This window comes from Rhinolophus sinicus, chromosome 14 (assembly GCF_057876585.1).
Source record: "Rhinolophus sinicus isolate RSI-liver-muscle chromosome 14, RSI-T2T, whole genome shotgun sequence".
Classification (NCBI taxonomy): Eukaryota; Metazoa; Chordata; class Mammalia; order Chiroptera; family Rhinolophidae; genus Rhinolophus; species Rhinolophus sinicus.
The window spans coordinates 77,928,966-78,073,144 of record NC_142514.1 but is presented as its reverse complement, the minus strand read 5'-3'; the positions used below and the strand labels follow the sequence as shown (position 1 = coordinate 78,073,144).

At 38.8% G+C, this 144,179-nt stretch overlaps 2 protein-coding genes and 2 pseudogenes across 4 annotated transcripts; 2 read left to right on the top strand and 2 right to left on the bottom strand.

Moving 5' to 3' along the window:
* The first annotated feature begins 17,186 nt into the window (after window positions 1-17,186).
* Window positions 17,187-17,600, top strand: LOC148755739 (large ribosomal subunit protein eL28 pseudogene; annotated as a pseudogene).
* A 10,957-nt stretch (window positions 17,601-28,557) lies between these two features.
* LOC141572141 (nuclear pore complex protein Nup153-like) lies at window positions 28,558-73,756 on the bottom strand. 3 transcript variants are annotated; one of them, XM_088791357.1, is made up of 14 exons: window positions 73,635-73,756; window positions 73,143-73,276; window positions 72,934-73,062; window positions 63,610-63,708; window positions 63,284-63,340; window positions 58,352-58,398; window positions 57,959-58,085; window positions 48,139-48,273; window positions 47,424-47,504; window positions 46,313-46,400; window positions 35,623-36,234; window positions 32,573-32,869; window positions 31,622-31,888; window positions 28,558-28,996 (listed from the first exon to the last, which is right to left on the bottom strand). In XM_088791357.1, the coding sequence occupies exons 1-14, from the start codon at window positions 73,702-73,704 to the stop codon at window positions 28,914-28,916; spliced, it is 2,226 nt and encodes a 741-aa protein (XP_088647483.1). In that variant the 5' UTR covers window positions 73,705-73,756; the 3' UTR covers window positions 28,558-28,913. The 3 variants fall into 3 exon arrangements, with proteins under 3 accessions (XP_088647483.1, XP_088647485.1, XP_088647484.1); XM_088791359.1 differs by having other exon boundaries at window positions 35,941-36,234; XM_088791358.1 differs by lacking the exon at window positions 72,934-73,062.
* Window positions 65,076-65,637, top strand: LOC148755738 (transcription factor BTF3 pseudogene; annotated as a pseudogene).
* Window positions 73,757-75,482: 1,726 nt separating the features above from the next.
* LOC148755737 (nuclear pore complex protein Nup153-like) lies at window positions 75,483-119,517 on the bottom strand. Its single transcript, XM_088791360.1, has 5 exons — window positions 119,376-119,517; window positions 110,620-110,845; window positions 99,384-99,502; window positions 99,173-99,301; window positions 75,483-75,661 (listed from the first exon to the last, which is right to left on the bottom strand). The coding sequence occupies exons 1-5, from the start codon at window positions 119,487-119,489 to the stop codon at window positions 75,497-75,499; spliced, it is 753 nt and encodes a 250-aa protein (XP_088647486.1). The 5' UTR covers window positions 119,490-119,517; the 3' UTR covers window positions 75,483-75,496.
* Window positions 119,518-144,179: the final 24,662 nt, after the last annotated feature.

The window sequence follows — 144,179 nt, the reverse complement described above, 5'->3', positions numbered from 1 at the left end:
AAACTCACATGAATATGGACCGGTAATTTTTGACAAAGACGCCAAAAACGTACAATGTTGAAAAGACAGCCGCTTCAATAAATAAGCGGTGCTGGGAGAATTGGAAAGCCACGGGCAAAAGAATGAAACTAGACTGCCATCTGTCACAGTGTTCCAAAATTAACTCAGAATGGATCAAAGACCTAAACACGAGACCTGAAACATAAACTGCACAGAAGAAAACATAGGTACTAGATTTATGGACCTCGGGTTCAAAGAGTATTTTATGAATTTGACTCCAAAGGCAAGGGAAGTAAAAGCTGAAATAAATGAATGGGATTATATGAAACTACAAAGCTTCTGCGCAGCAAAAGAAACCATCCAAAAATTAAAGGGGCCACTAACCTAAGGGGAGAAGATTTTAGCAAACAATGTCTCTGATAAGCAGCTGATATCCAAAATATATAAGGAAATCATACAACTCAACAACAACAACAAAAAATCCAATTAAAAAATGGGCAGAGGACCTGAAGAGACATTTCTCCAAAGAGGACATACAAATTGCAAATAGACATATGAAAAAATGCTCAACATCACTAATTAGCAGAGAAATGCCAATAAAAGCCACAATCAGATATCACCTCACACCTGTTAGAATGGGTATCATCAATAAGACAATAATAAAAAGTATTGGAAAGGCTGTGGAGAAAAAGGAAGGCTCATACACTGTTGGTGGGAATGCAGATTGGTGCAGCTGCTATGGAATGCAGTGCAGAGGTTCCTCAAAAATTAAGATTATAATTACCAAATGACCCAGCAATCCCTCTCCTGGGTATCTTCCCCAAAATTATGAAAACATTTATCCATAAAGATATATGTGCTACTGTGTTCACTGCAGCTTTAATTCATGGTGGCTAAAACATGGAAACACCAAAGTGTCCTTTGAGAGATGATTGGATAAAGAAGATGTGGTATGTATACACAATTGAATACCATTCTCCCATAAGAAAAGAGGAAATAATGTCATTTGAGACAACATGGATGGATCTTGAGATTATTATGCTAAGTGAAATAAGTCAGACAGAAAAAGTAGAGATCCAAATGATTTCATTGATATGTGGTATATAAAACTGAAAACGACAAAGGAACAAGACAGACAAATGAAGAAACAAAAACTTATATAGACACAGACAACACTTTAGTCCTTACCAGAGCTAAGGAAGGTGGTACATGAGGGTAAAAGTGATTGAATATATGGTCATGGAAGGGGCATTGACTCTGGGAGGTAAACACACAATGTGACATACAGATGATGTATTACAGAATTGTACACATGAAACCTATGCAAATTTACTAACAACTGTCAACTCAAGAAAGTGTAATTAAAAAAAAAAAGGATCCATCCAACATACAGCACCGAGCCCAATATTCTGACAGCCGGCAACTCCTTCCACTACAACGGGCTGATTCAATGCAAGACAGTGGGCCTGGAACTAGGGGCCAACGGCAGAGGTGTGGTGGTCATCATGAAGCGGAGTTCAGGCCAGCAAAAGCTGGCCACCTCCTACATGCGGACCACCATCTACACGAATGCCTGGGCCCCCCTCAGCAGCATTTGGAACATGATCTGCAAGAAGTATGTCCAGACCTGTGCAAGGCCGCCATCGGAAGAGCCAGCACCATCCTGCACAGCCAGGAGCCCATGACACTGAAGAAGAAGTGGGCTCACCACACCCACAGCTCCTGAGCAGCTCCCCAACCCCAAAGCAATAAAACATAAAGCATCAGCTGACTTTCTCCAAATAAATAAATAAAATTAAGAGAAAGAAGCTGCTATACAAAGAGGTTACTTTTATCACCATCACTCACACCACTAAGTGACAGGACTGTACCTGACATGATGAAACAAGCACTTAAATCTCCTGAAACCCAGTCTTATCATATACTAATTTATTCTCCATCAGTGAATATTTTCATTATAGAAACGAGGTTGATATAACAGGAGAGGAAAAATGACAATGTTTAGTGACTGACACTGAATCCCTCCAGAGGGAGGGTGGGGACCCAGATAAGAGAAGAGGGTTCTGGGGGTTAAAGGGTTTTAAAACTCCTAACAGTTACTGTACCAGGTAGTGGGAGCAAAATCATCAAGAAATATTTAACCACCACCACCCCCAAAATGTCTCAATTCAGCAAAATCAGACTAAATACAAATCTGCGAAATGGCTAACACTGAGCTGTAGGTACCAACCAGAGATTCACCTAAAGAATTATATCTCAGGAATTATAGCTCAAACATTAGAATTGCAGGGAAATAGACAAAACTTACAACTCTGTCATCAGGCAAACACCAAACCAATCTGATTTTTTCCATATGCAGAGATAAACTTTAAAAAGGCAAGGCCACACATTTTAGGGAAAAATACAAAATCTCGTCTGAAGTACAAATTCATGTTATGTTACTTGATACTAATTTTCATATGTAAAAAAGGTAAGACAAATAACCCATTTCACAAATGTAAATGTGTTTACATAAAGAGCTTTAATGACAAAAGAAAAGCGATTTGCTAAGAAAACTACAAAATTTTATACAGGTTATGATCAATAGCATTCAAGACACCTTCTTTGAAGATATTACAATACATGGATACATTCCCTCCTTTTGCAACACTCCAGCCCAGCAACAAGTACAAACTAAGGGAAAAAAAGACCCTCAAGACCAGTAACTGAGCCAAGGCCTCCACATAAATATCACAAGAGGACCCTATGGTAGAAAGTCCAACCCACCAAACTACTCATGACTCTGTCAGTCAGAGAGTCCCAATAACAAAGGTGCTAAATAGAAAAAGAGGAGATGAAGAAACTGAAAAACAAAGACCTCCAACTCTAAATAAGCCAGCAAAGGAAAATATTAATAGACATGAAGAAAATGAATACTAATACATGCCACAATTTGAATCTAAACATGAGTTTACCTTCAACAGAAACTGTTACAAGATTTCCTACTTAAGGTCTAAAAATTTACTTCTAAAAACCTCACACGTTAATGAGGAAGTCACAATGAAACTTAATTAGACACAAATGACACATAAAAGCACTATGAACCAAAACTTAAATGACCCAGCTAAGCCGAAATTCCTTTACAAAAAGACTGAAACGAGACCTGGGTTCACCTAAAATTAGGGAGAAAACAAATAAAAACGTACAGAAAGAAAGGATAAATTAAACAATCTGCAGTCTACATCATTTTCAGACTTTTATGTTGAGAACATATAAAGGACTCGCCCTAACAAAAGAAACAACCCATGCGAAATAATGGATAAAGAAAGAGAAAACCCAAGTGGCAAAGAAACTCACACACATAAAAAAAGAAATGTTTCCCTTCTCTAGTAAACAACACAGCGCAAAATGAAACTCCACTGGCGTGCCGCTTCACTGACATCACAGTGGCAAAAGTTTAGAAATAAACAAAATCAGTACTTTATGGACAAGGAACAGCAGAGCTACGCACCGTCATGTGGAAGTGGGAAGCTGTAAAACTACCTTGAAGAGCAATGAGTCAACACATCACACATCTGAAGGTGTGTATGACCCCCTATAATCCAACCCCATTCCTAGATAAAGAGCCTACAGAACAGATGGCACCTTGTCCAGGGAGCAGTGCATGTACATTCCCCTCAGCACGTATTAGGATGCACTCTGCAGAATGGATTGTGGGAAATCTTCCTACTGGATAAATATATAACAGTGAAATTGAATAACCCGGAGTTACCTTTTATGACACTGACAGGTTGAATAAATCCTATGAAGAAAAAGGCAAGTGAGATGAATACACACAATATTAATCCATTTAAAGACATTTCAGAAATAAGCAAAACCTAATTATGTAATAATATTCTGAGGGTCAAATAGTTTCAGTTGCAATTCTGTTTGGACGAATTATGGCTTTTAGATGATAATCATAATTATAGGTGCTAGGTTAGGTTTTCTGTGTTGTCACAGTGAACATGAATTAAAATATAAAAGCCTGGTAGTTTAAAACACACACACACACACACACACACACACACAATTTGAAAGGACTGTTTCAGTGGCAGGATAGTCTTGTGTTGGGTCACCCCAAAGCCCACCCCTCCACACCTCCCATCCCCACCACAGCGCACCAAGGCCTTTAATAAACATCAACAGTATTGACTATATAACCTACCTCCTCCTCTGGGGGTTTAGTTACCACAATGGTAGATTAATAATGGTAGATTAATAATCCAATAGTGGATTACCTCCACTATCTACTCCAGAAGATAAACCATTGGTTGCAGATATACTGAAATTTGGGGGAGAAAAACCACTAAGCAAAAAGAAAAATTAAAGGAAATTGAGGCAACTGATATATTACTCTGCTCCATAATTTGTGAACTGATTACCTAAAAATTAGAGAACTACTAACAAGAAAATAAAGGTACAGCTGAATGTGATTTTAAAAGCTGATAGATTTCTTTGTGTAAAAGGCTCTGTTTTTCAAATTTACTTAATCTTCAAAAAGCCTAATGTGAATCAAATATAAACCTTACAAATTCAATATAATGTTTAGCTATAAAGATGACAATACCTTTCTTGTTGTTCTCTGTTTTGTCCTGGTGTCATATATTTTTTCATTTCCAGTCTACAAAAAAATGAACACACCATATTTAAATGCTTGCTTATTTGTTTTCTTTTCCTTCTGTCTGTGAGATTTAATATTTGGAATCAGGAATTTCATGGCGCTCACTTAATGAATCCTAAACTTGGTAACTTATACCCTACTTTCTTAATGGTACACACGTGTAAGGGTGTAATTACTTGCACATAAAACGTCACTGAGCACAACTGTGCTTTAAATAAAATGGTAGTATACAAACTTAATTCACTACCAACCATAAAAAGACTTTTACTTATGTCTTCTTATGGCCTGTTAAACATACAAGCAAATTGAGAAAGACATTCCTTTTCAAATGATTCCCTGAAACTGAGGAGTTCCTCCATGACAAGGAAGCAGGATTCCCTGGAGAAATAACTGATTTAGACAGGGAGAAAGTAGCATCCTGCAGTATTAATTTACAATGTGACTCTTGAATCAAAAAACCAAGCAAGATTTGAATCCCGGCTGTGCCACCAGCCAGCCATGCGACTTGGACCCTAACAGCCCTAAGTACCAATCTCTTAATTGATGAAAATGAGGGAAAAAATAATAGACTTAGTGGTGGTATTAACATGAAACATAAAGTGATATGGGGTCATGGCATATAAATCAAACATTTAATAAATGTGTTTTTTTCATGAATTTGGTTAACTGCCTTGGTTTTTAACCCAATATAGCAAAGGCCACCCCAAGTCTCACATGACCCAGATTAACTACAAACAAAACGAGTTCCACTTCTGCTATTGGTAGAGTAGCTGGTATCTGCCCAACACTCTGACATAATAATTACAAACTCTGGCCAAAATATTAAAAACAAACATCTGAAAATGTTAAAGTATAATTCAAACCAAGAAGAAACTGGAGGGGAACCATCTGGAAGAAAAGAAAAGCATTGAGTGACCTTCCTATTCCCTTTTGAGCTGGGGCCTCTGGACACTTGAAATGCACAGAGGAAACAGCAAATGTGTTGGTTGAAGAATCAGAGGACACAGTAAGTGACTACAGCAGCTAGAAAATGACAGGAGATGCATGACTGAAGAGCCACAGAAGAGGAGTCCCGATCTGCATGGCAGCTGCCCAAATACCTGGCAGACCTGTAACTACATGAGTGGAAGATGGACGGACACCCAACAGCCAACTCAGACTAAAGTGTCTCGGCTGCTGCCCACCACAGAGGAGACAGGGTTTGAGTTCAGGTAAGTTCACTGCCACCAAAACAATCTGAATAACATCAAATGGATGCAGTTTATTATACATAAACCACACCTCAGTACAGTCAACCTCCCCCCAAAAAAGGAAAATAAAGACAGTTTCAGATAAAAGAAATCTAAGAGAATCTGTTTCCATGAAACCTGCTCTACGAGGTCTTCAGGCTGAAGGGAAATGAGACCAAATAGAAATGCAGATTTCCAAAAAAAAAGGAGACTATGTGAGAAGACAATATAAAAACACACATTACTTTTCTCTAAATTTCTTTAAAATACATATAACTGTGTAAAGCAAAGATTATATGTTGTGGGATTATAGTCTATCTATCTAAATGAAATAGAAATGACAAGTACGGCACAACCAAGGAAAGGGGGTAGTACATCAAACTATAAAAGTGCAAGACTCTTAAATTTGTACAGGAAGTCGTACAAGATAAACACAAAGTAGAATGTAAAAGAGTTAAGGACATGTATAACAATCCCAAGAGTAACCACAAAGATTGAGATAAGAAGTAAAAAAGTAATTAAAACAATTTTTAAAAGGTATGTATTTATCCAACCGTATAAATAATTTCATTAATTACAAACATTCCAATGAACAGGCAGAAAGATAAGAAGGAAAGAGACACATATGTGCTGTCTCCAAGAGACTTATTTTAAATATAAACACACAGGTTGAAAGTAAATGGATGAAAAAGATAGAACCTGCCGTAAGAAGCGTTATTCTAGTAATAGAATGGCAGGCTATATGAATACCAGATGAAGTAGTTTACAAGAAAAAGTATTATTTCAAAACACTTAAAAAAAATACAGTCAGTAATAATAACAGGGCCACATCACCGAGGAGCCATAATAAATGTAAGGTGCATGCTGTCATGAGGGTCTCAAAATACATGAAGAAAAATTGATATAATTAAGGGAAAAAGACAAATTCACCAAATGGAAAGCTGATAATATTAACTCCTATCACTCAATTTTAAAAGATTAACCAGTCACCACCCACAAAGAAAAAAAAATAACATCAGCAAGAACAAAGACAGTGTAAGAAATACTATCAGTCATTTATCTGACTTCTAGAGGTCAAAATACCCAATAACTACACAATATAACTTCTGCAAAACTCATCAAGCACATCATACACTGGGCCATAAACGAAGTCTCGAGGTGTTTTAAAATATTAAAGTCATGATTAAGTAGGAATCACAAGAATACACAGATCAAAAGAGAAGTCAAAGGAATTTAGAGAAAATATAAAACCATCCCTAAAATCTTCTAGAAGATAACACAGGAGAATTTCTTTGCAGCCTGGGAAGAGGCAAAGTTTTCGTAGGATACAAACAGCAGTAGAAATAATGCAGAAAATACATGAAATAGGGACTTCATAAAATGTACAACATCTGCTGATCAAGAGATAATATTAAGGAAATGAAAGTCAAGCCAGACTGAGAGAAAAATATTTGTCAAGCCTGTATCAGACAAAGTACTTGTGTCCAGAATGTATAAAGAGCTTGTGGCGGGCCAGCCGCCACAAGTCGATCAGTACCTGAATGGGGGAGTGGGAATGGAAAAAAGACACTCATACACATGCTAATGTGGCCGGTCTTCAGTGATCCTGAAGCCCCGAGTTTATTTTTCTTCACCTATATATGCAGTTTGAGTACGTGCAACTTATCAAAGAAAGTATGCATCACCTTAGCAAATGTAACTTTTTAACTTTTACATAGAGGATACAAAATAACTGAAACTCCCAAAAGTAATTATCCTATCAATTGCCCTGATAGCCATGTCTTCTGTGTCCGGGAACTGGCCGCTCCCACCACATTCCTTAGCAGCCTGCAAGCACCCTCCAGGTGCAGGCAGAGATAATGCCTTAGGGGGTGGAAACAGGTTAAGCATAAACCGAGCCATTCTATAAGGCTCAGCGTTTCCTGTAACCATGGCTCCCCACATCTCCCCCTTTTTTATTTTATAGTAACAAAATCCATCCGACCAGGATGGCGAGGTGACGGTGCCTGTCTTAGGTGTCCCAGGACGCCTGCCTCAACTTACCCGTCATTGGTACTCATATTTTATCATACAAGCCCTGTCTTAGGTGTTGAGGCGGCTCCTAAGTATATACCCGTCGTTGACTAACCCGTCCCTTTAAATGATAGGGGTGAGAGGCTTAAGGCTTTGCCTTAAGCTCAAGCTGATGGATGTCAGCTCGTAAGTCTAACATTCTGCTGATGAAACATTTAATGAGGATGGGGAGTAGGCACAGAACCAAACAGACACAGATGCCCAATGTAAGAAATATCATAACAGACTGGGTAATATAAGGCATAGAGGGCAAAGCATTCCTAAGAACATCAATGAACTCAGAAGCAGCCTGAGCTGCATCAAATTTTAAGGGTTCAGCTTTTCTCATACTTTGAATTTTATCATGAAGCCGAAGCATATCCAAAGATAGGTTAGCATTATGCCAAATTCCTTGAAGATGTAAACGAACTCGATTCCAATCATATTGACTATTATTATATTTTTTAGAGGTAACACATATCCAATGATATTTCGGATGACATTTTAAATGAGATTTAACATTCATACCCTGAATGACATTTCCCATATACTGAACCGTTTCATAAAGGGCATTTACTTTTTGCTCTAATTTCTCATTAATAGCTTCTTGGGTCCCTAAAGCTAAAGTAACATTTTTTGAAAGAGTATTAACATAATGAGCATTTTGAATAGTCTGAGAAAGAGCCACAGCTGCTGTAGCAGCAGTTGCAATTATAGTAACCAAAGCCATAATTTCTGTAAGTAGAAGTCCAATAAACCACTTTTGTCTACTCAAAGCATACTCGATCTCTTTAAAAATCTGCAAACTTCTTTCAGCATACCAAGGCCCAGAAATATTAACAGGAAGCATAACAAAAGATGGTTGTTTAAGTATCATAACATGAGTTCCTAATGGTACCCAAGAAATACAATTTGCTAAGGAACAATTAATACAAGATACATTAAATTGATTTCCTATAAAGTGTACATTAACATTTCCAATCAAGAGTGCATAAGGAGAAGGAACACAAGCAGATATATTAACAGTTTTAGCAACAGTAGTCCAATCTCTAGTTCCATCTTTCAAGACACTCACATGACTGCAGGGAGTGCCTGATTTACAGAACTCAACCATTTGAACAACCTCATCCATTACTCCCATAAGTCTCCATAATGAATTTTGCTGATATTGTGTGTCAGAATTCTAAAGTCCAGAAATCAGTTCTCGGGCCCATCCTGACTGGTTACTTCTTGACCAGTCAATGATGTATCTGTCTGTCCCAGGGATGTTATAACGAACAGGATTATTGCCAGGACAGTCTCTCCATGGGACAGTCTCAATATTTAATTTTAATCTTTTATTGCAAGATGGATGCGATGGAGGGACGGGCAGATTTATCTTGCGTCCTCCAGACCAATCACCTAGCATGTTAAGACGAACAGTCCATCCAACTAAAGAGTCATTAATGTGCATAGTGACAGGAGAACCATGCAAGCACCCAGATGTAGACCTATTTTTTGCAATACAAATAGGCAAACCTATTCCTACACCATTATAAGTGAAATTCTTTTCCAGATGTTGTTTCATGTGCCCATCAGAGGGCAGTCCTAAGGCATGAGTATCATTAACATAGACTGGAATCTCAGGACCGTCCCACACAGCGGGGTGGAGGATTGGTGGATCAGGTACATAGGCCCAATACGTCTGGTTGTCGTCTGCATTGCTGAGGGCTATCAGCGTCATCAATAGGTAGAGGGTCCACATGTCGCACCAATCGTTCTGGCAGCCACCGTGGGCCTTCTGCATCCTGTGGAAAAACACATACATGTCCTTGTCCCCATATGAGGACTGGATCTGGGCCTTGCCAAGAGCCCGTAAGTGGATCTTTCCATTTGACCAATGCCTATGGGGCAGTAGAAGGATGCCAAAAGCGTTCTGCCGCACTTTTGCCATGGGCATCCAAGGTAAAAAAATTTTGAATAAAGAGAGAATGAGACAGATAATTATGAGGCGTCAGGGGATATAACTCCCCCTTTTTTATTTGAGACAAATTGACTTTTAATGTACCATGAGTGCGCTCAACAATCCCTTGTCCTTGGGGATTGTAAGGAATGCCAGTGACATGATTGATCGAAAATTGCTGGCAAAATAAAGAAAATTTTTTGCTGGTATAACCTGAGCCATTATCTGTTTTAAGTTTCTTAGGAGTTCCAATCATGGCGACAGCAGCAAGACAATGCCTAATAACATGGGATGTAGCCTCACCTGTCTGAGCTGTCGCCACAACAAACCCTGAAAAGGTGTCAATGGAGACATGAACATATTTTAACTTTTCAAATTCAGGTATATGAGTCACATTTATTTGCCATAAGTCATTACGACGTAAGCCTCGAGGGTTGACTCCATAATGAGGCACAGGCCGGAGATGTGAACAGTCTGGACACTGTTTTACTATATGACGTGCAGATTCTCTGGTTATATTATACTGCAGTCTCAAGCTCTGGCTGTTTTGATGGTGGAGGCTATGAGCCTTCTGTGCCTTTTCTATTTGAGTCAAGGCAATGATCTGAGTGGCAGAGTCTGCAATTTGATTTCCTGAGGCTAAAGGGCCTGGAAGATTAGAGTGAGCTCTAATATGGCCAATGTAAAATTTCTTACAGCGCAGCTGAATGGCCTGCTGTATCTGAAGAAACAGGTCCTGAATAACAGGATTACTAGTGCTAATAAAAGGTACCGTTTTTAAATTTCTGATGGCATGAACCACATAATGGCTGTCAGAGAATAAATTAAAAGACTGGGAAGCAAAGTCAAGCAATACCATATGAACTGCTCGAAGCTCAACTATCTGAGCTAAGGCTGGAGGTGTCTGCACTCTCTTGGTGACCTTTTTATTGAGCGCATAGACAGCTACACCATTGTTGGATCCATCAGTAAAAACATTAGGTACAGCAGGAAGAGGAGCATGTGACACTATTGAAGGGAAAATTGGATCATGATGTTGAAAAAATTGAAGCAATTTATGCTTGAGATAATGATTATCCAAAGTCCCCACAAAATTAGCCAATGCGACAGGAAAACTGTTTGTAAACTGCATCAGGCCTTGAATCTGTGTTTTTGTAAAAGGGATAACAATAGAATCTGGCTCCTTTCCATAATATTTTTGAGCTTTCAAGCGGCTCTCCTGAATTAAACTGGCCACAAATTCATAATAAGGAGTGAGATTTTTTTGAGCAGCCACAGGGAGGTGTATCCATCGAAGTGGCCCTTTTTGCCACAACACTGCTGTGGGTGTATGCTTGGTGTCCAAAACATACACATATAGAGGTTTAGAATAATCTAAAAAGGAAACATGCTGTTGCTGAATGGCTTCCTCAACCTTAGAAAGAGCCTTCCGTGCAAGCTCAGTAAGAGACCTGGGCGAGGTCGGATCAGAATCTCCTTTTAAAATTTTAAACAGTGGTTTAAGATCTCCAGTAGTTAGTCCCAAAGAGGGGCGCAGCCAATTAATATCTCCCAACAGTTTCTGAAAATCGTTAAGAGATTTAAGATGATCTTTTCTAAGCTCTATTTTGTGTGGGACGAAATGCTGAGCAAACAACTGAAATCCCAAGTAAGAATAAGGCTCACTTCTCTGTACTTTCTCAGGTGCAATAATAAGACCCGAGGCCAGAAGACTCTTCTTCATATCTGCAAAGCAAGCTAACAACATTCCTTCTTTTTTACAAGCCAATAAGATGTCATCCATATAATGAATGATATACACAGAAGGGAATTGTTTTCTGGTGTTATCAATTGCTTCACTAACAAACTTTTGACACAAGGTGGGGCTATTAGCCATATCTTGGGGAAGGACTCGCCATTGATATTTTTTTTATAGGCTCCTGGAAGTTCGGACTAGGAATACTAAAAGCAAATCTCTTACAATCTTGGGGATGGAGTGGTATATTATAAAAGCAATCTTTTAGATCTAACACTATTTTATAAGTATCCTTTGGAATAGCAGAAGGATGAGGTAATCCTGGCTGGAGAGCACCCATAACTTCCATAGTTTTATTTACTTTTCTCAAATCCTGTAACAATCTCAATTTTCCCGATTTTTTCTTAATTACAAAAATGGGTGAATTTCAGGGTGACGTAGATTTAATTACATGGCCTTTGTCAAGCTGCTCCTGTACTAGCGCTTGAGCGGCTAATATTTTTTCTTGAGTAAGGGGCCATTGATCTATCCACACAGGCACATCAGATTTCCAAGTGATTGCTTCTGCTGTTTTTTGGTGGAGTACAGGTAGATCTATGACCCCTGGGGAAAATATCCCAAACCTGCTCTTTGTAAATTAGGGGTAGGCGAAACAGGTTCCTGACGTCCTTGTCCCTCAGTGCCTAAGCCTTGTTCTGGGAGGAGCCCTTGATATAATATCTGCTGAGTTACTTGAGTGCTTGGGCTAAAAAGATAAACTCCCATATTGCTCATAATGTCCCGTCCCCATAGGTTAACAGGCAGACCGGGGATAATGTATGGTTGGAAAGTCCCTTGATGTCCTTCCTCATCTTGCCATGACAATAAATTACTGCTTTGCTTAGGGTAATGAGACTGACCTATGTCCTGTAAGTCTGTATCAGTGCATCGCATAGGCCAACTGGAAGGCCAATGCTCAGCAGATATACAGGATACATCAGCTCCAGTATCTAAAATCCCTTGAAAACTTTTTCCATTAATTGTAAGCTGCAAAACAGGTCGATCTCTTTTTATTTCCTGAACCCAATAAGCATCAGAGGAACCGAATCCTCGGTTTTCACGTTTCTGACTTTGCCTATTTTTTCCTATTTTTACACGAGGCAAAATAATTAGCTGAGCTATGCGAGTCCCAGCAGGTATAACTGAAATGTTTGAAGATGAGCAAGTCATAATCTTAATTTCTCCAGTAAAATCCTCATCAATAACTCCCGGGGAAACTTGAATCCCCTTCATAATGGAACTACTTTTTTCTAATAATAAACCTACTGTTTTTGGTGGTAGTGGCCCAAAGATCCCTGTGGGCAATGCTTGTATTCCCATCTCAGGAGTTAATACGATGTTGGTGGTGGAACAGAGGTCCAATCCTGTGCTGCCTGAGGTGGCTCAGAATAAATCAGTGATGTATTTCCTCTCAGAGGCTCGTTTCCTCTCTGTCCCTGTATTTGTTCTGGGATCTGAAGTGCCCCATAACATTGCTGATTCGGCGCCAGGGGCTGGCCCCTCACCCAGTTTCCCTGGATGGGTTTCCCATCTTTATCTGTCTTGGATTTGCATTCATTGGCCCAATGTTTTCCTCTCCTATATTTAGGACATATATCTGGAGGCTTTTTTTGTAGGAGCGGTCGAGTTCTCAGACTCTCCTTTACGAGGGCATTGGGCAGCTCGATGTCCCAATTTTCCACATGTAAAGCAAGCTCCAGATCGACTCCCTGAATTGAGCCTTGTCTGTTGATACAATACTTCTTTCATAGGCTTTCCCTGTATCGCTGCTGCTATGGCTATGTCTTGGGTAAAAGAGGATCCCACGTCAGAACACAAGCGAATATAGTCAGACAATGTTCCCTTTTTTTAAATTGGTCTAATAGCAGCTTGGCATGCAGAATTAGCATTTTCATAGGCAAGCTGTGTTATGAAAGACTGAGTAGCGAGGGATGGTCCAAAAATCTGCCCCGCGGCTGTATTGAGACGAGCCACAAAATCTTGAAAAGGCTCATCTGCTCCCTGTCTTATCTGAGAAACATGTTCCTCTTTGCGGGAAGTATTGGGCAGCATGCGCCAAGCATCTTTTGCTGCAGCAGTGGTCTGAGCGTAAGCTCCTGCTGCAAAGCCCATTTGGTTTCTTAATTCAGCATATATGCCTTTTCCTGCTAGCATGTCAAAAGTGATAGGAATTTGCCTTAGGGCATTTTGATTAGCCTTCTTTTTGCAATTTTCATAAAACTCTGATTTCCATAAGAGATAGTCGCCCCCAGAAAGGCAAGCATGAGCAATATGCTTCCAATCCTCTGGAGGGGTAGCTTCACTAGACAGGGCATCCAAAATTGCCATGGTGAAAGGGGCAATAGGACCATACTGTACACAAGCCTCTTTTAATTCCTTCACTTGTTTCCAATGAAATGGTCTCCATTTTCTAAACCTATTCCCTGCCTGATCAAGCCTGTCAAAAGGAGGATACACTCCAAATTGCTCCGTAGATTCCCCTTGCTTGTGAGCATCATCACAAGCCATTTGAAGAGGGGATCGCACAATAGAGTCCGATCCTGGCTTAACATAACTTGGCGGATTTTTAGTAGGCATGTCCCAAACCGAGGGCTGCAGCGGAGGTCCCCACATACGGGGCTCCTCAGGAGGTGGTGCAGAGGGATTAACTATGGGGGGATCTTTACCCCGAGGATTTCATTGATCTCTAAAAGGAATCAGGGGACTCCGAGGACAATTTTCTCCATCCACAGCAACTTTAAGTTTTATCAACTGTCCCTGAATCTTCTTTAGCTGATCTGAAAAAGAAAGTGCAGTGTCTGCAGGTTGCCCGCCTTCTTGAGCCATAGCCACCAAAGGAGGGTACTTGTCCCTATCATATTTGGCTGCCTCATCTTCCAATTTTTTTTGATCCTGAGGGTCTAAATCTTCCCAGTGCTAGACCGGAGCTTCCTGATAAACAGGCTCTTTGTTAACCTTCGAAAGTCCTTCTGTATGTTTGGCTCCCTCCTCCTCCTCTCTCTCCGCCGGAGAAGCGGCAGATGGGAGAATTTCCTCATTTCCAGCTTGTTTCAATTTCTCCAGCTTACAACCCTTACGCCTGAGATCTAAGCAGTCCCTGATCAAAGTCCATAACCCGAATGTTTCCACAGGGACCTGCTGAGGTCCGTGGACAGCATAATAATCTTGTAACTGTTTTTCCACCTTTCTTTTGCAATTTTTATAAAACTTGTCTAGCTGTTCTCTGCTCACCCGACTTCCACGGGCGGCAAGCAGTTTCTTAAGTCCTCTAACATACAGGTCCTTGCTGCTTGTGTGACCCATTTTTCCCCTTATCGGCCCTTCAGTCAACAAAGGAAACAGTCAGATGCCCGTCTGGCCATGTCCCTCGCGGGACTAAATCTGTCTTGGCTAAGGCGCTGCGGTATAAGCCCCGAACTGGTGGACCGAAGTCCAGTCACCGTTATGCCGTATGACAGAAACGGAACCGCAGATTAGGGCCCAAGCAAGCTCCGTGACAAGAAGTCGTGGAACTATCACTCATTCACACATTCATTCGACCGAGGGGAAATACTACTGTGCCTTACTCACCGCGCATCCACTGAAATAAGCTCCTCTACGAGCCGGGCCATTGCCACGCGGTGTTCCTCACTGTTACCCCCTTATTCAGGTCTCTGTTCGGGCGCCAAGTGTGGTGGGCCAGCCGCCACAAGTCGATCAGTACCTGAATGGGGGAGTGGGAATGGAAAAAAGACACTCATACAAATGCTAATGCGGCCGGTCTTCAGTGATCCTGAAGCCCCGAGTTTATTTTTCTTCACCTATATATGCAGTTTGAGTACGTGCAACTTATCAAAGAAAGTATGCATCACCTTAGCAAATGTAACTTTTTAACTTTTACATAGAGGATACAAAATAACTGAAACTCCCAAAAGTAATTATCCTATCAATTGCCCTGATAGCCATGTCTTCTGTGTCCGGGAACTGGCTGCTCCCACCACATTCCTTAGCAGCCTGCAAGCACCCTCCAGGTGCACGCAGAGATAATGCCTTAGGGGGTGGAAACAGGTTAAGCATAAACTGAGCCATTCTATAAGGCTCAGAGTTTCCTGTAACCATGGCTCCCCACAAGAGCTCCTATAATTCTATAATAAAAAGACAATTCAAGATATTAAATGGCAAATGTTCTGAAGAGAGATCTCACAAAGCAAGATAGGCACGTGGCCAAGAAGCACATAAACAAGAACACATTACTAGTCATGAGGGAAATGCACAGTAAAATTACAACAACACAGCAGCATACACAAAGCAGAATGGCTACAATTTAAAAGAGTGCAACCAACTACTGGGAAGGATGTAGAGTGACGGAAAGGTTCACACACTGTCGGTGGGACTTCAAACTTTTACTCGCAAGTCCACAGGTAGGTATTTACCCAAGAGAAATAAACATATGTCTATAAAGAGATACAAGAATGTTCACAGCAGCTTTTCATAAGAGCAGGGTAGAAAACACTACCCACTGAGTAACTGCTCTGATATGATTATTTAGAACAAGCAAAACTAATAGATGCAGGGATAAATGAGAACACTGATTGCCATGGGGTGGGAGACAATGAGTATTATTGACTGGGAAAAAGCATGAGTGAATTTTCCGCAGGACTGAAAATGTTCCACACCTCGGTAGGCTTTGAGTTACACAGGTGTAAACACCTGTCCAATTCATTCAGTGGTACATCTAAGAATTTTACAATTCGCTACATGTAAATTCTTGCTAAATTAAACACGCAATACATATTTAATTCTAGTTCGAGCAATGCATGCTGAGTATTTGGGGGTGAAGTGTGTTCATACCTTAAGTTTCGTTGTAATACACCCAAAATATAATGGGATGGATATCCATTTGGTAAAGCAAATACAACAAAATATCAGTATCTGGGTGCTGGTAATATGTTTGTCCACTGCACACTTCTTTCAACATTTCTTCTGTGTGAATTTTATAATCAAATCTGTGGGGGAAGAAAAACACCAAAAGACATATTTGGTTATTTCTGTAGGTATGTTCCTTCCCCTCTCCAATGACTAGTCTTATTTTCTTCCCTTTAGAACCTTATAACACCTAGACACATCAACTGAATAACCTCGTTCTCACGCCTACTCCTTAAGCTTGGACATACTGTTTCCTTATATATTGACCTTGAAACAACCCTAAATTTGATTCCACCATGCTCTCCTAAATTTTGACTTGGTTGATCAGAAGTGGGTCCCACTAAGCTGGCAAAAAGAAAGTCTATAATTGGGTGCTTACAGAAACCTCAACCACCAAAAATGTGGGACTTACTATATGTTAACTTTATAATACCTTTACTTGGGTTATCTCACATGAGGTAGACACCATTGCTGTGCAAGAGGAAACTGAGGCATGGAGATATATGGCCTAATATCCTGTAGCTTAAACAGCGGACATCCTACAGACACAAGCTAAATATACTTAGTACTCATATCTCCATGTTAAAGAGAAGGAAGTTGCCCTTTCTGTCTCCCGCTGCTGCAAGGAGAGGCGCTGTCACCATGTTCACGCATCTGCAACGGAAGGCTGTGCCCAACTGCTCTAGCATCCTGATCAGAAGGAACAAGCCTACATACAGCACTGAGCCCAATAATGTGAAAGCCTGCAACTCCTTCCGCTGTAACGGGCTGATTCACCGCAAGAATATGGACCTGGAGTGAGGGGCCAACCGCAGAGGTGTGGTGGTCGTCATGAAGTGGAGATCTAGCCAGTGAAAGCCATCCACCTCCTACATGAGGACAAACATCAACACGAAGGCTCGGGCCCCCCTCAGCAGCATCCGGAACATTTTCCCCAAGAAGAAGTACTGCCGAGGTCTGCGCATGGCCGACACCCACAGCGCCAGTGCCATCCTGCGCAGCCAGGAGCCAGGGACACTGAAGAGGAAGCAGGCTCGCCCCACCCAGGGCTCCTGAGCACCTTCCTGACCACAAGCAATACACCATAAAGCATCAGCTGACTTTCTCCAAATAAAGAAAGGAAGGAAGGAAGGAAGGAAGGAAGGAAGGAAGGAAGGAAGGAAGGAAGGAAGGAAGGAAGGAAGGAAAGGAAGAAGTTGATGTATAAAAAGGTTACTTTTACCAAGGTCATCCACGCCACTAAGTGGCAGGGCTGTACCTGACCTGATAATATCAAGCATTTAAATCTCCCGAATACCAGTCTCATCATATACCACTCACTTATTCTCTATTGGTAAAAGCCAACGGGCCGTTTAAGGAAACTGACCAGGGCTTGGGAGGTCTATGGCTGGAGCTGGGCTTCCTGTTACTCTCTAGTCCCAACTTCCTGTAAAACTTTATGGTTCTAACTTCCTGTAGGGGGTTTTATAAGGGAACCATCTTGAGAGAGCCCTTTTTTTTTTTGCTTGTGGATGAATGGCCCGAAGGTGCGTATTCCCACACTGCTGTGCTGGTTTTGTTTTCTTATCCCCAGTACACTTTTTTTTTTTTTTTTTTTTTTTAAAGGCGGACGCAGCTCCCAGAGCCCATGTGGGGATCAAATTGGCAAATGGTGTTACTAGCACCATGCTCTAAACAACTGAACTAACTGGCCACCACCTGAATAAATCCTCTTTTTGATGAACTATCTAAAAGGTTACTTTTGTCCAATTAACACTATCAGTGAACATTTTCATTATAGAAATGAGATTGATATCACAGTGGAGGCAAAATGACTATGTTTAGTGAGTAACAATCCCTACAGAGGAAGGGAGGTTATGCAGATCAGAGAGGAGATAAGACAGAGGTCTTAGGGGTTAGAGGGTCATAAAGCTCCTAAAAGTTACTATACCAGGTATGAAGAGCAAAATAATCAAGAAACGTTTAACCAGTATCACCACACCCCAAATGTCTCAATTCAGCAGAATCAGACCAAATTGAATTACCAGTGAATTGGCTAACATTAACCTACAGGTGTCAACCTGAGATTCAGCTAAATAATGATATTTTTAAAAATTGCAACTGAAGGGTAATAGGCAAAATTTACAAATCTGTCATCAGGCAAACACCAAACCAAACTGATTTTTTTCCATATGCAGAGATAAACTTTAAAAAGGCAGGCCACACATTTTAGGGAGAAGTATAAAAACTGGTCTAAAGTACAAACTCATGTTACATTACTTGATACTGATTTCCTTATGTAAACAAGGTAAGACAAATAACCCATTTCACAAATGTAAATATGTCTACAGAAAGAGTTTTAATGACAAAAGAAAAGTGATTTGCTAAGAAAACTATAACATTTTATACAAGTTATAATCAATAGCATTCAAGACAACTTCTTTGAAGATATTACAATACATGGATACATTCCCTCCTTTTGCAACACTCCAGCCCAGCAACAAGTAAAAACTAAGGGAAAAAAAGATCCTCACGACCAGTAACTGAGCCAAGGCCTCCAACATAAATATCACAAGAGGGCCCTATGGTAGAAAGTCCAAACTGCCAAACCAGTCATGACTCTGTTCAGTCAGAGTCCCAATAACCAAGGCGCTAAATAGAAAAAGAGGAGATGAAGAAACTGAAAACAAAGACCCTCAACTCTATATAAGCCAGCAAGGGAAAATATCAATAGACATGAAGAAAATGAATACTAATACATGCCACAATTTGAATCTAAACATGAGTTTACCTTCAACAGAAACTGTTACAAGATCTCCTATGTAAGGGCAAAAAATATACTTCTAAAAAATTCACGGGTCAATGAGGAAGACACAAATGAAATTTAATTAGAAACAAATGACAAATAAAAGCACTATGAACCAAAACTTAAATGACCCAGCCAGGCTGAAGGTGATTTATAAAAGGACTAAAAGGACACTTGTGTTCAGCTCAAAGTAGGGAGAAAACAAATACAGCTACTGCTAGAAAGAAACATTAAATTAACCAATCTTCCTTTAATCTGTATCTTTTGCTAAATTTTATTCAACATATATAAAGGACTCTTCCTAATAAAAGGAATAACCTATGAAAAAAATGGATAAAGAGAAAAAACAAATGGCAAAGAAACTCATAAAAAAATGTCTCCCCTCCCTAGTAAACAACAAAATGCAAAATAAAACTCCAATGGCATGCCACTTCACAGACATCACATGGCAGAAGAGACATATCAGTAAAATATTACCGCAGGTAATGTCTGAGAGTTTACTGCCTATATTTTCTCTTAAGAGTTTTATGGTTTCAGGTTTTACATTTAGGTCTTTAATCCATTTTGAGTGTATTTTTGTAAATGGAGTAAGAAGGTGGTCCATTTTCACTTTTTTTTTTGCCTATGAACATTGGAAAATTACGTTTGCAAACTCATCCTAGAAAAAGTGCTGCATACCTCATTGCTGAATATCACCACTGTCACCTCTGAAGTACTCCCCTTGAGAAGTTATGCTCAAACCAGTGCCTGCAGTCCACCCTTCAAACCAATTTTGGAACTCTTTTTCTGGAATGGCCATCAGAGCTGTCGTCTTATTACCCTTGATGTCCTGCATGTCATGAAAATGTTTTCTTTTCAATATTTCCTTCATCTTTAGGTAAAGAAAGAAGTCATTTGGGGAAGATTAGGTGAGCAGGGAGGGTGTTCTAATACAGTTATTTGTTGACTTGCTAAAATCTCCCTCACAGGCAGTGCTGTGTGCGCTGGTGCATTGTTGTCGGCAAGAGCCATGAATTGTTGCAGAAAAATTCTGGTCATCTAATCTTGTCATGCAGCCTTTTGTAGCACTTTGAATTAGTAAACTCAGGTAACCATTTGTCCAGGTTGTACAAATTCACAGTGATAATCCCTCTGATATCAAATAAGGTTAGCAACATCATTGCAACATTGTCTCCGGACTTAATTGTCAGACCTCGTATCTGTTCTATTTTTCAGCACTGTTTATTGAATTTACACTGTCTTTGCCCCAGTGTAAATTCTATTTGTCATAGATTAAATGACCATATTGGGATAGGTTTATTTCTGGGTTCTCTATTTTCTTCCATTGATATATGTGTCTCTGTTTATGCCGATACCATACTGTTTTGATTACTATGGCCTTGTAGTATAATTTGATATTAGGTAGCATGATGCCTCCAGCTTTGTTCTTCTCTTTTCAAGATTGCCATGGCTATTTGGGGTCTCTTATGGTTCCATATAAATTTTAGGATTATTTGTTCTAGTTTTGTGAAAAATGCCATTGGTATTTTGATAGAGATTCCATTAAATCTATATATAGATTGCTTTGGGTACTATGGACATTTTAACTATATAATTCGTCCTATCCACGAGCATGGTATGTGCTTTTATTTATTTGTATCTTCTTTAATTTCTCTCTGTAATGTCTTATAATTTTTTGAGTACAGGTGTTTTGCTTCCTTGGTTGAATTTGTTTGTAGCTATTTTTTTTTTTTTGGATGCAATTGTAAATAGGATTTTTTCTAAATTTCTCTGATAATTTGTTATTAGTATAGCAAGTGCAAATGATTTTGTATCCTGCTACTTTTTAAATTCATTTGTCAGTTCTAATATTTTTTGGTGAAATCTTTGGTGTTCTCTACATATAATATCATGTCATCCACAAGTAATGACAGTTTTACTTCTTTCCAATTCGGATGCCTTTTACTTCTTTTCCTTGTCTGATTGCTGTGGCTAGGACTTCCAGTATTATGTGGAATAAAACTGGTGAACGCAGATATCCTTGTCTTGTTCCTAATCTTAAGGGGAATACTTTAGGCTCTCCCCATTGAGCATGATGTTAGGTGTGGGTTTGTCTTATATGGCCTTTATTATGTTGAGGTATCCCTGTATTCTCCGTTTCCTGAGAGTTTTATTATAAACGGGTGCTGAATTTTGTCAGACATTTTTTCTGCATCTATTGATATGATCTGTGATTTTTTTTTTGAGGTGTTTCATGTTAATTGATTTGCAAATATGGAACCAACCTTGTATCCCAAGAATAAATCCCACTTTATTGTGGTGTGTGATCTTTCTATGTACTGCTGAATTTTGTTTGCTAATATTTTGTTGAGGATTTTGGCATCTATATTCATCAGGGATATCCACCTATAATTTTCTTTTTCTGTAATGTCTTTGTCTGGTTTTGGAATCAGGGTAATGGCGACCTTGAAGAATGAGTTTGGGAGGCTTCCCTCCTCTTGAATTTTATGGAATAATATGAAAAGTATACATGTTAATTCTTTTTTGAATTTTTGGTAAAATTCACTTGTGAAGCCATCTGGTCCAGGACTTTCATTTGTCAGAGCTTGTTGACAACTGATTCGATTTTCTTAGTAGTAATCCCTCAGTTCAGATTTTCTGTTTGTCCATGATTCAGCTTTGGAAAACGTTATGTTTCTAGGAATTTATCCATATCTTTCTTGTTGTCCAGTTAGTTAGAGTATAATTTCTTGTAGTGTATTTGGAAAATTGTTTGTATTTCTGTGCACTCAATTGTAACTTCCCCTCTTTCATTTGTGCTTTTACTTATTTGGGCCCTATTTTTCTTGATGAGTCTGGCTAAAGATCTATCAGTTTTGTTTATCTCTTCAACCAACCAGCTCTTGGTTTCATTGATCTTCTGTATAGTCTTTTAGCCTCTATTTTGTTTATTTCCTTCTGATCTTTATTATTTCCTTGCTTCTACTCACTTTGACTTTGTTTGCTGTTCCTATTCCAGTTCCCATAGATGTAAAGTTAGACGATTTATTTGAGATTTTTCTTGTTTCTTGAGGTAAGCCTTCATGGCTACAATTGGCCCTCTTAGGTCTGCTTTTGCTGGGTCCCACAGATTTTGGGTCAATGTCCTTTCATTTTCATTTTTCTCAAGGTATACTTTGATTTCTTCCTTGCTCTCATTGTTAACCTCTTCATTGTTTAGCAGCATGTTATTTCTTGTGTTTGTGTGTTTTCAGTTTTTTATTTTTGGAATTAATTTCTAGTTTCATACCATTGTGGTCAAGAGAAGTCACTTGATATGATTTCAATTGTCTTGAAATATTGAAACTTGTTTTGTGGCCCAATATGTGATCTATCTTGCAAAATGTTCCGCGTGTACCTGAGAAGAATGTATGTTCCGCTGCTCTAAAAATATCAATTAAATCTATCTGGTCTAGAGTGTCAGAGCTGCTGTTTTCTTGTTGATGTTCTGTCTGGAATATCTGCCCATTGGTGACAATGGGGTGTTAAAGTCCCCTATTTTGATTGTGTTACCTTTATGCCAATCATTTGTTTTATATATTTAGGTGCACTTATGTAGGGTGCATAGATGTTTACCAGGGTTATGTCCCCTTATTGGATTGATCCCTTTATCATTAGGTAATGTCCTTCATTGTATCTTATTACAGGCTTTTTTTAAAGTCTATTTTCTGAAATAAATATCACTAACCCAGCTGTTTTTCCATTTTCATTCATGTGAAGTATCTTTTCCCATTCCTTTACTTTCAGTCTATGTGTGTCTTTTGATCTGAGGTTGGTCTATTGCAGACATCCCATGTAAGGGTCTTGTTTTCTTATCCATTCATTACGCTCTATCTTTCGATTGATTTATTTACGATTTATAATCAAAGTGATCATTGGTAGGTACATAGTGATCGTCATTTTACGATACACATTTTTTATCTTTTCCTTTGTTTTCCTCACTCTTTTTCTTCAAGAAGTCTCTTTAACATTTGTAATACTGGCATGGTGGTAATGAAATCCTTAGCTTTTTGTTGTCTGGGAAGGTCTATATCTCTACTTTAATTTTGAATCACAGCTTTTCTGTGTAGTCTTGGTTGTAGGCCCTTGCTTCTCATCACTTTGAATATGTCCTGCTATTCCCTTGAGAGCCCTGTCTTGTTGAACAAGATGAGTTTTCTTAATTTCTTTATGTGTTCTTTCCTTTATGGATTCACAGCAAAGCCTAGAGGTCATTTTGCTATAAGCCACAGTGTGGCTTATATGGCTCTATGATATAAAAGTGGTTCCTGTGAGATGGGAAGGGAAGGACAAGGGAGGAATCAGGAAAGGGGATGAGAGAAGAGACACAGAGATTCAGAGTTTCTTACCTGTGTTGAGGATGGTTCTGGTCCATAAGAGATGATCAATCCCCCGTGTCTTGGTGTTGGCTGACGAACAGGACATTGGTTTAAAAGCCAAGATAGCTTGAGAGAGAATCTGAGTCTGCCTAGGCTGATGCTCTGCTTCTCCCCATTGGCGCCCTACCAGGCTTGCTTTGGTAGGATCGGGGGACTAGAGATGGGCTCCAGGGAGCTTTCAACAGGTCCTTCTTGTGGCATGAAAGAGTTCCTGGAAGAACCCATGAATGATTTAGAAGAGTGCTCAGAATGAAGAGTCACTGTGACTGCCCAGGATTCGCCATGTATGGGTGTGGTTACAGGAGTGTCATGGCAGGGGACAGCCCAGAGACGGGAGCCACAGGCAGGCCAAGCGGAGCCTCACAAGTACCAGTGGAGGGCCAGCAGTGAGACCAGGTCAGCAGAGGGAGTTTGCCAGGTTTCCTGGAGCAGTTGTCCTGCTAAAAGTTCTCAAGGGACACACCATTACTGACATCAGTGGTGGGTGAAGCCAGGACAGAAGTCTGTGCCCCAAAATAAGATGAGAAAAGCTACTTCTCAATCAGGGATCAACAGGAGACAGAAGAGTCTGAGAGATCACAGCTGCATACCTGGCTGGCAGGACAACCAAAGGCTCCTTCCAGACCCATCCAGGGACGTGGGAGAGTCAAGAGACAGACTGGGGGCATAGAATCCCAATGTTGACTTTGAGTTGACTGAATATTTACCTGAAAGACTCCAATTTTAAAATGGGAGAAATTATCAAAGAGTGCTTTTCTACATATCTGCACCCTTTTTGTCAGCCTAGTTTTAATTTTTGTTGTTAAGTCGTTTTCCATTTTAAACTATTCTTTTCAAAATCCCTTTATTTTCTTTTTCCCGTTATCCTGTTTGGGATTTAAAGTTTCATTTTACAAGTTTCAGCAGACTTGAACATGCTGTGCTTATTTCCAAACAATTGTTTGGGTATCACAATTTAAGAAAATATTGTCAAGATCTTTAACAAAAAAAGAGAAATGCTTCATTCTTAAACTCTTGTTGACAGTTTTATTTCTAAAGACAATCTTTAATATTGGTTGGCTTAATAAGTAATGATGTGTTTGAATTTCCTGTTTTGAGCAAAGCTGTCAAATATACTCCTGGATTTGTCTGTCTGATAAAGTAAATCTGTAATGGGTCAAATGTGAAAATATAACTACAAAGAGAGGCAGAATTAATTGCTTCTGATCATTTGCCTCCATCTGGAACATTAGTGCAGTTTGATTATTGGCTGTAACTCACACATTCTGATAATCCCAGTTTCACTTTATGATTATCACCTTTTTCTCCCATGACATTGTGGCTTTCCTTTTGATCCTACTGTTTATAAATTGGATTCCTATATTCGCTCAGGTTCCACTTCATTTTGCTTTGGACCCTGGCCTCAGCTATGCAATTCTTAAGTAGTTATGATGCCTTTAAAATGTCTACAGAGTCTCAGACTTTCCTCTTTTCAAAGGAAGGGACCTCCTTCCCTCCCCTCCAGTGAGGGCTGGACTAGTGACTCCTCTCTAAGGAACAGCATGTAGTGGACAGGACGAAAGGTGACTTCTGAGATCAGGTCATAAAAGGCCTGTGGCTCCTGTTTGCTCTCTGGACCCCTCACCCTGGGGAAGACAACCAGCATGTCCTGTAAACACTCAGCAGGATGGAGATGCCTACAGGGTAGGGAAGCCCCAGCATCAAGAAGGGGTGCACCCACAAGGGGGTCCTCCCAGGTACAGTGAAGCCTTTGGATGCCTGCAGCTCCGCCTGACCTCTTGACTGTAGCCTCATGAGCCACTCAGTTCTTGTGGAGCCAGAATTAACCTAGAATTGCCCACACTTGATTCCTGGACCCACAGAAATTGTGTGAGATGATAACTGTTCATAGTTGTTTTAAGCTGCTGAGTTTAAGCATAATTCATTTTACAACAACAGATTCATAACTAGCTTTCTCACAAATATACACTACTACATATAAACGAACCAGAACAAAAATGTGGGTGAATTGGCATTCTCATGTCATCATGAAGACAGCCTTAGGTACAAGTGGGACCAAGGTAAACCCTTGTAGCCTCATTGCTGGTCACTTGCTCTTTTGTGGGAGTTGCTGAAGCTAAGGATTTTAACTCTGGTGTTTGTCAAGAGCTTGGCTTCCTTGTGGTTGACCACACAATAGGTAAAGATTATGCTGATTCAACAAGGACGACTAATCAATTCATTACAGGAAGGTGTGGCTTTTGGCTCACATGTATTTTCCTAAAATTTTTAGTCTAAGAAAAATACATTTACTCTGATATTACCCCAAATTCATGGTAGACTATGAAAGACATATAATAACCAAGAAACTGAGGAATATCTTTCAATTGTTTGGTTCAGGCAGATAATTAGGACATGATGGCCCCAAATCACTGTTTGAAGTTATAAATACCCAATCATATTTTCTCTTAATGATTTTTAATTCCACGAAGGGAAGCTTTGCTTTTTGAAAATAAAGCTTAATCATGCAGTTCGTTGTTCTTTTTCCCAATATATTTCTAAAGCTGGAATACTGTAATTTTATACATAAATATTGCTACAGCAGGATAATTTAATAGAAGATAGCATCTTGATTTAACTGATCCTAAAGGTATTTTTATAAAGTTAATCTTTCTATAAGGTGATATCCTAGAAACATAAGGCTATGTCTTTGCTAGGAGAAAAAGTGTGTCTAAATACCTATAAAGATGTGATGACACTGAATGATAATAATATACTTTGGAAATTAACTGTTAAACACAGGTCTATACGGAACTATCCCATAAAAGATGTCCCAAACCAGTTTACTCTCCCATAGTCATAATGACAAATGACAATGTCAACAACCAAATACTATTGTTCTCACACTAGTAAAGGCAATAATAATTTGTTCATTTTGAAGTTGTCATAGTTAAATTAAATATTATCGATACATAGCTGCTGTACACATCAACCCCCATTCTATAAAATTCAAACAAGTTTTGGGCTCATTTCCCCTCCCTACTTTCCCCTGGAAGTCTACATAAGACACTCTTCTGTCCAGGAAAGCTTGCTTACACCTAATTCTCAATCACTTCAGAAAGGCAACTGTACACAACTGAGATTTTTCTGAAGACTCTGAAATACAATTTTTAGATACATCTTTCATGTTAAGCTATCTTTAGTTACTTTTTCATGGGTGGCAAGTCCATCCCTGCTACTTGCTCGAAATAATTGTGTAAGTATCGTGCCATGTATCACACCCTGTCCTACCTGCTGCTGATGCCGCCTCCCAGTATTGGTCAGTCTGGAACTTCTGACACTCACCATAGCCCTGCCGCTCTCTGCAGATGTCCAGTCCTCCCTTCCAGAGGCTTGCTGCTCTGTGACATTCACCAGACAGAAAAAGGAGAGGACGGACCGATGGAAGTGCAAGTGGAACCCTGGCTCTGCCACCCTCTCCCAGTCACTAAGCTCTTTACTCCAATTTTCCATTCATCAGACATTTAATAATAATAGTATCTATGAAATGAGATAATAAATATCAAATGTTGGGAACAGTGCACAGTATACATTAAACCCTCAGTGAATGTTGGCTGTTACTATTATTAAGCTGCAGGGACATGGTACATACAGGTGTGGAAACTCAGATAGCAAACTAATGGCAGAGTCAGTAAAGCCAAATAACTGCTGTTTTAAAGTCTGACTTAGACGGTCTGTATTCTAACACCTACACACACACACACAATCTGTACCAAGTACAATAAAGTACAAGTGCATATAAATTACAGGTTTTCTGTTTTAAAAACAGACAATAGTAACATACTATACAGTCAGCTCACTACACACAAAAATCATGAACAGCAGCTTCTCATTAAAATCTCCTTACCCTACTTACTTACTGATGCTAACCATTAAGGAAAAAAGGTCCAGCAGGCTACACGCATGCTGCCACTCTCACAACACATTTATTGCTGTACGTCCAGACCCACTGCACAGGCATCTCTGGATTAGGTACATAAAGTTCCTCTGTAGAAACTTCTGCACAAGTGATTCCACAAAGTCTCCATTACTGGGAGAATTTTACAAATGAAGAGACGGACAGCAGCGTCATCTATATTCAATCATCTCCTGCAAATACCGTGAAGTGGGCACCCGTGAACAGTATAGCTCTCTCCACCTCTTCAGCATTTTCCAGACTTCAGTCAGCTAGCAACAGCAAAACCCACCACAGCGAAACCTACCAATGCAAAACAAATCCACAGAAAGTCAGAAATCCACACCCCCTCCACATCCTAATGCAAGCCTTGGTATGTCTTGTGTTTTTACAGTAATACTGCTCTCCCCACTCTACCTGCATCCTGGGTTGAACCAAAGCGCCAGAAATGCTGGAGGCAGAGCCCCAGTCACTGTCAGGCGTAATAATCCAATGGCAAGCCAGCAGGTGGCAGGCCAAGTAGAAGACCAAAGAACACAGCTGTGAGATTTTTCAGTGTGCTTAGGAAACAGGACAGAATGGCAGCGCTTGGCCAGGTGGACAAGAGGAGTATGACACCAAACTTGCAGTCAAAGTACATGTACACATAAAACACGAGTGGACAGCAAAATCGTTCAGTCCTATGTAGGATCTCTGGTTACACAGAGCAGCATCTGTAACCTCTTCTGCAAAGAGAGATTTGCAACCTCATTCTCAGGCAATACACTCCTTTTGCAGCGGTCACCCAAGCTACTTTGTAACAAAGTCTATTACCTTATGAATTTCTACGAAGCACTATTATCTGCATTTTAATGCGCAGTCTGGTCTGTCTCCGAACAGACATACTATAGACACACATTTCATATACATAATATATATTATTTATTAGAAACACAAATAGGGTATCGACTCCAGATTCTACAATAAGAACTGATTAAAACTGCATAAGTTTGTTTGAAATTGTGGTGGTTTCTACACAATGGTCTATATTACAAGGGAAAAGAAAAATATCGCCACTTCATTAATCCAGGATTTTAGGTTCTGTGGCTTTCTGGAAGAAGTGAGAAGCTGTAGATTTACCGAGGTGACAATGCACCTTGCTAGTTCCTGCTCAGGAGGGGAAAGGAGCTGGCCCAGGAAGCACATGGCATCTGCACACTGGTCTGAGGTCCCGCTGGGCTGCAGCATGTTTGAAAGATGAGGCTGGTGCTGTCTCAGGGCGACCTCGCAGAAAGTTGCTGAGTCCTGCGGATGAAGTGCTGGCTGCCTTTCATGGAAGGGTCATGATCCTGCTCCCCTGGAATGCAGAGGCCAGTGAGTTCAAGCTCCTGTCCCCATGAACCCTCAGGGACCCCACCCTGGGGCTCTTCCTAAGGGACCCACAGGATCTGGTTTATTATGGAATCCAGTCCTGGGAATTATAGTGTACATGGGAGAAAGATGGCCCTAAGTGGAAAGTTCTAGGAAAAATCAAGCACAGCAAGACCCAAAGTTAAAGTAAAAACTTGTTATTTCTGGGCCCACATGCTAAGTCATGTCAGGTGAGAACAAAAGTCAAACTTTATTACTTAAAAAGTTTTCACACTGTAACAGTGTCAAAACAACTTATTAAAACCAAAATAACAAAAATACTACAACAATTTTTAAAAATCACCATAAGCCCACATTTCTGTAATACAAGAAATACTTTTGTAAATTTCACATTTTTTGAAAAGATGTCTTTGGGGTGCTGGACCAAAATAGTGACCCTCAATTTAAGGGAATAAATGGTGGCACTCAGGAGCAGAGCGGTCAGAAGTCGGTAATCTCTGATTTATATATAGAATGCACTAATTTCCTTAGGGATATTAGCAAAATTCTATTTTGTTCCATTATGAAAAATAAATAAATCTATTCTCCATAACACCACCAAGTGATTTATCAAAATACATCTCTCAGAGGACAACTTCAGAATTCATTAATACATGTATGAGCTAACCTTGCTCGTGTCTCACAATTCAATGACTGACTCAAAGTTTTATTCTCCCTTCAAGTCACAATTAATTTCGCTTTCCTGCATGCACCAGGGTTTCCTTATTATTTATTTATTTATTTATTTATTTATTTATTTATTTATTTATTTATTTATGGGAGGAGGGGTGTCAGGTGGGAAGAGAAACATAATTCAGAATGAAGATTCTGAAATCTCATTGTCATGGAGATGTCCTGTAGGAATTAGAAATATGGCTCAGCCAGGGGTCTAGACTAATCACTCAAGAACTTCTGATTGAAGACAGAAAACTACACATAAAATTCCAGGGTGCTGGAATTTCTTTTAGTATCCATGTCACCATAATCTGTACCAAATAATTATATAACAGTATTACAAAAACAGCAGAACCATTTCCAGATGTGAATCTTTAGTAACTCTAGAATTTGAACAGAAACAGGAGAAAATCAAACTTAACTGCATTTTTCACTGCCTAATTTGCCTTTTTCATTGATGATTCAGTAATGGACTCTCAAGGCAGTTTCTGGCAGATGGCATACAGGTACAGGTATCATCAGTAATATGCAGCCACAGACTTTGCTAACGCAATGCTGTCTACCTCTTCATGAAACCTTCCCTGGAAATGACCATACATGTGCTGTATACATGAGACCCACCTCAGATTGAAAGACACAAGTGAAAAGGCGAGCACATCACATAGAAAGTGTCATGAGACAACGTGGCTGGACTGTCCCAGCATGGGAACTAGAAATGGGGTATAAATTCCACAGATAAATCCAATCACAGAGAGGATCAGAAAAACACTACAGCTGAAATCTAGGCTAGAGTGCCCCAAAGTCGGGTGGGGAGAAGTGGGATTGAATAAATCCAGAACCTAAATTATAGTTAAGAAATAACTGCATTTAATTAATTAATTAGCTAATTATTTAATTAATCAATTTTTCAATGTTTATACCAGCTTTATTTATAATTGCCCAAACTTGGATACAACCAAGATGTCCCTCAGGAGGTAAATGGATAATAAACAATAGTACCTCCAGAGAACAGAATATTATTCAGTGCTAAAAAAAATGTGCTATCAAGCCATAAAAAGACATGGAGGAATCTTAAATGCACATTACCAAGTGAAAGAAGCCAATCTGAAAAGGCCAAATACTGTATAATTCCAACTGTATGAGATTCTGGACAACGCAAGAAGATCAGTGATTGCCAGGAGTTAGGAGGTCGGGCAGGAGGGCTAGGTGGAGCACAAAGGATTTTTAGGGCAGTGAAACTACTCTATGAAATTATAGTGGTGGACACATGTCCATGTACATTCATCAAAACCCACAGAATGTGTAACACCAAGAATGAATCCTAATATACAATAGGGACTTTGGGTGATTACGATGTTTTGATATAAGTTCATGAACTGTAGCTAATGCACTGCTCTAGTCAGGAATGCTGCTAGTTGGGGACACTATGCCTATGTGGGGACAATGGGAATATGGGACCTCTCCATACTTTCTGCTCACTTCTGCTGTGAACATAACTGCTCTAAAAATAAAAGTTTATTAAAAAAAGGATGTGAACTCAAGGGCCAAGATTTAATCAACTTAATGATTTTTCCACCACTTTATCCAGGACTTTCTTCAGTAAGACAGGTATGGTTGTGGAGAATGTGATTACTAGTACACATTGGTGTCACTAAGAAATAACTACATTTTAATCAAATGCTTCAATGCCTTAAAAATGCTTAAAGTTATGTCAAAGTTGGGAATGTGGTTCATAGGTAAGACTAAACACACACCTCTATATTCTGCCAAGTACAAGAGACAATGGAAAAAAAAAAGAAAAAGGACATGAATGGTTTCAAAGGTCAAAGAATAAAACTGTACATGAGGCATACAAACCTGAGTACGGATACAAACCACATCACTACTACACACTCACTAGAATTAGGAGCTGTTCCAGAGTAAAATGCAGACTGACCACGCTGTTGTCCTAACACAGCCTGGCCACTGCTTGATGTTCTCCAAATAGCAGGTGGTATGGCCTGAGAACCAGCAGAAAATAATGTTCCAGATGATACAAATCCAAAACCTGGGGTATTTGGCTGGCTGGCACCTTGACTTTGTCCAAATGTTGGGGTCTGGTTCACACCAAATGATGGACTGGCCGGTGGTGCTGAGGGTCCACGGTCCACGATAAACGAGTAACCTAGAGGCCCAAATAAACACTTAAATCACCACGGCAGCTAAAATGAGATAGATAATCCCCAAGAAATCTCCATTAACTCAAAAGCAAATTTCAATCTTCATTTCAAACTCTTACCACATGAAACAAATGCTACCAAGCTTTGAGTGATGATTCTAAGAATTGCAGGAACACAATTCTCTCTACCACTATTTAATAAAACCGAGTCTATAGAAACAAAAACTTCTATAACAAGACCTCTGACCTTCGCAGTCAAATTTTTTAAATGAAAGGAATATGTCTAAGACAACAGCTGATCTCGTATCAGAAATTTAGCACATGGCAGGAATCAGCTAATGCTGTAATCATGAATATACTGCATAATGAGGTCTAATGTCTAATAAAATAAACCCCAGTGTCTGGTTACTTATGACTAGCATTGCAAACAACACTCATGGAAAAACGAAAGATAACGCTGTTGCTGAGATTAGAAAAAACTGCTTCCAACAGTTAATTATATCAAATTTGAACCAAAATATACATTGTGTCACATGGCGAATAACTCCACCATCGTGGATATGCATGACCTAAGGGCACCCATGCTATTTTGTGATAACTTGCTGCATTATTTCTAAGAGTTGACATACTTATAACTAAAGACAATCCAAGCACAACATGCATGGGTATGTTTTTCTTTGGTAAAAGTACCTGCAGCGCTAGGCGTGGTTGCAGCTCCAAAGTTGAAACCAGACCTTGCAGTATTACTACTGCCGCCTCCTGCACCAGAGTCACACGGGGTAACAGCTGTACCCTTCCTGGAGGTGGTTGCCGATTTGCTCTCTTTAGTGAACAGCAGAGACTGAGACATAATGGATCTGGCAGAGTTGCTGAAGACCGAGCTGCCCTCACTGCTGGCCTGTCCATACACAGAGGCAGCCACCGCCGCCCTGGAGGAGGATGTGGAACTGCCAAATATGCTGCCAGTAGCTGAAGTAGCTGGTGGACCTGAATTAGAGGAAATGTTCAAGAAACTAAAATCAGGCTTTGCAGAACCTTGTTCTGGACTAACAGAAATTAAGAAACAAACAAAAATCTTTAACAAGTAATCGGAGAAAGCATTTTTTCCTACCCTACAATCTAAGAATTCATTAGAAAACAACTCTTTTTTATACACATTCATCAAATGGGCATCTGCTCTATTAAATGTGGGTATAATCACAAACATCCATCTCTTCCTTTACGGCTTATGGATTTTCTGTCTTACACAGGAAAACCTTCATCCCTCAGATTAATAGAAATAAACATATGCCTTAGATGGAAACCTAACCTAATACTGTGTTTGGATAGCAAGTTCACATAGGGGCAGATGGTTTTACTTTAGTCAATTTGATTTTGCAATTTCTGTTGGCAGGCTTATGACTTCAACTGGTCAAAATGAGAGCCAATTTCCTCTGCAGCATTCATTGATAAATGCATTCTCTGTGCACTAATTTTTAACTCTACCTTCATGACATAATTAAATTCTAAATATATGTGCATTTGTTTCCTGTACAGTTATTGTGACTAGACTGTTTTAATTAGTGTAGCTTTACAGTATGGTTTGCTACTTACTAAGTCAAATCTGTCTGTGTGCCTGCCCCTCTCCCCAAGATTTTTTGTGCATTTTCCCTTCCATATGAGTTTTAGAAGTAGCTCTGCTTGCCAAGTTCCATAAAAATCCCTCTACGAACCAAAATTATATTAGGGTGAAACTGGGAGGGAGAGGAATGTTCTCACTCAGGAACAAGTGTTAAATATGTCTTTATGTCAGCATGTGACAGGTTCTATAGCTATTACACAATATAAAAGAGAAGTGTTAGAAAATACAAATAAGATATGTTGTCTAACTATTTAGTGCTGATTTGGAGAAAGGCTACTGATTGTTATATGATGATCGTGAATCCATCTGCCTTCCTGAAGACTTTTGAAAAACTTCTTCTAATAATGTGTCAGTTCTAGTACTGTGTAGAGACAGGGCTGGTCACATTACAGGGTGGGTCACATGGCATGATTGACAGAAAACGGAGCACGTTGGCTCACTCTCAAGTCACTATATGGGAGCCATTCATTCTGGAACCCCCACTTATCTAAATTATCTCTAGCTGCTATCACTTCTTCCTGTTACCTGAGCTCTCAGTTTTATTGGTACGTTCTCTTCCATCTGGCCAATAAAATTGTTCCCTGAGGTTCCACCTTTGGTGCACTACTCATCTTACCAGCAAACATCCGCTCGGATGATTTTAATCACCAACAAAACAGTTTCCTGACTTGTGCCTACAATCCATACTTCTGAGCTTCAACCCCATGGTCTCTTTCCACTATTCACCTGATTAATTCATCTAGATGGGTTGTCTTCCCTGACATATTTCTGAAACTTTCTTCATTCTCTTTTCCTGATTAGCCATCTGCTGCTATTCTAGTTCAAGCTCCCCTTATTTCTTGAATAAGAGTCTTCTTATTGAGACGTCTGGTCTTGGTCCCTTAAATCCATCCATCCAAGAAGCAACCAGTGGCATGATATTCCTGTGTGGCTAGTCCTTTAAAAAATTAATTGTTCCAAAGTTTTATTGCTGCCACTTCCTGAAGGTAGCAGACCTCAGTTTCAGGCTGTCTTCTCCTATTCACTCTGCTCACTCACTTTCCGTCACTTTTATTCCCATGATGTATTCAAAAAGCATGGCTAATGACTCCCAGGTTTGTACCTCTAGACCCGAGGGTCCATTATCAGTATATCCAAAGGCCTCACGTGTATCTGAAAGTCAATGTCAGCAGCTTGAATCAACATGTCTTCCACTGCACCTTATTCTACATCCTCACCCTTATGTGATTTCCTTCGCGCACATCACCATTATCGTTGCCTGTATCATCCACACAACTTCCTAATCTGTCCACTGGTCTCCAAATTTTGTCACCTCCAGATCTGTGCTTCAAAAAGCTACCAAGTGACTTATCAAAATACAAGTTTGACCACATCACTCCTCTACTTAAAAAGATTTTAAGTAGAACTCACAGGATGAGTTCAAAGTTCATCAATACATGTATGAGCTTCCTTTGCTTGTGTCTCACAATTCAATCAAAGTTTTATTCTCCCTTCAACTCACAATTAATTTCACTGTCCCACATGCATCAGGGCTTCCTTATTATTATTTTTTTTTCTTTTTTAGGGGAGAAGGGTGTCAGGTGGGAAGAGAAAGATAATTCAGAATGAAGATTCTGAAATCTCATTGTCATGGAGATGTCAGGTAGGAATTAGAAATATGGCTCAGCCCTTGTGTTCAGACAGGGTTTTAAGGTAATAACTCAAGAGCGTGTTATTGTAGAGATTAAACTACACATAAATGCTAGGATGCTCATATCATGTTTTTTTTAGTGTCCATTTCATCATGTATCTGTACTAAACCACTATATCATTATATATAATTATACAAATATTATATGAAAATGATCATGAAGAATAAGAAACTTCAGATAAGAATGCATACAAAGAGGAAATATATGGTAGGCTGATTAACACACAGCCTGTCCTATCATAACTTGCAAATCTAGCCCCAAGAATATCATTTTAACCTCAGGATGGATTAGAAAACTTAAGATGCATGAGGAAATGCTCATCCAAAACATTTAAAATATTCAGGTGTTCTTAGTGGTTAGACAGAGAATAAAGTAAAATTTTCTACTGAAGTAATGAGCAAAATCCTTCCGAATGGTTAAAAACATACCTGGTTTTTCACACATACAGGACACACATTTCTCGTCTTCAGCATTATTATATAAACAGCACAGTGGACATTGCCAAGACCTCACAGGCCTTTTGAATTTCTTTCTTAAGGCACCAGTGGTCACAGTGCAGCCTGAAGATGAAGAGGCCACGGTTACAGCACTTTCTGAAGCCACTGGCAATGTAAGGACTCGCTTAATACCAGTTGCAGATTTCAGTGTTTCACTAGCTGCACATTTTATCACTTCCAGTTGATTTTGCACTAAGAAGGTATCACAATCCCGAGTTCCTACCACTGGTTTAAATTTGTCTCCCAAACCTGTCTCCAGTGCACAAAGAGTTGCTCTGCCACTTCCACTTGGTGTTCTAATTCCAATCTGCTGAGCAGAAGTGTTTGGTGGAAATTTCCTTGCTTGACAGGCGATGCACTTGTTGTCTGTAACTTTGTTCGGGAGTAGACAAATGTCACACTGCCACGGCGATCTAGCTTTTAAACTTTCTGAAAGCCTCATTCCACCAGGAGAAAAGCTACTTATTGCTGGTCTTGTGTATACAACAGCGTCTGTGGTGGTAGGCTGAGCCTCAAGAGAATCTGTCTTTGGTGATGTGAAACCTACCGTGGGGGGAAAGAGGAGTGAAAAGAATAAGGTAGGGAAGGCTTTCCTATCAAAACATTAACTGAAATGTTATTACTAGGAGAAAAACATATCGACCTTATTGCTGATTTATTACAATCCATTATGTACTACTCAAGAGGTGGTTTTCACCGAGTACTATTTATTCATCACATAATTAACAACTGACACTTAGACCTAATTAAAATCTATGACAGATGCTTTATTTATAAGATATCACCTTCTTCCTCTCAAAGTTTCTACTTATTATAATTCAACCAATACCTAAGTTTAGGCTTTAATTTGTAGTAATGTACTGACCTATGCTACTGTCATCTATTTTTCCTACACTATGTTTTGCCTTCCTGATGTCTGATCTACATACAGTATATTTATAGCTTTTTTCCCTCATCTGTCTCTCCTTTCAAGTGGCTATATAAAATAACTCCAGTATCTCTTATCTTTGAATTTTATCCAGTTATAATCCACTATTGTGGTATCCTCTACTTTTGGTCAAACCAGCTGAGTTGTGTAGATACGGTCAAGGTACAGATGTCCCTTAAAAATACAACAGAGTAGAAAGAATTATTTTTAATTCTATTAAACTCTATAGACCTTTACAATAGTAACAGTTCAGTGACAAATATGATAACCAATTCCAACAGCCATGTATCAAACCACCTGGTAAGTCCAAGTCCCAGCAATATGAAAATTATTAAGACCCGGTCAATCCTAATGAGCACAAGCTCATGTTACTCAAATCCATGCGTACACACCGTGACCAAACAGTGATTCCAACAGAATTGCCTCAAGTGACTCTACACTTATAATCTCAGAGCCTTTCACATTGTTACACATGGTATAACCAGAAAAGGTGTATTTAGACAACTAAGGTATTTATGTAGAACCATGGAATAACAGGAAGAAAAAAGTTTTTGTGCTACCAAAAACTGCTATCATTGAATGGATACACTGAAATTACACTTTATTTGTGGGAATGACACTTCAATCCTTTACTTTGAGCTAATTAACTTTTCTTTCACTCATACCAACAAATTCAGAGACCCGTTTCTTCAGCCTTTATCACCACAGGAAAAGAAAAGCGGAGGGGAAGAAGACATAGAAGGCTGTTAAGAGATCAGTGTAGTAGTTTGTTAACCATTAATTTGAGTCCCTAAGGTTGGCAAAATGTTAACCATGTCAAAGTATTATAGATTTCTATTCTTTCACTTTTTCAGATTTTCCCAATTTTTCCCCTCAAAAGAACATATGACTCAAAAATTTTAATATTTAAAAAAAGTTAAAAGGGGAGAGGAATGGGCATTATGAATGCAAAGTGGAACTTATATGTAGATAAACTATACGAATTTGATGCTTACCTACTACTTGGTTCATTCTACTATGGGCATTCAGGAGTTCTACTGTATCTGCATAAAATCACCTGAATTACTGAAACTTCTACAGGCAATATACTCACTTATAAAATGAGAGGACTAGACTGAAAAAATGTAATTCTTCTAAATCATGCTGTAGAAGTCAACCTTACTTTGAAATTCCTATTCAATTATATATGAACATATCTACTAGGCCTAAACTCCCTGAGCTACTAGATTCTCTTAGAAACACTACTACATTCTTACAGTACACATCACAATTGAACTTGTGACTATCCTCTTTCATTTTCATACTGAAAACATATTCCTATTTGAGGATTTCTAGTCATTGACTTCAAATTATTACCTACTATTTTTATTCTATGCTAGACTGTCTCTATTAATATGTAATTCATTGTCTTATTCTATACTTGCTTCATAGTCTCCTTTTATCTTTCCCCTCAGAGATTTCATTATCGTGCAAAGTCTTTGAATTCTAAAGAAATAGTTTCTAAGATATTTCCCTCAAAATGAGTACATCTGACTACATCTACATTCAGAGTCAATTGCCTATGAAATTAGCCATAATTTTTAAAAAGTCTAATGTATACCAAAAATGACATTAAATAAGATCATGAGTTTATATTTAAAATTTCAAAGTATCTCAAAGGTAGCCATTATCTCACCAGGGTTTTTTAAAACATCTAGGACACTTCCTTCTTTCAAGATTATAGCAGGTCTAAAAGGGCTTCCACGATCTTCACCTAGCTGTTTCTTACAGCTTGAACTCTTCACTGAAATGTTATCTTGAGCTGTATTTGTTTTAATTATGAAAAATATTATGTCAAAAAGAGCACTGGACTCAAGTTAAGTGTATTAAAAAGAACTTTCAAAGATAATTTGGATGAAATTCTAAACCATTATGGAAAAAGTCACTGTAATTCAAAGAAAGTGAACAAATTTAAAAGAACAGGGTTAAGTTGCCATTACAAGGAAGTAAAAATACTATTTCCCACACTGTCCATCTCTCCTTCGACAGACAAAAAATAGAAGCTATAATTATTACACAAATAATTTTACTGGGAATCAAGAAAACCAAGCTGAAACACCGAAGAAGGAATGGCAACTAGCTAAAACGGATGATACATTGAATGAAATATATAACGAATACACAGAAATTTACAATATTGGTCAAAAACCTTAAAAAACACATTCAGCTAAGCAAGTTATTTCATTTCTAGAAATTCACCCTATGACTGAAAATATCCTTCAGTTATGTTGACAACCTGGATGATAAATGCTCAATGCGAGGCTAGTTATATACTTTACAGAACACTAACATGATGGAATGCTGTACAGCCACAAAAATCATTCTTAAAAACATTGTTATGAAGGGTCCAAGATGGCGAATTAGGTAAATGCTATACCTCCTGCATGACAGGATCACACTAAATAAATTATAGAACAACAAACTCCAACAATCATCTGAAGACTAACTGAACAGAAACACTATAGCTAAGGATATAAAGAAGAGGCCACGTTGAGACTGCTAGGAAGGGCAGAGACATGAAACCGGCTGACCCCAAGCTCACAGATAGAGGTAGAATACTGGGACAGACACCCCACTGGAGAAGGTCCCCTCCAGAAGAGGAAGGTGACCCAGCCCCATACTGGGCTTCCCCAGCCCAGGGTTCTTGTGCCAGGAATAGGACTTCCCACAGAGCCAGGACACTGTTGGCTCACTCTGTGAGACAGTAGGCAGGCGGAAACCCAGATGTCCTCTTAAAGGGCTTATGCACAGACACATTCACTTTGTATCCCAAAGAGGGGTGACAACTTGAGAGGTGCCAGAGATATACAGGAAAAGACTTAGATATATGGCTTCTGAGTGAGGGCTGGAGGCACAGCAGGTATTATCTCATTGTGGACACTGCCTCACGTGTTACCTACAGGAGGGATCCATCTTTTCTGGAAATCTCCATCAAAGAGCCAAATCTCAGACAGCATTGATCTGGTAGAATCTCCACCACACAGAGCTAGTGCTGCATCACCAACGGCACTCTCAACTTCTGCTACACTATCTAGCCTTCACACATAAGAAGGCTCTCTCAAAGGATGAGCCCTGTGGGTAGCTGGCAGATGGAAACAGGCCTATGGGACCCTGGGCCTTTTGCTAAGCTGTCCCAGACCACTACTCTTGGCAGCTCTCCTCGGTTCACAGCGAGCCATGCCCACACACCTCCAAGTCCAGTACTGGCAGGAGCCAAATACATATAGCTTTGGGAATCCTACCAGGGAACTGCGAGCCAGTACCAGGCAATGCTGAAATGGGCCTACACAGGAACCCCTGTAAAGAAACACCACACAAAACATACCAAGACCAGCCTCAGACCACACCAGAGCATTACCTGGTTAGCCCCACAAGTGGCACACTCTAAGAGGTGGTATCAACAGACACAGAGCCCACAGCGTAGATTCCCCCTCTCAGTGGTCAGCCACCAGAAAGCAGTTCATTCACTATGGTCAAAGCCAATCCTCACAATCAGTCAACCTGGGAGTCAGTTCCAACCACTGAAGCAACAAAAGCAATGCAGGTTAACCTACAACAGGAGAACACACTCAAGGGAAACCTTGGAACACACACACAGGTGATCGGGGACATTGTGCCATAAAACCGCAGCACACATACTACATAGGTCATCGAGAAAAGACTGAGAGACATAGCAGATCTACCTAATACACAGAAGCAAACACAGAGAGGCAGCTAGAGTGAAGAAACAAAGAAACATGTCCCAAATAAAGAACAGGAGAAACCTCCAGAAACTGAACTAAATGAAATGGAAGAAACCAACCTTCCAGAGTAGAGTTTAAAACACTTGTTGTAAGAATGCTTAAGGAACACAGTGAGAATTTCAACAAAGATACAAGAAGCATAAAGACAGCCGTATAAAGCATAAGAAAGAACCACTCAGAAATAAAAAATACAATAAGTGAAGTGAACACTACACTAGCAGGAATCAAGCACAGATCAAATGAAGCAGACAACTGAATCAGCAATGTAGAAGACCATGAAGCAGAAAACACCCAATCAGAACAACCACAACAAAAAACAAAGATTTTTTATGGGACCGGTGAGATAACATCAAGTGTTAACAACATTTACATCATAAGAGCACCAGAGGGGAAAAAGGGGGAGCAAGGGGTCAAGAACCTATTTGAAGAAATAATGACTAAAACCTTTCCTAACCTGGTGAAGGAAATAGATATACAAGACCAGGAGGCACAGAGAACTCCAAAAAAGAGGAAACCCAAACCCAGACACAGCAGAATAAAAAAGGCAAAGGTTAAAGACAAGGAAAGATTCCAAAAGCCAAGAGAAAGATAACCCATTACTTACAAGGGAGTTACCATAGGCTGTCAGCTGATTTCTGAACAGAAGATATGCAGGCCAGAAGAGAGTTCAAGGAAATAATCAAAGTTAAGGGAAAACACAGGCCTACAACAAGACTACTGTACACAGGAAGGCCATCATTTAAAACTGAAGAAGAGACAGAGAGCTTCCCAGAGGAGAAAAAGGTAAAGAATTCATTATGACCCAGCCAATCTTAAAAAAAAATGTGAAAAGGATGTCTCTAAGCAGAAGAAAGGAGGAAAAAACCAGATGAAGATAAAAAGTATGACTCAAGATGGCAATACCTCTGTACCTATCAATAATCACATTGAATGTAAATGAATTAAATACTCCAATGAAAAGACATAAGGTAGCTGAATAGATACGAAAACAGAACCCATACATATGCTGTTTAAAAGAAACCCACCTCAGATTGAAATTCACTCACGGACTGAAAGTAAAGGGATGGAAAAAGACATTTCATGCAAATGGAAATGGAAAAAAATGCTGGGGAAATGATATTTATATCAGACAAAGTAGACTTTAAAATGAAGAGTCTAATGAGAGACAAAGAAGGACATTACATAATAATAAAAATGATCAATCTAACAAAAGGACATCACCCTAGTAAACGTTTATGCACCCTTCATAGGGGCAACTAAATAGATAAAACAAATACTGAATGACATAAAGGCAGACATTGACGGTGACACTATCAGAGTAGGAGACTTTAACGCTCGACTGACACAAATGGACAAATCTTCCAGACAGAAAATCAACAAGGGAACAGAGGCTTTCAATGACACACTTGACCAGATGGATTTAATTGACATTTTTAGAGGATTTCCCCCCAAAGCACCATAATATACGTTCCTTTCAGGTACACATGGAACATTTACCAAGATAGTCCATGTTAGGCCACAAAACAATTCTCAATAAATTTAGGAACACTGAATTCATATCAAGTGTCTTCCCTAACCACAACGGTGTGAAACTAGATATTAATTATAAGAAAAAATGAAAAACACATGGAGCTAAATAATATGGTTCTAAGCAATGAATGGGCCAACAATTATATCAAGGAAGAAATGAAAAGATACCTTGAGACAAATGAAAACAAAAATACAACAACATAGATAAAGCAGTCCTAAAAGGAAAATTCATAGCTATGCAAGCCTGCCTCAAGAAATAAGAAAAATGTCAAATAAATAGTCTAACTTTACACGTAGGGGAACTAGAAAAGGAAGAGCAAACAAAGTCCAAAGTGAGTAGAAGGAAGGAAATAATAAAGATCAGAGCAGAAATAAATGAAATAGAGACTGAAAAACACAACAAAAGATCAATGAAAACAAGAGCTGGTTTCTTTGAGAGATAAACAAAATTAACAACACTTTTATTAAAACTTTAAATTAACAAGACTGACCAAGTAAAAAAGGGAGATGACCCAAATATAATTTCACAAATGTAAGAGAAGTGACCACAGACACCACAGAAACACACACACACACACACACACACACACACACACACACACACACAACACAGAAAATACTACAAGCAACTAAACACCAAAAAGGTGGACAATCTGCAAGAAATGGATAAATTCCTACAAGCATGCAATCATCCAAGGCTGAAAAAGAAACAGAAAATCTGAATAGATGAAATCAAATCAGTAATCAACAAGCTCCCAACAAATAAAAGTCATGGACCAAATGCCTTCACCGGTGAAATTTATCAAACATTCAAAAAACAGTTAACACCTATTCTCCTCAAAATATTCTAAAAAATCCAAGAAGGTAAAAGCCTCCTGACTCATTTAATAATGCCAACATTACCTTGATTCCAAAACCAGACAAAGCATTAAAAACACAAAACAACAACAACAACCTACAGCAGGTATCACTAATGAAGATAAGATTCCAAAATCCTCCAAAAAATATTAACAAATCAAATTCCACAATATATTAAAAGATCATAAACCACAATCAAGTGGGATTCATTCCTGCTATGCAAGGTTGGTTCAATATCCTCAAATCAGTTAACATTATGCAACACATACAGGGAATGAAAAATAAAAATCATATGGTCATATCAATAGATACAGAAAAAGCCTTTGACAAAATTGAGCATCCATTTATGATAAGAACTCTCAGCAAATGTGGAAGAGTAGGAACACATCTCAACACACGAAAAGCCACATATGTATGGCTAACCCACAACTAATATCATACTCAACAAGGAAAAAGTAAAAGCATTCTCCTTAAGATCAGGGACAAGACAAGGATGCCCACTTTCACCCTTTTATCCAACATAGCACTAGAAGTCCTAGCCAGAGCAAGCAGACAAGAAAAACAAATAAAAGGTCTCTAACCAACAAACAAAGTAAAACTGTCATTATTTGCAGATGAAATGGTACTATTTAAAGAGAACATCAAAGACTGAGTAATGAGTATTGGGGATTCAGTCGACCATTACACTTCTGAGAATGTTTGAAATGCTCTATCATAAAATATAAATACCCAGGTTTTTCTTCTTCAGTAACACCAATTAAAAAGCAGTTACCAAAAAATCCTGCCTACCCTTACACCTCACACCATGAACAAAAGTTAACTGAAAATGGATAAATGATCTAAATATAAGGACTAAACAGTAACACTCTTAGAAGAAAACTTAGGAGGTATGTCTTCATGATGGTGGAATTTTGGCAATGGATTCTTAGATATGACACCAAAAGAAAAAGCCAAACAAAATTTGAACTTCAATAAAATCATAAAACTCTGTGAATCTAGGGACATTACCAAGGAAGTGTGAAGACAGTATCAAAATAATACGTTGCATTGGAGAAATTACTTACAAGTCATATGTCTGATAAGGACATAGTATCCACACTATCAAAAATGCTTGCATCTAGCAACAAAGAGACAAACTAATTTAAAAATGGGCAATAAACTTGAACACACTTTTCCCCAAGAAGATAGACAATAGGCTAACAGGCACATGGAAACAGGCTCAACACCACTGATCACTAGGGGAATGTGAATCAAAACCACAATAAAGCATTGCTTCACAACCACTAGGACAGTTATAATACAAAATAGAAAAATAATAAATGTGGTGAGAAGGTGAAGAAATTAGAACCAACATATATTCCAAATGGGAATGTAAATAAGCCAGCTGCTGAGAAAACCAGTTTTGTGGTGCCTCAGAAAATTATATATACAACTACCATCTGACCCTTTAACTCCATCCCTAGATATACACTGAAACTACTGGGCCCAGTATTCAAAAAAATACACGTACCTGCATATTCACAGCAGCGCTGTCCACAACAGCCCAAAGGTGGAAATAGCCCAAACGTCCATCAATGGATGCACAGAGGAGTTTTAGTATATCCATACAATGGAGTATTATTCAGCCATAATCGGAATGAAGGACTGATACATAATACAAAGTGGGTGAGCCACAAGCAACAAATGGCACGGTATGCCTCCAGAATAGGCAATACACAGAAACAAAACACAGATGGGTGGCTGACAGGATTTGTGGGGAAGGGGAAATGGAAAGCAACTGTTGAATGGATACAGGTTTCCTTTGGGAGTTATAAAAATGTTTGGAAGTAGACAGAGGTGGTGGCTGCACAACATTGAGAATATACTTAATCACACTGAATTAGTCTTTTAAAACAATTAATTGTATCTTATGTCTATTTCACCTCAATAACAAAAATATGCAAAACACCAGACTTACCTCTCATATCAATGTGAAAGGAAACATACGCTTTCATCACTTTATCATATTCTACCTTCCTTTATAATCAAAATTAAATTGCGTTTAGTAATTTAAGATTAATTGTAAGGATGCCCTGAAGTGTACTCAAAATGATGGATAAAGAACATATTGGAAAATTTTGCTGCTGTCACAAAGTAGTTAATCATGACTTCCACATTTTCAATCAGCTTCTTAATGACAGATGTGGTGAGAATCGGGTGTCAAAGCGAGAATACACAATTATCACCATTATATATATGTCACTCCTAATGCCTTAAAAATCTGGGAATTTCCCCAGATGTATTGAAACACAAAACTTGTTTGACAAATCGTTACTCATTCAACTAACATTAGTAAAGCATTAATAAAAATTGAGAAGGATTTTAAAGGCCTTTTCTCAAGAACAAGACATGGAAATAGTAATTGAATAGATTCATTCCTCTTGAATTTAAACTTACATTAAAGAAAAAAAAAAAAACTTTGTGCAAAGATTACACCTGAAATGTACTTGTTACATTTTCTTAAGCAGAGCTGTTGCCTTCAAAGAAAAATAGGATTGCAAACACACCTGTCAAATCTCACTTTGTGCCACTCTCAGAATCTATGTTCTATCTTGTACATCATCCAAAGACAAACACCCCCACCTCAGCACATAGTCAAATAAACACTTCTGGATGGGGCAAAAGAACATACCTGATGTCCCTCACTCAACACATTCTGTCACTGCAGCTACCTCACCCCCATAAAAATATCACTCAGCGTCTTCCTACTGCATTCACGGTAACTTCCAATTCTTTAGTATAGCATTCAAGAATTTTTAGAATTTAAAGCTACGTCTCAAACTCTTGACAAACTATTTGCAATTTTCAAACTATGTCATGCTTTTTCTCTTGTTTCTGTACCCTTGCATTTGCTGTTCATTTCTTTGGTAAAATGCTCAAAAATTCTCGACCTTAAGTAACTCAGTCAGGATGATTCTCCAGTTCCAAAACACCAAACACTTGAAAGGAAACTACTACTATCACAACAAAATCCTATTGATGAACTAATTATCTGATTATTTGTTTTATTTCCCTCAATTATGTCCATTTCTTGAGTTTACATATTCTGAACAGAGGCCTATTTGCAGAGGCAAGCATAACCTTGACACGTAAAAATGCTTGTGGACTGAACAGTAAATCTAAAGATGGAATGCACTGCAATTATCAGGTAGACAAACCTTGAATTTCTTAGAAGGAGAGTTCATTTATAATGATACACTGTCACCTTATTTTGACTAAACAAAGACAATGGTTGAATTTGCTGTTGTCACTATCCCCCTCACAACCAACCTGTAACACTGACATTTAGGGAGCTATGTATCTCTGAGGTTAATTACTAAAAAGCATTGTCAAAAAGTTGATATTAGCTACTGTTTGCTTTTCTGAGCTAATTCCATTCAAATGAAGGCATTTATAGGAATTCCCAAAGGTTAAAGAATTTGAAATACAAATCAAATATCTCTAACTATTTTTATGTAAAATTTTATGAGAAATTTTTACTCACCTGAACTACTTGTAATTGGTCCTGAATTACTACTAGAGCCAGAAAGTTCTGCTGTTTTTACAACAGGCACCGTAATTGTAAGTCCAATCTGTCAAGAGAAAAGTGATCCTTCAAGTGTCAAATTAGTTTTAAGCAAATCTCAAATATAGAGATTTGTCATTCCAAGCCAAAAATACATTTAGTTTTACTTGTTCTAAGATTCACAGTTTTTCATATTTTACAATCTCTAAAATTGGGATGCTTCTTATAAGGAGAGGTGTGTCATAGCATAATAGCCATGGTTTTAATTTTTTAGGTATGTTCTTAGGCAGTACATAATGCTCAATTCTGGGTTTTAAGTGTCACTTTTTAATAAAAAATATGAGACCTTTGGACAATGTATAGATGTCAGGCATGCAGCACGGAAACCACAAAATGAACGGTGACAGCAAACAAGGAAACAGAGAAAAACAAAGGGCGAGATATGAAATTGATAAACATGCCAAATAAGGGTGGGATAAACTGGACACTAACTGAACTCATTCTTTTTGAAAATATTTGTTTCTTAACTACAAAGAAACAAACACAAAATATGTTCCTAAAAACCCAAAACTTTTCTAGGTTAAAGTCAATTCAAGAAAAACATTAACTGCATTATAATTTAATTGACTAGGTCCTAATTTAATTGGATCTAGGACCAAGAAAAAAATATAAGCAATTAAAGGGCAGTCTGCGATGGATGGGGAAATCTGAATATGTACTATATCATTACTATATCATGTTAATTTTTGATGGTATAGTAACCATGTTGTGGGTATGGAAAGGAATGTCCTACTATGTCAGGGTACATGGAAAAGTACCAGGGTATTAAGATGTCTGCATCTTAATTTTCAAGTGGTATGTGAAAAACAATACATGCTTGTGTATGTGTGTATACGCATAGGTCTACATATATAAAAGAAAATATACAGGTGTTTACTCATTCGAGGTTTCAATACATTGTAATTTTTAGTGTTGCTATTGGAGGAAAAATAATGGTATTTTTTTATCACCAATGGCATCTTGGATTTAATAAAAATACATTATGCCTTTAAAATCCATACATATGAAATATTCCTCAGTTACTACTTACATCTCCCTGAACAGATTGCACAATCGGAGTTGAAATTCTAGATATAGAATGGCCAGTGTTGTTGGAAGACGACATTTGTACCTGTTTTTCAAAATTATTAAAAGACATACAAAAACAGCTTTTTAGAAAAATAAATTTACAATGAAATGGGCCTTAAGCAAATTAATTATTCCTAAGAAGCCAAAGGCAAATATGTTCCCTTTTAGATTTGAAAATCACTTTTGAACTTTTGAAAAATACTGAAGCTACTGCTATGAAATCTGGCTTCCTTTATACACTATTTTAAAGATGAATATTTGTCTAATGGAGAAAAGTAACATCTATAACTATATGTTCACAAAAGTAAAAGTAAACTGAAAAGCATAAAATTTCACGAGCGAATTAAAGGTATTAATCCTACTTGAGAAATAAAAAGCATACATGTCTTCTAATGGAAAGAAAAGTATCTTCATTGAAAACATTGTTTGGAAACAAATTTACAATCATTGCTTTCTCTAATGCATTGCATAAGAAATGAAAACACTCCAAATGTAGTGGATCCCATTATAAGTTACAGTAAAGAAAGGAAAATAGCATTTCCACTTTTGTCCTCTTACTCTGAGTTGTTGGTTTGATTAGCAAAAATTAACCCCTGCTTCCAACTGAATATTAGATATTTTAAAATAAACAATAAGAAAGAACAAAAATCACCCCTATTTGAACAATGGTTTGGTACCTTGTTTGTTAATGACTGTGCAGGGATAATCGGTGACGGAGAAGAAGTCATCACAGATGAACTAAATTTTACTGGAGGCTGTGAAGAACTGGTGATGGGTACAGTGATTCTCTGTAATACTGGTACTTCCATTTCCTAGAACACAGTATGTTTTATAATGATATACTTCATCTTTTCTGTCATTCTTATATCTCTACATTTTTTCAGGTAGAATTTATATAGTTAGAGGAAAATTTAGAACATGGAGAAAGTAACACCATACAGTGTTAATTATAATAAGCACTCTTGAATCAAGAAAACTACACGAGATTTGAATACCAGCTGTGCCACCAGCCAGCCATGTGACTGGGAACCTAACTGCCCTAAGTATCAATCTCCTAATCAGTGAAAATGAAGGAAAAAAATAATAAACCCCAGTGGTAGTATTAACATGAAATGAAAAGTTGTATATGGTTACAGCACATAAATCAAGAATTTAAGAAACGTCTTTTCTCATGAGTTTGGTGAACTGCCTTGGTTTTTAACCCAATATAGCAAAAGCCATCCCAAGTCTCACATGAACAGATTAAGAACAAATAAAAAGAGTTCCGCCTCTGTTCATGGAGGAATAGATCATATATGTCAATTCCCTGACATAACAATTACAAACGCTAGACAAAATATTAAAGCGACCATCTGAAAATACTAAAGAGCAAACAAAAACAAGCAGAAACTGGAGGGGAGAAGACACCTCAAGAAAAGAGAAGCACTGAGTGAGTTTCCTGTTCTTTTTATGAGTTAGGGCCACTAGATACTTGAAATTCAGAGAGAAAACAGCAAATGTGTTGGGTGAAGACTCTCAGGTAGAGAATGTGACCACGGCAGCTAGACAGGAGATGCACAATTCAAGAGCAACAGGAGGGGAGCCCCAAGTCTGCATGTAAGTGTCCAACTACCTGGCAGACCTGTAACTACATGAGTGGAAGATGGACAGACAACCAACAGCCAACTCAGACTAAAGAGTTTCTCGGCTGCTGCCCACAACAGAGGAGACAGGGTTTGAGTTCAGGTAACTTCACTCCCACTAAAACAATCTGAATCACTCCAAATGGACGCAGTTTATTATGCATAAACCACACCTCAGTAAAGTCAACCTCTCCCCAAAAAGTAAAAATAAAGACACTTTCAGGTAAAAGAAACCTAAGAGAATCTGTTGCCATAAAACCTGCCGTATGAGGTCTGCAGAGTAGGGAAATGATACCAAACGGAAATTCAGATTTCTGGAAAAAATAATTTCTGGAAATAATATGTGACAAATCATTAGGGGGGAAAATGAAAACAACAACACTATTTTTCACTAAATTTCTTTAAAATATGAAGTTCTGAAAATTAAGTTTGCGAAGTACTTGCAATGATGTTGCTAACCTTTTTTGATACCAGACTGCATTATGCATTTGTACCAACTGGACAAAAAGTTAACCAAGTTTACTATTTGGAAGTGTTGAAAAGACTGTGTGAAAAAGTTAGATGAAAATGACCTGACTTGTCACCAACAATTGATGGCTCTTGCATCATGACAATGCACCAGCTCACACGGCACTGTCTGTGAGGGAGTTTTTAGCCAGTAAACAAATAACTGTATTGGAACACCCTCCCTACTCACCTAGTCTGGCCCCCAATGACTTCTTTCTTTACTCAAAGATAACAGAAATGTGGGAAGGAAGACATTTTGATGACATTCAGGATATCAAGGGTAATAGAATGACAGCTCTGATGGCCATTCCCAAAAAAGAGTTCCAAAATTGCTTTGAAGGGTAGACTAGGTGCTGGCATCAGTGCATACCTTCCCAAAACGAATACTTCGAAGGTGACAGTAGTGATATTCAGTAATGAGTTATGTGGCACTTTTTCTAGGATGAGTTTGTGAACTTAATTGTCATAAACGTATATATAACGGGATAAAGCAAAAATTGTAGGCTGTGGGTTTATAGCCTATGTATCTAAATGTAACAAAAATTACAAGTACGGTGGTAAATCAAACTATAAAGGTGCAAGATTTTTACATTCTGAAAGGAGTGGCACAATATTAACACAAAGTAGAATGGAAAAAATTAAGGACATAAACCGTAATCAAGAGGAACCACTAAGTAGCATCAAGAGAGAGAAATAAAAAGTGAACAAGTAATGAAAACAATTACAAAATGGTTGGCCTTTATCCAACTATGTTAATAATTACATTAAATATAAACATTCAAATTAAAAGGCAGAAATAGATAAAAAAAAAAAAAAAAGACAAGAATCAACAATATGCTGTCTACAAGAGATTATTTCAAAAATAAACACTCAGTTTGGAGTTTGGAAGTTTATGGATGGAAAAGATAGAACCTGTGTTTAGTAAGCAAAAGGAGGCTGATTCTAGTAATAGAATGGCTGGCTAGATGACTACCAGATAAAGTAGGTTTCAAGACAAAAAATATCTCCAATGTTTTTCTGTTTTTTGGGTTTTTTTAAAGGACAGTTAGTAATATTCACAGGGACATATCAGTGAGGAGCTATAATAGATGCAAGGTGCATGCTGCAATGAGGGCTTCAAAATATACATAGCAAAGATTGACCTAATAAAGGGTGAAAGACAAATTCACAAAACGTAAGTAGACAACTTTAACTCCTATCTCACAACAATTTTAATAGACGAATCATACACCACCTCTTAAAAAAAATTCAGCAAAAACAAAGATGATGTAAGAAATACTATCAGTCATCTTATCTGACTTCTCTAGACCATTATAGCCAACAAATGCATAATATACCTTTCTAAAAATTCATCTAGTAAACCATACACTGGGCTATAAAACAAGTCTCGATTAATTTCAAAACATGAAAATGATGATTAAAATCAGTTTTAATCCAAGGAATCACATAGGATATCAATAAGGAAATTAGAAAAAAACATGAAAGAACTACTGTAATGTTCTGACAGATAATAGGAGAATTTCCTTCCAGCCCAGAAACAGGCAAACGTTTCTTAGGACAAAAAGAACAGTAAAAATAATGGGAAAAAATACATAGATTCAAACTTCATAAAATTTAGAACATCTAGTGATAAAAAATACTATTAAGAAAATAAATGGAGAATCAACAGTAGATTAGATGAAGCAGGGATTGAATCCACGATTTAGAAAGTAAGGTAGCAGAAAACACCCAAGCAGAAAAACAAAAATATAAAAATAAAATAAAATAAAAATGAGGCGAGTTTAAGGGGCCTCTGGGACAACATCAAGGGTACCGACACTTGCATTATGCCTGTACCAGAAAAAGAACAGATAGAGCAAGGGATTGAAAACCTATTTGGAGAAATAATGACAGAAAACTTCCCTAACATGATGAAGAAAGTAGCCCAAGAAGTGCAGAGTCCCAAACAAATGAACCCAAAGAGGCCCACACCAAGACACACTCATAACTAAAATGCCAAAGACTAAAGACAAAGACAGAATCCTAAAAGCAGCAAGGGAAACACAATTAGTCACCTACAAAGGAGCTCCTATAAGTCTATCAGCTGAATTCTCAGCAGAAACTTTGCAGGCCAAAAAGGATTGACAGAAAATACACAAAGTAATGAAAATCAAGGACCTACAACCTCAATTACTCTATGAAGCAAAGCTATGAGGTCTCACAATTCAGTTCGAGAACTCATCCTAGAAAAAGTGCTACATACTTCCTTGCTGAATATCACTATGGTCGTACTCCCTTTGGGAAGCTATGCACAGATGACAGTGCCTATTCCAACCTTCAAAGCAATTTTGGAACTCTTTTTTGGGAATGCCCATCAGAGCTGTCGTCTTATTAACTTTGATATCCTGAATGTCATCAAAATGTCTTCCTTTCAATATTTCCTTTATCTTTGGGTAAAGAAAGAAGTCATTGGGGGCCAGATAAGGTGAGTAAGGAGGAGTTTTCAATACAGTTTTTGTTTATTGGCTAAAAATGCCCTCACGGACAGTGCCGTGTGAGCTGGTGCATTGTGATGCAAGAGCTGCTCTGGGACCATTTCTGCACACACATTTCTCATGCCAAGATTTTCAGTTAAGATTTTCCTAACTTTTTCTATCGATGTTACATGGTCTGTTATGCTTCTCACAGTTAGCCAATGATTTTGAGGCGCAATTTGATGAACTTTTGCAATGTTTTCCTCAATTCTGCTCATTGCTGCCTGCCCTGAGCACTCTTCATCAGTGACACAATCCCTCTCCTCAGAAAAACACTTACTCCATTTGCTCACTGCCATTTTCTTCATGGCATTATCGCTGCCATAAACTTGGACTAACATGTCCATGATTTCACTTCCACTCTTGACAAGTTTAACAAGAAATTTAATGTCTGTTCGTTGCTCTAATACAAGGTCAAGCATTCTCACGATGGCACACAAAAGCACGCAACAACAATAATGAACATCACTCAGCATGACACCACAACACGTAGACACAAACACCGCTGTGAGAGAGACACTGTTATACCAAGGTTATGAAACCTTACGGAGCTGTTTGTACAGTGCTGCCAATGTGAGTGCAACACAGTGAAAAGTTCGCAAACTTAATTGTCAGAACACATGCATTTGTGTGATTTAGCCTCAAAGGACAGATAAAGAGTTTCCTGGACAAGAAAAAAACTAAAGGAGTTCATCACCCCAAACTGGTATTACAGAAATGCAACAGGGACTTCTTTAAGAATAATAAGGAGAAAACAAAGAAAATGAAAAAATATGAATAATAAAATGGAAATACCGCACAAACATCAATAATTACTTTCAGTGTAAATAGATTAAATGCTCCAATCAAAAGATAGAGTGGCTGAAAGCACAGAAAAATAAGACCCTTACATATGCTGCTTATAAGAGACTCACTTCAGATTGAAAGGCACTAACAGGTTGAAGTAAAGGAATGAAAAAAATATTTCGTGAAAACGGAAACAGAAAAACCAAACAGACAGAAGATCAGGTAGCAATACTGATACCAGAGAAAACAGACTTGAAAACAAAGGCTATAACAAGAGACAAACAAGGATCCAGTAATCCCACTTCACAGTATTTATCTGAAGAAATCGAAAAACTATTTTGAGGAGACATGTGCATCCATATGTTCATTGCAGCGTTGTTTACAATGTTCAAGATGTGGAGGCAGCCTGGGTGTCTGTGGATGAATGCATGGATAAAGAGTAGGTAGTACATATATACAATGGGATATTGCTCGGCCATGGATGGGGATGGATTCTTGCCAACTGCAGCGACATGGATGGACTCGGAGAGTATTGTACTGGGTGGAACATGTCACAGAAGGGCAGATAAAATGTGACTTTGCTTATTTGTGGACTCTAAAAATTAAAATAAACAAATAAAACAGTAACAAACTCAAACATACAAAGTACATATTAATGGTTGCCAGATGGAAGGGGGTGGGATGAGTGAGAAAAGGGACGAATCAAGACGTATAAATTGATTGTTACACAGTAGTCATGGCAATTTAAAGTACTGCATAAAGAACATAGTCAATAATATTGTAGTAACAATGTAGGGTGTCATATGGGTATTAGATTTATTGGGGTGATACTTGGGAGGGGAATTAAGGGGCAGGATGAAAAAGGTGAAAGCATTAAGGAGTACAAATGGGTCAAAATAGTCTTGGGGATGTAAAGTACAGCACAGAGAATACAGTCCAGAATGTGGTAATAACTATACATACTGCTAGGTGGGCACTAGACTAGTTAGAGGGATCACTTCTTAATTTATATAAATGACTAACCACCATGGAGTACACATGAAATTAACATAAAATAATATAGAAAGTTGAAAGGAAGGAAGGGAAGAACAAAGGAAGGAAGGCAGGAAGGCAGGAAGGCAGGCAGGAAGGCAGGAAGGCAGGAAGGCAGGAAGGAAGGAAGGATGGAAGAAAGGAAGGAGGGAAGGAAGGAAGGAACAGACAGAGGGAATAAAAGGAAAGCCACAGTGCGAGAAAAATATTTGTAAGGCATGTCGCAGACAAAGTATTTGCATCCAGAATTTATAAGGCGCTCATACAACTCAGTAATACTAAGACAACCCAATTTTTTAAAGGGCAAATGTTCTGAAGAGAGACCTCACAAAGGAAGACATACTTGCAGCCAAGAAGCACATAAACAAGAACACATTACTAGTCATGAGGGAAATGCACAGCAAAATTACAATGACACAGCAGCATACACAAAGCAGAATGGCTACAATTGAAAAGAGTGCAACCAACTACTGGTAAGGATGTACAGTGATGGAAAGGTTCACATACTGTTGGGGGGACTTTAAACTATTACTCACACCTTCACTTGTAGGTATTTACCCAAGAGACATAAACATATGTCCACAAACAGATGCAAGAATGTTCACAGCAGCTTTTCATAAGAGAAGGGCAGAACACAGTACACACCGAGTAGCTGCACTGATATGAATGTTTAGATCAAGCAAAACCAACAGATGGTGTGAAAAATGAGAACACTGAACTGATCGCCCTGGGGTAGGAGGCAATGATTATTGACTGGGAAGGAACAGGAGTGAATTTTCCTCATGACTGAAAATGTTCCATGCCTCGGTAGTCTTCGGGTTACACAGGTGTAAACACCTGTCCAATTCATTCAATGGTACACCTAAGAGTTGTACATTTCACTACATGTAAATCTTGCTAAATTAAAAAACAACAAATGTTTAACTATAGTTTAGCAATGTATGCCAAAGTATTTGCGGATGAGGTGTATTCATATCTTCAACTTCGTTGGCAATGCACCCAAATCATAATTAGATGGATATGTACTTCATGAAGCAAATAGAACAAAATAATAGAATCTTCATTCTGGGAATATGTATCCAATTGCACAATTCTTTCAACATTTCTTCTGTGTGAATCTTATAATCAAATATGGGAGTGCAGAAAAACAAAAGAAAACATTTAGGTATTTCTGTAGGGACGTTTCTTCCCAACGCAACCCTAGCCGTATTTTCTTCCCCTTAGACCCTTATAACACCTGCGTACATAAGTTGAACAACCTATTTCTCACACCAACTCCTTAAGCTTGGAAATACTGTTTCTTTATACTATGGACCTTGAACCAATTCTAAGTTGATTCCTAGTCACCAAAATTTTGACTTGGTTGATCAGACATAGGTCCCACAAATCTGGGGAAAAGAAAGTCATGAACTGTTATCAGATGCTTATAGACACCTCAAGCTGAACATAACTGCCATCAAATATGGGACTTACTATGTGTTAACTTTATAATACCTTTACTTGGGTTATCTCACATGAGGTACACACTATTGCTGTGGATGAGGAAACTGAGGCACGGAGATATATAGCCCAATACCATATAGCTATTAAATAGCAGGCACCCTACAGACACAAGGTAAATATACTCAGTATTTATATCTCCATTTTAAAGAGAAGGAAGTTGATGTGCAAAGAGGTTATGTTTGCCAATGTTACTCACACCACGAAGCAGCAGGACTGTACCTGACAGGATAATATCAAGCGATTAAGCCTCCCAAACTCTGTCTTATTATATACTACTTAACTATTCGGTATCAATGGACTTTTTCATTATAAAAATGAGACTGATATCACAATAGAGGCAAAATGACAATGTTTAATGACTAATACTCAATTCCTACAATGGAGGGAGTGGGCCCAGATAAGAGAGGAGGAAACAAAGAGCCATAAAACGCCTAACAGTGAGTGTACCAGGTAGTAAGAGCATGAAAAACAAACAAACATTTAGACACCACCACCCTCCATCTCTCAATACAGGATTATCAGACTATACACAAATCTGCGAAATGGCTAAAATTGAGCTACTGGCATCAACCTGAGATTCAGCTAAAATCTTAGCAATTATATCTTTAAAATTTGACAGTGAGGAAAATAAGCAAATTGACCAATCTGTCATCAGGCAAATAACAAACCAAGCTAATGTTTTCTCAAAGACATAGACTTTCCAAAGTTTGGACCACTCATTTTACTTTGAAAAATATAAACTTGTCTAAAGAACAAGCTCATGCTATATTAATCGATATTACTTTCCTCATGTAAACAAGGCAAGACAAATAATGTGTTTCTTAAATGTAATTACGTCTGCATAAAGAGCTTTAATAACAAAAGAAAATCGGTCTGCTAAGAAAACTACAAAATTCTACATACTGTATAATCAATAGCATTCAAGACTTTTCTGTCAAGATGTCAGATACACTGATATAGTCCCTCCCTTCACAACACTCCAGCCCAGCAACAGGTAGGAACCAAGGGAAAAATAGAGCCTCAGGACCAGTAACTACACTGAGGCCGCCAGCATAAATACCAACAGAGAGGTGTATGGTAGAAAGCCCAATCTGCCACACTAGTCATGATTCTGGTGAATCAGAGAGCCCCAAAGAAAAAGTGCTAAACAGAGAAAAAGGAGATAAAGAAAAAATGGGGGGGGGGGGGGAAGGCCTCCCACTCTCAATAAGGCAGCAAAGCAAAACACCAAAAGACATGAACAAAATTATTGCTAATACATACAGAACTTTCAATCAAAACATCATTTTACAGTCAAAAGAAACTGTTATCAGATCTCCTACTGAAAAGCCTAAAAATATACTCGTAAAGAACTCATGAATCAAGGAGGAAGTCACAAATGAAATTTTAACTAGAAATAAATGACAGAAAGAAGCATTAGGAATCAAAACTTAACTGATCCAGCTAGGCTCGGATTCATTTATAAAAAGACTGCAAGGACCTGAGTTCAGCTCAAAGTAGAGAGAAAACAAATACAACAACCTATAGAAAGAAAGGTTAAATTAAACAATCTTCAGTTAGTCTGAATCTTTTCAAAAGTTTCGTATTTAGGACATATAAAGGACTCTCCTTAATACAAGTAATAATGGATAATGAAAAAGTGGATAGAGAGAAAAAACAAATGGCGAAGAAACTCACAAAAAAATATCTCCTCTTCCTGGTAAACAACAAAATGCAAAGTAAAACACCAAAGGCCTACCACCTCACAGATATCACAATGGAAAAACTTTAAAATAAACAAAATCAAGTACTAGTAAGGACACAGAAACAGCACACTACCCACAGTAATGTCGAAGTGGTAAGCTGTAAAACTACTTTGAAGAGCAATGAGGCAACACATCACACATCTGAAGGTGTGTATGATCCCCTATAATCCAACCCCATTCCTGGATAAAGAGCCTACAGAACAGCCGGCACCTGTGCCCAGGGAGACGTGCATGGACACTCCGCTCAGCATGTATGAGGAATGGACCCAAATGTACTCTGCAGAATGGATTGTGGGAAATCTTCCTACAGGATAAATATGTAACAGTGAAATTCAATAACCCAGAGTTATCTTTCACGACACTGATAAGTTTAATAAGTAATATGAAGAAAAAGGCAAGTGAGATGAATACATACAATATTAATCCACTTATAGACACTTCAGATATTCGCTAAACTAAATCATGTAATATTTTGAGGGTCAAATAATTTCATGTGTCATATTCTCTTGGAAGAATTATGGCTTTTTGATGATACTCGTGAAATTATAGGTGCTAGGTTAGGTTTTAAATCACAGTGAACGTGATTTAAAATTTAAAAGCCTGGTAGTTTAAAACACACACACACACACACACACACACACACACACACACACACACTACTTGAAGGGACTGTTTCAGTGGCAGGTTAGTCTTGTGCTGGGTCACCCCAAAGCCCACCCTTTCACACCTCCCCTCACCAGCACACCCAGGCCTTTAATAAACATCAAAAGTATTAACTATATAACCTACCTCCTCCTCTGGGGGTTTAGTTGCCACAAAGTCCGATCTCTCCTGTGTCATGTTGTTACCTTCATTATCAACTCCAGGAGATAAACCATTGGCCGCAGACAGATTGAAATTTGGGTAAGATAAACCACTAGGCAAAAAAGAAACAAAAAAAAGGAAATAAAAAAATTAAAGGAAATTAAGGCAACAGATATATTACGCTTCTCCATAATTTGTGAAAGGATTACCTAAATAATAGAGAACTACTAACAGCTGAATATGATGTTAAACCTTGATAGATTTCTTTGTGTAAAGAGTTCTATTTTCCAACCTTACTTAATCTTCAAAATGGCTTATGTGAATCAAATATAGACCTTACAAACTAAATATAATGTTTAGCTATAAGGATGACATTACCTTTGTTCTGTATTTTGCTCTGGTGTCACAGCTTTCCCGTCTACAGTCTAGAAAAAATGAACACACCGTATTTAAATGCTTGCTTATTTGTTCTCATTTTTGTAGTAGCATCCTTCTGTCTGTGAGTTTTCATATTTGGAATCAGGAATTTCATGCTGCTCAGTTAATGAAACCTAAAATTGGCAACTTATACCCTGCCTTCAGAATGGTACACAAGAGTAAGAGCATAATTACATACACATAAAATGTCATCGAGTACAACTGTCCCTTAAACAAAATGGTAATATACAAACTTAATCTACTACCAACCTTAAAAAGACTTTTACTTATCTCTTCTAATGGCTTATTAAACACACAAGCAAATTCATAAAGATATTCCTTTAGAAATTATTCTCTGAAACTGAGGAGTTCATCCATGATAAGGAATCAGACTTTCTTACAGAAATAAATGATTGATAAAAGGGCTAGGGCCAGGAATTTACAAGATGAGCCTGTATTACTTTATAATATCAAAAAGAAACTAAATGGTCAAGAAATAACATGGGAATATCCAAAGCACACAAGAGCCCGGCCGAAGACCAATATGGGACAATATGAGCATTGAAACAAATTACGCTAATGAAGGATTTAGCCTATTAAATGTAAAAATTCATGTGACATGAAAAATAAACACAAAAATAGACAAAAAGAAGGAACAAAGAATTAGAAAATCACCTTTTGGCAATTAACAAATAATAGATTCAGGCAAAAATCCTCAACGATGCTAACACAACTGGGTGAAAAGGACATTTATGTGCTCAAAGTAGTCTTCTCCACAAGAAAGTTACTAATAATAAAAGGTAAAATATAGTCACTTTACAGTGGACAAATCCCACTGACACTACCTTCGGTAATGATCACACAGCCAGGAATGGGATGAACTGACAGCATGTGCCTCCTACATGATACACTGAAAAGAGCTCAGCATCCATTCTGGGGTATTACTACCAAAAGTACACAACTGGAATCCAATCAGGAGGAACATCACACATCCCAAAATCGCAGGGCATGCTACACCGTAACTTACACTCTTCAGAATTATCTATGATGTGAAATACCAAAAAAAAAAAGAAAAAAACCCACAAAATCTTTAAGGGACTGTTATAGACTAAAACATGATTTTGGATTCTTTGTCTTTTGGATAACTGGCAATATCTAAAGAAAACCTGTACATTACATTAGATAATAGTATTGTACCAACATTAACTTTCCGAGTTTGATAATTATTAGCCATTTATGTAAGGATTTCCTTGTTGGTAAAAAATATGCAGATAAAGATAAAGCAAATGTAGTAAAATGTGGAGTTCTTCAAATTTGTCTTGCAACTCTGCAGGTCCAAAATTAAATTCAAAATACTATTTAAATATTGATCAAGCAAATCATGACAGTTGAATCCAGATAAAAGAGTAATACGTCAACATTTTATTATTCTTTCAACTTCACTTTGAAACATTTCAAGAAATGGAGTTGTTATGAAGATCAAATCCGATTAACTATATATAAGTAAAAGCACAAATGGTAAGATGTTATGTAAATAAAAAAAAAATCACTTTAATTAAATGACACAAGAAAACAGACAAACCCAGATTGTGGGACATTGTATAAGACAACTGGTCTGGTCTCTTCAAAAAGCAATGTGTTCAGGAATTCCACTCTTAGATTACAAACCCCAAGAGAAATGAAAATATATGTTCACCAAAACAACAAGAACAACACCAAAATCAACTTTTACAGAAAAGTTCATAGCAGGACTATTCAATAGTACAAAAGTGAAAATAACACCAATGTCTATCTCCTCCTGAATGGATGAGCAAAATCTGGCACATCCAAATAAATATTATTCAGCCATAAAAAGGAATGAAGTTCACATACTTGCTATGACATGGATGAACCTTGAAATCATTATGCAAAGTGAAATGAGCCTGTCACAATTAAGCCCATATTTTGAGAATCCATTTATATGAAATGTCCAGAATAAGCACATCTACAGAGACAGGTCAGTGGTTGCCTAGGGCTGGAGGGGTAGGAGTGAGGGATCACTACTAACAGGTACATGTTTTTGGGGGTCAGGAAAATGGAGATGGAAATGTTCTAAAACTGACTATGGTGATGGCTGAACAACTCTGTGAATACACTAAAACCACAGAATAGGTAAATAGGTAAATGTTTTGGAATCTGAATTATATCCCAATAAAGAGGTGAGTTAAAAATAAAAATAATGTGGTGAGAGGGACAATTTCAGGTCTAGAAAGACAAAAGTGAAAGCAATGTGTAAAACTTGTATTCTGGTTAAAAAATACAGCTATAAACATCATCTGAACATAGACAAGATATTAGAGAATATTAGGAAGGAACTGGCATTAGTTTCTTATGTGTGATAATACAGAAGAAATGACTTAGAAAATGAATGCCAAAGCACTCAGAGTTGAAAGATGTGATATCTGAAATTTATATGTGGTAGTCCACCAACGCAAAGTACATACATAAATAAACCTAGAAAAATTATTTAGTCTAAACCATGAGTACATACTAGTGCTTACCAGTAAACGATAATTTGCGATTTGATTGAGGTGCCAGCCATTATAAACCCATACTAATTCATAATTATCACTAATTCACAAAGTGTATGCATTATCTACTTGGTAGACTGAGATGGTACAGTGCTTGTGTTTTACATTATTTATTCTTGTTCATTTTCATCTATACTCGAAGACAAGTGAAAATAGACACATAGTCACACTGTGGTTTTTATGTTCTTTGATTAGTGCTCTTAATTCACTCGATGTGGTCAGATCTGGCTGAAAATAATCAGTTGGATTTTCTGCTATGGAGACTGGCTTTGGGGTCATGAGTCTCTGAACAGGAGGATACTGAGAGTTCGCCTTATAGGTAAAATGAAATCAAACATGAAATTTAATTTTCATATATAACAGTGGTGCAAATTTAATAATTATTTGGCAATACCTAATGTGAACTACAGACTGTGAGTACTTCCTATAGAAATACCCAGGGAATGCAAACAAATACCAATAAGAAAACTGATAGTAATAAAACCAAAGGGTGTGGGTACGTGTGTTTAGATTTGTGTGTGTGTGTGTGTGTGTGTGTGTGTGTAGTTCAAAAATGGTTTTCACAGACTATTTTATTCTAGACTTAATGACCTTGACACACGTGCACACACACAACATCGGAACTCTATTCAAAACCGTTCCACATATCTAAGCTTTTACAGGATGAATTTCAAATATAAAAACTAACTATATAAATTGCAATTGATTTTGCAACATTTTCCTTCAAAGTACAATCTAAATTTTCTCAGCTGCAAATAAGATACCTTTACACTAACTAGGAAAATATTTTAATAGCTTAAAATGTGAGCAAATTACTCTCCAATTTAATGTTTTTCTGCTGTGATTTAAAAACCAAACCAAAAGTCTTACAATTGAAATCTCTTTAGTAAAGTAGTGTTTAGAATTCCAAAGCTTAGCATGAACTGTCTTTATTATCAGGTTCACAAGTGTTTTGTTAATGGTCTCTGGCTACATAGAATCAGAGTAGAATCCTGTGGGTTTAAGATGAGTCTGAAACCAAGAGATTCTTCTCCTCTGTCCACAGACTGTAATACTAGGAATACAGGCTGTTCACTCAGCACCAGCTGTGAACAGCACTGGTTTCAGGGCAAAGACTCAGAGGTTTTTCCCTCAGTCTCACCACAAGTGTGATCCTACAACTCGGTGACACGGTCTGTTTTGCAGACTCTTCTGATTTTATCATGAACCATGAGCTTTAATATCATGTTTTGGCCCTTATACTTCCTAACACCCATTAATAAAATGTTTTTGGTACTGCACACAAACAGTAAGAAAAAATTTTTTTCATGAGAACATGTATTCTGGCACAATTTTTAAAATTTACTACTTTTTAAGAAATCTGATATAAAATAGGAGTCTGAGAAAAGCAGCTAATAAGGCTATACTAATCCCCTAACAGAAACTAATAATGGATTGATTCCCTCTTGCCAGAATGCAAGCGTCTAGGTCATTCCGAAAATTGAGAAGCAACACTATCCCAAGAAAAAGTAAATGTTAACTTTCTCCTATGCATCAAAAATTTGGTAAAAATTTCATAAGTTTTCATATCTTGAATAAGGTCCCCAAAATAATTCAGAGATTTATGATAATTTTAATCAATTACTTCTTGGGGGAACTTGGTGTTGTAATAAATGCTTCCACAAGTAAGGATCTGGTTATCTGCTTCCCGAGAGGGACACTTAACCAGTCACAGTAATAACTAAAAAAATTTAGTCTTTTTAACCCTGGCTAGTGAACACTTAATTCTTCCCACAATAACCACTAAAGCTAATTTTAACAAAATAAAATGCCCTAAAAAGGGTTAGCAAGATATAAGCTATATTCTATTTTTATTAGCTCTACTTTTTTTGAATAGTATTTTGGATGACTGATTGAGATTTGCCCATTTGTAATTATATCACACACAACAGATTAATATATGTTTGTTAATGAGGAAAGTTTACAAAGATAACTACATTCAGTGAGCACGTCAGTTCACTGAACGTCTGGTGACTAAACACTTCAAGCTCTGTTAAAGCCTGTCTTTAGCTATCCAAAGGTAGCAGTTACTCATAAAAACTGTTGAGATCCTGAAGACGGGAATGCCAAATATCCAAAAAATACTGCATGAGCATCTACTACATATACAGCATTATGCTAAGTAAGGTGCTCACAAGAGGAACAAAGTCAAAGAAAAAAATCATTTTTCATACATGTTCCCTAATGACTATCAACTAAATTCAGTTTATGTATTTGATGACTTAAACATAAATAATAAATAAGTCTTCACACTTTATAGAAATAAATGCTAAAGAAGTCTTACCTTTTGCATTTGGGCCTGAAAATATGTGTTGATATCCATCCCATTCCTATCAAGAGGCTGAAAAAAGTATATATATTAGAATAGATGGCAAAGTTTGAAAAATATGACTTTTATCACCAATATATAAAAATGTATCTTTAAGTGAGAGATAAAAAGTTTGAAAATCCACTTAGAGAACTCAGTGGACAAAAACAACAAATGGAATTCTTTTTGCATCCAGTTAATGTTGGAGCAATAATAAAATTAAGATTTTCCACTAAACTCAAACTGTAAAACACTGTTGCATTTAATTGTGATTTTAAATATTTTACCAGGAGGGGGCTTACCATCTCTAAAGATTGCAATATTCGCCGAGCTGTTAAACTCATCCTACCACAGGATTGTGTATTGAGTTGCTTAGTTTTCATCAGTCTTCTGACTGGTACCTAGAAAGTGAACCTTGTATTATCTGTTGGAACTGTGAACTCTACAGCACATATTTCAGACAATGAAAATATTTACAACACAGAATGGAGGTCGAAAGGGAAATAGGAATATTGTGTTAACAACTTATCTCTGGGTGGTGTCATTAATCATATATTCAACCTTTCTCCTTTATTTATTGAAAATGCAATTCTCCGCCAGCGAAATTACTTTTACAATCAGAAAAACATGGTAAGACAGCTTGCACCACTTTAAAGATCTGTCAGCTATGTAAAATGGGAAATATGAGACAACTGATGGAACATTCTAGCATTACCTTGATCTGCTTATCAAGGTAATGATATTTAAATCAAAGAACACTTAATTAAGTGAACTGTGTTAAAATATTAGTTATTCTGGGTATTAAAATGTATTAATTACAGTAAATTCCAAGATAAATAAATAAAGAGACTGTAGACTCTACTGCAATGGAAATTAAAAATTGTGAACGATTTGTGTCTCAACTTTTAATAGAAGAAAACTTTTAAAGGAACAGGCTGTTTTTCAATAAATGGATTTTTAACTTTCTTAAAATGGAAGTTAAAGAAATAACCTTATAAAGAAGAGACAAGTACTCTTTCACACATAATGTTTACAAATTCCAATAGAAACACTTCCTTTTCTCAAGATTGCATTACATTTCAAGTGACTACCACAAATGAAAGTAGTTTGATAATGCTCAATATAAAATAGAAAAAGTATTATAACAAATTATAACCCAGTTTCTATAAATAGCAGATAATATCTGAAAAACTGAATCACAATAACTAGTTGAAATAAAGTTTGTCTATCTGGTACCAAACATTCATTATATTTTCAGAGGAGCTGCAATATTCTACATTAATTTTATTTAAAATTTGGTGCCCAAGAAGGATTGCCATTCAGGACAGAGGCAAACATGAGGTGATATTAAAAAACTTTTGGAAAAAATGACAGTCTGTGCTGTCACTGGATTCCATTGGCCAGTGGCCTCTCAGGGCCTCACTTCACTAATCCATAAAATAGAAATTAATTAGAGAATCTTTAATATACCTTCCAACTCTAAGGCTCCAGCAAATGAAGAAAGAACTAATAGATTCATCGCAAATGTCAACGATATACTTCTGGAAGCCTGTGTTGAGAATGATTCTTGTGCTATCTCAGGATTAAGCATTCAAAAGTACAGGACTCTTGGGGAGGGGTTATCACTTTAGAAGGGGTGTAAATGCCTAAACATTATTCTGTTTTGTAAACCTCAAACTAATATGAAGAAATAAAAGTTAGAAAAAACAAGTACTCTAGCTGCCATCTTGTGTTCCCACGTGTGAGTTTATTCTCAGCTGGTCTTCCCAAGATCCCCTGAGCGCCAACCCCAGTCCCCTGCGCAGCCCCGTGTCCTCTCCAACAAGATGAAAGAAACTATCATGAACCAGGAGAAACTCGCCAAACTGCAGGCACAAGTGCGCATTGGTGGAAAAGGAACTGCGCGCAGAAAGAAGAAGGTGGTTCACAGAACAGCTACAGCAGATGATAAAAAACTTCAGTTCTCTTTAAAGAAGTTAGGGGTAAACAATGTCTCTGGTACTGAAGAGGTGAATATGTTCACAAACCAAGGAACAGGGATCCACTTTAACAAACCTAAAGTTCAAATCTCTTTGGCAGAGAATACTTTCACCATCACAGGCCACGCTGAGACCAAGCAGCTGACAGAAATGCTACCCAGCATCTTAAACAAGCTCGGTGCAGATAGTCTGACTAGTTTAAGGAGACTGGCTGAAGCTCTGCCCAAACAATCTGTGGGTGGAAAAGCACCACTTGCTACCGGAGAGGAGGATGATGATGAAGTTCCAGATCTTGTGGAGAATTTTCATGAGGCTTCCAAGAGTGAAGCAAACTGAACTGAGTCAACTTCTGAAGAAAACCTGAAGAAATTACTGGGAGCTGATATTTTATATTAAGACTGCTTTTTAAATTTTGTTCATGGATCTGATAAAATCTCAATCTCTAATATTTTTAAGCCCAAGCCCCTTGGACACTGCAGCTCTTTTCAGTTTTTGCTTATACACAAATCATTCTTTGCAGCTAATTAAGGTGAAGAAGCTTGGGAATAAAGTTTGAAGCAAAGGTTAATAAAGTTAAAAAGAAAAAAAAAAAGTATAGGATTTGAAATAGATCCACGATGGCAAAGTAGATAAACGTTGGGCCTGCTTCCTTCTGGGAACACAATAAAATTAAAACTAAAGTATAGAAAATCAACCTGGAGAACAATCTGCAGTCTGGCTGAAGTATTACAACTGAAAATATAAAGAAGCCACGTGGAGACTGGTAAAGGTGGAGGAGAAGCTAAACAGACTGTTCCCAAACCTCAGTTAGGTGGTTGAGAATCAGGAGGGATATCTCAGCCACAGAGATTCCCCCAAAGGTGTGCAGGATCCCTGGTCCAACGAGGTTCTCAAGCCTGGAGCCCAGGTGCCGGGAAGAGTAGACCCTACATCATCAGGCTGTGAGAAAACAATGATGATTCTGACATTCTGCTTGGGACTAAAACACTATGCACACAGACTCTCTCACTCCCAGGCTCTCACCTTGGGCTCCAGTGGAGGTAGGGTGACTTAAGGGGCATTAGAGGCATATGGGGGGCAGTCGGAGGGTTGTGGCTTTAGAACAAGGGCTAGAGCACATTCTTCATTTTCCCTGTACAAGCACCAGGCAGGCACCATCTGGGCTTTCTTCAACTCTACCCCCACACAGCTAAATGTGAATCTGAATTGGTCTGAGGACCTCTGCTGGAAACCTGACCATTCAACTCCTCCAACACCAGAGTCACTTTTTCAGTGAACAGCCAGACCTGCCCACATTGAACTCTTTCTTAGACAACTATCAGAGTCCGTAGGACCCAATGGGTGTCCACTGGGCTTGGTGTGCTCTGAATCTTTTGCTGAGTAGCTCTAGGCTCAGCCTTGGCACCAAACCAGAATCTACATTCACCTGGTAACCACAAGTCCTCCCACTCTAGTGACTCCCTGAGGCCCTGCCTCACCCAACTTGCTTACTGCACAAAGCTTTATCATTGTCTGAAACAAGAGAGCTGGCAGGTGGCAGCAGGCCTCAGGCTGTCCTGGCTCTCTGAGGAACTACTCCAGACCTGGATATGGGGGTAGACGTCCCCGGTACACAGGGTGGCGTCTACCACGCATGCAAGTTCCAGAGCAGAGAGTGACCCAACACAGATGTCTTTGTGGCTCCTACGTGATAGTCCCCAGTGGGACACAGGCAGGGGCTGCCCTGAGGCTGCACCGCAGCCCCCTGCCAAGGGGCCACAGAACCAATATACTTGGAGGTTGGCTCAGACCACAGCAGAGCACAACCCAATTAGACCTACAAGAGGCAGAAACAAATGGCGGTCACAATAGGCACGAGAGCTCACTGGGGAAAATCCCAATCAGTGAGTTGAGCCCCTCCACACAGCGCCCATAAGCTGTGCATGTGCCCAAACCCCACAGCCAATCAGCCTGAGGATCAAACCCATCCACTGACATGCCAATAGCAATCAAGGTGCCACTATAACAGGAGGGTATACCCAACCCACACAAGGGACACTCCTGAAGCAGGTGGAGCAGATGGCCAAGGAGATTGTGCGAGGGCCCCATAGGGGACCTACTACATATGGCCACTCGACCAAAACTGGGAGACATAGCAGACCTACCTAACACATAGAAACAAACACAAAGAGGCAGCCAACATGAAAAAACAAAGAACTGTATCCCAAATAAAAGAACAGGAGAAAACTCCAGAAAAAGAACTAAACGAAATGGATGCAAGCACCTACCAGATAGAGTTCAAAACAATGGTTAATAAGGATGTTCAAGGAAATTAGGGAGAACGTCAACAGAGAGATAGCAAGCATAAAAGAGGACACAAAAACCATAATGAAGACCCAGTGAGAAATAACAAATTCAATAAATAAAATGAAAAATGCACTGGAAGGAATCACCAGCAGACTAGATGAAGCAGAGGATCAAATAAGCGATTTGGAAGACAAGGTAGCAGAAAACACCCTAGGGGAATAGCAAAAAGAAAAATGGATCCAAAAACATAAGGATGGTTTAAGAGACCTCTGGGATAACATCAAGCATAACAACATTCACATCATAAGGGTATCAGACGAAGAGAGAAAGCAAGGGATTGAGAACTTATTTGAAGAAATAACGACAGAAAAGTTTCTTAACCTGGTGAAGGAAATACACATACGAGGCCAGGAAATGCAGAGAGTTCCAAACAAGATGAACCCAAACAGGCCCACACCAAGACACATTAAAATTAAAATGGTACTCCTAAAAGCAGCAAGAGAAGGGCAACTACTATCTTAAAAGGGAGCTCACGGGGTGGCCAGTTGGCTCAGTTGGTTGGAGTGTGATGCTGGTAACACCAGGGCTGGCGGATGCACACCCACCTGGGCCAGAGTGAGCTGTGTCCTCCACAACTAACTTGAAACAACTACTTGACATGGAGCTGATGGGTCCTGGAAAAACACACTTAAAATAAATAAAAAGAAAAAACAACAAAAAAGGGGAGCTCACATTAGATCATCAGCTGATTTCTCAATAGAAACTTTGCAGGCCAGAAGGGATTGGCACAAAATAGTCAACGTGATAAAAACAAGAACCTACAACCAAGGGTACTCTACTCAGCAAGACTGTCATTTAAAATTGAAAGACAGATAAAGAGTTTCACAGACAAGAAAAAGCTAAAGGAGTTCATCACCATCAAACTAGTATACAAAGGAATTTATAGGAATTTCTTTAAGATAGAAAAAAATAAAAATTATGAATAATAAAATAACAATAGCAACATAACCTATCAAAAATTACTTTCAATGTAAACAAATTAAATGCTTCAATCAAAAGACATGGGAAGGCTGAATAGATAAGAAAACAAAGCCCTTACATATGCTGCCTAGAAGAGACTCACTTCAGATGGAAAGACACACACAGATGGAAAGTAAAGGGATGGAAAAAGTTATTTCATGAAAGTGGACACCAAAAACCCAAAAAAAGCTGGGTAGCAATAGTTACACAAGATAAAATAGACCTTACGACAAACATATTAACAAGAGACAAACAAGGATCCAGTAATCCCACTTCTGGGTGTTTATCTGAAGAAATCCAAAATGCTACTGTAAGGGGACATGTGAGTCCATATGTTTCCTGCAGCATTGTTTACAATGGCCACAATGTGGAGGCAGCCTGGGTGCTCCTCAATGGATGAATGGATGAAGAGGAGGCGGTACATGTATACAATGGACTATTGTTCAGTTAGGGAAGCAAGGGTTCCTGCCATCTTCCCGGAATGGATGGACTGGAAGGTGTTGTGCTGAGTGGAATATGTCAGACAGAGAAGGATAGATGCAATGTGATTTTGCTTATGTGTGGAATACAAAGAACAAAATAAACAAAACATAAAGACACTCATAGATACAGAAAACATTTTGATGGTTGCCAGATGGGAGGGGGCTTGGGGATGAGCGAGAAAAGGCAAGAGATGAAGAAGTACAAACTGGTTGTTATAAAGCAGTTATGGGGAGATAGGGTATAGCATAAGGAATAGGGTCAGTAATATTTTAATACCTATGAATGGTGTTAGATGGATACCAGATTTGCTGGTGTGATAGATGGGAGAGGTGTGGGGAGCAGGGAGAAAAAGGTGAATGGATTAAGAAGTACAAATTGGCAGTTACAAAATAGTCATGGAGATGTGGGGTAAAGCATAGAGAGTACAAATATAGTCAGTGACGTGGTGATGACTACGTACATATGCCAGCTAGGTACTAGACTAGTTAGGGGAGCACTTCTTAAATTGTATGGATTTCTAATCACTATGCTGTACACTTAAAATTAATGTAAAATAATACTGAATATCAACTGTAATAAAAAATGAAAAATGGTGAAAAGGTGAAGGGGAATATGAAGTCCAAATTTCCAGGTATAAAACAACTAAGTCATGGGGATGTAATGTACAGCATAGGGAATAGAGTCAACAATAATGTGATAGCATGCTATGGTGTCAGCTGGTGGCTGGACTTAGGGTGATCACTTCTTTAGGCATGTAAATCTGGAATAAATACAATATTGTATGTTATCTCTATATATAATTTTTTAAATTAACGTTTACTGGGATGACAATTGTTAGTAAAATTACATAGATTTCAGGTATACAATTCTGTAATACATCATCTATATCTCACATTGTGTGTTCACAACCCAGAGTCAGTTCTCCTTCCATCACCTTATATTAGACCCTGTTTACCTTCTTCTAAAATCCCCCTCCCCACTTACCGTCTGGTAACCACTAAACTATTGTCTATATCTATGAGTTTTTGTTTCTTCATTTGTTTGTCTTGTTCCTTTGCTGTTTTCAGTTTTATATAACACATATCAGTGAAATCATATGGTTCTCTAGTTTTTCTGTCTGACTTATTTCGCTTAGCATTATAATCTCAAGATGCATCCAAGTTGTCGCAAATGGTACTATTTCATCTTTTCTTACCGCCGAATAGTATTCCATTGTGTATATATACCACAACTTCTTTACCCATTCATCTATTGAAGGACACTTTGATTGTTTCCATGTCTTGGCCACCGTAAATAAAGGTGCAATGAACACTGGAGCACATATGTCTTTATGGATAACTCTTTTCAGGTTTTTTGGGTAGATACCCAGGAGGGGTATTGCTGGGTCATATGGTAATTCTATTCTTAATTTTTTGAGGAACCTCCACACTGCCTTCCAGAGAAGTTGTACCAATCTGCATTCCTACCAACAGTGTATGAGGGTTCCTTTTTCTCCACAGCCTCCCCAACACTTTTTAATAATATTATTTAAAATTAAAAATGTAATGGAGATATGTAGGGAATCTCCTCAGGCTTCATAATTAAGAAAAAAAAATGTTTTTCTAAGACTAAGATTTAAATTTAATGCAATTATTAATGAAAATGGGGGAGGAAGTCGTGGGTATACACTGTGACTTGGAACTAATCTATTAATCGTGGGCTGGCATCATCTCCTACTAACATGCTGAACTATTTTCAGTTTAAAAAAATGTTTGAATGGCATTATAATCCACTTTAAGCTTTAGAAAAAGTTCCCTGTGACTCCAAGATCCACTTAACACTTTTTGATATAAAATATTGCCCTTCATGAGCACATTCAGAAATAAAACTCATAATTACTATCAACTATTTATGAAAGCATCTTCTATTCAGGAAAACAAGAAACTACTCTAAGGACAAATCTTCAAATACACGTTTTTCTATGAAATTTCTGCATCTGTCATAAATTGTCATCGTTATACAATTGCCCTCTCCAAAAGCCCACAGACTTGGAAATATAATTACTCTTCCATCTTTAAAATGTCAAAATCTGGAACGTAACCACCATAGCAACATATACACAAAACAGAATTTTTATGATGTTCAAGAAACTCTTAGGATAAGACAGAATGCTGCAATATACCTTAAACGGGTATTAGTTTTAAAACTAGCAATTTCTAAATGTTCTCTGTTAATGTATACATGTAAATATAACTCTTTTCTTATATTGACCTTGTATTCAGTAACCTTCCTAAACCAACTTACACATTCTTCTTGTACTTTCTTGGAAATATCTATGTAGACCAGCACATTGTCTATGACTAGGAGGCCTTTCATTCCTTCCTTCCCAATATGTACACCTGTGTTTCTTTTGTCTGGCATTAGCTAGGACCTGCAGTACGTGTAACAGCAGCAGTGATAGCAGACATCTTTGTTCTCTTCCTAATCTTAGGGGGAAAGATTTCAGTCTTTTAACAATAGTATGATGCTAGCTGAAGATTTTCTGTAGACACAATTTACCACATCCAGGAGGTTCCATCTGTTCCTAGTTCTGCTGAAAATTTTTCTCATGAATGGACTTTGGATTTTTGTTAAATGTGTTTTATGCATCTGTGGTGATGTTCATGTAGTTTTTATTCTTTATTTACTGGGTAGATAACATTAATTTTCAATGCTGAACCAACCTTACATTCCCAGGACATATGCCACACGATCATGATATACTTTTTATATGTGCTGGGATAGATCTGCTAATATTTGTTGAGAAGTTTTGTGTCTATAACTCATGAGAAATACTGGTCTGTAGCTTTATTATAATGCCTTTGGTTTTTGTTATGAGAGTAATGTTGGTTCCTGAATGATCAGGGAAATGTACAAGAAAGGTTGCGGAGAATTGGTATTATTTCTGTCCTAAATATTTGGTAGAATTCTCCAGGGAAGTTATATGGGCCTGAAGTTTTCTTTGCTAAAAGGTATTTTACCTATGAATTCAATTTATTGAATAGGCTACTGATAGGTATAAAACTAATAAGGCCTGTGTGATGACTATTACAAAACAGTGGTAGAAATGTAAAAAGACAGAAATAAATGGAGAGGCATATTGACTTTATGGATCGGAAGACTCTTTTTTGTTAAGACTTTTATTCTCCATAAGTTGGTCTTTAGACTCAATGCAAACCCAATCAAAATTCCTGTAGACTTTGTAGAAAACTGATAGGGTGATTCAAATTATTGAAAAGGAAAGGAACTAGGAAAGCCAAAACAAGCTTGAACAAGAAGAAAGTTGGAGGATTCACAGGACCTATTTCAAGACTTACTCTAAAGGTATAATAATCAAGACAGTTCAATGTCAGCAAAGTGATCAATACATAGATCAATGGAAAATAATTGGAAGTCCAGAAATAGAGCCACAATATGGTCGACGGATGTTTTAAAGATTCAATTCAATGGAGAAAGTATAGTCTTCTCAACAAATGGTACTAGAGAAAGTGAACATTCATATGTTTAAAAAATCAATCTGGATTCATGCCTCATACCACATACAAAACTATCTCAAATTCAAATCTTCTCATGAGGGTAATTTTACTACATGTAACTTATATCTCAATTATTTTTTTCAAAAAGGAATTAATCATCACACATCCTAAACATACACAAATCTAATGTATAAAATGTTCACTGACATCTAAAATTATGTTCATACTGTCCCTAAATGAAAAGAATTTTCTAATACCTTTTGCATTTTACAAAAGATTAACTAAACCAAAATTCTATTTGAGTGCCAACAGTTACCTAACAACTATTTTTAAATAAAACGTTATCAATCCTATTCAAACCAACCTGATATGGTGTGTTTCGTACTTTAGGCTGTCTGACAACCGCAGCTGCCCCACCATACCTTGTTTTGCCAAGGTAAAAAGGAGAATCTCCAAGCTCACTTCTTATAAGGATCGAAGATTCCCCATTTGACTGCATGGAAACACACGGTAAATTATCAGCCATAAGCACTCAATACCAATGTGATTGAATCAACTCCAATTAATACTTACCAGGGAAACATTTCCAAAAGCTGCCAAGTTAAATGCTGGCTTTTTGGAGCTGGTGGCAGTGTGCTTGGAGAGTGTATGATAACGATCAGTGTCTGCAGACGACAGAGCTGGCACTGCAGTGTTTTTTGAAACAGCTACATACGAAACAAAAATATGTAATGCTCAGTAATACCACTACGGGGAATGAGATTTCATTTTAATAATACACTGTCATCTAATTATGACTAAATAAAGACAATGGATGAATCTGCTGTTGTCACTATTCTCCTCATGACCAACCTGTAACACTGACATTTAGGGAGCTAAGTATCTCTGAGGTTAATTACTAAAAAGCATTGTCAAAATGTTGATATTACATCCTGTTTATTTTTCTGAGCTCATTTCATTCAAATGAAGGCATTTATAGGAAATGCCAAAACTTAAAGCTTTTGAAATACTAATCTAATATATGCAAGTATTTTCATGTAAAGATTATGAGAAATTTTTACTTACCTGAACCACTTGTAACTGGTTCTGAAACACTACTAGATCCAGAAAGTTCTGCTCTTTTTGCAACAGACATACTAACTGTATATCCAATCTGTCACGAGAAAAGTGAACCTTGAAGTGTCAAATTACTTTTAAACAAATCTCGTTAGAGAGCTTTTTCACTCAAGTCAAAAAAATATATTTAATTTCATTTGTTCTAAGATGGAGGAGAAGTCAAAACAGAGAAACTGAAATTGAAGGAAGGCCATGAAGAACTACTCATGGGTAGAGTGATTCTCAGGAATACTGGTCCTTCTATTTCCTAGAATACAGTATGTTTTATAATAATATACTTCATCTTTTCTGTCATTCTTTTATCTCTACATTTTTTCAGGTAGAATTTATATACTTAGAGGTAAATTGAGAATATGTCAAGGTAGCACCATGCAGTGTTAATTGACAATGTGAGTTCCTGAATCAAAAAAACTGAAATAGATTTGAATCCCAGCTGTACCACCAGCCAGCCATGTGCCTGTGAACCTAACTGTTCTAAGTACCAAACTCCTAATCTGTGAAAATGAGGGGGAAAATTATAGGCCACAGTGGTGGTAGTACTATGAAATGCAAAGTTATATATGGTCACACCATATAAAACAAGCATTTAAAAAACTTTATTTCTCATGAGTTTGGGGAACTGCCTTGGTTTTACCCTAATAAAGCAAAGACCACCCCAAGTCTCATGGACACAGATTAAAAACAAACAAAAGACGTTCTGCTTCAGCTATTGGTAGAGTAGCTCATATCTGCCCAATCTCTGACATAACAATTAGAATCTAAGGCCTAAATATTAAAATAATCATCTGAAAACATTAAAGAGCAAACAAAAACAAGCAGGAATTGGAGGGGAGATGACACCTGGAAGAAGAGAAAAGCACTGAGTGAGCTTCTTGTTCTCTTTATGAGTTCTCTTTATGAGGGCCACTGGATACTTGAAATGCAGAGAGAAAACAGCAATGTGTTGGTTGAAGAATCAGTGGACAAACTAGGTGACCACAGTATCTAGAAAATAACGGGAGATACATGACTGAAGAGCCACAGGAGAGGAGCCTCCGGTCTGCATGTTAGCTGTTCAAATACCTGGCAGACCTGTAAACTACATGAGTGGAAGATGGACGGACAGCAAGCAGCCAACTCCGACTAAAGAGTCTCGGCTGCTGCCCACCACAGAGCAGACAGGGTTTGAGTTCAGGTAACTTCACTGCAACTAAAACAATCTGCATAACTTCAAATGGACGCAGTATATTATACATAAAGCACACCTCAGTAAGTCTACCTCTTCCCAAAAGAGGAAAAATAAAGACACGTTCAGATAAAAGAAAACTGAGAGAATCTGTTGCCATAAAACTTGCTTTATGAGTTCTTCAGGCTGAAGAGAAATGAGACCAAATAGAGACACAGATTTCCAGAAAAAATAAAGAATACCTGAGGATACATAACAACATCATCAACAACAAAAAACACACATTGTTTTTCTATGAATTTCTTTAAATACATATAACTAAATAAAGCAAAAATTATATGCTGTGGGTTTATAGGCTATGTATCTAAATATAATAAAAATAAGAAGTAAGCATAATATACCAAGGAAAAGGACTAATAAATCAGCCTATAAAGGGGCAAGATTCTTAAGTTTGTACAAGAAGTGGCACAATGTTAACACAAAGTAGATTGTAAAAGAGTTAAGGAAATACATCGTAATCACAAAAGGAACCACAAAGTAAAACAAAGAGATAGAACATAAGAAGTAAACAAGTAACTGAAATAATCACAAAAGGTAGACTTTTACCCAAACATGCCAATAATTTCATTAATTATAAACATTCATATTAAAAGATAGAAAGAGGGCCGGCCCGGTGGCTCAGGGGGTTGGAGCTCCGTGCTCCTAACTCCGAAGGCTGCTGGTTCGATTCCCACATGGGCCAGTGGGCTCTCATCCACAAGGTTGCCGGTTCAACTCCTCGAATCCCACAAGGGATGGTGGGCTCGGCCCCCTGCAACGAAGATTGAACATGGCACTTGAGCTGAGCTGATGCTGAGCTCCCAGATGGCTCAGTTGGTTGAAGTGCGTCCTCTCAACCACAAGGTTGTCGGTTCGACTCCCGCAAGGGATGGGGGGCTGCGACTCCTGCAACTAGCAATGGCAACTGGACCTGGAGCTGAGTTGTGCCCTCCACAACTAAGACTGACAGGACAACAACTTGAAGCTGAACAGCACCCTCCACAACTAAGACTGAAAGGACAACTTGACTTGGAAAAAAAAAAGTCCTGGAATTACACACTGTACCCCAATAAAGTCCTGTTCCCCTTCCCCAATAAAATCTTAAAAAAAAAAAAGATAGAAAGAACCAAAAAGGGAAGACTCACATATATGCTGCCAATGAGAGGTTTACTATAATTATAAAGACACAGGCTAAAAGTAAATGGATGGAGAAGATACAAACCATGATTAGTAAGCAAAAGAAATCATATTCTAGTAATGGAATGGCTGTCTATATGAATACCATATGAAGTAACTTTGAAGACAAAAAGTTATTTCAAAAGATTGTTTTAAAACACACATGTAGTCATATTAACATGGGGACATCACCGAGGAGCCATAATAATGTAAGGTGCAGGCTGTCATGAGGGCCTCAAAAGACATGAAGCCAAAATTGACATAATTAATGGGAAAAGACAAATTCACCAAATGGAAAACAGACAATATTAACTCCTATATCTCAACAATTTTAAAAGACTAACCAGATACTACCCACTGGAAAAAAAAAAAAAAGAAAAGAAAAGAAACTTCCAGCAAGAAGAAAGATGTAAGAAATATTATCAGTCATCTTATCTGACATCTAGAGGCCACTGTATATAACAACTACAGAATATACCTTCACCAAAATTCATCAAGCACACTGTACACTGGGCTAAAAAACAAGTCTCGATGTGTTTTAAAACATTAAAGTCATGATTAAACAGGGATCACAATAATCTACAATCACATGAGAAATCAAAATGGAAATAAGAGAAAACATAAAACCACTACTAAAATCTTCTAAAAGATAACAGGAGTATTTCTTTGCAGCCTGGAAAGAGGCAATGGTTTCTTAGAACACATAGAACAGTAAAAATAATGGGAAAAATACACAAAATTCAGACTTCATAAAATATAAAACATCTGATCAAGAGATAATGTCAAGAAAATGAAAGGCAAGCCAGACTGGGAGAAAAATATTTGTAAGGCCTGTATCAAACAAAGTAATTGTGTCTAGAATTTACAAACAGCTGCTATAACTCTAAACTAAAAGCCACACAAATTTTTAAAGGGCAAACGTTCTGAAGAGAGACCTCACAAAGGAAGACAGGCACGTGGCCAAGAAGCACATAAACAAGAACACATTACTAGTCATGAGGGAAATGCACAGTAAAATTACAATGACACAGCAGCAAATACAAAGCAGAATGGCTACAATTTAAAAGAAGACAACCAACTACTAGTAAGGATGCAGAGTGATGGAAAGGTTCACATACTGTTGGGGGGACTTTAAACTATTACTCGCACCTCCACTTGTAGGTATTTACCCAAGAGAAATAAACATGTATCCACAAAATGGTACAAGAATCTTCACAGCAGCTTTTCAAAAGAGCCTGGCAGAAAACACTACATACTGAATAATTGTACTGATATGAACGTTTAGAATACGAAAAAAATATATAGTGGGGAAAAATGAGAATACTGGTTGCCCTGGGTCAAGAGGCAATGAGTATTGATTGGGAAGGAGCATGAGTGAATTTTCTGCAGGACTGGAAATGTTCCACATCTCAGTAGGCTTCGAGTTACACAGGTGTAAACATCTGTCCAAGTCATTCAATGGTACACGAACTTAAAATAAACAAACGGTTAACTACCACTACTCACAAAATTTCACATTATAGCAAAATCAGACGAAACACAAATCTGTGAAATGGCTAAAATTGAGCTACAGGTATCAGACTGAGATTCAGATAAAGATCTTAGCAATTATATCTTTCAAAACTTAAACCAAAGGGAAATAGGCAAAATTTACAAACCTGTTATCAGGCAAACACCAAACCAAGCTGATGGTTTTCTACTACTGAGATAGACTTCAAAAAGGGAGGCCCACACATTTTACAGAGTATTTAAGAACTTCTCTAAAGAACAAGCTCATGCTGTGTTAATCACAATTCCTTACCTAAACAATGTAAGACAAATAACCCATTTCTTAAATGTTAATATGTCTACATAAAGAGCTTTAATGACAAAATAAAAGCAATTTGCTAAGAAAACTAGAAAAGTTTATACAATGTATAATAAATAGCATTCAAGACATTTTCTTTCAACGGGTTAGATACATTGATCTAGTCCTTCCCTTTGCAATACTCCAACCCACCAACAAGTAGAAACAAAAGGTTAAATAGACCCTCAAGACCAGTAACTGAGCCAAGGCCCCCAACATAAAATATCACAAAACAGGCCTTAAGGTAGAAAGTCCAAATTACCAAACCAGTCATGATTCTGATGAGTCTGAGTCCCAAGGACAAAGGTGCTAAATAGGAAAAGAGGAGATAAAGAAAAAATAAAAAACAAATACCTCCCCCTATAAATAAGCCAGCAAAGTAAAATGTCAACAGACATGAAGAAAATATATACTAATACACACCACAATTTCAATCAAATCTTATGTCACATTCAACAGAAAATGTTACAAGATCTCCTACTTAACGGCAAAAATATACTCCTCCAAAACTCAAGGGTCAATAAAGAAGTCACAAATGAAATTTGTCTGCTTCTCCAGAACAAAACTTAAACAGCTACAAATATAAATGACAAAAAATACACCTTTATAACCCTGGCTATAGAGTATTTTATTTTTCCCACAGTAAACTCCAAAGATAATTTGAACAAAATACATTAATAAAAATGTTATCATGATATAATCTATATTCTATTGTGTATTAGCTCTGCTACCTTGAAACAGTATTTTGGGCTGACCGATGGAAGACATGTCAATTTGAAATCAATTACACACAGCAGATTGACATATGATTATTAATGAGGAAAGTTTACAAAGATAACTATGTTCAGTAAGCACTTTAGTTCATTGAACGTCTGGAGACTAAGCACTTCAAACTCTGTTCACTCTTCTCTTTATTTATCCAAAGATAACAACAGTTACTCGAAAAGACTGCCAAGATGATGTAGACAGGAATGCCAAATATCCACAAAATACTGCATGAGCATCTACTACATATACAGCAATATGCTAAGTAACGTGTGCACAAGAGGAACAAAGTCATGGAAAACATCTTATGTTTCACATACATGTTCCCTAATGACGATCAACTAAATTCAGTTTGTGCATTTGATGACTTAAAAATAAATAATGCAAAAGTCCTCACACTTTACAAAAATAAATGCAAAAGAAGTCTTCCCTTTTGCCTTTTGGCTCAATAATCTGTGGTGGTAACTATCAACAGGCTGAAAAACAAAATATATTAGAATAGATGGCAAACTGTGAAAAATAGGACTTTCATTACCAAGATATAAAAAACAAATCACGTAAAAAGTTTAAAAACAACTTACAGAATTCAGTGGAGCAATAGCAACTTGTGGAATTCTTTTTGCATCCTGTTAATTTTGAAATGATAACAAAGCTAAGATTCTTCATTAAACTCAAATTTTAGAACACCGTTGCATTTAATTGTGAATTTAAAAATTTACTGCTACTGGACTTGACATCTTCTCTAAAGTCTGGAATATTTGCCAAGCTATTGAACTAGTCACACCATAAGATTGTGTATTGAGTTGCTTAGTTTTCATCTGTTTTGTTACTGGTGCCCAAAAATTAAACCTTGTATTATCTGTTGGAACTGTGAACTTCAAAACACATTTTCAGAAAAGGAAAATATTTACTAAACAGAATGGATGTCCTAAGTGAAACAGGATTAATGTGTTATCAGCAACTTCAACCTTTTTGCCTTATGTGTTTACTGAAATTCTACCCGTCTAGCTGACACATCACCTTTACAATAAGAAAAACATGGTAAGACAGCACGTACCCCTCTACAGATTTGCCAGCTACAAGTATGTTAAATGGGAAAAATTGAGATAACTGGTAGAACATTCTAGCATTACCTTCATCTGTTTATCCCTGATATTTAAATCAAAGACCACTGGATTAAGTAGAACGGTATTAAAATATTAGTTATTCCAGGTATTAAATAGTATTTATTAAAGTAAATTCCAAGATAACTAAACAAAGACACGGTAGACTCTACTGCAATCAAAATTAAAAATTTTAAGTGGACTTGTTTCACAAATTTTAATAGAAAAACATTAAGTACACAGACTCTTTCCTAATAGGTAGCATTTCAAATTTCTTAAAATTGGAGTTAAAGATACAACCTTGTAAAGAATAGACAAGTACCCTTTAATACACAAACAATGTTTAGAAATTGCAATAGAAACACTTCCTTTTCTCAAGAATGCACTATAATATTTCAACATCCAAGTGACCTCCACGAGTCAAAGTAGTTTGGGAACACTTGCAATCAAAATGATACATTATGATAATCAAATTACAACCCGGTTTCTATAACTAGCTGATAACATCTGAAAAATTGAACCATAACAACTACTTTAAATACTGTTTCTCCATCTGATCCCAAACATTCATTATATTTTCAGGGTCGCTGCAATATTCTACGTAAGTCTTACTAAGAATTTGGTGCCCATCTAGGATTGCTGTTCAGACCAGAGGCTTTGGCTAACATGAGGTATCAAAATCCTCTAGGAATATGTGACAGTGTGCACTGTCACTGCATTGTAATGGCCATGGACCTCTCAGGGCCTTACCTCACTAATTCATAAAATGGAAATGAGAACATTTAATATACCTTCCCACTCTACACCGCAGTAAAGAGAGGAAAAGCACAGTTTCATCCCAAATGTCAACGATAAACACCTGGGAGCCAGTGTTGAGGATGATTCATACGGTATCTCAGAACTCAGAAATAAAAAGTAAAGAGTTTCGTATACAAAATAAAGGAGGAAGCAGCAGGAATAGGATCTTTACTTGGGACAAGCCGATGAATCATTGACTGGCATCATCTTATCTTCTACTAACACACTGAACTATTTTAACTGTAAATAATTTTTTTAAAAAAGTATTATAATCCACTTTAAGCTTTAGAAAAAGCTTCATGTGACTACAAGATCCAGTTAGCACTTTGTGAAATAAAATATTGCCCTTCATGAACACACTCAGAAATAAGACTCAAATTACTGTTAACTATTTATAAAAGCATCCTCTATTCAGGAAAACAAGAAACTACTCTGAATAGAAGGCAAATCATCATATATACTTTTTTCTATGCAATTTCAACGTCTGTCATAGATTGTCATCTTTATATGATTTCCTAATCAAAAACTTACAGGCTTAAAAATATCATTACTCCTTCATCTTTAAAATGTCAAAATCTGGAACATAAGCACCATAACAACACATACACAAAACAGAAGTTTTATGAGCTTCAGGAATATCTTAGGACAAAAAAGAATGCTGCACTTTACCTAAAATTGGTATTATTTTTAAAACTAACAATTTTTAAATGTTCTCTGCTAATATTATATGTAAACATAACTCATTTTGTTATATTGACCTTGTATTCTGTGACTTTGCTAAACCCACTTATAAGTTCTTCTTGTAGTTACTTGAGATTTTCTATTCAGATTAGCACGTTGTCTATGACTAATAACCATTTCAGTCCTTCCTTCTCAATAAGTACACCCTGTGTTTCTTTTTTCTGGCATTAGCTAGGATCTGTAGTACATGTCACAGCAGCAGTGATAGCAGACATCCTTGTTCTTTCCTAATCTTAGGATGAAAGTATTCAGTCTTTCAACATTAGTATGATTCTAGCTGAACATTTTCCATTGACACCATTTATCACATCCAAGAGGTTCCACCTGTTCCTAGTTCTGCTGAAAATTTTCATTATGAATGAATGCTAGATTTTGTCAAATGTGTTTTAAGGCATCTGGGGAGATGTTCATGCACTTTTTATTATTTATTTACATGGTAGATAATATTTATTTTCTAATGCTAAATGAAATTACATTCCAATGACATACTCCCATGTGACCATGATGTAAGTTTTTACATATTTTTATGCTGGGTCAATTTGCAAATATTTCTTGAGAAGGTTTGTGTCTGTAATTCATGAGAAATACTGGTCTGTAGCTTTCTTATAATGTTTTTGGATTTAGTTATCAGGGTAATGTCGGTTCCTGAATGTGCTGGGAGGTATACAAGAAAGGTTGTCGAGAATTGGTGTTATTTCTGTCCTAAATGTTTGGTAGAATTCTCCAGGGACATTACGTGGATCTCAAGTTTTCTTTGCTAAAAGCTATTTTAACTACAAATTTAATTTATTTAATAGGCTACTTACAGGTATAAAACAAACAAAATAAGTGCAAGGCCTGTGTAATGACTATTACAAAACACTGGTAGAAATATAGAAAGAACTAAATAAATGGAGAGACATATTGACTTTATGGATCAGAAGACTCATTTTTTTTTAAGATGCTTATTTTCCCCAAATTGATCTTTAGACTCAATGCAACCCCAATCATAATTGCTGTAGACTTTGTAAAAAACTGATAGGGTGATTCTAAAATTATGAAAAAGCAAAAAAGTAGGAGAGCCAAAACAAGCTTAAATAAGAACAAAGCTGGAGACCTCACAGGACCTGATTTCAAGACTTACTGTAAAGCTATAGCAAGCAAGAAATTTCAGAGTTGGTGAAAAGATCAATATATACTGTATTTCCCCTAAAATAAGACCAGGTCTTATATTAATTTTTTCTCCAAAAGATGAATTAGGGCTTATTTTCAGGGGATGTCTTATTTTTTACCTGTGCAATAGTCTACATTTCTTCATGTACAACAATCTACATTTATTCATTTATTCATGTACAAAAATCTACATTTATTAAAATACAGTCATGTCATCTTCTTCTGGAACATCGTCATAACTCTCCAAACCCAAATTCCGACTCGAATTTCTGGCGACTCCATTTCATGTAGAACCATTGGCCCCAATCTCTCATGTCCAGCAATGGAGTTCTCCTTAAATGAGCATTTCTTGTCCATGTAGCCTGCTCGTAGTACATTGGCAACACAACTGTAAGTGATATGATCCCATGAATTCTTCACCCAAGTCATGACCTCTTGCAGGATAGGCTTCACAAAGTTTCTACGCTGATTTCTTTCTATTCTATTTTCAATGTAGTCATTTATTTCCATGTGCAAATGGTCTTTGAATGGCTTGCTTATTACAATATCAAGAGTCTGGAGATGCGCAGTCATTCTTGCGGGAATCATTATTTGATCTATTCTTCTTTCTGCAAGGAAGTTCTTCACGTCTTTAGCGCTGTGAGTGCTGGCTGAATCCCAGACTAGCAGACGTCTTTGGCCACCTCGCAAAACAAGTAGCAGCATTAAATTGACCCACTTCCTTATAAATGCTTGTGTGCACAAGGCTTTTTTGGTTTCAAGAACACAAATGCCCGAAACACATTCAATCTTATCTTTCTTGCCCTTAGTGATGATTAGAGGTGGGACTTTCTTTCCATCCAGACGAATTGCCAAAATACAGGTAACACGTGCACTTTTGTAACCAGTGGAGGGAATGTAGATTGACGAGGCACCCCTCTGATCAACTGTAGTTTGAGATCATTGGCCCCCAAACACTGCAGTTTCATCCATAGCAATCATGTTGGGGAGTTGGTATGTAGAAAAGTCGATGCCATCAACAAAGGACTTGAAGACAAGTCCATGTTTAATAACTTCAGTATCTTCCAGCTTGAAGAGTGTTGTCAATCTTAGAGACAGTTCATATCGCTGAAGGAAGCCATCCAGCCAGTGTTGTGATGCTTTGAATTCTTCTGGGGACATTTCTAACTGTGGTGCCATTGCAATGGCAAATGCTTGAATATAAGCCCTACACACGACGAAAGCCTTTGCTCTCCTGTCAGCAATCCATTCACAGATGATGTATTCCAGCTCAGGAAATAATGGTTGCCGACCTGATCCACACTTGCGCTTCAAAGCATTTCCCTCGTCTACCTGTTGATTGAGGTTATCATACTCTGCTCGCCATTTTCGGACCATTCGGAGATCCAACTTCTCTTTGCAGAAAGCCGTAAGATTCTTACTCCAGGAGTCCTCCATGATTCCTTTCTTGTACTTGATGGAATAGCTCTTTCTTTATGCACTCATCTTGTCTGTGGGTCAAAATATTATTCCCTTTAAACCTACCATTAAATCAATTGTGAACTGAAGACTTAAAAGACAGGAGTGGCAACAAAAATGATGACAGTTAAGAATGATGGTCCAAAAGCCACGAAAAATTTCAGGCACCAAAATTCACATTGCTTTATTTCACATCAGTGCATTAAGTACATCCGTTACAACACAGGACGTATTGAATTATGAAGATTCATATTCAACACAGGCATGTCCATTCATTGTCAAGTGTGCACATTAGTCGCACGTTGTATCTGTACTCCGATTGGTCATTTGGCAATAAGTCTCAAGTTCATCTGTTTACCTCTCATCCAAAGTCACCCGCTTAGGTATTTACAAATATTTAATTATAATTTACATTATCCCTTATTTTAAGTATTACTATCAATATTATTTATTTATATTTAATTATATATTAATATTATTATTTTACAATTCAATACTTCCATCCTGTGTTGCAACGGAAGTACTAAATGCATCCGTCAGGCTGATGATCTTAACTGGGGCTTATTTTGGGGGTAGGCCTTATATGACGAGCATTCTGAAAAATCATGCTAGGGCTTATTTTCTGGTTAGGTCTGATTTTCAGGGAAATACAGTAGATCAATTGAAAAGAATAGGAAGTCCAGAAATAGAGCTGTGATATGGTCAACTGATGTTTGAAACATGCAAAGGCAATTCAATTGAGAAATCACATTAGAAAAACAAATCATACTAGAAAAATAGGACATTCATATGTTGAAAAAATAAATCTGGACCCATGCCTCATACTACATACAAAAATTATCTCAAAGGAATCATAGGACTAAATTAAAACCTAAAGTTAAAAAGTTTCTACAAGAGGAAGAAGTCATAGGAATGGCGTCAGCGGGGTGCACTTTTTGAGTTCTCCTCCGGATCTTATCACAAAAGGGACATCTATAACCGATCAAAGGACTCTGCTCATCACGCAGAACAGCTAAGAGACTTGTGCAAGGATTACTTGAAGGTGGACAAATTGGGTGAGCAGGGGAAGAGGGAAGGGAGCGGAGTGGGGATACGGCCTGCATTTGCGGTTGTGAGGACGCAGTCCTCATCTGCGGCTGTGGAAACGTGATCCACACCTGTGGCTGTGGAAACGTGGTCCGCATCTGCGGCTGTGGGGACGCGGCCCACATGTGCGGCGGTGGAAACTCGGCCCGCATCTGCAACGGTGGAAACGCTGCCGGCATCCGCTGCTGCAGAGACACAGGGGATACCAGGACGGAACAGAGAACACGAAAGCCAGGAGGTAGGCTCTTTCCCTGTGTCCCACAGCTGATCTCTTCCGCCCAGGGGGCAGCATATCCAGCATTTGAGGCAATAACCTCAGTGAGACCTCCAGTTGGGCCCTAGGCAGCACAAAGGACACAAACTCCATACCTAAGCCCCTCCCCCCGCTCTTCCAATCCTACCTCCGCCCTTCCAGAGACTTAAACTGGCCCCTGAACTGAGGAGTAGTGTCAGATTACAGAGGAGCCTTAGTGCTCAGGCTCTGGGAAGACTGGTGTGCAGCTCTGACCCAGGGAAGAGGCTGGGAAGAGTGTGATTTTTGCTGGGCTAGGGGAGAAGAGACTCCTCCACGCCCGGCCACCACCTTTTCTGGCCTACGGGAAGAGTGTGACATGGCTGGGCTGGGAGAGAGACCACCGCTCCATCTCCAGCCCCCACCCATTCTAGCCTGCCTAGGGCAGGGCAATTACAACTGCAGAGGCACTCCCAGGGATCAGCAGTAAGCGGCAGATGCAGCTCTGGGTTTTCAGCAGCTCAGAAATCTCCCGCCCGCCACACACACACACACACACACACACACACACACACGGAAGAAGTGCCCTAAGACTCAGTAGAACTGGACACAGGGCTGGTGGGGCTACTCTCAGTGCGCATATGTGCAGGCAAGGGCAGAAACTGCACTGACTTTGTAGAAACTACCATTCACACCCCTCAGTCCCACGCATCAAAATCTGCAGTCCCAATGTCACTCTGGTCACCAGGTGACCGGCTCTGCCTGCACAATACACACAGGACTCTTTGGTACAGCAGAGGACAACCTGGAGATTACTTGGTGGGCTTAAGCCAAGACTGGCACTGCTTTTTGTTTTGTTTTGTTTTGACTTTATATCTTTGATATCTTTGCCTGTGTTGAGTGGGGGTTATCGGTTGTTTTTACATGGGAAGGTATTTGAGTTTTTCTTTTTTGTTGTTGTTGTTGCTGTGCCTGGTGATTTGCTTTGTTCTGAAATTGCCCTACCACGGCCCAGCTTAAGAGGCACAAGGTTCAACACACCCAGAGGCCAACAACAGACCAAATCAGAGTACTACTGGGTTTGAACTACAAGTGACACACCCAGAGGGAATTCTCTACAGGCACAAGAGCCCATAGAGGCCAAATCACATTTAAGTGGTCAGCCCTCATGCAGCAGAACACCTTCACGCAGCAGAACACCCTGCAGTGGGCAGAGCCAAGTCTCACAACTAGTCAGACTAGGAGTTAACCCCACCTACTCACAAGCGAAAAGCAATTAAAGATCTTCTTTAACAGGACAATATACATAACACAAGAGTCACCTTTGGAGCACATGCAGAGGAGAAGAACCAAGTAGTGCAAGTCAAATATAAAGGACACATACTGCATAAGATAACCCAGCAAGAACTAAGAACTCTAGGGGATCTACCTAATACATCGAAGCAAACATAGAGAGTCAGCCAGAATGGGAAAACAAAGAAACATGTCCCAAATAAAAGAACAGAAGAAACCTCCAGAAATGGAACCAAATGAAACAGAGGTAACCAACCTATCAGAGACAGAGTTCAGAACACTGATCATAAGAATGTTTAAGGAGCTTAGAGACGACATAAAGAAGGATGTAGAAATCATAATGAACAACCAGTTAGAACTAAAGAACACAATTACCGAAATAAAGAAATCACTTGAAGGAATTAACAGCAGGTTAGATGAAGCAGAGGATTGAATCAGCGACTTAGAAGACAAGTTAGCAGAGATCACCCAAACAGAATAACAGAAAGAAAAAAGAATAAAAAACAATGCAGATGGTTTAAGAGACCTCTGGGAGAACATAAAGCGCAACAACATGCGCATCATAGGAATACCAGAAGGTGAAGAGAGGAAGCAAAGGATTGAGAACATATTCGAAGTAATAATATCCGAAAACTTCCCTAGCCTGATGAAGGAAACCAACATACAAGCCCAGGAAGTGCAGAGAGGTCCAACCAGGATAAACCAAACAGGCCCACGCCAAGACACATTATAGTTAAAATGGCAAAGGTTAAAGACAAAGAGAGAATACTAAAAGCAGCAAGAAAAAGACAGAGGGTTACATACAAGGGAACTCCCATTAGACTATCAAATGACTTTTCTACTGAAATATTGAAGGCCAGGAGGGAGTGATGGAAAACAAAGGCCTACAACCTAGATTGCTTTATCCAGCAAGACTATCGTTTAAAGTTGATGGAGAGATAAAGAGCTTCCCAGAAAGGAATAAGCTAAAGGAATTTATTACCACCAAGCCAGCACTGCAAGAAATACTAAAAGGACTTCTGTAAGTAGAAGAAAGATGAAAACAATCTAACTACAAATTTAAAAATGGCAATAACTATGTACCTATCATTAATCACTTTAAATGTAAATGGATTAAATGCTCCAATCAAGAGACATAGGGTAGCTGAGTGGATAAGAAAGCAAGACCCTTGAATATGCTATATACAAGAGACTCACCTCAGATCAAAAGACACACACAGGCTGAAAGTGAAGGGTTGGAGTAAGATATTTCATGCAAATGGAAATGAGAAAAAAGCTGGAGTTGCAATACTTATATCTGACAAAACAGACTTTAAAATGAAGAACATATTAAAAGACAAAGATGGGCACTATATAATAATAAAGGGATCGATCCGACAAGAGGACATACCCTAGTAAACATCTATGCACCCAACATAGGAGCACCTAAATATATAAAACAGATATTGACTGACATAAAGACAGAGATCAACAGTAATACTATCATTGTAGGGGACTTCAACACACCTCTGACAAGGGACAGGTCTTCCAGACAGAATATCAATATGGAAACAACAGCCTTAAATGGCACATTGGACCACTTGGATTTAATCGATATTTTCAGAGCATTTTACCCCAAAGCTGCAGAATACACGTTCTTCTCAAGAGCACATGGAACATTTTCCAAGACAGACCATATGTTAGGCCACAAAACAAGTCTTGATAAACTTAAGAAAATTGAAATCATACCAATTGTCTTCTCTGACCACAGTACTATGATATTAGAAATGAACTACAAGAATAAAACTGGAAGACACACCAATTCATGGAGGCTGAATAACATGCTACTAAATAATGAATGGGTCAACCAGGATATCAAGGAAGAAATCAAAAGATATCTCGAGACAAACGAAAATGAAAACACGACGACCCAAAATCTATGGGATGCCGCGAAAGCAGTCCTAAGAAGGAAATTCATAGCATTGCAGCCCTACCGAAAGAAACAAGAAACATCACTAATCAACAGTTTATCTTCACACTTAAGGGATCTGGAAAAAGAACAGCAAAATAAGCCCAAAGGAAGTATAAGGAAGGTGATAATAAAGATCAGAGCGGAAATAAATGAAATAGAAACCAGAAAAACAATACAAAAGATCCATGCATCTAAGAGTTGGTTCTTAGAGAAGATAAATAAAACTGACAGACCTTTAGCCAGACTCATTTAAAAAAAGAGAGAGGACCCAAATTAATAAAATCAGAAATGAAAGAGGAGAAGTGACAACAGACACCGCAGAAATACAAAAAAAAATTAAGAAATTACTATGAGCAACTATATGCCAACAAATTTGACAATCTGGAAGAAATGGACAATTTTCTAGGGCCATACAACCTTCCAAGGCTAACTCAAGAAGAAACAGAAAACCTGAATAGACTGATTACCACCAGAGAAATTGAAACAGTAATCAACAATCTCCCAACATACAAAAGCCCTGGACCAGATGGCTTTACAGGTGAATTTTACAAAACGTTCAAAAAAGAATTATCACCTATTCTCCTCAAGCTGTTCCAAAAAATCCAGAAGGAGGGAAGGCTCCCAAACACTTTTTATGAAGCCACTATCACCCTGATCCCAAAATCAAACAAAGACACCACAAAAAAAGAAAACTACAGGCGGATATCTCTAATGAATATAGATGCAAGAATCCTCAACAAAATATTAGCGAACAGAATTCAGCAATATATTAAAAAGATTATACACCATGATCAAGTGGGATTCATCCCTGGTATGCAAGGGTGGTTCAACATCTGCAAATCAATTAATGTTATACACCACATTAACAAAATGAAAAATAAAAATCACATGTTCATATCAATAGATGCAGAAAAAGCATTTGATAAAATCCAGCAGCCATTTATGTAAAATCCCTTAAGAAAGTGGGAATAGAGGGATCATATCTCAACATAATAAAGGCCATATATGATAACACACAGCTAACATCATACTCAATGGGGAAAAGCTAAAACCATTCCACTTAAGATCAGGAACAAAGCAAGGTTGCCCACTTTCTCCACTTCTAGTCAACATAGTGCTGGAAGTTCTAGCCACAGCACTCAGACAAGAAAAATAAATAAAAGGCATCCAAATCGGTAAGGAGGAAGTCAAACTGTCATTATATGCAGATGACATGATACTATATAGAGAGAACCCTAAAGACTCCACCAAGAAACTATTAGAGCTGATAGATGAATTTAGTAAAGTAGCATGATACAAAATTAATATTCAGAAATCAGTTGCATTTGTATATACCAATAATAAAACATCAGAAGGAGAAATTTAAAAAAAAAAAAAAAAAAACAATCCCATTTACAATTGCTCCAAAGACTATAAAATACCTGGAAATAAATTTAACCAAAGAAGTAAAAGATCTGTACTCAGAAAATTATAAGACACTGAAGAAAGAAATGAAAGAAGATACAAAGAGATGGAAACACATACCATGTTAATGGATAGGAAGAATTGATATAGTTAAAATGTCCATACTGCCTAAGGCAATATACATATTCAACGCAATTCCTATCAAACTACCAACGACGTTTTTCACAGAAATAGAACATATAATCCTACAATTTATATGGGACCATAAAAGACCCCAGATAGCCTCAGCAATCTTGAGAAATAAGAACAAAGTGGGAGCTATAACGATACCTGACATCAAATTATACTACAAGGCTACAGTAATCAAAACAGCATGGCACTGGCATAAAAACAGACACATCGATCAATGGAACAGAATAGAGAGTCCAGAAATAAATCCATGCCTATATGGCCATTTAATCTACGACAATGGAAGCAAGAATGTACGGTGGAGCAAAGACAGTCTATTCAATAAATGGTGCTGGGAAACCTGGACAGACACATGCAAAAAAATGAAACTGGACCACCTCCTTACACCATATACAAAAATAAATTCAAAATGGCTTGAAGACTTAAATGTAAGATCTGAAACCATAAAATTCCTAGAAGAAAATATAGGAAGAATCTTCACAGACATAACTCGGAATAAGATTTTTACTGATATATCCCTTCACGCGAGGGAAGTAAGAGAAAAAATAAACATGTGGGATTACATCAAACTAAAAAGTTTTCTTCACAGCAAAGGAAACCATCAATAAAACAAAAAGGGATCCTACTGAATTGGAAAAGATATTTGCCAATGATATATCTGATAAGGGGTTAATATCACAAATTTATAAAAAACTCACTCAAATCAACTCCAAAAAAAACAAACAACCCAATTAGAAAATGGGCAGAGGACATGAAGAGACATTTTTCTAAAAAGGACATACAGATGGCAAACAGACATATGAAGAAATGCTCAACCTCACTAACCATCAGAGAAATGCAAATAAAAACCACAGTGAGATACCACCTCACCCCAGTCAACATGGCTATCATCAATAAATCAACAAACAACAAGTGCTGGCGTGGATGTGGAGAAAAGGGAACGCTTGTGCACTGTTGGTGGGATTGCAGATTGGTGCAGCCACTATGGAAAACAGTATGGAGGTATCTCAAAAATCTGAAAATGGAACTACCTTATGATCCAGCAATCCCACTCCTAGGTATCTATCCGGAGAAATCCAAAACTCCAATTCAAAAATCTTTATGCACTCCTATGTTTATTGAGGCACTATACACAATAGCCAAGACATGGAAACAACTGAAACGCCCATCGGTAGATGACTAGATTAAGAAACTGTGTTACATTTATACAATGGAGTATTACGCAGCCATAAAGAAGAAAGAAATCTTACCATTTGCAACAACATGGACGGACCTAGAGAACATTATGCTAAGTGAACTAAGTCAGACAGAGAAAGACAAATACCATATGATCTCACGTATATGTGGAATCTAATGAAAAGAATAAGGAGAATGAACTAATCAGAAACAGTTTTGGAGACATAGAAGAAAAACTGAGGGTTGCTAGATGGGCAGGGGTTGGGGATAAGGGGGAAGCTGAGGGCATTAGAAAACAGTGGGTAACCACAAGATTGCCACGGAGTTTTGAAAATTAATTTGGGGAATGTAATCAATAATATTGTAAAGATTTTGTAGGGTATCCGATGGACACTTGTCCCTTTTGGGAGACCACCTCGGGCATGATGTAGATGCCTGATCACTGCACTATATATATATATATATATATATATATATATATATATATATATATGACATATATAATTATAGTTGGCATTCATTATTGTTCAGCTTCTAGGTATTTATCAAAATAAAATGATCATGAAAGTTCACACCAAATGTCAATAGCAGATTTATTCACAATTGCCAAAAATTAGAAACAGCCCGAGTATCCCTTCACTGGTGAATGGACAGAAAAACAGTATAATAGCTCAGCTATGAAAAGGAACTAACTATTAATATATGCATTATGCTGTGTGGAGTAAGTCAGATTAAAAAGACTACATATTGTATTATTAAATTTATATGACATTCTGGAAAATCGAAAACTACACTGAAATAAAACACATCAATGCTTACCACAGGGTGAAAGTAGGTAGACTATCTGCAGACAGAGATGCACAAGTTAAAATTTTTGGATGATGAAAACGTTTGTTTATTGTGATTGCAAAGTGGTTACACAACTGCATGTGTTTTGCTAAAATTGAAATACTTTAATAAGGGTAGATTTTACTGCATGTAATTTGTACCTCAATTTCTTTTTTAGAGGGCAAGGGAAGAGGGTTTGACTACAAAGTGTACCCGAGAATATTAACAGTAATAGAACAATTTTGTATCATAATTATAGTGGTGGTTTCATGAGGTTATAGTTTTACAAATCTCTTACAACTGTACACAAAAAAAGTGAATTTTTCTGTATGTAAAAAAAATAGACTGGACTTCCGGAAAAATGGCGGAGTGAGGTGAGCCTCTGTAAAGCTCCCCTGGAATTTACAAAGAATCGAACAACAAAAACTCCACAAAGGACTCCCTGCACAGCAGACAGGCAAGACGAAGAGGCCCACTACCGACTGAAATCACCTACAGATGGGAGATTCGCGCAAGTGGAGGGAGGAGGAAAGGGAGAAGTGAGCGGAGACGGAGCCGCGCGGGCGCAGGACGCAGACCTCGCTCAGTGCACCGAGCTTGCTGCTTCCCGGAACTACCGCAGCTGCGGGAGAGGGAAGAACTCGGACTGCTAGGGCTCCGTTTGTGGCCCACGGGGCTGAGGGGACAGCATATAACACGGCTGAACCCAACGCTCACGGCAGAGACCTCGGAGAAAAGACTGAGGGTAAAAGGCTGAAAACGGTAGTTTAAGCCGCACTGCCAAGCAGAGAACGGAGCCTTAGGCACTGAGACTAGCCGCCCCCTCCCTCCCCTCCCAGAGCTCGCCCCGCCCCCACCTGCCCGGTGCTAGAAGCGAAACAGTAGCAGTGTCAGATCAAAACAACAGAAAATTTGCTATTTTGAGAACTGTGTACTGCAGACACAAATGCACAGCCCAACTAGTTCCGGCAAAGGGGAGAGAGCTGTGGAAGCAGGATCGGCTGTGGTGGTGGTCACCGCCATTGCTCTGGGTCACCTCTCACAACTCACCCCGCCCCAGACCCCACCTATCTGGGCGGATCCCTGCAGGAGTAAACAGAACTGCTGAAACATACGGGCTCTGAATCAGGAGCTGGAAGAGCTTTGGAACATCAAAAGCTCTCCGCATACCCACCGGGACACTGCGCCCTGTGACCTAGACGAACTATAAATAGAGGAGAAGCCCGTCTCCCAGGGAATCCCCCCATTGTGTGAGAAGTTGGAATAGTGCAGAGAAAACATAGCACTACCGTGTGGGAGAAGAAAAATAAGTTGCAGTTGGAGAAATAATAAAACATTCTACCAACAAGTACTGGCAAACAAAAGAAAGACCGCTTTCTATCAACCTGTTGCAGAAGTCACTCCTGTAGATGTCTAGGAAGAGAAATAGTAAACCAGTAATCGCCATGAATAACCAAGGCAACAAGATAGCTCAGAAAGAAAGTGAAAAATCTCCAGAGAAGGGACTTAAAGATACAGAAATATGTGACTTAAATGACAGAGAATTCAAGATTGCAGTTCTGAAAAAACTCAACGAGATACAAGAAAACACAGATAGGCAGTTAAATGAACTCAGAAACTCAATCAAAGAACAGCATGAGCATTTTACGAAAGAGATTGAAATCTTAAAAAAGAACCAAATAGAATTTCTGGAGATTAAGAACTCAATAGAAGAAATTAAGAATGAAATAACCAGCTTAGGTAGTAGAGTTGATCAGATGGAGGAAAGAATCAGTGACATCGAAGATAGAAACCTGGAAATGACACAGATAGAAGAAGAAAGAGACTTGAGACTTAAAAGAAATGAAAGAACTCTACAAGAACTTTCTGACTCCATCAGAAAGAGCAATATAAGAATAATGGGCATACCAGAAGGAGAAGAAAGAGAGAAGGGAACAGAGAATATATTCAAACAAATCGTCGATGAGAACTTCCCAAATTTGTGGACAGAACTGGACCCTCGAATCCAAGAAGCAAATAGAACACCTAGTTACCTCAATCCCAACAGGCCTTCTCCAAGGCACATTGTACTGAAGCTGTCTAAAATCAACGACAAAAAAGAATCCTCAAGGCAGCCAGGGAAAAGAAGACGGTAACTTACAAAGGAAAGCCCATTAGATTATCATCAGATTTTTCAGCAGAAACTCTACAAGCCAGGAGGGAGTGGAACCAAATATTCAAACTATTGAAAGAGAGAAATCATGAGCCAAGAATAATATATCCAGCAAAGATATCCTTTAGATATGAAGGAGGAATAAAGACCTTTCCAGTCATACAGAAGCTGAGGGAATTTTCTAATACACGACCTGCACTACAAGAAATACTAAAGGAGGCTATTCGACCACCATCAACAGGGACAATTTGTGGCAACCAAAACTCAAAAAGGGGGAGAGTAAAGGCCTGAACCGGATTATGGGAATGCAGAATGTAAGCGTGCTGAAGAAAATGGAATACTCTAAACATCAAACTTACTTTTACATAAACTTAAGGGTAACCACTCAAAAAAAATCCAGAACTGAAATATATACTGAAATAAAAGAAGAAACAGAGGGAAACATCATAGAATACCACCACACAGAAATAATAGATAACAACAAAAAGGCAAAGAAACAATGGAGACACAGCCTTACCAGAAAACTAAAGATAGAATGGCAGGAAATTCTCACATATCAATAATCACCCTAAATGTAAATGGACTGAACTCACCAATAAAAAGGCACAGAGTAGCAGATTGGATCAAAAAACTAAACCCAACCATATGCTGTCTACAAGAGACACATCTCAGCTACAAGGACAAGCATAGACTCAAAGTGAAAGGGTGGAAATTGACACTCCAAGCAAATGGTACCCAGAGAAAATCAGGTGTAGCCATAATGATATCAGATGAAACAGACTTCAAGGTGAAAAAGATAACAAGAGATAAAGATGGACATTTCATAATGGTGAAGGGGACTGTACAACAAGAAGACATAACAGTCATCAATATTTATGCCCCCAATCAGGGAGCACCGAAACACACCAAGCAACTACTAACAGAACTAAAGGGAGAAATTGACCAAAACACAATTATACTAGGGGACTTAAATACATCATTGACAGCTATGGATAGATCATCCAAACAGAAAATAAATAACGAAATAGTAGCCCTAAATGACACATTAGATGAAATGGACATAATTGACATTTATAGAGCACTTCATCCTAAAACATCAGACTATACATTCTTTTCTGGTGTACATGGAACATTCTCAAGGATAGACCATATATTGGGACATAAAATCAGTCTCAACAAATTTAAGAAGATTGAAATCATACCATGCATATTCTCTGATCACAAGGCTTTGAAATTGGATATCAACTGTAAAAAGAAAGCGGGAAAAAACACAAATACATGGAGATTAAACAACACACTTTTAAAGAAGGACTGGGTCACAGAAGAAATTAGAGGAGAGATCAAAAGATACATAGAAACAAATGACAATGAAAATACATCCTACCAAAATTTTGGGGATGCAGCGAAAGCAGTTTTAAGAGGGAAATTTATCTCATTACAGGCCTATCTCAAGAAACAAGAAAACTCCCAAATAAATAACCTCATGTTACACCTTAAAGAACTAGAAAAAGAAGAACAAGTAAAACCCAACGTCAGCAGAAGAAAGGAAATAATAAAAATTAGAGCAGAAATAAATGAAATAGAGAACAAAAAGACAATAGAAAAAATTAATGTGACAAAGAGCTGGTTCTTTGAAAAGATTAACAAAATTGACAAACCCTTGGCTAGACTTACTAAGATAAAAAGAGAGAAGACACTGATTAACAAAATCAGAAACGTAAAAGGGGAAGTTATCACGGACACCACAGAAATACAAAGGATCATCCAAGAATACTATGAAGGACTATATGCCACCAAATTCAACAACCTAGAAGAAATGGACAAGTTCTTAGAAACATATAGCCTTCCAAGGCTGAACCATGAAGAACTGGAAAATCTAAACAGACCGATCACCAGTAACGAAATTGAATCAGTCATCCAAAACCTTCCCAAAAGCAAAAGTCCGGGACCAGATGGCTTCACTAGTGAATTCTACCAAACCTTCAAAGAGGATCTAATACCAATTCTGCACAAACTCTTCCAGAAAATTGAAGAAGAGACAGTACTCCCTAACTCATTTTATGAGGCCAACATTACCCTGATACCAAAACCTGGTAAGGACAGCACAAAAAAAGAAAACTACAGACCAATATCTCTAATGAATACCGATGCAAAAATCCTAAACAAAATTCTAGCAAATCGAATACAACAATGCATTAAAAAGATTATTCATCACGACCAAGTGGGGTTCATCCCCGGGGCACAAGTATGGTTCAACATACGAAAATCCATCAATGTGATACATCACATAAACAAAATAAAGGACAAAAATCATATGATTATATCAATTGATGCAGAAAAAGCATTTGACAAGATACAACATCCATTTATGATTAAAACACTTAATAAAATACGTATAGAAGGAAAATACCTTAACATAATAAAGGCCATATATGACAAGCCCTCTGCTAATCTCATAATTAATGGAGAAAACCTGAAGCCCTTTGCTCTACGTTCAGGAACACGACAGGGATGTCCCCTATCACCTCTGCTTTTCAACATAGTGTTGGAAGTCCTTGCCAGAGCAATCAGGCAAGAGAAAGAAATAAAAGGCATCCAAATTGGGAATGAAGAAGTTAAATTATCACTCTTTGCAGATGACATGATGCTATATATAGAAAACCCTAAAGACTCCACCAAAAAGCTATTAGAAACAATCAACGAATACAGTAAAGTTGCTGGCTACAAAATCAACGCACAAAAGTCCATTGCCTTCCTATATACTAACAATGAAAAATCAGAAAAAGAAATACAAAAAACAATTCCTTTTGCAATTGCAGCAAAAAGAATAAAATACCTAGGAATAAACTTAACCAAGGATGTGAAAGACCTATATGCTGAAAACTATAAGACATTTTTGAAAGAAATTGAAGAAGACACAAAGAAATGGAAAGACATTCCGTGCTCATGGATTGGAAGAATCAACATAGTTAAAATGGCCATATTACCCAAAGCAATATACAGATTCAATGCAATCCCCATCAAAATCCCAATGGCATATTTTAAAGAAATACAACAAAAAATCATCAGATTTGTTTGGAACCACAAAAGACCCCGAATAGCCAAAGCAATCTTAAGAAAAAAGAACTATAATGGAGGTATCACACTTCCTGACTTTGGCCTGTACTACAGGGCCACAATAATCAAAACAGCATGGTATTGGCAGAAAAACAGACACATAGACCAATGGAATAGAATTGAGAACCCAGAAATAAAACCACATAAATATGGACAGATAATTTTTGACAAAGAAGCTAAAAACATACAATGGAGCAAAGACAGCCTCTTCAATAAATGGTGCTGGGAGAATTGGATAGCCACGTGCAAAAGAATGAAACTGGACTGCTATTTGTCACCATGTACCAAAGTTAATTCAAAATGGATCAAAGACTTAAGCATAAGACCTGACACAATAAACTGCATAGAAGAAAACATAGGTACTAAACTTATGGACCTTGGGTTCAAAGAGCATTTTATGAACTTGACTCCAAAGGCAATGGAAGTAAAAGCTAAAATAAACGAATGGGACTATATGAAACTTAAAAGCTTCTGCACAGCAAAAGAAACCATTGACAAAATAAAGAGGCCACCAACTGAATGGGAGAAGATTTTTGCAAACAGTGCCTCCGATAAGGGGCTAGTATCCAGAATATACAAGGAACTCATGCAACTCAACAACAAAAAAACAAACAACCCAATTGAAAAATGGGCAGAGGACTTGAAGAGACATTTCTCCAAAGAGGACATACAAATGGCAAATAAACATATGAAAAAATGTTCAACATCACTAATCATCAGAGAAATGCAAATCAAAACCACAATGAGATATCACCTCACCCCAGTCAGAATGGCTATCATCAACAAGACAAATAGTAACAAATGTTGGAGAGGCTGTGGAGAAAAAGGAACCCTCATACACTGTTGGTGGGAATGCAGACTGGTGCAGCCGTTATGGAAGGCAGTGTGGAGGTTCCTCAAAGAATTACGAATAGAATTGCCGTATGACCCAGCAATCCCTCTCCTGGGTATCTACCCAAAAAATCTGAAAACATTTAGAGATAAAGACACGTGTGCGCCAATGTTCATTGCAGCTTTGTTTACGGTGGCCAAGACATGGAAACAACCAAAATGTCCTTCGATAGATGAATGGATAAAGAAGTTGTGGTACATATACACAATGGAATACTATTCGGCAGTGAGAAAAGATGATATAGGAACATTTGTGACAACATGGATGGATCTTGAGAGAGTAATGCTGAGCGAAACAAGTCAGACAGAAAAAGCAGAGAACCATGTGATTTCACTGATATGTGGTATATAAACCAAAAACAACAAAAGAACAAAACAAACAAATGAGAAACAGAAACTCATAGACACGGACAATAGTTTAGTGGTTGCCAGAGGGTAAGGGGGGTGGGGGGGGAGGTGAGGGTAAGGGGGATCGAATATATGGTGATGGAAGAACTGACTCTGGGTGATGAACACACAATGGGATTTATAGATGATGTAATACAGAATTGTACACCTGAAATCTATGTAATTTTACTAACAATTGTCACCCCAATAAATTTAATTTAAAAAATAAATAAATAAAAATAAAATAAAAATAAAATAAAATAAAAAGTTAATAAAAAGGCAAAATAAACAACAAAACATTTTTAGAAAGAGATTAATAATCACGTGTCCTGAACATACACACACACACAACTCTAATGTATAAAATATTCACTAGATCTAAAATCATATTCATAGCGTCCCTAACTGAAAAGAATGTTTGTAATACCCACTTCTTTCATTTTCCAGAAAATACCTAAACAAAATTCGATTTGAGTGGCATTACTTACTTATCAACTATTGTTTTTAAGAAAAGGTTACCGATCCTTTTCAAACCAACCTGATATGGTGTGTTTCGTACTTTAGGCTCTCTGAGGAAAGCGGTCGCCCCACCATATCTTGTTTTCACAGGATGAAAACAAGAAATTCCAAGCTGGCTTGTTTGAAGGATCGAAGATCTCCCACTTAACTGTACAGAAACACAGTTGATAAATTATAAGCAATAAACACTCAAAACTAATGTGATTCAATCAACTCCAATTAGTACTCACCTGGGAGAGTCTTCTAAAGAATGCTGGGTTTTTGGAACTGGTGGCAGTATGCCTAGAGAATGAATTACTTTTCGTCTCCATGGACCACAGATGTGGCACTGAAGTGTTCTCCGAAGCAGCTGTATCAGAAACAAAAATATGTAACACATAGTAAAAGCACTAATGACGAGGCCCTAGATGTTCATGAATAGAAAATGAAAATTACAAGTGAGTGTAGAAAAATATTATCCCATGAAAGTTAATTTTACTACCAAAATTATTTACAACCAAATGCCAAGAACACCTTTAGCAGAAGCTCTTGAAGAAACACCACTGGTAGTTGAGATGTTACCATTGTCATGCTGAGGGGCAGAATCTTTCATTTCCTTCACAAGGGAAACTCGAGAACTGCCCGTTGGAAACGAGGAAGTTAAGGGATCAGAGTGTAATGCAGGAGAGTCTGACATGGAGAAATTCAGATGGCTCCGATGAAGAGAAGGCCTCGTTACTACATGTGGACAATTTGAAGTATTAGTTGTTGTGGTATCTTTAAACTAACAAATAAAACACTATTATTATGAATATATAACTTAGGAAAAGCAATAACCCATCATGACAAAATGCAGTTTGTACTTTAAGAAAACATACTACACAGTGCATATAGCCTCAATTCCAGTCACTGAGGCCTCCTATAAGCCCAATTGAGCCAAAAAAGATTTCAACTAACTGCAATTAATTTACCTAACCTAGTGTCAAAATATATTTCCGTGATCACATACCAACTTGTAAAAGTTCAGTGTTCCTGATTTTCTTTGAATTGGTCTCAGGATAAAACTCATTAATCAAAGATAAAATTAAAGCTATCTAATTCATAAAACAAAGTCTAACCCTTTAGAAACAACCACGATTAAATTTTATATCCTCCCAAAGAATTTACATTAGTTCCCCTTTTTCTGTGAGACATATATTCCACGACCCCCTAGTGGATCCCTGCACCTGCAGATAGTATCAAATGCTATATACTATGTTTTTACTTATACAGACATAGCTATGATAACATTTATTATATTAGGCACAGGAACAGATAAACAATAGCTAACAAAATAGAACAATTATAACAATATACTGTCATAAAAGCTATGTGAATGGGGACCCCTCGCTGAACTCTTCCTATAGGCTCAGGACTTTCTGGCACAACACGCTGCTGGCACTTGGAACACGGTTTCTGTCCATGTCTTCCACCCACAAACTGAATGATTTTCCATCTTAACTGAGCACTTATCATGTACTGTGGCTGTAACTTTTGCAGTCTGAGGTGCAATAGCACAAATTTATTTTTCTTTCTTCACAATTTCATGGGTAGAAATTCCCTCTTATTGTAGATCTTTGTACGATCTTTTCTTTCCCTAACAAGTTGAGAACTTTTACCTTCTCACTTAAAAAAACAGAACAAACACTTTCCAGCTCTCTGGCATATCCAAATTGCCAGCATCTCTGCTCTTGTGTTTTGGAACCATTATACGTAAAGTAAGTGTTATGTGAGCACTACCATTGGAATACCAAGACAGTCGATCTGATAACCAACCTGACACTTAGTGACTAAAGGGCAGGGAGGATCTACAGCGTGCAGACATTGGACAAAGGGATGATTCAGCTCCCGTCAGGACAGAGCAGCACTGCACGATATTTCATCATGCTATGCAGAACAGTGAGTAATTGAAAACTTAACGATTTTTTCTTTCTGGAATTTTCCACTTAATATTTTCACACCACAACTGACTGTGGGTAACTGAAGCTGCAGAAGGGAAAAATGCTGATAAGAGGGAAGTATACTATATATGCATACAAAAATATATGTATTCCCCAATCCAATAATCATGCTTTTACATCCTGTTCTGTAATGTGTTTTTCCATTTACCAATATAATTTTGTCTTTACATACAGAGCATTCATTCCCTTTAAATAGCACATTGTATTTTATCATACTGACTTACTCTACATATTTCATTATTTTCCCAATACTCCATCCAACTTTTATGGTTACACCTATATACTTATGAGAGCATACTTATCAACAAATCCACGATTCTTTAAGTTTGAAAGAGTAACATGAGGAGAAATTATGAAACAAATATTCCTAAAAAAAGATTTTAAAAATTCTGATTTGAAGGAAATCCAAGACAGGAGAGTGGATAAACCCTGTGTCTGCATCCTTCTGTGAAAATATTAAAATTACAACTAAATTATAAAATAATCAACTTGGGGAACCTTCTGAGATATAGCTGAACACAAGTTTTATAACCAATGATATAAAGAAAAAGCCACATTAAGACTGGTAGGAAGGGTGGAAAGACCGAACAGACTGGCACCAAACCGCCGGTGACAGTTGAGAATCAGGAGAGATTTCTTGGTCGAGGAGGTTCCCCCAAAGGAATGAGGTATCCCAGATCCACACCAGGCTATCAAGCGGGAAGAGGATCCCCCACAACACCCAGCTGGGAAAAAAAGTGGGCATTCTGACTATCCTGGTACGAAAAAGGCTATGAGAAACCCAGTCATTCTCTTAAGTGGCGCATGCACAGATTCTCTCACTTCAAGGCTCTCGAGCTGGGATCCAGTGAAGGGACAGTGACTCAGGGGGCATCAAAGTCATATGGGAGGCAGACTGAGGTTTGTGCTTCAGGGCAAGGGTGAGAGAGGACAATCAACATTTTCCCTGTGTAGAATCTTCTTCCCATGCAGCCAGCTGTCAGACACCATCTTTTCTTTCTTTAGCACTCCCCCAAGAGGGTGAAATTTGAATCTGAATTGGTCTGGTGGGCTCTACTGGGACCCTACCCACCAAATCCCCCCACACCAGAGGCACTTCCTCAGAGAGCCCTGTTAACACTGCACTCTTTCTTGAAAAGCTATCAGAGTCTGAGTACACCAGGCGGTCTACAACTGGCCTCGGTGTGCTCTAAGACTTTTGCTGAGTAGCTCTAGGCTCAGCCCTGGCACCAAGTCAGAATCTACATTAACCTGGTGACAACAACTCCGCCCACTCTAGTGACTCCCTGAGATCCTGCATCACCCAACTTGTGTACCACACAAGGCTTCATCATTTTCTGAACCTTAAGAAAGTTGGCAGGTAGCAGCAGGCCTCACAGCATCCTGGCTTTTGAAAAGAGCTACGCCAGGCTCAGTACTTGTGGCAGCTATCCTCAGATCACAGTGTGGCCTCTCACACATGCCTCCAAATTTAGCACAGAAAGCAAACATCCACAGGTCACTTTGTAGCTCCTATAAGGTAGTCCCTGGCTGATCACAGGCACTGGGTGTAATCAGCCTGCACCAGAGCCCTTCCTAAGAGCCCCCAGACCAACATACATGGAGGTTGGCTTCAGAACACAGCAGCGCAATACCCAGTTAGTCCCATAAGCAGCACACAAAAAAGCAGTCTCAAAGGGCACCAGAGCCCACAGGGCTGAATCCCTCAGTGGGATTCCCACTCAGGGAGGTAAGCCCCCTGAACAACAGCACATAAGCTGTGTACTTGACCAAACCCCACAACAAATCGCCAGGGGGAAAATTGCACCCACTAACATGCCAAGAGCAACCAAGGATCAACTATAACAAAAGGTCACACACAACTCACACAAGGGACACTCCTGGAGCACCTGGAGCAGGTGACCAGGGAGACTGTTCCAAGGCCCTACAGAGCACCTACTAAATAAGGCCACCTGACCAAGACAGGGTGACATAGCAGATCTACCTAATAGAAAAAAAGAAAGGCAGCCACAATGAGGAAACGAAGAAAGAAGTTCCAAATGAAAGAACTGGAGAAAACTCCAGAAAGAGAACTAAATGGAGTGGATACAAGAACCTACCAGATAGAGAGTTCAAAACAATGGTTATAACGATGCTCAAGGAACATAGTGAGAACTTCAACAGACAGATAGCAGGCATAAAAAAGGACATAAAAACCATAAAAAATAACCAGTCAGAAGTGAAGAATACAATACCTGAAATGAAGACTACACAAGAGGGACTCACCAGCAGATGAGATGTAACAGAAGATTGAATCATTGATTTGGAAGACAAGGTAGCAGAAAACACCCAGTCAGAACAGTAAAAAGAAAATGGAGTCCAAAAAATGTGGATAGTTTAAGAGACCTCTGGGAGAACATGAAGCATAACAACATTTGCATCATAGGGGTACCAGAAGTAGAAGTGACAAAGAAAGGGATTGAGAACCTACTTGAAGATCTAATGACTGAAAAACTCCCTAACCTAGTGAAGGAAAAAGATATACACGTCCAGGAAATACAGAGAGACCCAAACAAGATGAACCCAAACAGGACCACACCAAGACACAATATAATTATAATGGCAAAGTTTAAAGACAAACAGAGAATTCTAAAAGCAGCAACAGAAAGGCAATTCATCACCTGCAAGGGAGCCCCCATAATCCTGTCAGCTGATTTCTCAACTGAAATGTTGCAGGTCAGAGAGGACTGGCACAAAGCATCAATGTGATGAAAAGAAAAACCTACAACGAAGGCTACTTTACCCAGCAAGGATGTCATTTAAAATCTAAGGAGAGATAAAGAGATTCCCAGACAAGAAAAAGCTAAAGGAATTCATCATCACCAAACTGGTACTATAAGGAATTTTAAGGGACTTCTTTAAGACAGAAGAAAAAAAAAGTCAAAATTATGAATAACAACAACAAATTATGAATAACAAAATGGCAATAGCTACATATCTATCAACAATTACTTTCAGGGGCATCCCAGTTTCGGGTACCCCTTCCAATAAGGGAGCTGTACTTTTGCTTCAATAAAAGTCTTTGTTCCTCTAAAAAAATGAAACAAAACAAAACAGAAAAAACAATTACTTTCAATGTAAACAGAGTAAATGCTCCAGTCAAAAGACACAGGAGGGCTGAATACATAAGAAAACAAAACTCTTACATATGCTGCCTACAAGAGACTCACTTCAGATTGAAAGAAACACAGACATAAGGTGAAGGGATGGAAAAACTCATTTCATGACAATGGAAACAAAGAAACAAAAAAGAAATAAAAATGAAATAAGCTGGGGTAGCAACACTATACTAAACAAAATAAACCTTAAAACAAAGTGTATAACAAAAGATAAAGAAGGACCCAGCAATCCCAATTCTGAGTATTTATCTAAAGAAACCCAAAACGTTACTTTTATGGGACATGTACATCCACATGTTTACTGCAGCATTGTTTACAATGGCCACGATGTGGAGGCAGCCTGGGTGCTCCTTGATGGAAGAATGGATGAAGAGGAGGTGGTACATGTATACAATGGACTATTGCTCAGCCAGGGAAGGGAATGGATTCTTGCCATCTTTGGCAGAATGGGTGGACCTAGAAGGTATTTTGCTGAATGGAATGTCAGATAGAGAAAGACCGGTGTAATGTGTTTTTGCTTATATATGCAACCTAAAGAAAAAAATAAAGGAAAAAAAAACAGAAACAAACTCATACATACAGAAAACATTTTGATGGTTGCCATGTGGGAGGGTGGTTGGGGTGTAGGTAGAAAATGGGGATGAAATTGAGAAGTACAAATTGGTTGTTAAAAAATAATTATGGGGAGGTAGGGTATAACACAAGGAATATAGTCAATAATATTGTAATAACTACGCATGGTGTCAGAGAGGAACTAAATTTATTGGGGTCACCTATGGGAGGGGGTTTCGGGGCAGGGTGAAAAAGGTGAAGGGATTAATAAGTACAAATTGGTGTTTACAACATACTCATGGGGATATAAAGTAAAGCATAAGGAATAAAGTCAATAATATGGTAATAAATATGTACAGTGCCAGGTGGATATTAGACTAGTCAGGGGGATCACTTCCTAAATTATATAAATGTCAAACCACTATGCTGTACATCTGAAATTAATATAAACTAATATCGAATGTCAATTGTAATTCAAAAATTTAAAAGAGGAGAAAATTTGGGGGAAATAAGAATTTCAAATCTCCAGGTATAAAACAAATAAGTCATGGGGATGTAATGTACAACATAAGTAATATGGTCAATAATATTGTGATAGCGTGGTATGGTGTCAGATGGTTCCTGGACTTACCATGGTGATCAATTTTTAGGTATATAAATGTTGAAAAACTATGGTGTATCCCTGAAACTAATATAACAATGTATGTTAGCCATATTTTTAATAAAAATCATAAAGGAAAGGTCTGATTCGGTAGTCTAAATTTGGGCCCATAAAACAGCCTAAGTAGTCAGAGGTATCCCGGGAATCAGTGAGAAAACAATACTATGTGGAATTGCTCTGACACACTGGATCAGAGCACATGCTCATTTTTGCCTATGAGAGATACTGTGATCCAAAGATTTCCTGTCATTATACGCCCACAAAGAGCAAATGACAATGTACACTGCCCCCATGTTCTCACTGCGTATGAACCCTTTCTGATTTCTGTTAATATAATATGACAAATGGCATCACTATATGATTTGCACTTACTTTAACGACAGGGATATTGAGTATCCTTGCCTAAATTCATTGGTCATTCATATTTCTTCTCCTGTTAGTTGTTTATTGATGTAATCTCTCTTAAGATTACTGAGATCTAATTTCTTTTTCAGTAAATCAGTGTGAGATGATCTAAAGTATCGAAACTTTCACTATCAGTTGTATCCCTTCATTTCTTTTGATGGTGTCTTTTGTAATCAGAAAATAACTTCTACCTTGTTTACAGAGACTTGATAGTATTCAAAGACTCTAAAAAATGAAAAATTTTACTCCCTTTACATAGAGATGCTACTGGACATACAATGGATGGGTTTACCCACAGAAAACACCATTAGGTCGAAAATGCATTTAATACACCTGACCTACCAAACATTGTACCTTTACCCAGCCTATTTTACACCTACTGAGAACACAATATCCAAAAACGTTGGCGATACAGTACACTGCAGAGTATCAGCTGTTGTGTGATCTCATACCTGACTGGGAGATGTGGCTCATGGCCATGGCCCAGCATCCCAAGAGTATCTTACCACAGGTCACTAGCTTGGGGAAAGATCAAAATTCAAAATTTAAACTACAATTTCTATGTACTGTGTATCACTTACACACTATAGCAAGGTCAAAAAATCATAAGTTGAATGAATGTTAGTTATGTCGGGGTCCTTCTATGCTAAATTCCAAGAGGCTTCCCCCCCTTCCCACTTTATATATCTGTATATTTCTGTACCAGTTCCATAATGGTTTAAATACTGTAGCTTTAGGACACATTGAATAACTCTAAAAGAGCCTCCAACCTACCCCACATCCCCCTTATTCTTTTTCAGAATTTTTCTATTCACCTTCAGTTGTATTTTCAAGAACTTTAGAATCATTTGACAACTTTCCAAAAGACTCTTCCAGTTAGGGTAAAACAACTGGGCCCCAGATTAGCTTGTCTAATGTAAATAATTATAAAACTGGACAAACTATGTGAAGGACAGCTTTCAGGCAATAAAACACAGCACACAAAAACCTGACACAGTGAGCCCTAGCTCTCTGTCTAGGGCATTTCACACCTGTTGCAGAGCTGGAGTCTAAGCAAAGCACAACAGGCAAAAATCAGAATTAAGGGCATTGGACTAGAAAATTGTGCCAGAAGGGGCCTCCAGGTGGCCCCACGGGAGTATCCAGAGTCTATTTACTGCAGACTCATCCCCAAAACGCACAGAGGGGACAGGGCTTGGAAGCTAAGTCCCACCACTTTACGGGACTTAAGAAACACCCTGGAATTTCCGTAGATACAACTACCAAAGTGTGAAACTAAGTCTATAAAGCTAAAAATGATCATTCAGTAACAACTGCCTGCTAAAATGAGAATCAATTCTTGTCAGAGGGAGATAACAGAATCTAGAAACTCTACATATCCATCCAAATTGACAATATTTTGTAAAAACAATCCCTTGATATACCTAAAAAAAGAAAACTGTGATCCGCAATGGGAAAAAATTAATCAACAGAAACTGAAACCAAGCTAGCCAAGGTGCTATACTTAACACAGTCTTTAAAAAGGTATTAAACTATGACCAAAGTTCCTAACACACCTGTTAAAATTACCTGACTGGGATCACGCTCACCGGGGAATTCATTGAGGGATGCAAGGAATCATTCATCATTAGGGAATTGTTAATGTAGCTGAGCATGTTAATAGATTAAATGGAATAGAAAACACAGCCCAGAAATAAACCCTCTCATCAATGGTCAAATGATCTTCGACATGGGTACCAAGACCACCACTCGACAGGCAAAGGACAATGTCCTCAAAAAATGGTTTTTGGAAACATGGATCTCCACATGAAAATGAATGAAAGGGGACCGTTACCTTACACAATATACAAACATTAACTCAAAATGGATTAAAGACCTAAACATAAGACCCAAAACTATAAAATTCCAAGAAGAAAAGAAAAGGGAGAAGCTTCATGACACTGGACTGGACATGACAGGCAACCAAAAAAACAGCAGACATAAGGGATTATATCAAACTTAAGTTTTGTGCACTAAAACACACAATCAACCGAGTGGAAAGCAAATCACAGAATGGTAGAAAATATTTGCAAATCACATGTCTGACAAGGGGTTAATATCAGAAAATATAAAGAACTCTTACTACTCACAAAACAGAAAACTCAAATAGCCTGATTAAATATTGGGCAAAGGACTTGAACAGACATCTCTCGAAAGCTTATACACAAGTGGCCAACAAGCATATAAAAAAATGCTCAACATCACTAATCAGGAGAGAAATGCAAATCGAAACCACAGTGAGATACCACTTCATACCCATTAGGACAGCTATTATCAGAAAAGCAGAAAATAAATGTTGGCAGGATGTGGAGAACCGGGAACCTGTATGCACTCTTGGTAGAAAAAGATGTTCAACATCATGAGTCGTGTAAAATGGCACTGCCTCTGTGCAAAACAGTATGTCAGTTCCTCGCAAAATTAAAAACAAAATTACCATATGAACCAGCTATTCCATTTTTGGATATACACCCAAAAGAACTAAAAGTAGATTCTCAAAGATTTCTGTACAACCATGTTCCTAACAGCATTATTCACAATAGCCAAAAAAGTAGAAGCAACTTAATTGTTCACTGACAAATGAATAAATGTGGTATATACATACAGAGCAATATTACACAGCCTTCAAAAAGAAGTAAATTCTGGTACATGCAACAGCATAGATGAGTCTTAAAGATATTAGGCTAAGTGAGAGAAGCCAGTCACAAAAGGACAAATACTGTATGACTTCTCCTCATCGATCAGGTCCACTGCCCCTGCAGAACACACTAGACACTCCATGGCTCCCGCTCACTAAGACAGGCAGCACACAGAGGTACATCAGCGGAAAGTTGCAGACAACAGGTTTGAAATGAGCCACAGATTCTGTAACTGTTCTTCCTGCACTATTTGTGCTATTTGAAGACGGTACAGTGCCCTCCAGCTCCAGGTACTGTTAATGGAAAAGCCACACTGGTACAATTAACCTTCACTAAACAACATTCAGGACTGTTATATCTGAATTACTTTAAGCTTCCAACGATGTGGCACTACTTTAAGAGCAGACATGCCTAAGTTGTTTTGAGAACACATTGACAAATTCAAGTGTAATGTTTCGCAGAGGAAACACAAACTGTGATGTGTTGTATCTAGTGAGATCTACATTCCACATATTGAGGAGTTATAAGAGGTACTTTAATTCACATGTTATGTGATTATATGTATAGAATAAACACTGTGAGAAAGGTCGAGGCAGACTGTGAAGAGAGAACTCTCTGGAATTTACAAAGTTTAACATAGGAGTAGAATTCAGATCTAAGACAAAGGGGAAACACTACCAGTCTTTGAAATTAATTATCAAAAAGCTGCTCACAATTCGTTACCAAATAACCAAGGGAATCAGAGTGGGAAGGTGGGTGAATAGGCGTGTGATCAGAGCCAAGGAGATCAACAGCAAGTCGGCTGTCTTTGAAGCTGGGGGATGGGGACAATGGGGTTCACTGCACCATCCTCCTTACTGTTGTGAGAACTTTTTCTAGTTTGACACTTTGCATATTTTAAGTTTAGAAGTTATTCACAAAGGTGTGTATAATATACATACATGCAGCAGAAAAGCTCCTTATAACCTCAGTAATATAATGAATAAAATCCAAGTTGGAATTGACCACGGTGACCACTGAATTAATTCCATTATTTCAAACTCTCCGTTCATCTGACACCTACATTAAATTCTTCAAGTTAGTAAATCCTCACAAGCAAGCACACGAGGATGGAAAAGAAGCTGTCAGTCCCTGGGGATACACACTGTTTACATACGAGAAGTCTCTAATACAGAGAAAGAGAGAGCCTGGGGGCCCATTTGAGGCCCAGGGAAGAAAGTGACAAGGAAGCAGTCAGCTTAGAGGTCTACCAGAGAAAGGCTCAATATATTTCAAAAAAAATGGTAATATATTTCAAAAAAATGTCGAAAAGTACCGAGCTGTACACCTTAAATGCATTACCTCAAGCCTATGTGACATGGATCTCAATAGAGGTGTAAAAAGTATTTAATGTGAAATGACAAAGTAGCATTTCCAAATATGCCACATGCATGGGTTACACTGAAGCTATTTACTATTTGTAAACCCCCCACCACCACCACACACACACAAATGCTGGAAGTGGATCCAAAACCGGTCAAGCCTTAACATGCCTGGTCACTCAACGACACGATGAATGAAATGCCCCATTGGCGCACTGCAGAGGACAGAAACCAACTGCAGTTCCGCCATACCCAAATTCCTGTGCTGTGGGAGGCAGTACCACAGTGTCAGTGTAAGAGCTGATGTCTACACAGCGCTCCCTTAGCGCCAGGGCCTACTCTGAGGGCTTTGCATGTACTACTGTTTTCAAAAGTATTTATGAGGCTACACAAGAGAAAGGAGACTGTCTTCCCCAAGCCACATGTCTAACGATTGCTGCTGTCAAAATCAAACCCAAAGTCTAACATCAGAGCTTGCCCTCTTAACTGATATAGTGTATCTGACTCCCTTAATTATAATCAGAAAGCCGATAAATGAGAAAGATATTTAATTGGAATCTGATCACTATTCTCCTCCTTCTTCCCAGTTAGATTTACCACATCAGACAATATAAAAATATTTAAAATTCAGGCACGAAACCAGCATTCAAAACACAATACCCACGCCCTATTTACCTTCCGTGTTACTGACTGTTGGCTCAGGAGTGATTCTGCCACCGTGAATATTAGCGCTCTCCTCATCAGCACATATCAGATGGTCATCTTCTCTATTTTCCAGCCCCTGTGGTTCCTCTCTTCTAACTGCTGAGCAGGTGCATACATGTTCATTCCTGCTGAAGTAGTTCTGTAGCCATTGTGGCACAATATTCTTAATAGATTCTGTCAACTTGCTAAAGATACTCTGTTGGGGGGAAACACACATAAGGCAGTTTGAGAAATGTATTTTTATATAGGTACCAACTTACAGAAAGCCACACCAAGAAAAACACAACTGTTTCCAACAAAGTTTCCTAAATATCAGTTTCTTGAGTTAATGCTGACATACCAGTATTTCACAAATTGTAGAGACATTATGAAATTCCTGCTTTTTTCTTTCTTCCATAGCATGTATTCATGAGCCAATAATTACCCCCAAATGGCCATATTATTCGAATCCTTAAAAATCTCCAATAGTCCTTCCCATGAGACATAAACTTTAAATTTAGTAATGAAGCATGCACTAAAATGTCATAATCCCAGAGAAAAGGCATCCATTTTGATCTCAGCATATTAAAGAAGCAATATAAACAATACCTTCAATAGCTGCCTCAAGCAATTATTTTATTGCAAAGTCTTTTAAAAGAACAAAAATCGAGACAAAACTAGGAGACTCCTTTTCAAAAATGACGGACAATAGACAACTAATCCAACATAAGAAACTCAAGAAATAATCTCATGTTTTTTAATGGTAAAATTTCATTATACAGAATGTTGCCTGAAAATCCGAGGAAATAGTTTTATTATGGTAACTTCTAAAAGGAGAAAAATGTGGTGTAACAACTATCAGTATTAACATTTACAGTAGCTTTGCTACAGGCCAGACACTATTCTAAGCGGTTTATAAATCTTATTCAATTTACTCCTCACAATAATTTTATTAAGTTGGTATTAACTGGGTCACTTTACAGATGGAGACTTAAAATGAATGCCATACTTAACCAAAGGTCACTTCTGGGGCAGTGTTAGATTTCTGTGGAGAATAATCAGCAAACAAACCAAACAGTCAAAATGGACATAATAAAGCTCATTACCTAAAGCTCATGAACTTTGCTTGCAGACCTTCCCTTTACTTAACTAAAATATAACCAACGAATCTATCTCAGCCCACAGCAGCTCAGCACAAGGAAATTACCATGTGAGAGAGAGGAGTTACTAGTGGCACAATGAATGACAGCATCAGGAGCTCCACAGTACAAAGTAATACGGATGATAAAACTGACCCAGAACCATTGGAAGAAAACAACATCCCTCAGCTTCAGTGTACCTCTGTGGGGTAAGCGACCCTAAGTCATAAGAAAAGGTCATAAGCTCAGAATCCCCGAGACTAGTGGTTCCCAAAGTGTGCCCCCCTCACAGTAACATCAGCCTCGCCTCAGGCCCCATCCCAGCCCTACTACACTCAGCAGGTAGGCTCACCTGATTTAACAAAAGCCCCCAAGGGATTCTGATGGGTGCTCAAGTTTCAGAACCACCATTCTCGTTAAAGAGATGAGGAAATTAGATACATTTAATGAAATTACAATACATTTATTTCAGGGAAAAAGTCCCTCTACAAGAGGTGAATAAAATTATGTGTACTTACAAGTCTTATTACGAATCAGTTACCTGGAAACGTATAATGTGGAATACTGGTCACACAATCATTAAAATATATCATAAAATATTCTAAAATGAATGAGAAAAACAAATTGTCCAGTGGACTGTAATGCAGAGTCTCTGGTTCCGCTACCCGCACAAGAATGCAGGATATGGTGAGGCCAAAAACGAACACCAATGGAGCCATAGATAGCGGAGTCATACCACTATATTGTCGCAGGCAGCTGGGTTGAAGATACAGGAAGCAGGCTCCAAACGATGTGCAATCCGCAATCTGCTTCTCTGCGAACCAACCAACCCCCACTAACTAGCTGCAATCCGAGCCTGCTATCCCACCACAGCCGTTATATCGTGGCTAACTGGCTCACTGGTTACAGCTGATGGCCAATCAGTCACAGCTGATGGCCATCTACTACCCGAGACAGCACCTTTCCATGTGAGGCGAAGAGCCTGGAAACTGATTTCTGGGTCTCTGTCCCCACAGGACTGTACAGAACACAGTGCGGCTTACAGAACAGTCTCCCCAGTGTTTCTCAAACTTTAGCCATGATTTTCACCTGTACTATTACTTACTGATTTTTCTTTCTATCCACTCACTTCTCTTCATAAATTTAGCTTTTTCTACACAATAAAATCTACCAAATCACAGATTGATGTTGTATTGGGCTTCACGTGCCCATCCTCATTCTATTCTTGAGAAGTTGTCCCACCAAACTGGCTTCTAAAAGGGTTGGCCTATGACAGACACCAGATATTTGAGGATGGGAGGAAAGAGGTCTTTCTTCCTGTGCTCCCTCTGATTAAGTGCCTGCCCCATCTCTAAAACCACAGCTCTAGACAGGTGGTCCCTCCTCCACTCCTGACACCATTTCTTCCCTTTATCCTTCCAGTCTGAGGGATGATGGCAGCTTCTGCTATTGCTAGTCTCTGGGCCTCCTGCCACGCCGTATTTATTCCTTAACCACCAGCATATCTCTAAGTAGACTCTCTTAAAAGACATCTCCATTCAATCATCCAGAGTGTCTGTTTCTTGATGGGCCCCTAAGGTATTGATATAGCAGTGCTACTTGTCAGAGTTTTTTGTATGATTAAAATGAAAATTAAACAGTCAGTCCATGTATCAGTTTGACTCATCTACTTTATCACCAATGGGACAAATGTACCACGCTTAGGGCAGCACTCATAGTACCCAAAAGTTACATCCAACCTTTATCTCTTAAAGAAGTCCATAAATAGGCCACAGAGAAGCTTTATTTGGGGACTATTTTGGAATCTTATTTAACTCATAGATGTAACAGCAGACATTGCTTTCCTTCACTCAGCTCATTCAGTCAGTACTTACTGGTCGCATGCTACATGTCAGACACAGAACACTGGGAGACGGCAGGGAACGAGTTCCTGCCTTCTTGGAGCTTATATTCTAAGTTAGGGGGACAAATAAATATAATATGTAACATATAACATCATCATTCGGTGATACGGGCAAGAATAAGGCAGGGAAGCCAAATGGGGTAGCTATTTTATATAAGCAAAAACCTGAAAAAGGTGAGGCATGAGCCATGCAAATTTCTAGTGAAGTTTTCTAAACTGAGGGAACAAAAAGTACCAAGACTCAAATACAGCAGTGTCCTTGGTACATGCTGACGAAGCTTATGGTAACCATTTATGACTGCAAAATCTAATAAACATTAAATAACTACTGAAGTTCTTCAAAATTCCCCTTTAATCACGTGCATGTGTATGTGTGAGAACCTATGTGTAATCTTTTATTCTATAGCATATATACATATGTACATACATATACAGAGAGACAGTAACTGTAAAAGGACTAACACAGTGGTCCTCATACTGGAGTCTTTAGATCAGCAGCTTTGGTGTCACCCTGACCATGTTAGAAATGGAAATCTGTCTGTTTTAAAAAACTCTTGATATGATTCTTATGCAAATTAAAGTTGGAGAACCAGTGTACTAAAATCCTCTACAAACTCAGTGACTATTATCCCAATTAAGGCCAGAGTAAACATAACCCTGAGTATAAGCTTAACTACAACAAAGTTTTACCTAAATGATCACCCTATTTCCATGAGAATCAAATACATCAGACCATTACACCAACTTTTATAAACAGCTACTTCATAATATCAACTTTGAAATTCACACCACAAGTAAATATAAAAGATTATCTTTGAAGCATTTTATTTCTAATTGTAAAGACTTAGCATACTTATGGTAAATAACCAACTACTGAGTATTCAATTGTAAAAAATTGTTGTGAAAAAGAAATCTGATTATGCACAGATTTGCGTGGAGACCATAAAGTTGTCTGTATATCAAATAAATTTGGAGAAGTACTTCCCTGCCTGACAAAGGGGAAAAACCGTTTCGTTATAGAAGTAAAGGTTCCTTTGACTGTATAACCAAAGAACATCTCATCTTTGTCTCCTAAGCAGTGCACACTCATGTCCTGCTTTACCAGATCAGCTTCCTTCCTGCTGTCAGAGGCTTCAGAGGGAAGCATAATGGCCACCATGTAACTCCATGGAAGGTTTCCTACAGAAAACCTTCTCTGATCCTCCAAGTCTGGGCAGTCCCCCCCTTATATGCTCCAACAGTGCCCCGTACTTCTTACAGGACGGCAATTTGTCAAACAGGATGTAATCAGTCTGTCCATCACCTGCACTAACATTGGCTCTGTGAGCGCAGACACCAGGTCTGTTCACGCACAGATTAGCTGGTGCGTGGTTTGAATTTTCCTACGACTGCACTGCTCAACCAACCTCTTATTCCTACACATGAATATTCCATGACACGTTTCGAAAAAGAACATCAGTGATTCTAGAACTTAAAAATAAATAATAAATTTGCTCAGTGTAATAGTTGTACCTCAACCAAATAATATTTCTGTCACTACACTAATAATCCTTTCTTCAAAAAACCAATGTGTGAAGCTATCCAAGACCATGGGAAAATTGAAACCATCCTCTGGAATGATAAATAATACAAAACCAACTAAATGAAAAGAAGCAGAAAGTCAGGCCCCCAAAAAGCTAAATTAATGAAGGGCTTAGAAAAATCAACAAAGAAACGGAGCATTAAAATCTTAAAAATACTCCTTGTAAGCCTAACAACATAATCACAACTAATGAGCTAAATTCAAGGATTAAAGGCGTGAATCTTCAAACTCAGACTGGTTAAACTCATCGAGTCCATTCTTTCCAAGGTTCTGCACTTGGCAAAACACGTTAAAAAATGCCATTGAGATTAGAGTACTCAGTTTAGGGGCCAGAAGTAAAATCAAGTAAATGACTCACATATCAAGCACAATCTGTCTAAGGTGCGGTGAGGACACTAGCTTTACAAATTCCATTTTACCTGATTTCAAGGATTAAAGAAAGAAGGCTGAGGTGGGGAAAGGCTCTTCTACAATACAAACTCACAACTCGTTTCTAATAAAAAAGGTCTTTTTTTCCTATGTATCTTTTCGCCAATTGGAAATCTCAGAACAACCAGAGACATCTCTTCAACATGACTAATTCCTTCCTTATCACTACTATACAGCCTTCCTTCTTCTTACATAGAACTCTATTCCTACTAGTTTTCTTGACTTCAGTTCTATGCAACTCTCTTCTTCACATCATACTCTATTAAACAGTAGTACTCAGACTATAAAATCTCTTTTGTCAAATAACTTCACTGCCTCTCTAAGTATAAATATCAAATATATTCCATCATCAGCTTTCAGGTTCTGGAGCCCCATTCCCCCAGAATACACCGCTGTTTTGATTTTTATCTGCTCTTTCAGTGGCCGTTATTTCCTTGGGGACCATCACTAACCCTTAGTTCTCTTCCACAGTTCTGTGAACATTCTCCTTACCCACTGAATTCCCACGCCACCAGACTCTCCTTCCCAAACTTTTTTGAAACTCTTATTTCATATAGTCTGTTTAATCAGTGTTTCCCCTTGCTGCCTCCAAGCCCAAGTAAAGAACAAGAACTAAGAACACAAGACTTCACATGAGACTTAAAAAATATCTATTATAAAAACACTAAATTAGAGCGAAAACCTAGATGCCATTGTAATCTACCAGGTATTGCCAGTTTTTCAATATATCCATTCTAACATTACTTGTTTAAAAATATGTCTCTATTCTGACTTTAACACTCAGTTTTGTTTTTTGTTTGTTTTTTTTTTTTAATGGCAGCTGAGATTGTGAACTCAGCATGTATGCAAACACAGGAGGTGGATTAAAATTATTGTGATTTCCTCGAAGCTGTTCCTATGAATATGTTTGTTTTGCTTGATTGGCTAAGCCTGCTCCAAGTACTGCAATTGTTACTGCTCCAGTGTCTGTGTGCCTGATGCACACTCAGTTATTTCCATGAGGGAAAAAGGTAATGAAGTATTCAAATTCTAATGCAGTTATATTGAATCTAGTTTTAAATAATCTCAATCTAACCTGCAAATCTAAGCTACTAGTTGTCATATTTTACAACCTCCAGTGTGACAGTCAGCAGCCAAGTTTTCCCAATATACCCAGTCCAAAACCTTCTAGCCACTAAAAATCCGCTTTTCATTTCTCTTCTCAACTTCAACAGATCAAGCCAAACAACCTGGGCATAAAAATTACTCTGGCTAAAAAGTTAGAAACTACAATGGGACACACATTTCCCCTTCCTTCAATACTCTGTCACTAACACATGAAGGAGAAACATGGCCTGGCTTAGTCTCTTATTTTCAGTTATCCATATCACAGAGGTGGTGAATAGTTAATTAACAGGAATCAAACAACAAGGACAAGAAAAAGAGTCCCTAAAAGACCTGTAAGCTAGCCACAGGAGACCCACTAAAAGGCCAAAGCAGTGTAACCCAAAGTTCCCTATAAGATATTGCCACTTTTTGTCCACAATCTGTTTGACACAGGATGTAAGAATTTATTTCTGAAATCATACTATGGAAAAGATCAGTGAAATCAAGCAAACTGACACACACACTGGAATATCTCCTCGCACAGACAGAAAAGGCACTGTCCTGTCCTGTTCTGACAGTAAACACAGTAAATTGTACCTGGTGGCGAGACTTTAAACTGGGCTTCCCAACACAGAAGACCCTTCTCAAACTCTGCTACCACCATGACCATTAACTAAGTAGCTACAAAGAAAACATTTCTGAGAATAAAAGATCAACATATTTTTCCAATAATACACTGTGCCTAATGAAAATGGTTTAAATTAGGGTCATCAGACCAAAGTCTTCATTTTACTTAAAACTAACAGATACCTGCCTCATCAGGGAACTTTCCAGGAAATGGAAACAACACCTGGGCCCTTTTGTCACTCATGAGAAAATGTGGTAAAATCATAAACTACACAACGGCCTCTCATCATGAACCAAAATACGACCTTTCTTCAAACAACTCAATACTTGGATTTATTTCCCTATATATCTAAATGACTGGCATTTCTACAAAGAAAATATGTTAAAAGTAAGCACTTAGGAGAGTAGCAATAATTTAAGGTTTGGCCTCATCACTCAGCAAACAAGTCCTTAAATCCAATATGAGCCTATAAAAGATTGAGCGTGGGTATATAAAGGAAAAACCACTAGAAAGAGGCAGCAGAATTCATAGGCAGTTAAAACATTTAAATCAAAAGTTTCTAGTTAATCACAGTAATTACAAATGAGTCCTTACTTTATATGCCAGGCCCTGATTTAAGAGCTTTACTTCTGTTATCTCATTTAACTCTCAGAACAATTTCTGCTCTACAAATGTGTAAATTAAGCACAGAGTACTTAAATAACTTGTATTTATTTACAAGTTGATTACAAGTCCTGGCAGACAGGCATTCAAACCCAAGTGCTTGACTTGATTAGAGCACATTTCCTATCAACTCTTTCCATTCCTATGTCCATGGATAGAATTAAACATCTAGGAGAAAGCAAATAAGGATAAATTCAAAACTACTTAGTGACTTCTGGAATGAGATCAGTATTCAACCTCTAAATATCCCTCCTTTTCAAAACTGAGAACACTCTTTAGTCATCAGATACCAAGCAGGGCATACTTATTTGGAACAAAGTATTTTATAGATGGTACCAATACAACAAAACTCCACCACCACCAAAAACCCACATTGTCATATAATGGAGTGTTATTTAGGCAACTCATGGTCTGTGGACTAAATACAGACCTTGGATGCCTTTTACACGGGCCACAAGCTAAGAATGACTTTTATACTTTTTAAAGAATGTGAAAACAGAGGAAAGAACTTTCAGCTACAAACCTATCTGGCCTTTACAGAAAACGTTTGCAGACTCCTGGTCTAAGTTACTGAATAAAGGTGTTTCCTTCCCCTCTTTTTCAAATAGCCTAATGCAGGAACTGACTGGTAAGACAAATTACAACCTAGGAAAATAAAATGAATGGATTCCCTTAGCTCCAAACCAGAAGATAAAACCTCTGAAGCACCCACCCACTCCACCCCCCAAAAAAGGGCAAAATTAAGTAGTTCCCCAGCACCAGGAGCTGGTGGTGGATTCTTGCAGAGCCAAGGTTCTGGTAAGAGTAGAAGACAGAAAGGAGGCAGTCAGCCTATAAATCCACAAAAGTCCCAGAAAGGAGTAAAGAAAGTTCTTATTTTAAGATTTAAAAATCGATAATAATAAATTGAGTAGTATTTTATATATTCCTGGATACTTTTATGTGCTATTTTCTGCCAATACTAAGTAACACCTAGTGTTGATGTAAAAATCCCCAAACATCTTTAAACCTGAATCCAAAGCGAGAAATATATTTTCTTTTCCAATTAAACGGCTGAGGCAAGAAGCTGATAGTATTTTGGATGAGGGAAATGATAAATTATGAAGCTGTAAAACAGAACTGCACAACCTAAAATCATAGCAGCTCTAAGAGAGTTTGGATCTTAGGTGTTATCTTGTTAAGGCATCACCCCCCAAATTTAGATTTTTTACCTAAGAGCATTAAAAAGAAACTGTGATTATAACTTTTGGCACCTAGAATATATTAACTCGTTTCCAGACCATCCCCGCTGCACCACAGGGAGTCGCTGTCTAGTACCTGGCGCCTCTGCCCACCCAGCTCGTAAGGTTGAAATGACCGCAGGTGGCAACGCCTCGTCGGGATCTTGCCGCCGCCAGCGCCCCCTCCTGTTCCTCCGGCCCCCGAGGCCATGGCGGAGCCTCGGCTCCTTCCCGCTACGTGGCCGGTGTGGGGAGCCATGGTTTCTTGCAACCCTGAACCTTGCAGACTGGCTCGGTTTCTGCCCCCATAACATTGCCTCTGCCTTATCTGAGAGGCGCCTAACGGCTGCTGAGGAATGTGGTGGAAACAGCTAGTTCCCGGACACAGAAGACTAAGGGCTTTCTGGACAATTGGTAGGTTCTGTCTCCTTGAGATATTTACTTTTGTGAGTTTCAGTGACCTTGTATCTTCTATGTCAAAGGAAAGTTGAGGCTGGAAAGATTTACTTTCGCTGAGATAATGCATATCTTCTTCGTTTAACTGCACGTACTCAAACTGTATATATTGGTTAGAGATAATAAACTCAGGGCTTCAGCATGACTGAAGACCGGCCACATTAGCATTTGTGTGTGTCTTTTATTTCATTCCCACTCCCCCATTCAGGTACTGATCGACTCGTGGCAGCTGGCCCGTCACACTTGGCGCCCGAACAGGGACCTGAATACGGGGGATAACAGTGAGGAACTCCGCGTGGCAAGGGCCCAGCTCGTATAAGAGCTAATTTCAGTGGATGCGCGGTGAGTAAGGCACAATACCCCTCGGTCGAATGAATGTGTGAGTGAGTGATAGTTCCACGACTTCTTGTCACGGAGCTTGCTTGGGCCCTAATCTGCGGTTCCGGTTCTGTCATACGGCATAACGGCGACTGGACTTCTGTCCACCTGTTCGGGGGATTATACCGAAGCGCCTTAGCCAAGACAGATTTAGCTCCGCGAGGGGCACGGCCAGACGGGCATCAGAGTGTTTTCCTTGTTGATTGAAGGGCCGAGTTAGGGTGAAGGATGGGTCACGCTAGCAGCAAGGACCTGTATGTTAGAGGACTTAAGAAATTGCTTGCCGCCCGTGGCAGTCGGGTGAGCAGAGAACAGTTAGATAAGTTTTTAGAATTTGTAAAAGAAGTTTGTCCATGGTTTCCAGAAGAAGGCACTGTCAGTCTGGAAACTTGGGAGAAAGTGGGAGAGCAGTTACAAGATTATTATGCTGCCCACGGACCTCAGCAGATCCCTGTAGAAACATTCGGGTTGTGGACCTTGATTAGAGATTGTTTAGATCTCAGGCGTAAGAGCTGTAAACTAGAGAAAGTGAAACAAGCTGGCAATGAGGAAATTCTTTCATCTGCCGCTTCTCTGGCAGAGAGAGAAAAGGGGGAGGAAGCCAAACCCACAGAAGAACTTTTTAAAGATACAGAGCCTATTTATCAGGAACCTCCGGTCGAGGACTGGGAAGATTTAGACTCTCAGGATCAGGAAGACTTAGAGGATGAAGCAGCCAAATATAATAGGAACAAATACCCTCCTTTGGTGGCTATGGCTCAAGAAGGCAGACAACCTGCAGGCACTACACTTTCTCTTGCAGATCAGATAAAGATGATTCAGGGACAGTTGATTGAATTTAAAGTTGCTGTGGACGAAGGAAATTGTCCTCGGGGTCCCCAGATTCCTTTTAGAGAGCAATGGAATCCTCGGGGCAAAGATCCCCTCATAGTTATTCCCTTTGCACCACCTCCTGAGGAGCTCTGTATGTGGGGTCCTCCGTTGCAGCCCCCAGTTTGGGACATGCCTACTAAGCCTCCGCCGGATTATGTTAAGCCAGGATCGGACTCTAATGTGTGTTCCCCTCTTCAAATGGCTTGTGAGGAAGCTCACAAGCAGGGGGAATCCACAGAACAATTTGGAGTATATCCTCTTTTTGACAGGCTTGACCAGGAAGGGAATAGGTTTAGAGAATGGAGGCCATTTCAATGGAAACAATTAAAAGAGTTAAAAGAGGCTTGTGTACAGTACGGCCCTATTGCCCCTTTCACCATGGCAATTCTGGATGCTTTGTCTAATGAAGCTACTCCTCCAGAGGATTGGAAGCATATTGCTCATGCTTGCCTTTCCGGGGGCGATTATCTTTTGTGGAAATCCGAGTTTTATGAAAATTGCAAGGAGAAAGCTAATCAGAATGCCTTAAGACAAATTCCCATCACTTTTGACATGTTAGCAGGAGAAGGCATATATGCTGAATTAAGGAATCAGATGGACTTTGTGGCAGGAGCTTATGTTCAGACCACTGCTGCAGCAAAAGATGCCTGGCGTATGCTGCCAGATACTTCCCGCAAAGAGGAACATGTTTCTCAGATAAGGCAAGGACCCGATGAGCCCTTTCAAGATTTTGTATCTCGCCTCAATACAGCTGCAGGGCGGATTTTTGGGCCATCAATGGCCACTCAGTCCTTTATAACACAGCTTGTCTATGAGAATGCTAATTCTGCATGTCAAGCTGCTATTAGACCATTCAGAAAAAAGGGAACCTTATCTGATTATATTCGCTTGTGCTCTGATGTAGGTTCCTCTTTTACACAGGGCATAGCCATAGCGGCTGCTATTCAGGGAAAGCCTATGAAAGAAATACTGTATCAACAAGCAAGATTTAATGCAGGAAGTCGCTCTGGAGCTTGTTTTACTTGTGGCAAAAAGGGACATCGAGCTGCTCAATGCCCTCATAAAGGGGAATCTGAGAACTCGGCTGCTCCTGTGAGAAAGCCTCCAGATGTGTGTCCTAAATGCAGGAGAGGAAAACATTGGGCCAATGAATGCAAATCCAAAACAAACAAAAACGGAAAGCCGATTCAGGGAAACTGGGTGAGGGGCCAGCCCCAGGCCCCGAATCAGCAATGTTATGGGGCACTGCAGATCCCAGCGCAGATGCAGGGACAAAGAGGGAACGAGCCTCTGAGAGGAAATACATCACAGATTTATTTCAGGCCACCTCAGGTAGCGCAGAATTGGACTTGTGTTCCACCACCGACATTGTACTAACTCCCGAGATGGGAATGCAAGCATTGCCCACAGGAATCTTTGGGCCACTACCACCAGAAACTGTAGGTTTATTATTAGGAAGAAGCAGTACCACTATGAAAGGGATTCAGGTTTCCCCGGGAGTTATTGATGAGGATTTTACCGGAGAAATTAAAATCATGACTCATTCACCCTTGAATGTTTCGACCATACCTGCTGGAACTCGCATAGCTCAGCTAATTATTTTGCCTCGTGTAAAAATAGGAAAAAATAGGCAAAATCAGGAACGTGGAGACCGAGGATTCGGTTCCTCTGATGTTTATTGGGTTCAGGAAATAAAAAGAGATCGATCTGTTTTGCAGCTTAAAATTAGTGGAAAAAGTTTCCAGGGACTTTTGGATACTGGCACTGATGTCTCCTGTATATCTGCACAACACTGGCCATCTAACTGGCCGATGCAAAGCACTATTACAGATTTGCAGGGCATAGGATAATCTCATTCCCCTAAGCAAAGCAGTAATTTGTTGTCATGGCAGGATGAGGACGGACATCAAGGGACTTTCCAGCCATATATTATTCCCGGCCTGCCTGTTAATTTGTGGGGACGAGATATTATGAGTAATATGGGAGTCTATCTTTATAGCCCAAGCACTCAAGTAACTCAGCAAATGTTTGATCAAGGGCTTCTCCCAGGACAAGGCTTAGGCATTAAGGGACAGGGACGTCAGGAACCTATTTCGCCTAACCCTAATTTACAAAGAACAGGTCTGGGATATTTTCCCCAGGGGTCATAGATTTACCTGTACTCCACCAAAAAACTGCAGAAGCAATCACTTGGAAATCTGATGTGCCTGTGTGGATAGATCAATGGCCCCTTACTCAAGAAAAAATATTAGCCACTCAAGCGCTAGTACAGGAGCAGCTTGATAAAGGCCATGTAATTGAATCTACGTCGCCCTGGAATTCACCCATTTTTGTAATTAATAAAAAATCAGGGAAATGGAGATTATTGCAAGATTTGAGAAAAGTAAATGAAACTATGGAAGTTATGGGTGCTCTCCAGCCAGGGTTACCTCATCCTTCTGCTATTCCAAAGAATACTTATAAAATAGTGCTAGATTTGAAAGACTGCTTTTATAATATACCACTCCATCCCCAAGATTGTAAAAGATTTGCCTTTAGCATTCCTAGTCCAAACTTCCAGGAACCTGTAAGAAGGTATCAATGGAGAGTCCTTCCCCAAGGTATGGCCAATAGTCCTACCTTGTGTCAGAAGTTTGTTAGTAAAGCAATTGATAACACCAGAAAACAGTTTCCTTCTGTGTATATCATTCATTATATGGATGACATCTTATTGGCTTGTAAAAAAGAAGGAATGTTGTTAGCTGTTAGCTTGCTTTGCAGATATGAAAAAGAACCTTCTAGCCTCAGGTCTTATTATTGCACCTGAAAAAGTGCAAAGAAGTGAGCCTTATTCTTACTTGGGATGGCAGTTATTTGCTCAGTATTTCACTCCACAGAAAATAGAGCTTAGGAAAGATCATCTTAAATCTCTTAATGATTTTCAGAAACTGTTGGGAGATATTAATTGGCTACGCCCTTCTTTGGGATTAACTACTGGAGATCTTAAACCACTGTTTGAAATTTTAAAAGGAGATTCTGATCCGACCTCTTCCAGGTCTCTTACTGAGCCTGCAAGGAAGGCTCTTTCTAAGGTTGAGAAAGCCATTCAGCAACAGCATGTTTCCTTTTTAGATTATTCTAAACCTCTATATGTGTATGTTCTGGACACCAAGCATACACCCACAGCGGTGTTATGGCAAGAAGGACCACTTAGATGGATACACCTCCATGTGGCTGCTCAAAAGAATCTTACTCCTTATTATGAATTTGTGGCCAGTTTAATTCAGGAGAGCCGCCTAGAAGCTCGAAAATATTATGGAAAAGAGCCAGATTCTATTGTTATCCCTTTTACAAAAACACAAATTCAAGGCCTGATGAGTTTACAAACAGTTTTCCTATTGCATTGGCTCATTTTGTGGGAACTTTGGATAATCATTATCCCAAGCATAAATTGCTTCAATTTTTTCAACATCATGATCCAATTTTTCCTTCAATAGTGTCACATACTCCTCTTCCTGCTGTACCTAATATTTTTACTGATGGATCTAGCAATGGTGTAGCTGTTTATGCGCTCAGTGAAAAAGTCATCAAAAGAGTACAGACACCTCCTGCCTCAGCTCAGATAGTTGAGCTTCGAGCAGTTCATATGGTATTGCTTGAATTTGCTTCTCAGTCTTTTAATTTATTCTCTGACAGCCATTATGTGGTTCGTGCCATCAGGAATTTAGAAATGGTACCTTTTATTAGCACCAGTAATCCTGTTATTCAGGACCTGTTTCTTCAGATACAACAGGCCATTCAGCTACGCTGTAAGAAATTTTACATTGGCCATATTAGAGCTCATTCTAATCTTCCAGGTCCTTTAGCCTCAGGAAATCAAATTGCAGACTCTGCTACTCAGCTCATTGCCTTGACTCAAATAGAAAAGGCACAAAAGTCTCATAGCCTCCATCATCAAAATAGCCAGAGCTTGAGACTGCAGTATAAAATAACCAGAGAAGCAGCACGTCAGATAGTAAAACAGTGTCCGGATTGTTCACATCTCCAACCTGTGCCTCATTATGGAGTCAACCCTCGAGGCCTGCGTCCTAATGACTTATGGCAAATGGATATGACTCATATACCTGAATTTGGAAAGTTAAAATATGTTCATGTCTCTATTGATACCTTCTCCGGATTCGTTGTGGCCACGGCTCATAATGGAGAAGCCACATCCCATGTTATCAGACATTGTCTTGCTGCATTTGCCATGATTGGAACCCCTAAAAAACTTAAAACAGATAATGGCTCAGGTTATACCAGCAAAAAATTTTTTCTATTTTGCCAGCAATTTTCGATCAATCATGTTACTGGCATTCCTTACAATCCCCAAGGACAAGGGATTGTTGAGCGCACTCATGGTACATTGAAAGTTAATTTGCATAAAATAAAAAAGGGGGAGTTATATCCCCTGACGCTTCATAATTATCTGTCTCATTCTCTCTTTATTCAAAATTTCTTGACCTTGGATGCCCATGGTAAAAGTGCTGCGGAACGCTTTTGGCATCCTTCTACTGCCCCTCAGGCTTTAGTCAAATGGAAAGATCCACTTACGGGCTCTTGGCAAGGCCCAGAACCAGTCCTCATATGGGGACGAGGACATGTATGTATTTTTCCACAGGATGCAGAAGGCCCTCGGTGGCTGCCAGAACGATTGGTGCGACATGTGGACCCTCTACCTACTGATGAGGCTGATAGTCCTCAGCAATGCAGAAGACGACCAGACGTATTGGGCCTATGTATCTGATCCACCAATCCTCCACCCCGCTGTGTGGGACGGTCCTGAGATTCCAGTCTATGTTAATGACACCCATGCCTTAGGACTGCCCTCTGATGGACACATGAAACAGCATTTGGAAAAGAAGTTCACTTATAATGGTATAGGAATAGGTTTGCCTATTTGTATTGCAAAAAATAGGTCTACATCTGGGTGCTTGCGCAGTTCTCCTGTCACTATGCACATTAATGACTCTTTAGTTGGATGGACTATTCGTCTTAACATGCTAGGCGATTGGTCTGGGGGACGCAAGATAAATCTGCCCGTCCCTCCATCGCGTCCATCTTGCAATAAAAGATTGAAATTGAATATTGAGACTGTCCCATGGAGAGACTGTCCTGGCAATGATCCTGTTCATTATGACATCCCCAGGACAAACAGATATATCATTGACTGGTCAAGAAGTAACCGGTCAGGATGGGCCAGAGAACTGACTTCTGGACTTTGGACTTGTGATACGCAGTATCAGCAAAATTCACTATGGAGGCTTATGGGAGCAATGGACAAGGTTGAAACCAGGCTCTCTCTGCCCATGAGGATTTGGAAGACGGAACTAGGGATTGGACTATTGTTACTGAGACTGTTAATGTATCTGCTTGTGTTCCTTCTCCTTATGCGCTGTTGATTGGAAATGTTAATGTACACTTTGTAGGAAATCAATTTAATGTATCTTGTAGCAATTGTTCTTTAGCAAATTGTATTTCTTGGGTACCATCAGGAACTCATGTTATGATACTTAAACAACCATCTTTTGTTATGCTTCCTGTTAATATTTCTGGACCTTGGTATGCTGAAAGAAGTTTGCAGATTTTCAAAGAAATTGAGTATGCTTTGAGTAGGCAAAAGCGGTTTATTGGACTTCTAATTACAGGAATTATGGCTTTGGTTACTATTATTGCAACTGCTGCTACAGCAGCTGTGGCTCTTTCTCAGACTATTCAAAATGCTCATTATGTTAATACTCTTTCAAAAAATGTTACTTTGGCTTTAGGGACCCAAGAAGCTATTGATGAGAAATTAGAGCAAAAAGTGAATGCCCTTTATGATACAGTTCAGTATATGGGAGATGTGATTCAGGGTATGAAAGTTAAATCTCATTTAGAGTGTCATGCAGAATATCATTGGATATGTGTCACTTCTAAAAAGTATAATAATAGTCAATATGATTGGAATCGGGTTCGTTTACATCTTCAAGGAATTTGGCATAATGCTAATTTGTCTTTAGATATGCTTCAGCTTCATGATAAAGTTCAAAGTATGAGAGAAGCTGAACCCTTAAAATTTGATGCAGCTCAGGCTGCCTCTGAGTTTGTTGATGTTCTTAGGAGTGTTTTGCCCTCTATGCCTTATATTACCCATTCTGTTATAATATTTCTTACATTGAGCATCTGTGTCTGCTTGGTTCTGTGCCTACTCCCCATCCTCATCAGATGTTTCATCAGCAGGATGTTAGACTTACGAGCTGACATCCATCAGCTTGAGCTTAAGGCGAAGCCTTAAGTCTTTCTCCCCCATGCATTTAGAGGGGCGGGTTAGCCAAAGACGGGTAAGTACTTGGGAGCCGCTTCAACACCTAAGACAGGGCTTATATAATAAAATATGAGTACCAAAGACGGGTAAGTTGAGGCTGGCGTCCTGAGACACCTAAGTCAGGCACCGTCACCTCGCCATCCTGGCTGGATGGACTTTGCTTTTATAAAATAAAAAAGGGGGAGATGTGGGGAGCCATGGTTTCTTGCAACCCTGAACCTTGCAGACTGGCTTGGTTTCTGCCCCCATAACATTGCCTCTGCCTTATCTGAGAGGCGCCTAACGGCTGCTGAGGAATGTGGTGGAAACGGCCAGTTCCCGGACACAGAAGACTAAAGGCTTTCTGGACAATTGGTAGGTTCTGTCTCCTTGAGATATTTACTTTTGTGAGTTTCAGTGACCTTGTATCTTCTATGTCAAAGGAAAGTTGAGGCTGGAAAGATTTACTTTCGCTGAGATAATGCATATCTTCTTCATTTAACTGCACATACTCAAACTGTATATATTGGTTAGAGATAATAAACTCAGGGTTCAGCATGACTGAAGACCGGCCGCATTAGCATTTGTGTGTGACTTTTATTTCATTCCCACTCCCCCATTCAGGTACTGATCAACTCCTGGCGGCTGGCCCGTCACAGGCCTGGAAAGCAGAGGCGGCCTCTTTAAAGCCCTCCACCCCCGTCCACCCCAACCCAAAAGTCCGTCTGCGCTGCCCACACGGGGGCACAGACCCACAGGTACCGCGAAGTTGCGAGCACCGAGGTGACAAAACGCGTGCTGGCAGCAGAGAAGGAGGTGGGCGCTACAGGAGCCGAGGAGCGGGCTCCGCTCCCGCAGCCCCTCGCGCACCACCTCCCCTGCGTGTCGCACGGTATCTACGATAAGCTCCGCAGAGCACAGCGAGAGCAGATGCACACACTCGCTGCCTAACTCGACCGCCGGTCACGGGGATTCTCCCGTCGCCCTAGTCGAGCTGCCGCAGTTAAAGCCGCCACCGCTACCGCCTAACCCTCCACTATGCGCACAACGCCCACCCGGGCGACGTCAGATCCCCGCAGTCACCGCCTTTGTTCGCGTCTATTACCGCTGCTAAGGACGCTGCCCTGGTCGCCAGGCAGAACGCTGTCACTTCTTTTTAAGTCAGATAGCATCTTGACCTTACCTAACCCTAAAGGTATTTTTACAAAGTTAATCTGCCTATAAGGTGATGCCCTAGAAAGAAAAGGCTATGTTATTGCTAGGAGAAAAAGTGTATCCACATACCTGTAAACAGATGTAACAATACTGATAATAATGTACTTTGGAAATTAACTCTTAAACACAGGCCTCTACTGAACTATCCCATAAAAGATGCCCCAAACCACTTTACTCTCCCATAGTCACAATGACAAATGAAAATATCAATGACCACATACTATTGATCTCACACTAGTAAAGTCAATGATAATTTGTTCATGTTGTCTTCAACTGTATTTGTAGTTGTCATAGTTAATTTAAATATTACATTGCTGCTGTCCACACCAACTCCCACTCTGTAAAATTCAAATAAGTATTGGGCTCATTTTCCCTCTCTACTTTTCCCTGGCAGTCTATATAAGACACTCTTCTGTCCAGGAAAGGTTACACCTAATTTTTGATCACTTCAGAAAGGATACTGTGATTTTTCTGAAAACAATGAAATACCATTTTTAGATACATCTTTCATATTAAGCTACCTTTAGCTACTATTTCATGGGTTGCAGTGCCGGCTCTGCTACTTGCTCTAAATACTCATTTAAGCAAGCATCGTTTCATGTATCACACACGCTGTTCTACATATCACAGATGCCGGCCCTCAGTATTGGTCAGTCTGGAATTTCTGATAGTCACCACAGCCCTGCTGCACTCTGCAGACATCCGGTCTTCCATTTCATTGGCTTGCCACTCTGTGACATTCACCAGACAGAACAAGGAGAGGACGAACCGATGGAAGCACAAGTGGAACCCTGGCTCTGCCACCCTCTCCATCACTAAGCTCTCTACCCCAGTTTTCCATTCAAAGACACTTAATAACAATAGTATCTATGGCATCTGTTGCAGAAAGGATGAAATGAGATAATAAATATCAAATGTTGGGAACGGTGCCTAATATTCAGTAAACCCTCAATGACTGTTGGCAGTTACTATTATTAAGCTACAGGGACATGGGTTATACAGGTGTGGAAAATCAGAAGGCAAACTAATGGCAGAGTTAGTAAAGACAAACACCTGATGTTTTAAAATCCAAATTCGATGGTCTGTATTCTAACACACACAGACACACACACACACACACACACACACACACACACACACACATGGTTTGTACCAAGTAAATACACTACAGTACAAAGTGGACATAAATTACAGTTTTTCTATTTTTAAACAGACAACGGTAACATACTACAGTCAGCTCACTATACATGAACATCATGAACAGTAGCTTCGCATTAAAATGTCCTCACCCTACTCATTTACTGAGGCTAACCATTAAAGAAAAAAGGTCCAGCAGGCTACACGCATGCTCTCACTCTCACAACACATTTATTGCTGTACATCCAGACCAACTGCACAGGCATCTCTGGATTAGGTACATAAAGTTCCTCTGTAGAGATTTCTGCACACGTGATCCCACAATGTCTCCATTACTGGGAGAATTTTACAAATGAAGAGATGGACAGCAGGGTCATCTGTATTCAATCATCTCCTGCAAATACAGTGAAGTGGGCACCCGTGAACAGTATAGCGCTCTCCATCTCTTCAGCATTTTCCAGAATTCAGTAAGCTAGCAACAGCAAAACCAGACCACAGTGAAACCTACTGTGGGGGCAGAGCCCCAGAAAGTAGTTTCCAGGCTCTCTGCCTCACATAGACAGGTGCTGGCTCAGGTAGTAAATGGCCATCAACTGTGATTGCATGGCCATCAGCTGTGGCTAGTTGGCTGTCAGCTGTAACCAGTGAGCCATTGGCCACTAATATAACTGCTGTGGCTATGCTAGCAAAAAAATGGGGGTTAGCAAGAAGATGGTGGCTGAGCTAGCAAGAGCGGATTGCAGAGAGGCAGATGCCGCCAGCAAGAATATAGTGGAATGACTCCCCCATCTATGGCTCCATGGGTGTTCCTTTTTGGCCTCACCATGTCCTGCGCTCTTATGTGGGGATTGGGACCAGAGACCCCGATGGACGCCCCGCGTGACACCTACCAATGCCAAACAACCTACACAGAAACAAAAATCCACACCCCCTCCACACCCCAAGCCAAGTCTTGGTATGTCTTGTGTTTTTACAGTAATACTGCTGTCGTGCGGGGAGGCCTACAGGGTCTCTGCTCCCGCTCCCCATACAAGAACGCAGGATATGGTGAGGCCAAAAAGGAACACCCACGGAGCCATAGGTAGGGGAGTCATACCACTATATTCTCTCTGGCGGCACTATACTCTCAATGGAGGCTGGATCCACACTGTCCTCAAACCGCCTCCACACTTGCCAGCCCAGCCGCCATCTTCTTGCTAGCCCCATTCTTTTTTCCTCTCCTTCTCTCTCCTCTACTCTCCTCCGTAGCCGCAGCAGTTATATTGGCGGCTAATTGGCTAACTGGCTACAGCTGACGGCCAACTAGCCACAGCTGATGGCCATGCAATCAGTTGATGGCCATTTACTACCTGAGCCAGCACCTGTCTATGTGAGGCCGAGAGCCTGGAAACTACTTTCTGGGGCTCTGCCCCCACAACTGCTCTCCCCACTCTACCTGCCTCTTGGATTGAACCAAGGTGCCAGAAATGCTAGAGGCAGAGCCCCAATCACTGTCAAGGGTTATAATACAATGTCAAGCCAGCAGGTGGCGGGCCAGGTGGAAAAAATCAAAGAACATAGTTGGGAGATTTTTCAGTGTGCTTAGGAAACAGGACAGAATGGCAGCACTGGCCTGGTGGCCAACGGGAGTGTGAAACCAAACTTGCAGTCAAAGTATATGTACACATAAAAGACGAGTGGACAGCAAAATCGTTCAGGCCTGTGTAGGATCTCTGGTTACACAGAGCAGCATTCTATAACCTCTTCTGCAAAGAAGGATTTGCAACCTCATTCTCAGGCAACAAAAGCATTTGTGTTTGCTCCTGCAACATGCACATGAGATCGCCCAAGTTGCTCTGCAACAAAGTCTATTACCTTATGAATTTCTACAAATCACTTTTCTCTACATTTTACTGTGTAGTCTTATCTGTCTCCTAAGAGACATGTTATACACACATTTCATGTACATAATATATATTCTTTATAAAATAACAAATTAGAGTATCACCTCGAGATTCTACAGTAAGAACATATTAAAACTGTACAAGAATAACTTTGTTTGAATCTGTGGTGATTTCTACACAGTGGGGTGTGTAGTAAGTGCAAACAAAAACTCTGCCTCTTCATTAATCCAGGATTTTCAGTTCTCTGGCTTTCTGAAAAAAGCAGAAACTGTCGACTCAGCCAGGTGACAATGCACTTTTCTACTAACTGCTCAGGAGTGGAAAGGAGGCGGCCCACTAAGCACATGGCATCTCCACAGTGGGCTGAGGTCCCGCTAGGCCACAGCATGCTTTAAAGATGAGTGTTATTTTGTCTCAAAACAACCTGGCCCAAAGTGGATGGGTGCTGGGGATGAAGTGCTGGCTGCCTTTCACGGAGGGGTCGAATTCCTGCTCCCCTGGAATGCAGAGGCCAGTGAGTTCAAGCTCCTGTCCCCACCGCCCCTCCCCACCTACAGGGATCACCCTCAGAATGACTGCGGGGACCCCACCCTGGGACTCTTCCTAAAGGGACTCACAGTATCTGGTTTATTATGGAATCCAGTCCTGGAAATGACACTGTACAAGGGAGAAAGCTGGCCCCCAGGAGAAGCTTCTAGGAAAAGTAAAGCACAGCAAGACCCAAAGTTAATGATAATACTTGTTATTTCTGCCCCACATGCTAAGTCATGTCAGGTGAGAACAAAAGTCAAACTTTACTACTTAAAAAGTTTTCACACTGTAACAGTGTCAAAACAACTTACTAAAACCAAAATAACAAAAACACTAAAGCAATTTTTAAAAATCACAATAATCCCACATTACTGTAATACAACAAATACTTTTGTAAATTTCAGATTTTTAGAAAAGATCTTTATCAGGGACACACTACTCTGGAGACTTCCCAAAGCAAAAACCAGGTTTTCTTCCTGTTTGTTGGGTTCTAAATACTCTAGGCAATGAAATGAGTGAGTTGTTACACCTCTTCCCCCTTCTATGGACTGTGTGTCTGTCAGTGCAGCTCTCAGACAATCCCGGTCACATTACTTCTGCGGAGGGTTTGTACAAACCTGTTCCCACCCCTTCCAGTCCGTCTGAAGCAAAATCTTAAGTGTGGGTGCAGTGAACCTGGGAATGGAAATGTGAAGAGGCACCTCCCTCACAGAAACCCCCTGGGAGTTCAGCGCACATTTACATTCGGGAGCACAGTCCCAGGATGGAGAATGATCCTGTGGACTTCTGGCCCGAGTCCTTCCTGGACTTGTTAGAAGAGGGACCGAAAAGCTGATGTCGGCCAGCAATGCAGATTCTGCTTGAAGATCAGTGCAGAGGAAGTTAAAGCCTTTTAAACAAATGGGTGCTTGGTTTGTAAGAACAGTTATGAGTAAGGATGACCTTATCCTCCACATAGCTGCTTTCTAGTTCAGTCAGCTCTTTGTTTTGCTAACTGCTGGCACTCCCACCCCCTGCCACAGCTGTCCTTGGGGTGCTGGACCAAAACAGTGACCCTCAATTTAAGGGAAGAAACGGTGGCACTCAGGAGCAGAGGTCTCAGAAGTGGGCGATCTCTTCTTTATATATCGAATTCACTATTTTCCTTAGGGATATCAGCAAAATTCCATTTTGTTCCAATTTGAAAAAATAAACATGATACTGAACCAACCTGTATTCCTTCAACGTAAAGATGGCGAATTAGGGAAATGCTATGACTACGATATTCCAGGATCACACTAAAATTACAAATAAATTAAACAATAATCAACTTCAAGAACGATCTGAAGATTACCTGAACAGAACCCCATAACTAAGGATACAAAGAAGAGGCCACATTGAGACTTATAGAAGGGGCAGACACTTGAAACTGGTAGACCCTAAACTCACATATAGTGGCAGAACTCCAGTTAGAGACACCTCACTGGAGAAGGTTGCCCCAGAAGAGGAAGAGGTCCCACTTCAAGACTGGTTCCCCAGCTGAGGGGTGCTGTGGCAAGAAGAGTTCCCACAAAATCTGGAAATGAAATCAACCAGGATTCTGTTGGCCCCTCCCAATGAGATGGTAGCCAGCTAGAACCTAGATGTCATCTTAAAGGACTGGTGCACAGACTCACTCACTTGGTCTCCAGTGGAGGGGTGACAACTTGAGAGGCGCCACAGATATATGGGGTAAGAGTAAGGTGAGTGCCTTCTGAGCGAGAGCTGGAGCTACAGCAATTATTATGATTGTGTGGAGCCTGCCTCATGTGTAGCCTACAGGAGGCCATCATTTGTTCTACGCTGAAATCTCCATCAAAGGACCAAATCTCAGACAGCAATGAAAGAGTAGAATCTCTGCCCCACCTAACAAGTGTTGCATCATGGAGGACACTCTCAACACCGCCCCCACTCCCAACCTGGCCTGCACACGTAAGGAGACTCTCTCAAAGCATGAGCGTTATGAGTAGCCAGCAGGTGTCAATAGGCCTAGGGGGCCCTGGGCCTTTTGCTTAGCTGTTCCAGGCTTTCTACTGGTGGCAGCCAGACTCAGTTCATTGGTAAGCCACACCTACATAGTACAGTACAGGCAGGAGCCAACCACATATAGCTTTGTGAATCCTACCAGGAAACTGCAAGCCAGTAACAGGAAAGGCTGAAATTATCCTACACAGCAACCAGCCAAGAGACACCACAAACAACATGCCATGAGGCCAGCCTCAAACCACACCAGGATACTACCTGGTTAGCCCAACAGGTGGCACCCTATAAGGGGGGATATCAACAGACACTGAGGCCATAGCGATGAATTCCATTCTCAGGAATACCACAGAGCAGTTCATGCACTGTGGTCATAGCCAATTCTCATAGTCAGTCAGCCTGGGAGTCAATTCCACCTTGTACCACCAAATACAATCCAGGCTAACCTACAACAGGAGAACACACTCAAGGGAAACTCCTAGAACACACACACACACACACACACACACACACACACACACACACACACTGGTAATCAGTGAGATTAAGCCATGGAACCACACAGGACACATACAACATAGGCCATCAAGAAAAGACTGAGAGACATAGCAGATCTACCTAATACACAAAAGCAAACACAGAGAGGCAGCCAGAATGAGGAAACAAAGAAACATGTCCCAAATAAAAGAACAAGAGAAACCTCCAAAGGTAGAACTGAATGAAATGGAAGAAACCAACCAACCAGAGCAGAGCTTAAACCACTTGTTATAAAAAACTTAAGGAAGGTAGTGAAAATTTCAACAAAGCTGTAGTAAGCATAAAGGCGACCACATAAAGCATAAAAAAGACCCAATCAGAAATAAAAAGACAAAAATACAATAAGTGAAGTGACGACTACACTAGGAGGAATCAAGAGCATATCAGATGAAGCAGAGGATTGAATCGGCAATGTAGAAGACAAGGAAATAGAAAATACCCAATCGGAACAACAACAACAAAACAAAGATGTTTTAAGGGACCTGTGAGATAACATCAAGTGGAACAACATTCACATCTTAGGTGTACCAGGTAGGAAAAAAGGGGAACAGGGGACTGAGAACCTATTTGAAGAAATAATGTTTAAAACCTTACCTAACCTGGTAAAGGAAATTGACATACTAGCTCAGGAAGTGCAGAGAGCTCCAAAAAAGATGATCCCCAAATCCAGACACATTATAATGAAAAAGGCAAAGCTTAAAGACAAACAACAACTCAAAAAGCATTAAGAGAAAGACAACTACTTACTCACCAGGGAGCTACCAATTGTTATGAGCTGCTTTCTCAACAGAAAATTTGCAGGCCAGAAGAGAGCACAAGTAAATATTCAAAGTAATGGAAAACCAGGGCCTACAACAAGACTGCTCCACACAGCAAGACCACCATTTAAAATTTAAGAAGAGATAGAGAGCTTAACAGAGAAGAAAAAGGTAAAGGAATTCACTACCACCAAGCCAGTCTGTAAAAAATGTTAAAAGGACATCTTTAAGCAGAAGAAAGACGAAAAAACAAAAACAAATGAAGATTAAAAAAATGATTCATAAAATGGCCGTAAAGATGTACCTACAATAATCACTTTGAATGTAAACGGATCAAATGCTCCAATGAAAAGAAGACATGAGTTAGCTGAATGCATAAGCAAATAGGACTCAGGAGACAACCAAGAAGATGCAGTACGTAAACACTGTGCTTACCCTCTCTCACAAGTGCATGAAAATTACAACTAATCTACAAAACAACTGTTACTGAGAATCACCTAAAATCAAGCTGAACTGAAGCTTTTCAACTCAGGACGCACAGAAGAAGCCACCTCCACACTGGTAGGCAGGGCACAGATGCAGAATGGGCTGGTACCACACCAAAATGTGACTACTAAAGATCAGGAGGGATATTTCAGCTTTGGGGTCCCCCCCCCCCCCACCTCCCAGAGGAGCAAGAGGTCTCGGCTGCATTCCGGTCCAGGGTTCCAGTGCCAGGGAGAGAAGTCGCCATAATTTCTGGTAATGAAAACCAGTGGAGATTGTGACTGACATTAAGGGTGGCTGCACTGCAAGGCCCATTAAAGGGACTGTGCACAGATTTACCCACCAACAGAATCACTGGCTCTGAGCTCCAGTGCTGGGGCAGCAGCTGAAAAGGCAGCAGGGACATGTATTGGGGAACTGAGTTGTCTGTCATGGTACAGGGGCTGGAGAGGCAGCTTTCTCCTGGACTGGCGAGCTAGCAGAGGCCGTTGTTTCTTTGCTGAGCCCTCCCCCTTCCCCACATGCTTATGCAGGCAGCCACCATATTTGAGTCTCCCTTATTCATTCACCCCACCCTTGCCATTTAAGACCTGGCCCCAACAAACTTTCAGGAACACCCAGGCCTCTTCCCGTGGCTTTCTCCTGTAGACCACCTGCTTTGGCTCAAGCTACAGACTTTCCTAGAGTCTCTCAAAGGTTTGTGGAATCCAGACAAGCAACATCTGGGTTAAGCATGTCCTGTACCTCTGGCTAAGCAGCCTTAAGCGTGGCACCAGCAGTAGCCAGCCTTGGTTCAAGGCTTGGCCTCTCCAGGTGCTTCCAACCATAGCACAGGTGGCAGCCATCTGCGGATGTCCTTGTGGTTAATGATAGGTTGCCCTAGGTAGGGCACTGGTTGTGGCTGACTTGACCTACATCGGACCCCTCCAAAGTGGTCCTGGGGCTGTCGCCCCCAGTGGACAGCTTCAAAACAAGCTGGAGAATCACCCCCCACATCCTAGAATGACACACCCAATGGGCAGATTGAGCAGACATCACAGTCCTGCTGAGGCAGATCTTGCTCTGTGGGATCAGCCCATGCACAACAACTTTTCCACTGTAGTCAAGGCCAGTCCTGACAAACAGTGAGCCAAAGGGTCAGTCCCTCCCATTGATATACAATTATCAACCAAGGTTCAATTACAAGAGGAGGGCACACACAACCCACACAAAGGACACTCCTGAAGTACATGGCTCAGTGACCAGAAAGACTATGCTACTGAAACCCATAGCACACCTACTACATAAGGCCACTCTACTAAGACCGGAAGACATAGCAGCCCTACCTAATACATAGAAACAAACACAGGGATGCAGCAAAGTAGGGAGACAAAGAAACATGTCCCAAATAAAATGACAGAAGAAAGCTCCATGAAAAGAACTAGCAAAATGGAGATAAGCGATCTATCAGTTGCATAGTTCCAAACACTAGTTATAAGAATGTTCAGTGATCTCAGGGAGATCTTTAACAGAGTGATAGGAAGCATAAGAATGGACGTGGAAACCATGAAAATAATGAGTCAGAAATAAAGGATACAATAACAAAAGTGAAGGATATATTACAGGGAAGCAACAGTAGATTAGATGAAGCAGAGGATCCAACCACTGTCATAGAACATAAGATAACAGAAAACACCTAACCAGAAGACAAAAGGAAAAAAGAATCCCCCCCAAAAAAAAAATTTTTGAGAAAATTTAAGTAACCTTGGGGACAATATCAAGTGTACCAACATTCGCAGTATAGCAGTACCAGAAGGAGAAGAGAGAGAGCAAGGGATTGAAAACCTGTTTGAAGAAATAATGACAGAAAACTTCCCTAACCTTGTGAAGGAAATACACATACCACCCCAGAAAGCACAAAGAGTGACAAACAAGATAAACTCAAAGAGATCAACACCAAGACATATCATAATTAAAATGCCAAAGGTCAAATACCAACAGAGAATCTTAAAAACAGCAAGAGAAAAGCAGTTAGTTATCTACAGGGAAGCCACCATAAGACAGGCAGTTGATTTCTCAACAGAAAGTTTGCAGGCAAGAAGGGAATGGCAGGAAATATTCCAAGTGATGAAAACCAACGACCTCCAACCAAGATTATTCTACCCAGCAAAGCTATCATTTAGAATTGAAGGACAGATAAGGAGCTTCCCAAACAAGGAATAGCTGAAGGAGCTCATCACCACCAAACCAGTAATACAAGGACTCTTAGAGGGACTTCTTGAAGATGGGAGAGGGGTTAAGGATGGGTAAAAAGGGAAGGGATTAAGAAATACAAATTGGTTGTCACATAGTAGTCATGGGGATGTGCAGTATAGCATAAGGAACATAGTAAATAATATTGTAATAACTATGTGCGGTGCCAGATAGCTACACCATCTATCAGGCTAATAGATAGAAATGGGGTTAGGGGCAGGGGGAAAAAGGGAAAAGTATTAAGAAACACAAATAGGTTGTTAATACAGTATGGGGAATATAATCACCAATGTTGTAAAGATCATGTAAGGTGCACTTCATAGACTGTCCAATACACTATACACCTGAAGCTGAAGTAGAATAATACTTAATGTCAACTATAATTAAATATATAGGTATATATAGTCATGGGATGTGGAGTACAACATAGAGAAGATAGTCAATGCTATTGTAACAGTTATAGAGGATCTCAGAGGGGTAGTAGATTGGGGGGTAGATTATCACTTTATGAGGTGTTTAAACTTAACCTAATATGTTGGTTTGTACACCTGAAACCAATAAAAATGATAAATTTGTTTTGAAAAAAACAACCGGACCCGTACATATGCTGTCTCAAACAGACTCATGTCAGATAGAAAGACACTAAGACTGAAAGCAAAGGGATGGAAAAAGATGTTTTATGCAAGTGAAAGTGGAAGAAAAGCTGGGGTAAGGATGTTTATATAAGACAAAATAAACTTTAAAACAAAGCTATAATGAGAGAAAAAGAAGGACATTATATAATAATAAAACAGTCAAGCCAACAAGAGGACATCACCCTAGTAAACATTCATGCACCACACATAGGAGCACTTAACTAGATAAAACAAACATTGAATGAATAAAGGCAGAGACCCACAGTAATCCCATCAAAGTAGCACACGTTAATACCCCACTGACACCAATTGACAGATCTTCCAGACAGGAAATCAACCAGGAAACAACAGCTTTCAGTGACACACTAGACCAGATGAATTTAATTGATATTTTTAGAGTATTTCCCCCAAAGCACCATAATATACATTCCTTTCAGGTGCACATGGAACATTTACCAAGATAGTCCACATTAGGCCACAAAGCAATTCTCAATAAATTTAAGAACACTGAATTCATATCAAGTGTATTATTCCCTAACCACAAAAGTATGACACTACCTCAGTTACAAGAAAAAAAATGAAAAACACACAAACACATGGAGGCTACATAATATGCTACTAAACAATGAATGGGTCAACAATGATATCAAGGAAGGAATCCAAAGACCTTGAGACAAACGAAAATGAAAACAATGACGTAGCAAAAGCAGCCCTAAGAGGAAAATTCACAGCAATGCAGCCCTGTTTCAAAAAATAAGAAAACTCTCAAATAAACAGTATAACTTTATACCTAAGGGAACTTGAAAACGAAGAGCAAATAAAGTCCAAAGTGGGTATAAGGAAGGAAATAATGAAGACCAGATAAGAAAAAATGAAATAGAGACTGAAAAATATGACAAAACATCAATGAAACAAAGAACTGGGTTTTTGTTTTTTTTTGAGAGATAAACAAAATTAACAGGCTTTTAACCACATTAATCAAGAAAAAAAGACAGAGGATGTAAATATAAAATGAGAAATGAAAGAGGAGAAGTGACAACAGACAACACAGAAATACAAAAAAAAAAAAAAAAAAAAATCAGAAATACTACAAGCAACTACAGGCCAACAGAGTGGATAATCTGGAAAAGTGGATAAATTCCTACCAGCATACAATCTTCCAAGGCTGCATCAAGAAACAAAACATCTGAACAGTTAGATTACTACCAGTGAAATTCAATCAGTAATCAATGAGCTCCCAAAAAACAAAGTCCCGGCCCAATGCCTTCACAGGTGAATTTTGCCAAACATTCAAAAAACAATGAACAACAATTGTCCTCCAACTATTTCAAAAATTCCAAGAGTAGAAAAGTCTCCCTGGCTCATTTTCTGAGGCTACCATTACCTGGAATCCAAAATCAGACAAAGATATCATAAAAACAAAACAATAACAACAACCAGAAAAGTATAGGCTGATATCCCTAATGAAGATAGATGCCAATATCCTCAATAAGGTATTACCAAACCAAATTCAGCTATATGTTAATAAGATCATAAATCACGATCAAGTCGGATTCATTCCTGCTATGCAAGTTTGGTTCAATATCCTCAAATCAATTAACATTATTCAGAACATAAAGGGAGTCAAAAATAAAAAATCATATGGTCATATCCACAGAACAAGAAAAAACATTTGACAAAATTGAGCATCTATTTATGATAACAACTCTTGGCAAACGTGGAATAGAGGGGCCATTTCTCAATATAAGAAAGGCCAGATATGGCTAGCCCATAGCTGATATCATACTCAATTGGGTAAAGGTCAAAGCATTCTCCTTAAGACCAGGAACAGGACAAGGATGCCCATTTTCACCCTTTTATCCAACATGGTACTGAAAGTCCTAGCCAGAGCAGGCAGACAAGAAAAACAAATAAAGGGCATCTAAACAAGAAAGGATGAAGTAAAACTGTCATTATTTGCAGATGAAATGATACTATATAGAGAGAACACCAAAGATTATTAGAATCGATTCATGAATTCAGCACAGTAAAAGGATACAAATATAACCTTCAGAAATCGGTTGTATATTTATGCACAAAAAACAAACCATGAGAAAGAGAAATTTAGAAAAACATCCAATTTATAACAGTATTCTAAAAATAAAAAATACTTAGGAATAAATTTAACCAAGGAAGTGAAAAACTGTACTAAGAAAATTATAAAATATTAAAGAGAGAAATGATAGAGGATGCAAATAAATGGAAACATCTTCCATGCTCATGGATAGGAAGAAATAATATAGTTAAAATATCCATACTACCGAAAGCAATCTATAGATTCAATGCAATCCCTATCAAAACACCAAAATTCCACATTTTTCACTTAACTAAAACAAATAATCCTAAAATGTATATGGAACCATAAAAGACCACAAATAGACTTGTCAATCCTGAGAAAAAACAAAGCTGAAGGTATCATGCTACCAAATATCAAATAATACTACAAGGCCACAGTAATCAAAACAGAATCATTCTGCAATAAAAACAGGCATACGAGTAAGGATCAATGAAAGAGAATAGAGAGTCCAGAAATAAACCCATGCTGATATGGTCATTTAATCTATGACGAAGGAAGCAAGAATTTACACTGGGGTAAAGATAGTCTATTTAATAAATGGTGCTGGGAAGTCTGGATCGATACATACAAAAAAAATGAAAATGGATCACCACCTTAAACTGTATACAAGAATAAATTCAAAATGGATTAAAGACTTAAGGGTGAGACCCGAAACCATAAAACTCCTAGAAAGAAATATAGGAACTAAACTCGCACACATTACACTTAGTAATATTTTTGCTAATATATCCACTCAGGCAGAGGAAACAAAGGAAAGAAAGTGGCACTACATCAAACTAAAAATGTTTTGTACAGCACAGGAAACCATCAACAAACAAAAAGATATATATATATATATATATATATATATATATATATAGTCTGCAATTAAGTTTGTAAACTTGTTACAACGATGTTGCTAACCTTTTTTGATATCAGAGAGATTATTCATTATGAATTTGTACCCACTGGACAAACAGTTATCCAAATTTACTATTTGGAAGTGCTGACAAGGCTTCATGCAAAAGACGACCTGAACTTTTTGCCCACAATGCTCGCATCACGACAATGTACCAGCTCACACGGCACTGTTTGTGAGGCAGTTTTTAGCGAGTAAACAAATAACTGTGTTGGAACACCCTCCCTACTCATCTGACCTGGCCCCCAGTGACTTCTTTCTTTACCCGAAGATAAAGGAAATATTGAAAGGAAGACATTTTGATGATGTTGAGGACATCTAGCGTAATACGACGAAAGCTCTGATGGCCATTCCAGAAAAAGAGTACCAAAATTACTTTGAAGAGTGGACTAGGCGTTAGTGTCAGTACATAGCTTCCCAAAGAGAGTACTTCGCAGGTGACCATAATGATATTCAGCAATGAGGTATGTATATCTTTCTATTGCATGATTAGGCGAATGTAATTGTTAGAACTCATGTAGTCAGGGGATGTAAAGTATAGCATTGGGAATATATTAAATGGTATTGTAACAGCTATAAATGATTTCAGAAGGGTAGTAAACTGGGGGTGGGGAGTTCATCACTTTGCGAGGGCTGAAAAGGTCTAACTATTACATCGCTTTGAACATCTGAAGCTAATAAAAAATAGAAAGAAATACACTTTATATGTGAATAAGTGAAAAAAAAAAGCCATCGTACAGAATGGGAGAAGATATTTGCCAATGGTACACGTGATAAAGGGTTAATGTCCAAAATTTATTAAGAAACTCATACAACTCAACATCAAAATACAAAGAATCCAATTAAAAAATTGGCGAAAGATGTGAGGAGATATTTCTACAAAGCGGGCATACAGGTGGCCGATAGACATATTAGAAGATGCTCAACGTCACTAATGATCAGTGAAATGCAAATAAAACTACAGTGAGATACTGCCAGACTCCTGTCAGAATCGTTATCATCAATAAATGAACAAACAACAAGTATTGGCGAGGATATGGACAAAATGGAATCCTCGTGCACTGTGGGTGAAATAGCAATTTGGTGCAACCTTAAAGAAAACAGTATTCAGGTTCCTCAAAAAATTTAAAAAAGAACTACCTTATGATCCAGCAATTCCATTCCTGGGTATTATCCAAAGAAACTCAAAATACTAATTTGAAAAAATATGTGCACCCCTATGTTTCCTGCAATGCTATTCACAGTAGCCAACATATGGAAACAACCAAAATGCCCTTCAATAGACACCTGGATAGAGAAATTGTGGTACTTTTAACAATGGAGTATTACTCTACCATAAAAAATTATGAAATCTTACCATGTGAAACAACATGGATGGTCCTAGAGCATATTATGCTATGTGAAGTAAGTCAGACTGAGAAAGGTAAATACCATTTGATCTTGCTTATATGTGGACTCTAAAGAACAGTATAAACAAACCAAACCAAACAGAAACAGTCTCACAGATACAGAGAACAAACTGATGGTTGCTAGAGGAAAGGATGAGTGAGAAAGGTGAAGGGATTAGGAAATACAAATGGGTGGTCACAAAATAGTCATGAGGGTGTGAATTACAATGTGGGGAATAAAGTCCATACTGTAAAAACTACGTATGGTGTCAGATAGGTACTAAACTTATCGGTGGGAAAACTTCTTAAATTAAATAAATGTCTAGCCACTGTGCTCTAGCCCTGAAACTGATAGAAAATAATATTGTGTGTGTGTGTGTGTGTGTGTATATATATATATATATATATATATATATATATATATATATATATATATATATATATATATATGTACATGGGATGTAAAGCACAGTATAGGGAATATAGTCAATGGTATTGTCATAGCTATGTACGATGTCAGATGGCAGTAGACTAGTTGGGGTTATCACTTTTTGAGGTGTGTTAAGGTCTAATCGTTATGGTGTTTTACACACCTGAAACTAATAAAAAAAGAACTATAGCTATGGGTAAAAGCAGGCTAAAAAGTATAGAATGTTTTGAATGTTTACATATAAAGAGTAATGACTGCTGCTAAGGATGAGTGATTTTTACTTACTGCTTTTACTTTCCATATTTTCCAAACTTTCCAAAACCAATATATCCTTTCACTTGAAAGAAGAAATGGATATTTTGAGTATGATAGTGGTTTCGTAGTTATATTTTTAAAGGGGAAGTTTCTGTCTACAGATTTAAAAATGTATGGGGGGGCAGCCGGATGGCTCACTTGGTTAGAGTGCAAGCTCTGAACAACAGGGTTGCCTGTTCAATTCCCACATGGGCCAGTGAGCTGCACCCTCCACAACTAGATTGAAGACAATGAGCTGCCGCTGAGCTTCCAGTAAGGCAGCCGGGTGGCTCAGTTGGTTAGAGCGTGAGCTCTCAACAACAAGGCTGCTGGTTCAATTCCTGCTCAGGAA

What these genes read in the sequence shown, in the direction of transcription:
- LOC141572141 (XM_088791357.1), bottom strand. Translation starts at nt 73,704, where the DNA reads ATGTCTGTTGCAAAAAGAGCAGAACTTTCTGGATCTAGTAGTGTTTCA. An exon ending in CTGTATGTGTGAAAAACCAG is followed by an intron (nt 32,870 to 35,622) that starts GTATGTTTTTAA and finishes CCTCTAATTCAG; the next exon opens with GTCCACCAGCTACTTCAGCT. An exon ending in TGGAACAGCTCCTAATTCTA is followed by an intron (nt 28,997 to 31,621) that starts GTGAGTGTGTAG and finishes TCTGCATTCCAG; the next exon opens with GGGAGCAGGATCATGACCCT.
- LOC148755737 (XM_088791360.1), bottom strand. Translation starts at nt 119,489, where the DNA reads ATGGCCTCGGGGGCCGGAGGAACAGGAGGGGGCGCTGGCGGCGGCAAG. An exon ending in AACAGTCAGTAACACGGAAG is followed by an intron (nt 99,503 to 110,619) that starts GTAAATAGGGCG and finishes TTTCTGATACAG; the next exon opens with CTGCTTCGGAGAACACTTCA. An exon ending in TCTTTAGAAGACTCTCCCAG is followed by an intron (nt 99,302 to 99,383) that starts GTGAGTACTAAT and finishes GTTTCTGTACAG; the next exon opens with TTAAGTGGGAGATCTTCGAT.